Here is a 144,179-nt window from a genome sequence, read left to right as displayed (position 1 = left end):
TAAAGCTTCTTTACTTAAACTCTTTAGGAATTAACAGATTGTGCTCAGATTTTTGTGATTATGTTTATTAGATTCCATTGTTTGCTAAATATCCAGTACAAAAACTTAACAAGAGAAATTGAGCTAGTTGAGGAAATGTACCTGCAGAATGATAACACAAGTTCATGCAGTATTGACATGCTTGAGTAAATCAGTTTACAGTATCATAATATAGGTTACTCAGATAACACACTTTCAATCTAATTATAATCTTTACATTAAATTTGAAACATGAAATATATTGCGTTAATTGCATTACAAGTTTTCCTGCAATATACCCAGTTTATGTAAAGTAAAGAGTAAAGCTGCGTCACATACAGTCTGATACGTCTCCGTGTACATTGGGGAAGAACCCTTGTACATCAGTGTATATCACAGCGGATGCAGTGATCTTTATGGGGATCAGCATGTGATGCATCAGAAACCACAGGACGCCACTCAGTACAATACCCTGTTTGTTGTGTCGCTGCTGCCCTAGTTGCTCTCCATGCGGTAATAAACAAATAAAGTGGGAGAAAGTAATCCCTCTGGAACCATTGTGGGCATTTCATGCCACCCGCACCTTGCTCCCCAGCTGCTTCTGTGTGTGTGTTAGTGTCTGCGAGTGTGTGGGTGATATAAGTTGGGTGGCGGATATGAAGGCCGAAGCTGCAGCATAAATAATAAAAAATGAAGTTAGATCCAGAAGTAATGAGAGAATAAATTAATTGATTAAAATTAACTACGCACTACATTTTCGTTTCATTATTTTAATAAACAGAGAGAAACCAAGCATAACATTCAGTGTGTTTACCTGTTAAAATCCTCATTTCCCTCCCGCAGCAGATGCAGTGACAGATCTGCGTCCTGTTCACACACGCTCTCTTCATCTGTTTGCGTGTTGCAGGATTGCAAGCAAAAGTAATGGACTGATTTTGTCAAATCCGTAACAGAAGGGTGGAGAGCGTGGGAAGAAGGGAAGAAGAGAGGGAGGGAAGAAGGGAAGAAGAGAGGGAGGGAAGAGGGGAAGAAGGGAAGAAGTCACCAAGTGCTGGTGCAAGTCCAGGTTTCATCTTTCACATGAAAAGATTAATTAATATTTGACTTCTTTTTAAAGAAATATGTATAATTCCACTTAGAAATTCCTCACAAACCTCAGTGATCTCAGCTATCTGACATAATCATCCCATCATAGACTATGTATCAGCCCCCATTTTGTCTGGGTTCAGATAAATAAATGAATAAATTAAAATGTTTTCTACATGACAAACAAAGTCAAGTTAATTATTTAATTAGAGCAAGACAATTTTGTGAAGTCTCTTTCAGCCTTGATGGAGGTATGACTATAATCAGAGCCTGTGTAATAAATAGAAATCTTCATGTATTGAATTCCAAATGTTCATGTACTTGTCTGTGTCTTTAGAATACATGTTCTAATCTAATGCTTTCACACTCTCATATATAATTTCACTAAACAACATGATTGCGACACATTAATCCGTCATCAAACTTAAAAATCAAAGTCGGCGACGTGTCCGCGTTTCTCAGACCAGAGATTTCCCCTCTCAGATCTGCCTCTCCACACACTCACAATGTGCGTGTAGTATGTGTGGTTGAGCACAACAAAGGGGCTTATGGCTTGTTGTTAGCTAATTAGGAATGTAAAAGGGGGGATTAGGCTTCAAACAGCACAGTTTTTGTAGTTTGCGTCTCTTCCCAGCAGCCCCGGTGCAGGTTAGCTCTAATGGCGGCATTATCCCATTATCATTCTCTTGTTTTATTTCTCCCAGCCTTCCTGTCCTCTTCACCCCCCCCCCCCCCCCCCCCCCCCCACCCACCCACCCACCCACCCACCCACTACAAAACCCACCCCAGCTTTCCCTAGTGGCCAAAGCTGCACAAAACGTACCGCTGGAGCCCCCCCCCCCTCCCCCCCCCTCACCTCCCTCTCCCCCCTCTCCCCCCTCTCCTCCCTCTCCTCCCTCCCTGCAGACCCCCTCTCCCTGTTTCTCTGAAATAAGCAGTATTCTCTAGCCCTGTTTGATCCTTTGACTATGCAGGGGCTTCATGTCTGGCCAGTGTTTTTGGATCAGCAGGTAGTCGCAGGCAAGCTGTTAAAGGGGTCATCATTCTTCTCTCTCTCTGCTCCTCACACACAGATGGGGACCTGCTGAACCCTGCCAAAGGTCAGCGCTAAATTACATATTTTATGAATTCTTTGCTTTAGTTTGGGCTTTTGGGAGGCGACAGAATAATGAAACGTCGGCGAGGAGCAATCATCCAACGCTTTCATTTATCACAAACGGTGTTTTATTATTGCCGTTCACATATCTGTTTAGAATTTCAAGAAGCGCCTCTCGCGTTTTTGCTTCATGCTCATAAGAAATTGAATTATCTCCCTTTTTTTGTTTTTGTGCATTCGGCCTTCGCTCCGCTCCGTGCGAGTTGAAAGGGCTGTCTGAAACGTGTGATGTTGGGAGAGGAGACATTTTGGCTGCCATCCAGCTCATTGTACACCAGTCTGGACTGGGCTGACATGGCGGCTTTAAGACGGTGACAACTGTCGGCACATCACTTAAGACTTCACACACATCGCCCCTCCACCATGCCTGATCCATTAGAGACGGAAAATCAGTGTTTTTTTGTTTGTTTTATTGCCAGCCCTCTTTGTTGCAAAAGCCTTGAGTGGGAAAGAAGTTGCCTGCGCTTGTTGTGGAAATGTCCTCAGTTTGGTGTGTGTCAAGGTCAAGTGTGTTCAGATGTGCGTCTGCGTGGCCTCTGTTACACATTCAAAATAGGAGCTCTCTTGGATTACAACATAAGATGTGTGTGACTTTAAAAAGCATCTTTTTTGCGTGGATAAATGAGTACAAATGACCAAATAGGGATAGAAACACATCATGATGTAGTCAACATGATGATTCAATGGTGCAAACAATTTTGACCTTCAATTTTAGTAGATTTCAAACCAAATGAAGATGATGTCTGTAATACGTGATTGATATTTACACCATGTGCGTCATTCTCTAGACACGGAATGTATTTTAATGCAGGATGTAAACCTGTGTATGTGTGTGCGCGCAATCTCTATCTGTATATGCGGTGCCAGCTTTGCCTCCGAGTTGTGTTAGATAGGTAATGGTTTGGTGTGTTTGGGTAATCAGTCGCCATCAGACTGCAGCATCTGCCATCAGGCGTCTTCTCACCAGGGATCCTGAATGATGCTGGAGACACAAGTATATCTGCTTTCACACAGCTGAACATGACATTTCGCCGTGCACGTACGTAGAAACACACACGTGTGCACGCGCCACATTTCACAGAAGCTGTGTGTGAGAGGCAGAATGCAGAGCCTGAGGGCTGTTGTGTCTCTGATGTTTGATTTGTTTACTCTGTTGTCCCAGTGCATGTAGGAGATTGTTGCGCACTTAGACCTCAGTCTAGCCTTGTATTATTTAACGTGACTGGTGTGGACAGCAGGTTACTGTCCAGGAGACAGAAAGAGAGGAGAAAAAAGACTCAGAGATCGAAGAAGATAGAAAGAGATCTTTGACTGTATCTTTTCCCCCTATACTTCTTCACACACTGCTTCTCCCTCCTTTTCAGGCTTTCTTTGATCCCCCTCTCCTCAAACCTCTGCCCCCGTGGGTCACCAGCTGTCAGACATCCAGAGGAGGGTGCCGCCTCTCTTCTTATCCTCTCTTCTCTCACTTTTCACATATTGGGATACGCACCATTTTGCCCCCTCTGAGTCGTTTGCGAACCTCAGGTAAGTGAACCGAAGCCGGGCCTGTGCCACACAGATGTTAATCTCCTCTCAGAAACCTCAGACACACACCACAACCCCCCCCCCCCCACCCTCGCCACCCCTCGTCGGTCCTTATTTTCAATCCTGCCCTAAGTCTCTAAGATCTTATTGACGAAAGACGAGACAGAGTTTAACCCTCTTGATTAGGTTTCTTTTTTTTTAATAGAGAAGAAGAGGGACGGGGTGGCAGATAGGGGAGAGGGATGTGTCTCGCGGCTGGGAGCGAGGGCCCCACTTTGGGCACGCAGGCAGGTGAGCTGGTCCCTACCTCACTCTGCTCGCCCTCCTCCTCTACCAATCCGGTTATCTGTGTCTATTAGAGCAGGAGGGCTGAGGGCCGGGATAAATCCTCCCTCTTCCAGGCGTCTTCAGGGGCCCTATCAGCTGGGGACAGGACCTTGAGCCCTGATGAGAAAACGGGTCCAGCGAAATTGAATTAGCTATTGTGTCTGGGACTTCATTGATTGCTATTAGAGTTGGCCTGGAGCAGGGGTTGGGGGGGATGTGTGTGAGGAGGGGTGGGTGAGAGTTAAGCCTGTTTGAGGAAGCTTCACAGGGAAAACTTTGTGCGTGAGTGTGGCGACACGAACGGCAACGCTTCGTCAATAAAGAGGATTAAATAATATGGCCGCTAGGGGGCAACGTGGGGCCCATGCAGCACTGATCAACTTTGGATTTACCTATTTTCACGATTTTGTCGTGTACACAAAGAGCAAACAATTTTATTTAGGTTGCAAAGGAAAGAAGCAGCAGCAGTGGCAACAATGGGGACGGTACATGAGGCCATCAAACAAAGGTTCTGTGACAAAAATGGACATTACTGCCCCCTATGACCATTGTAGGTATTGCATCTTGTGAAATAGCGTCGACAAACACAAACAAACAGAAACAGCTTGACAGCCACACTGAATATGTATATTTGTATTAACCTGCAGGTATAAATCTGAAATGTAATTTAAATGTAAATATTTCTGTTGGTTTTCTCTTTATTTGCGAAAGCTAACTGAAAAATTATTATGATGAATTGAAACTCTAAGAAAGATGATTCTAGAGTCAACTTGTTTGTGACCTGGACCTAAACAACAACAACATTAACAATGAGAAAGTAATATTTTTTTTCCAATTTAAATGGCCAAAAATAAAGAACAAATAAAAACAAAAATACAGTCCACCAAAATCCTGATGTTTATATAATTAATAATAGCAATTTATCAAATCTATGACTTGACTTATTGTCAAAGATAAATAAAAGCCAGACAGTACTGCCTCATAATATTACAGATGACAAGAATAATGATTTTTATTATAACAACAAATAAGTGAATAATTGTAGCTTCAAGTACAGCAGAAGTGTGTGGTGGCAGAGGTTTTCATGTAATGGAGTCAGTAAGTCAATAATGTGAGCGTGTCTTAGCTGTGGAAAACAATGCAAGACAAAAGTCTGTCAATGTGACAGATCTTTTGGCTTGAGATGATGGATGGAGTGTGTGATGCAGACACTTCCTGTTTCTCTGGGTGCAGAGTTTGGGATGAAAGGCTGCGGTGTGTTTTCAAACTGAGGAAGAACAATAGGTCAGAGGAAGAAAGCGTTCTCCTGACCTGACCCCCCTTCTGTTGGGGTTTGGGCCTGATCGCTCTGACACCACTGATCTCTGTGGCTGACTCACACAAAGACAGAGAGGGAGATACCTGCTGCTGCGTGCACACCTGCCTCATCTCATAATGTCTCTTTAGGGCTTCACTTTAACATGCAGGTGATGCATAGAGCAGGGAAATTATCCTATACAAAGAGTTTTATTAGGTTCTCCATCCTAGAATGTTTAAGACATCTCATGGAAATCTCTCAAATCAATTTTCCATGGTTTGCCTCAATGATAATAATTTATTTGTTGTTTTTTTTCATATTAAAATATGCATTACTTATCATATGACATGTCCACATTTATAGAAATATGCAATATTCAACCTTGTTTCCCTATTTCTTTCAAGAATAAAAAAAAACCCTAAAAACAAAACAAAAAGTCAATTTGGATTCATTATTGAAGAAATATTTTATCAAAACATTTACAGATGGCGTCCATCAGGGACTCTAAATGCCAACATTCCTTCCCAGCTCACTAGTGTTTGTTTTGAAAGTCAACACAGTTCCCATTTCAGTTTTAAAATATGTAAGGTTATATTTGTTTGTCACTAATGGAATGCATACATTAAGTGGGCTGGACCAGAGGGCATCACATGACCCTGCAATATCATCTGTGGCCACTATGCCAATATCACCACCCGGGACAGTGCTGAGCCACTGGGATAAAGTAAAGTATTGGACAATAAACATGTGCAGGTACTGTTTCTCTGCTGCTAAGATTTATGGGTAAATGCATGTTTACCAATGCATGTCCCACTGCTCCCGTCTTAGGCCACTAGGTGGAAGCATGCTAGGTTGCTCTTTGTTTGTTTCATGGTCTTTTCAAATGTTTTTCTGCTTACTTTAGTTGCTTCTGGTAAAGAGCACATGTTGTAATCAGTCGCATTGTCTTGTCTTGTCTTGTCCTGTCCTGTCCCGTCCTGTCCTGTCCTGTCCTGTCCTGTCCTATCCTGTCCTATCCTGTCCTGTCCTGTCCTGTCCTGTCATGTCTCAACTTGTATTATCTTCAACCTTATTATGTCTCATCTCACCTCACCTCATCTTCCCTTGTTTCATCTTGTCTCATCTCATCTCATCATGTCTCATCTTGTCTCACCTCCTCATGGTAATCTGTCATGTCTACAAAGAAGACATTATGAGTAAAAGGAGTCCCTGGACAGTCCCCAGCTGAATCAGGCAGTATAACTCTCCAAGTATCAGTATCATACCAGGCCATTCCGTTTCTCTTCTGTTTGCAGCAGCCATCTGTGTGAGCGAGAGTGTGTGTTTGTCTTGCCTCGTACACCACCTCACATCGCTTCCTTCAGGAAACCAACAGAGATGATTGATGATAGCTTCATTGTGTTGTTCTCTGACAGGCCTAATATCAAGTTGAAGGAAAGCTTTTTTTTACAATTTTCTTTTAGTTCTATTGTCACAGATTTGGCAATCATTCCTGATTTGATAACATTTACTGACCTGCTGTACTGCTTAAGGACACAGACTCACTATTTTTAATTTCCAGATATAGTTTGTTAGTCTTGAAATCCATGTCCACTGCATCTTAACGTTCCCCTGGTTTAAAGTGAATTGTCATAATTACATCATAATTGTTAATGCCCACTGTTGGAAAATGTGCAGACTGATGCAAATACACTCTCTCTACTGATAATGAGGAAATAACAGAGTACTTACAAACAGATGACATGCAAAGGGAGAATCCACAGTTAGTAATGTATGATGAATGAAAATTGAAGTCATGGCAAAGTATTAGGAAGTAGGATGGTGCGTGTATTCTCTGTGCGTGTATTCTCTGAATGTCTGTTTGCTTTTAACAGTGACAGTTATTCTATTGTTCTCTTACATTCTAAAATCATGTCTTTACTTTCACAATAAAATGTGTGAAGAGAGGAAAAGGGAGAGCAAACGTCGAGGATGAGCTGAGCCAATCAGTTCACCGGAGCTGCTCTGAGTAAACTCACTTCACCCGGTTAAGTTCAGCAGCAGTTTTAGACCCTCCATAGGTGTGGGGCCCAGAAACATCCCACGTGGTCGCTCACACTGCGATAGCCTCCAGCTCTTTATATGAGGTGTTTTGTGTGTGTGTGTGCATGTGCGAGCGTGCGCGTATGTGTACACTGGCAGCCTCTCTCTTTTATTCAGGGATGGCTCTTTCATCCTCTGTAAGAGGGCCGCAGGGTCTTGCCCTCTGAGCCCCAGTGATGAAGTCTAGTGTTTATGTGCGTAAGATTTCCATCCCACCGTGCCGGCCCTCCCAGACTACTCACATTAAAGAAGAGGAACGGACAGCAGCGCGGTGCTTTACATTTTTAGAGTTGTCTGCCTGCAGTAAATACCTGCTAAGCTGCTACACATGTATTACTCATAGTATTATCAGTATCATTGCTACTTTGATGGAAGGATGGAGCAGACCCAGGGGCTTATGAAATAATAAACGTGTTAAATATGTTAAATGATTTTTAAATTATTATTTCTAAATACTGTGGGATGTTTTTTTAATATTTATGTTAATTTCTTAAAACGTTTCACACCATTTTCAATTAATAATATAGCTGCTGTCAGCTACTGTGTAAAGCACCGGGGCCATTAGAAAGTGATAATGTTCTTTATCATCGAAATTAAGGCAGAATAGCCAAGTATCAAGTTTGCTGTGGGTTTTCAACAGTTGATGAGATATGGCTTTATTTCCTGTTTACCATCAACACTATGTGGCACAATCACAAAACTTAGTATGTGTTCATGAGACATGGCCTCAGATCCTGTTCGGCATCTTCGACAGCGTTTTCCTCAGAACATGGCAGTGAGGTGAGGTACCAATATGACAAATGATTGGTGAGAAATGACATCAAGTCCTGTTTGCGTTACCAGTAGGGGGCGCAGTCACAGACATTCTTAGGAATTCCCTCAAAAATATCAAATTACTCCGTGTTGTCACATAGAAAAGGTCCAGTTTGGGATTAGGATCAGGATCTTAGACAATTAATGGAACTGCTGTACAGTAACACCCAGGACAGAGACATGTGAGCAGTATATTATCAGGACATGAGTTGTGTCGGAACTTGTTGGGCCTTGGTGGAGGTATGAACTCTTCTCATTTTAAAAGGCACTGATATAATACAGCTGTGAGGAAAACTGCTGCATATGAAAAACACCTACGCACAAATGTACATTCATGCCCACATCCAGACATATTCACACACACACATACACACACACACACAGACCCTGAGAGAGTGGTGGGTCAGGCAGTACCAGGGACCATAGCTGACCTCTAGTGAGTGTGTAGATTTATTCTAATCAGTACTGTGCTTCTGACAGGTTAACTGGTGCCCTCTGACCCCGGGAGCTCTCTGGGTGTCACCGTCCTTGTGTTCCCTGTCCGCTTTTATCGGCAGCAAGAAGAAAATGTAAATTAAACGCAGCATAAAAATAGATGATGGGAGCTTGTTCCTCTTCTTCCCTTCTTTTTTTTTCTCCACCGCCCGCTTCTCCTCTTATTGCATCCTGCTCAGAATGTAACAGTCACAGAGTTGCTCACCGTTTTCCCTCCTTTGGTGCTTGTTTTTTATCTTTATCACCTTTAACATGTATTCTGTTATGCCGTGACAAAAGACACTGGCTGGGTGAATTTGGCAGCTCGGAAACCGGAAGCGTCAACGAGCTTGGCGGGCAAGATCGCAGACAGAGCAGAGCACTGGCAAAGAGGCTTTCTCCAAACAGGATTAGGAAGAAAAAATCCTATCATCCATACATCCCAAAGGAAAATCTCTCTCTCTCTCTCTCTCTCTCTCTCTCTCTCTCTCTCTCTCTCCAAACCTTTTGCCTTATAAACGCCAAAGCCTTTAAAAATCCAGAGTAATGTTAGATCTGTTGCTGTGCCTTTCAGAGCGGCAGAGAGGGCAGTCGCATTAGATAGCATTGTTATGCCTCCATCAGAGCGATTTTCCAGCCGTGCCTCTAAAAGCCCTCACACACTTCATCAGTATTATTGTAATTCTTTAGCTCTAGGTTATTTGGCAGCTGCTGTGCCCCACTGGCAAATCCCATTCATGACGCCGTCCCTTTCACCACAGCCAGGGATCCATTGATTTTCCTTTTCTCTCCTCTGGCCTCGCCCAATTCATTTTGGATTGCTCGATATGAAACATTTTAATTTCTGCTCGCATGTCCTCTCGGACAACAATCGGAGGTTTCCCATTCTTCCACTTTGCACAGCATCTCTCGCTCTTTCTCTCTCTTTCTCTTTCTCTTTCTCTCTCTTCCTCCTCTCCCCTTTCTCTCCAACTCTTTAAGCAGTCAAGACGACAGGAGAAATTGATCCGCTTCTTTCTTTCGAGGGTTTCTCAGCAGTAACAGCTCTCTATCTCCCTATATCATACACTTTGCCTCTTGTAAACCTAAAAGACGAGTACACAGATTTTACTGGGGATCTTTTTAACATTGCATGTGTGCAGGTGTGTAATCAGCAGTATTCCCTCTGTGATTGGACATGGATGTGCCATTATAGAAGCTCTGTGCAGTCTGATGGAACCTATTGATGTCTGAGTACACAGGGCCTACTTAATTAGTCCATCACACCCACTGCTTTGGTCTCTATAGGATCCCCATAAGTGGTGCTCCTTTGCATATGCCATGCATTTTTATACCCAATCTCTTTTTTTTCCCTCCTCTCAAAATGATCGGAGGAAAAACAAACACGATTCGCCGCACAGGGGACGGGACTGTCTGTTTCTGTTGGCGCGTCACTCTGACTTTCTTCCTCGCACTCTCCTCTGCCTCTGCCTGGAGGTCAATGTGTGTGTTTCTACATGTGTGTCTGACAAAATTTGTGCCACTTGGCGTTTTGCACACTAATCTGGGAGGCTTGCACTCGGCATGGCAGATATTTTGGACTGTGTCATTGATTTGGAATCAAGCTCTGCGCTCCTTGTCCTTCACTTAGTGTTGAAATCGATGATGCCTGCTTCTGACCGTGCATTAAAATCTGCCCACCCCCTCTCGCACCCCGCCTCCCTCCCCTCGCCACCCCATCACCCTTCCTCTCCACGACTTTGACTCCTGCTTTTAATCTGCTCTGTAGTCTCTGTGTCTCCTTCACCGTCAGACTTGGAGCGGTGCCAGCCATGAATATTCATCACATATGATAGTTGGGGAAAAAATGGAACGTTACATGCGAAAGCGGCGGGAATGAGACTTGCACAAACAGGTAAAGAAGTGGATGGAAGAGTGGAACCAAACCTCTCTTCTTTGTTTCCATTTGATCGACTTTCTGACTGGAAGACAGCCGTTTCAGACAGCACCCTACTGTTCAGAAAGTGTGTGCGTGTGTGTGTGTGTGCATGTTTGTGTGTAAGGGTGTGCATCTATACTATACTGGTGTGCATATGGGTTTGGATTATACTGAATTAAAGCCTTATAGATGAAGCCAAATGCCCTATCACCGTACCTGTCCCCTGCAGGTTGACCTTTGACCTCTGCATTCCTGGACTGGATTCAGGCTTTTTCCTGGTCACCACCCGGAGAGCGACTGGCCCCAGGCCTCCATCAATTTTCGAACAGCATCCATTATTTTGTTGCCTAAATGAAACGGTTTGAGGTGATTAAAGGACAGATAAAGAGAATAGTTTGAGCCCGGCCTCGTCTGAGATATTTCACTTTGGGAGACGTGCAGGTTTCACTTTCATTTCATGACAGAAATTGATTTCACAAAGCTGGTCATCAATAACAAACACGGATATCAACGTTTCAATTAGCAGTGTGTGTACAGGTGGGGTGTAAACGGTGACTGTTTCTATAGATGGAGCTGTAAAATGTGTCATTACTATAACAAGGTGGGAAATTATAAATAAATAAATACAGTGTTTAAAAAAAAGATATTTTGAAATGTGTGGGAATTTGCAGCTAATTTTCTGTTTTTTAAAATGTTTCATGTATTTTGGGGAAATTCCAAATTTCTAATTGAATTAAAAATACTATAAATACCTCGTCAATTTTCTTCTGTAAGGTGTGAAAAATATAAAACATCTATTTAACACTTTATTTATCATGTTGTCACATGGTAATGACCTCACTCTATGACTGTGGTTAAGTTTACATTTCTTACTTTATTCCCAGCCTTATTTATAACATAACATATATGGATAGTATACAATCTTTCAATAATTATTTATAAAATCACAGACCATTACATATCAAAATGTTGCCATGCTTGATTTCTCTATTTTTGTTTTTAAATGTCAAATAAAGGAGAGTGTATTCCATAACGCAAAGAAAGTTCCAGATGATGTCATCAGCAACGTTTTCCTTCAATCAATCAAACTTCATAACATTATGTACTTTACTGATGCTGTTTATTAGAATTATATTTAAGAATATTTAATATATAGGAGTCCATCGGAAGCCTATCTATAATAATACATAAGGCTTTAGGGGTGTGTTTGATTGCATTATAACGAAAGGTGGGGGGTAATTGTGGGGGTTGTGTTTATGCCGATATTGCATATGATATTCCAGGGAATGACATGCAACAAAGCCCTCTGGAATCAAACCTTGGACATTAATACATAATAATGCTACATTTTTTAATCAGTGAGCCACCAGGCGCCCGCCAACGCCCCACTGAAAGGTACAAATGCTTTTGTCCGCCATCATTTACATACAAGAGGGGCCAGGAGATTACTAATGCAGTTCAATACAGCACACAACTAATTAAAGCATCAAAAATCCCGATAATGTTGAATGGAAAGCTTTTGGCGAGTGCAATCCAAAACTGACTTTCTAAACTACACGGCTGTTAGATGCAATAGCCTTTGTACTCTGGACATGGTCTGTGTGTATCAGACGGTTGTCCCTTTGGTTTCTCATGGAACATGGTCATTATTTCCAACCTACGAGCACCTAACACACACAGAGGGACGGACAAAGAGAGGAGTGCAGAAATAGAGCAGTTAGGGCAGGTGGATAGAGAGAGCAGGAACAAACAAATGAAGAGGGCATCGCATATGCGGCTCCCCCACAGTGCCCAGCTGAATAGGCCCAGGCACTGAGTGGGTGTCAGAGAAGAGGCCGATCCGTCGCCACGGCCGCCTGACAATAGTGTATTCCCTGTTGGCAGCTAGGTAAATATTGTGAATGGTAGGGGGTTAGAGGTGTATGCTGGACCTGTAAGACTTAAGTGAAAATCAATGTCAGTGTGCTGCGGAGGCCATGGTGTGGTGGCTGTGGTCTGTTTGTGTGTGTTTGTGTGTGTGTGTGTGTGTGTGTGTGTGTGTGTGTGTGTGTGTGTGTGTGTGTATGTGTGCATCTGGAGTGTTTGCGATAATGGCAGGCCATCATAATTGTAGGACACTTACAAAAGTCAGCTTAGGGGTGTGTTCGGTTCTAAGTGAGCACCGGCCCTTGCGTCTAAGCACACACATGCAGAGACATAGACACACACAGACTATACACACACATACAGAATTCACATGGACGATCAGCTGTTGGTGTGACTTAGTTCTCCCCTTTTGTTTCTCTTTTCCATGCTCTCTTTCTTGCTTACAATACCCAACAAATCACATTTATTCTATTTTATATGTATCTTTACTTTTTTAACAAAGGTTATACAATGTTACAGTGTGTGACTCCAAACATATTAAATGCTTAAAGTCCATCCTCTACCTTTTCGATTTGATTTTCTTTTAACCGAGGAAAACAAAATGTGATTAATCCAAATCCAGAAAACCCATTTTCTGAGGCGCACCTCTTCGCTCCCTTCGTCGACCAAGCAGAACAGCTATCGCTCACTCACTCGGTAATGAGACCCTGAGCAGGGCAGACGGGCCTTTGGGCAAACATACACACGCTCACACCTCCGCGTACGCACACACACACACCTCAGGGGGATGTATTAGAAGGGTTAATAAACACAGCTCAAGTGTTGGGTGGGAGACTGGTACACGGGGCCGTTTTGGGTTTCATCTCCGTCCTAAATCTAATTCCGTGTCCTAGAGGTGAAGTGGTTAACTGCCGCTGCCGTAAAAGCTGTGGCCATGTCATCTAAGAGCAGGAGAAATCCAAGCGTATGATTAGGCCTCGGTAGGTTTGGGTAAGGCCGAGGGGACACTGTGGGTGGGATAGGTAGGTGGGTTTCAGGGGGACCCTCTAACAGGCATTCAAGTGGGTGAGAACCCCCCGCACCCCTCCCGCCACTCACAATTTCACTCTCTCTCTCTCTCTTTTTGGCTCACTCATTTGGTGATCTCGTGGAGCGAGCCTTTTCCATGGAGGACAATAGCAGTGGTAATGGATTATGATTATAAAGGATAGGTAGTGGGTTGGCGTGGTACTGCACTGTGAGGCATTAACATGGTGAAGCTAACCCCAGGAGGCTCCCCTTACCCCCCCCTTACCCCTCCTGCCTTAACTATGGGTTTGGTGATTTTATATGTATATACTATAAACTGTGTTCAACCCATTTTACCTTTAGTCATTTTCAAACCTGTATTCTATTTGCTCTGTGCCATGAAAGAGTTCTTATTTTTGCTGCTTTTGGTTCAGCTGGTAGAGGGATCGGTCATCTTTGAAAGGGTTCCATTCCCAGTTCCTGAGCAAAACACTGAACCCCTAACTGCTCCTGATGTGCAGGTTTGCTCCTTGCATGGTATGAACCTGCCATTAGTGTATGAATGGGTAAATGTGAGGTCATTGTAAAGTGCTTTGGATGAAAGCGCTGTGTAAGTACTGTTATTATTATATAAGCACTTGTACACACATTCTTACATGGAATACTGACAGAATTGGGATAGATCCACCAATCATGTCCGGAAAACCACAACCTTCAACATCTTGATCACCAGGACATGCTAGGAAAGCTCAGTTTGATTTCCTATAGGGAATCAAAGGTGAAGTTTACTCAATGTTGACCCCATGCACCTCGATTAATGCATCTGGCTCTAGATCAATCAATAGATCAATGCATTGCTTTACAGTTGGTGCCACAGTTTGGAGCACATGCAAACGACAAACCAGAGAATCAAACTTAGTATGTTCTGCAGTAGTCGTAGAACTTGGTGTAGAAGAAGAAGCCCAGGACAACTCCTTAGAGCAATGTCCCTATCATGTCCAACTGGGGGGAGACCAGGAGACATGTAGGCTTCTTCACTTAACAGGCTGGACCCAGATGAGTGGTTCTAGCTCATACGCTGTGGTGGAGAACCCTTCAAACCTCTGTGATATGGTCTCATAATCAGCAGGAGCAACACCTTTTAGTCTCTCCTATCATGTAATTACTTGCACATTTTAGATATTTGATAGCCGTCGGTCCATTAATAATTCATGCCCTCTAAATTCATAAAACATCAACTTGTCCCCAGCAAGTAACATTTGATATTACATCTAAGGCCCAGAGCAGAGATGTTTGCCAGAATCCCATCAAATGAGAGTTCTAAAAATACTGACTTGCATGTTCTCCCTCAAAGCCTCTCAGTGGCCCTTTAAGAAGGAGAGAGAGGGAGAGAGAGAGATAAAGAGAGAGAGAGAGAGAGAGAGAGAGAGAGAGGAGCAGAGGGTCCCCCTGCTATCTATTTTCTTTGGCTCCGCCGCTCTTTTCTGAACATCTTCCATTTGACTCTCTACCCTCCTCTCCCTCTTTTCCAACCTTTTTCTTCCCCTTCGATGTCAATTTAATTCAATCTAAAGGATTTAAAGCGACCAGTATCTTTTGTGGGCTTGAAAGGCACTTGTAACACATCAAATTTACTCTCACCTTTCCGCAGGGATTTGGAGAGGGGAAATAGAGATCAATTATTTGCCGAATCTGAAGTTTCATTAAAATCACTTTTCTCTCTCTGTGTCCTCGCGTCATTTTAAGTGGGCCATCTGTCTAAACATCTCTCAGGGTTCTTTTCCCTTTTTTTCTGATCATTTCCTCGCCTTATTCATGAACCCTAGGAGTCCAGCTTTGTAGTAGTGTTGGAGCTGGAGCAGCCTACCCCCACTGAATACAGCTCTGGGCCTCTGCCTGCACAAATCTCCCCCTCTACCATCTTACCTCTCCCCTTTAACTCTCCCAAATCGCCTTCCCTCCCCTTTTCCTCCCTCCGTCTCTTCTCCACAAGGACCCACAGAACGTCTGAACTTACTACACACAAACGGTCCGGCTTATTGAGATCCTCACCCTCTCCCTCTCTCTCCATCTCTCTCCTCTCTGTCCCTTTCTTTTAGACCTCCCCCCCTCCTCCGTCTTCCCTCCATCCCTGTCTCTCCGCCTTATTGCGGATTTGTATGCAGGCTGTGACCTGGGTGGCTACAAAGCGCCGCACATTATTCTTGATCATTCCTCTGCCCCCTGTGACGCCAGTTATGAAGAAGGATCCCTTAATGATGCTCTGACTATTAACAGTGTTTTATGTCCAAATGTCTCCCTCGTTCTCCTGACCAACTGGTCAAATATAGATAGATGAAGCTGGAGGATCATGATTTGGTGAAATATCCACAGTCCTTTGTGGTTATTACAGTAATTGCCAAGCAAAGGGCACAGTCTGGTGACAGTGTGTTTCACAGTCAGAGGAGAAATCTAATTTATACTCAAACACACATTATTAGAAATGTGTATTTATCTTATTTATTGAAGTACAAACCAGTGTTTTTGTGTTGCCAAATGTTGCACTAACATGTTTATTCTTTTAATCTATGTATTACAATGATTCCTCTTGCATGTCTCAACACTGGTGTTTGTAGAACTCTCATATTTGCGGTACTTGGAGCAGTCAACACACCCTTTTCTTTATCATATTGGGTGTGTGGCATGTTGTGGGTTCATGAGTGTGTTGTGAGTACAAGATTAGCCTCCATCAGTGTGTGTTGTCACAGTGCCAGTATTGTGTCTGCGGTCGGACCATCCAGGCCCCCGCGTCTCCCGTCCCATCCCAGGCTCATCCCTCTGTCTGCAGAAAGACAAGTCACAGCACCAGCCTGGCTCGCAGCCAGCGTGGTTAAATCCCTGAGCCAGCCTGGATTACAGCGAGATGTTAATCATTTCAGAGCATATTAAAGACACTATCATATACTCTCAGTTTGCAGACTGGATTGACATTTCAGCGGCGACAAATCTGCCACGAGGAAAGAGGATCGGATCATTGTCTCTGAGGCGATGACACGTATTACAGATACGGAGAAACGTGGCATAATCTACAGCATTATTTTGGGTGGAGTTTGTGTTAGAGGAAAGTCTTTTAAAGTCCACTCTCTTTTGTTGCTTCATTGTTGCAGCTTATTGTGTCATAAGTAATTCTAGCTGACTTCAAAGGAGGTTGGGGCGCAACTGTAGAGTTGTGGGAAGCGCTTTGCATGTCGAACAACGCAAACGACCTCTCTCAGATGGGAACAATGCCGATTTTCTCTGGTGAAAAGAGTTTGTTTGCCTTTTTTTTTTGTCTTCCTTCAAATTCATATGTGACCTAAATTTGCCAAATAAGAACTTATAATGCAGGAACCCGATGCCAAACCTGACCTCCCTGACGTTTTTACGTTTTATTTGCACGCGAGTGTGTGTGAGTGTTTGTGTGTGTTTGTGATCAAGGCAAATGAAAGTTCACATTTAATGGGTTTCGTAGGAGCGTGTGGGAGCAACCAAAATGGCAAAGGGAGCAACACAGAAATAGATCATATTTCTGGTTTCTCTGTTTTTGTGCCTAATAAACCAAAGCAATATATCAGAATTAAGCATAATCAGGCCTTTTCAATATTGGCTAAGTAGATTTGTGTGAGCTTGTGTAGGAGATCAGAGGCCTGTAACCAATTCACTTAGGGAATATGTACAGGATGCATTTGAGCACCTTTACTGGGACAGACAGACATACAAATACCAATGAGGAATCGGGCTGATCTACTGAATCTGCCATATTCTGATTTTAGAAGACCTGCCATTCACTTATGTAGTCGCTCATTTAGTCGTGTTCCATATGGTCGGATCATTTTGTTGTGTAGGAATGAATCCGTGCATCCCTTAGGTGGTAGAGTGTGAAATTCAAATCACTAGTCTCTCATGAAACTTCTATTGTACCACTTGGTGCATTCATGTATGCAGACAGTTTGTGTTTGTGTACACATGGAAAACATCTGATCACATTTAAGAGCCAACATCGCTCGCCATCCCACCACACTCGCAGTATCAGATTGATACATGGTTGTCCATATAGAGAAGCTTGCATGGGAACTATATGAGGAGTAGGAAGTATTTGAGACACACAGAACTTCATAGTTCCTTCAGTGAGGTCCTTGCTTTCATTCCCACCACGGCCCCAAGTACAGTAAAGCTTTGCATCTCATGAATCAGTGATCCCTGAAGCATCGCTGCACTTACCCCGGAGTACAAGCTGAAACGGTTCAGGAACTATGGTCCAGTTACCAATATGGTTTTTTGTACTCAGAGGAGAGGGAGGGAGAGAGTGAGAGAGAGAGCGAGAGAGAGAGAGCATGGAGAATTAAGGCATTGTTTAGTCCAGTCGCCTGTAATCAGCAGGAGTTGGACATGTGGGGATTGTTTGCTGAGCTGAAGATTGGGGGTCCATACTATCACTGTCTACCCTACTGGAGAGAGCTCCACAGGGGGACAGAGTTGCCCTCTGGCCCCCCTACACATCCATCCCAGCTCTCATACCTCCTCACACACATTCCTCACATACTCTCACTATTGGCCCGTCGATCTTCCTCTCACTCTGCCTCCATCTCTTTAGATGATATCTTACTTGGTGTGACGGAAAAACAATCTGCATACGTCTCAGTGTGCTGCTGTAAAGTGAACGTGATGGAACGGTGTTAACATGCACAGAAAGGTGTCAGCGTGTTTGGTCGCCTTGACAAAAGTACGTACAGTTGAACAGGACACACACTGCTTGGAGTTATTTCAGTGTGATCCTACACACTTGCATCTCTGCGTGTTTTTGCTGGATTCGTGTTACTGCACATGGAGACCTTTTGTGTCTCATCTACAGCAAACTCATCTCACTCCTCGACACACTTACAGCTGTCAAAACGTCAAGCTGATTCTTGAGTGAGGTCGATACGTGCCTGCGCACACACACACACACACACACGCACGCACGCACGCACGCACACACACACACACACACACACACACACATACAAGCACTTCACTCACAATTGAGTAAAAGTTATATTTCTTTGGTTTTGTACTGTCTGAAGACTTTGTGTTAAAATTTAATTTTATATGAAATGTTCTCATACAGATGTGCACCGTTAGTTAAGGTTTGATGGTTGATTGTTTTGTGCCATGCAAACAAGCTGACATGGGCTTATAAATCAGCACATACACAGGAGAGCTGATATGATGAAACAAGCTAAATGTGTCACAAAGGCACAGTGAAGACACCAATCTAATGACAAAAAGTTACACAAACTGATGAAGAGAGTTTTTCTCCTCTAACAGGGTCTGCAACCAAAAAAACAACTGGATTGAAATAAGTGAAATGATAAGGTAAAGCAAATCATATATACACATACAGTTTTAGTTAAAGGGGGATTCCAGGTTCTTATTTACCTACAGTCAAATCTGTTAAATGTTCAAACATGAAGCTTTGTGTTATAAGCATCAACGCAAACTCCTACAATATGAAGAATAAACAATAAAGAAAAACACACACTTCTGTTGAATGTTACACTCTAACCTGTACTGGAGTATAAACAATGAAAGAAGGATAAAGACAGCATGAGACAGTGAGAGTGCAGTGAGACGTCCCAGTGATATGTCTTCATCATCATGCTGGACTCTCTGTGCGGACAAGTCAAGTTTGACAATTCAGCACTGTTTGTTTTCATCTTTTCTTGATGGATGAATTTAGCTGAAAATAAAGTCTATTCGTCCACATCCTGCCTGTCTTTTGTGTTCTAACACGGAAAACCCAGTGTCCACTCATCCACTTATGTAAAAACATGTATAAGAAATGTTATTATGACGCTTACAATACAAATCTGTAATCTGGAAAACTGTAATAAAACAGAAAGACAATAGAATACATTAAATATGGGATGTGCAAAATATTCATAGTACTTCAACTTCAACTATTTACTGATTTCCAACAGTATCAGTGTGTGTTTACATGTGTTTGTCATGACATCAAAGATCTGTGGGCAGCTCTCAAGGTTGTCGCTTTATTTAATTCTTTCACGGTGACAAAGTTTTCAGTTTGACACCCGCGTTTCTGAGCCTTAATGAACCCATCAGTCAATAACAGTCAATGACAGCAGTTCCCCCTGTTATCAGTATTCACGCGGGAAATCGTCAGCTTTCTAATTAAGTGGATCAGAATTAATCAAGCAGCCGTTCGCCGCGGCTGTGTTACAGAGGAGGAAGCCTGGATCACCCGAGCAACACGAGGAGCGCTCAGACGCTCTGGCTCACACACATACCGCCCTGCATGCACAAGTACGCACACACACGTAATTAAAAGCACATATAGATGTTGAACGCTGCAACTGCATCTGTTTTATACATCTCATTATAAAATTCATTAAAACTTAGTTAATTAGTTACAGGCGTAGTTCTACATTTTATTTCCTTAAAATATATTCACCTTTTTACCTTCATCCTTTGTCAGATTAACCTTCATCGTTCCTCCTTTACTTACAGTTTTTGTTGTCTTTGTCTTTGTGTGTGTGTGCGTGTGTGTGTGTGTGTGTGTGTGTGCCTGTGTGTGCGGGTGTGACCTTTCAATGTAAACGTCTTGTTTCAAGCTGCCATGCTGCATCAGAACAGAGAGGCTGCTGGGATGCGACTCCAGTGCTGCGGAGACAATTCACAGGTGGGTTGAAGCTCAGTGACCTTTTGGACCTTTGACCTTTCAATGACGCTTTCATTACTGACATCCACATTCACTCAGTTTAGTTTAGGACTTAACCCCCATTTAACCTCAGATTTCCCTCTTGTCTCCCCCTTTGACTCTGTTTTCTGGCTCCATTTTTGCTATACTAATAGACTTTATAGACTTCCTAAGCACTGATTTGTTTTCTTTTGTTCAGGTCTGATCTGTTGTTGTTGAATGTTAGTTGTATATCACAGATTAAAAGGAATTTCGACTAAAATTTACTCAGAAGTTAACAAAATGTCTTCAAATCTGGCAAAGAGATCTGCCTGCAATTTGTAATAGTATGAGAGAAGGAGCATTTTCAACAAGATCAATCTGACATTCAATATGCAAAATAGTATCCGGAGTCCCATGAAGAGAAAAAAAGTTCATACAGAAAAGCAGGTTTTAGACTTTGACTGATCGGATGTTTATTTGCCCTGCGGCGCCTTTCAGACTGTGATTCCTGTCACTCACACAGATACAACAAGTGTGACTCTTCTCTCTGCTGTAACTGGCTGTTTGATTTGGTTCATTCAGCAGTTCTTTGCTGGGTTTCTCTTTCTTTCTCCCTGCAGCTCCATTTGTTGGAAGATTGAGCTAAAACACAGCGATGAAACCCTCCATTTCCCCTCTGACCGCTCCTGTTCTCTGCACTGTCCCATCGTGCACTTTGTCTATGAGCTGTCTACTTAGCCTGTGGCTGTCTGGCACACTGACCTCCTTAAGAGGCCACATTGTGTGTGTGTGTGTGTGCCACCCCTCCTCTACTCTACATCAACTCATGTCCTGGCTGTTATAAATAATTCATTGGCCATTTGAGGCCCCCAGAGCAAAGGAGCACTTGTGTGAGCCTTTATGTGGCCTTTAGTCACTCCATGAAAATACACCTACTTAAACACTTTTCACACACGTTAATACATTTGTGTCAAACCGCAGCGAGTAAAGCTCAGCAGATTCACAGGCAGCGATAGAGAAACATTATTGTCTTGAGATTGCTTTCTACCAGACTGTGAGAGCGAATAGGTAGGTATTCTCTCTTTCCCCCTCCAGCTTGTTGTTATCTACCTTGTAGACGGCATCCAAAAACTCAAGTCAGGATCAGCGATGATGTCCTGGAGGAAGAGGAGGAGGAGGAGGAGGAGGAGGAGGGGGAGGAGGGTGATCGGGGGCAAAGCACCTGGGTTTCCATCTCCAATCTGCTGTCTGCCTTGTATTTGATGTGGCGTATGGGTGAAAGAACGGGGCACGGGGAGAGAGAAAATCGAGAGGAGGTGAGGGAGAGCCGGCGTGAGCGAGACAGGGAGGAGTAGATGGAGGACCAGGCGTTGGGAGGTCAGGGTAGCATCTCGACTCCCGAGGAGAGGGGGAGAAGTGTCCACCAGCACCTGCCTCATTACCGTCCGCCCCCCCCCGGTCTGACGTAACCCCGCTAACCCTGAAGAATATACATTAGCTGCGGGGCCATGCCTATGGGCCATGCAAACACATTTGTACAAGTTTTTGTCGATTAACTAATTCAGAAGTGAGCTTCATTATTCCACCGCCCTTAATTGAGATAACAATGCAAATTTCCTTCATTAACTGTGACATGGACAATTTCTCCCGGGCTCCGCAGGGACACCATTATATTCAGAGCCCACGGAGCAGGTTGCAAGGTGTCATCAGATATTCAAATGGCATGCTTGTTTAATTGCAGTAAATGTAGCATGTCCGGACGGGTTGGCGGAGGACATTTTGACTGCGCGCCCGGCCGTTTTGTGCGAGTGCTGGTATGTGAGCGTGCACGCCATCGCTGTGCGTGTTTGCCAATAGAGGCATTTGGGATGATTGTAAAGGTAGAAGTTAATTCAAGGTGGGAGTCTATGCGTATATATGCAAGTATGCAGGGCCAATCAGCCCCCCCTACCCACCCAAGACAGCTGTTTGCGGGCCCCTACGCAATCCCGCAGGGCTCCTGAGGGAGTGTGTTGTTGGACTCTTGTCTTTTATGGCAGCAGCAGTAAACATGACAGGCTGTTTGGAGACCATCTGTTTCCAATGGCTGCCGCATGGTAACAGGGAGCTCAACCTGAGATCTGCTTGGTGTCTGTCTCAGAGGTAACAGTCCTGTCTGCAGAGAGAGAGAGGGAGAGAGAGAGAGGGAGAGAGGGAGAGAGAGAGAGGGAGAGGGAGAGGGAGAGAGAGAGTTTGAACTTGGCATCTGCATGTGCTTTCTAGCATCAAACAGCACCCTGAGGACCTACAGGTACACCCTCATCACCATCACCATGCAAATACACACAATCACATCCATACACACACACACACACACACACGGGGAGAAACTAGTATGCACCGTCTCCTTGCTCAAACTGCAAACACACAGTGCCGACACACAAACACCTCAGGCCATTAAGCCGAAGCTTCATCAGGAGAGGCGGTCCCCGAGCGTAACAGATTGAGTCAAAGTCTTCTTACACTCTCTGGCTGCCGAAACAGCGCCGTGTCAAAAGACGATTTCCCTCAACACCTCGTCTTGCCAAATTGGGATGAAGAGGAGAAGAGAATGTCACACTCCTCTTAACACATATGTCAGTAATGTGTCTCTAATGCACTCATTTGTTCACCTCGCTCATTAATTCCAGTCTTTTTCTCGCGTATACCGTCGACGCACGACTCAAACTGGTTCGCTGTTTTTCATCTCTGCTGTCCTGTCAAAAATCACACATAGAAACTTTTAATTGAATTAACGTGAGTGTGTAAGACACACACACACGTAGCACTTCTTCCCTCTGTAATTACTCGTTTAACCGTCCTTTGCTTTTCTATCATTACCCTGTACAAACACCCCCACCCGGCTCGGCCCTGAGCACCCTCTGCCCCCCCCCCCTTCTTCCTGCCTTGTCATTTCACTCCCCCCCCTCCCCGAACGTCGCCAACCATTAAAGAGCCGCCGCCGTCCGCCACTGATTATTGCTCACTACATTTACATTGAATAGGTCATTGGGACCCAACTAAGTGGAACTAATGCGGGACAGAATAGTGGAGTGTTTGGCTTCAGTGTTACACGAACCCTCTGCTCTGTAATGAGGAATCTTTGATTGCTGTTAAGTGGGAGAGTGTGTTTTTTACTCTGTGTGGTTAAATGCTCACTACACTCTCGGTTTTTTTACTGCAGTGCGATTAAGGGCAAATCTGCAGACTAAGACATATGCAAGGAGGGAATTAATAGGATTGTTTGCTGGAAATACAGCACATATGCCACAATGTGCTGTTTACATGCTGGGGTAAATCCACTTGAAATCACAATATGGTAGGTGTGTTACTCCGATTTATGCCAGTTTCCATCAGATTATGATGTTTGGCTTTAATCATGCATGTAAACACACTGAGTTTGGCTGTATGTCTGATGTCTCCCTTTAATTCTTACACATTCAGTATCTATAGGAACTTAAATGTAGCATAAGCAGTTCAGCACAACACACACATTCACATTTCTCGGTGTAGGATCTGTGATTTGATGAAGATTGCATTGTTTTCAGTTGCATAGTTGCCCTGCATACAGTATCGGTTGTGTAATTATGCAGGCACACGGGATGCAGAAGGCAAGGCCATATGGTAGATGTCTCCTCGCCATCCTGACGAAGAGAAGACCTGGGAATGGGCAGCAGGGTCACTCTCTGACATATACTACCATGCACTGTAAAAAGACAGCAATTACATACACACGCCCAGGCGACAGTCGCTCGCTAACTGCTCGATATGACTGGATATTCTGAGTCTTCTGTCTGCTCTACTGTGAAACATCTGTTATGTTTATGGAAATATAGCCACAGCTTTCTTTTTTTTTTATGCTGACAATAAAGTCTATCTTCCTACACAACATGTGTTAGGTCTCCAGCTGAAGTAAACAGGCAGTAATTCCGTATCTTGTTTCGTCTTCGTAGGCTCGTCTGTGGGTGCAGGCAGGGAGAAGATGAGAGATGATACTTACACCTCTGGCTTAACATGGTGGGTGGGAGCACAGCAGCTGGCTGACTTTTATTAAGGCATTGCAGTGTGACTGTGTGTGTGTGTGCTTGCGTGTGTGTGTGCTGTTGCGGATTGTTTACATTTCCGTCTGATGGTGCGATCCTGTGTAGATACAATTGACCGATCTATCAATTACGACTTACTCCGGCTTTGCTTCAGGTGGTCATTTTGCTGAACACGAGAAAGAGCAACAGAGAGTCGGGAAGAGGAATAAATAGAAGACGAGAGAGAGAGAGAGAGAGAGAGAGAGAGAGAGAGAGAGAGAGAGAGAGAGAGAGAGAGTACCCTGTCTATGTGAATCCACTTCAACTGGATTTAGCTGTATGAAGTGAGATAGATCAAATATTGAGTGAGTGAAGGAAGGGCATCACTACATCAAAGGCATGGATTGGGAGGCACAGGGAGAGATTAAAGGCAGCCTTGAAGAAGTGGGTGAAGGAGACCAAACTGTAGTGGTTGTAGTCACGTCGGATGGGCCAGTCGATAGCCGACCCACTGCACCGCTCTTCCGTTCTGCTGCCGTCTGAGCACGGCTCCTTTTCCCCGCTCCGGCTCCAGGATCTTACCGACTCAGACGATGACCTTGAAGAGGAAAGGGTCACGAGAGCACATGAAAGAGGAACGCTAACCGGAACGGGAAAGATGCTTAGCGGTGAATCTGTTCAAAGGCTGAACACCCGAAGAAATTCTCTGCCGGAGAAAGTTCTCAGAGAATTTCCCCCAATCCTTCTTTCATCCTCCTGTCTCCATGTCAAGCTCGGCTCAAACTGCACGACTGGCAGAAACCGCGCAAATTACACAACAATCTTTTCCTGTAATCACGGACTTCACAACTCAGTGCAGACAAGGTGCACAGATTACAACAGCCTTCACCTGGGAAGAGACGATCATCATTGAAATTGATACTCTTGAAACCTTATGCAGGAAGTGAGTATACGCAAGGTGTCGCCCCTGTCTCCTCTCATGCTCTGTTCCTCTATCGCTCATTGCCGTTCCAGTGGACTTTGGCGTCGAGGGGTGTCCTGAAAAGGTGCACCATGTGATATTCAACCCTAAAAAATGAAGGAGAATGACTGTAAACAGAGGAGCACAATCGCAGGTAAACAAAAGTTGAGCGGCGACCCAACCCCCACCCCTGCCGATTCTGGCCCAATCAGTCTGCCCTGCTCTGGCCCAGCTTGTGTGCCTGCATGTCTGCCTGAGCTTGGCCAGGTTTGAAAAGTCAGGCTTTGTGGGCGGATGCTTCTCATAAATATGTATTTGGCTTAAGCCGCGTAGTCCCACTGCTCCCTGCTCTGTGTTTCTCGCTAAAACCTTATGCTCCTCTCATCCCTGACTCCTTTATCTTTGTCTATGTACATCTATCTATCGATCTATCTATCTATCTATCTATCTATCTGATGGCTTCATTTGTACTATCAGACTAATTCCTTTGAATCCTCATTCGGCCCTGCTGGCATGAGGCAAATCAACGCTTCAAATCAACCCCACTGGAATCATTCCTTAGACTTAACTTCCATCTTTTTTCCCCTCTTGAAAATTGAGAAATGTCAAATTGAGAACATAATCTCGATCCTGTGACTCCATTCAGACTGCAGCTCAGTTTTTGTGAGTGTGCGCTCTTTCCAAGTCATAAAGCGCAGAAGCAAAGACCTAAGATCTCTGCATGCACATTCTGTTGGGAATATGTCACGTGACTTTCCTTTTTATCCACGCAGTCAGTGTGCGTGTGTCTGAGTGTGAGCATTTGTGTGTGTGTGTGTGTGTGTGTGTGTGTGTGTGTGTGTGTGTGTGTGTGTGTGTGTGTGTGTGGTAGCCTGATATAAGCACAGAGATCATCATCTCTCCCCCACCATTTCATCTTTGTGTTTCCTGGGTCCTGGGTTTGCAGTCAGCTTAGGAAAAACGTGCCTATCCATATTCTGCAATCGAAAATGATGTCGCTGCTCACAGTAATTGATTTTCTCTGATTGTTCAATTGTATTTGAAGGCCTTTAGTGTCATGCTGCTCCTTCCTCGCCTTTTCTCCCTCTGATGATGCTGACAGTTCTTCACACAGAGAAATACTGACATTTTCTCACAGTTACCAGAAACCAGGGACAATAATGAAAACCTGCCTAAAAAAATGGAAGTCATCACATATGAAGGTTTATTGCTGTTATTGTTAAATACAAAGCTTAGATATGAGTTCCAACGGCATAGCTAACATGAAAGAATTGTGGGAATAAAAAAGACAAGAAAAGACAACATAACTGCTCTGGAGGCCATTCAAAAACACTAACTGTGGTTACTTGGAAACCACAATATGCTTCCCTGTAGCCGAGGCTTCATGTGTTTAATGAATTCTGTCTTTTTGTGCGTTTGGAAATATCACATTTTAAAACAATCCCGAGTTGGAAACTGTGATTTCTCTGTGTCGCCTGAGTTGCTGGATTTTACAACAATCTGGTCTGGTGTTAAGGCCACACAAAGACACACACACCCACCCCTCTGGTAAGAATGTGAATAAACATAAACATTACATAGTCAATGTGTATCCTGTCCGCTTTGTTTTGCTGTTGAAGGACCAAACAGACCTGAGCTGCTCGCTTTCATTGAACCAGCCGGAAAACCTCGCTTCCACTGGGAATCCTTCTCTATTTAATACCTGAACACTCACAAAGTTCAGAACTGACACGTTTCCAAGGAGCACATGACGACAGCATTAGATCTTCCTTACGTAAAGTGTAACTAATGACGTCACTGATGGTTGCTTTCAATTCAGCTGCGTCAGCGTTGAGGCCCTGGCGCCTTGCATTGTTGTTCCCTTGCACAATGCATTTGTGAACCATGATCCATACGATAAAGGCCTCTGCACGTCACTCATGTCCCACTTTTGAGACAAACCCATCATAATGTTCCGTGTCCTTTCAATCAATCTGAAACAGTGAGCTTTGCTTTGATCAGTTGGTACTTAAAAAGGGCTTTCAGAGGAGAAGTTGAGAGTTATCTGAATTGTTGTAGAGTGGACAGAAGAATGGCTGTGGGCCAAGCCGAACCATTCAATCCGTGTTCTGCAGGGACTGACCGCTCGACTCTGCCAGCCAAGAGCACAGTATGCTGCAGTAACCTTGACAGAAGCTGACCTCGGCGCTGATTATGTGTCCCATCCCCTCACGCTGATATTAGTGCTGTATTATTGTTGATTCTATGCTGCAGATGGAGAAAACTAGACATGGCTTTAACCATTTACAACCCTGTTATCACCCCAATCCTAATTCCTAATCCTTAACCCTGCACCAGCCTTACAACTCACCTCTGTTTCTGCCAACCCACGTTGGAATCATTAATTTCCCTAAGGACTCCTATCCCAAAACCAGCACTTTTCATCTTTGCTCATATTACCATTCCCTCTCTGTCCCAGGGCCCATCCCCTCCAGGCCCAGCCCAGAGTAAACTCCTTCCTACGGTAGCCTGTCCACCCCTCTGCCCTGGCTGTCAGCTTTCGAGGCAGGCTGCGTTGACAAGGGGAGGCCACTAGGGCTGTCTGTCGCGGGGTTATTCTCGGGGCGGAGACGGTTCAGCTGATTCGCTGACACCGGCTGGCGTGTGCGGGGGCTGGAAGGGCGGGCGTTTGGCGGGGCTTTGCAGCCAGTGTGTGTCTGAGCGTGCGCGTGTGTGTGCGTTTGGCGTGGGAGCTACCAGGGGTTAGCCTTTGCCAGATGACAGGTATAAGGGAGGCGGGGAGAGAGAAACACAGGGCTGGCCCCATCAACACACCTAAGCACACAGACGCTGCTCGCTGAAGGACAATGAATCGTGTTCCAGACCACAGCTGGGAATAAAAGTCCTGAGCTCTGAGGGGATATACATTTTAATAAAGGAGAACAATGATTAAAAAACACCAGACGTAAATATTCTTCAATACTCACTGAATTATTATGTATGACGTGAAAGGGTCACTAGTAAAGAACACCCACAGAGAACATCTATGCATCCTTTTAGCTTAAGTTTGGTCTTTCAAGCAGCACATTTACTGTATAGCTGAGTTTGATCCTTCATCAAACTGATGAAGTAGAAAGTAGAAGGTAAAAAGTAGAAGGCATTTGGTTTCTTTAAAGAAAAGCTTTGTAACCCAAACTGCCCACCACCAAACGGCAAAGAGACAAGGTAACAAATAGCTGCTGAAAGTCAAGAAGAAAGTCACACACTGAGCATAACAGAGCTAAAGCAGCATGCATATGGGACATACATTCATCAGGTGTGTAGATACGCCGCAAGTGTTGTATTATTGTTTCTTTGTGTATGATGAAAGAGCAGGAAGGCAAATAATGCATCAAGTGTCATACATTCGCCAATCAGCACAAGCTCGATCATAACCTGCTCTGTACCAGGCTTGCTGTGGTACACAAGTTACCATGGTGACAGGGCGTGACCAGAACCAAGGTTTGTTCGTGACAACCTAACATCCGGCTTGAGCCTAAAGTTAGCCAGCTAACCCCTTCATCTCTCTTCATAGTACACCCCCCATCTGCAGGTGTGTCTGTGATCTACTATTGATTTTTATTACTGTCTGAAAACACTGCCACAGTATCAGAGAGGTTGAATCTTTACAACTTTCCTGTACTCTCTTGACTGGGATCTAACAACCGATATTGAAGTTATACGATGTCTGCGGCCTGTTTGAGGGTCTCGGGTTCCCTGCCTTGCCAGGAATCTGAGGCCCCGGCTCAGATTGCTCTCTTAACTACCATTTGTATGCATACCATTCTGTGCCAGTCGGGATTACGTTCATCGTGCCTTTTCGATTGATCTATGCATTTGTATACATCTATTCTATTCCTACATGCATTTGCATTCTGTGTCTTGATCATCAGAACATCCACAGTCACATGCCAGCGCTGACTTTGGCCATAGAAGACGGGACAGTTTAGGCGCCAAGGCAGTCGGATCCCACTCATGCGGTGCCAAATCTGTGGGCTCTAACACAAACATGGTCATCTTACAAAGACAAAAGCCCGACATGTATCCGTATTCATGTCTTCAGATTTGCTCTCTTCATAATTACTGCACACAGATGTACAGCGTCCAGAGCAGCTGGGAAGTTGCTCTCCAAGCATCCAAGCAGAGACATGAAATGAATTGGATTTATCTTGTTATCTTGGTGTTTTGTTTGGTTTTTCCTCGTACGTCTTTCCTTGCTTCCTTGCTAAGAATATAACGTGCAGAAGAGAGTTATCTTATTTGAAGCATTACTTAGTGGTCCCATTCACCGCCTGCCTTTGATATTTCAATATGCTTTGGCATTCTTTGATCATTTCCTCCTGCACGCATAGCTTTCATGTTAAAAAAAAATATATATCAGCTTACACGCTATCATCTTTCTGCTTTTACCTTAGACCTCAATTATCTTCTTGCGAGTTTCCAAATCCTACTTTAGGTAAATGGCAATTGACTCTTTTGTGTTTCCTATAATAGAAGCAGCATCCTGACACTGCAAATGAGATAGGGTTCAGACATTAGTAGTCTGTTAATTTGACCCTGGGCGCCTCTATGCAATCAGATCTGAAGCCAAAGCACTTAGCCTATGCGAAGGATTAATGACGGCCATCTAAAACAATTTGGGAGCCAATCAGTTGAACTGAGGAGGGTAAATCTAATATGATAATTTATCTGCATCAACGCGACTTGCCTGGCAGGGAGGAGTATGCTAATTGCGCGACCCTTACCTAGTGACTGGATGCACACAGCTGGGTGCGCTGGCTCTCGCTCTGCTATTAGGGAACTTCGAGAGACTTTGGAGTTTGCTGAAGCGAGTTCTCCTTGGAGGGTGATGGGAAGTGAACCCCGCCGTTTCACACTGAGCTCAGCCCTGCTCCCCTCAACCCCTCCACTGCCATTTCCATAATGCGCCCGCCTCCAATGACATGACAGCAAGGCGCAAATAAGTGACTATATTGGTATCAGATGGAGATGTAGAGGACAGAGGTTTAATATGGTTGGAAGGCCTCCCCAAGGGACCATTTTTGCCACTACAGAACATCAGTTACGCAGTTACAACAACAGTCTCTTAATTGATTCGTTTAATTAGCTGGAGATGGAGCTAGAACTGCAGCCTGTCATCCCGTATCATAGGGGGTCTCCTGAACAGCCCGCCTGGCCCTGCCTCTTACCCTTCTCCAGTCACACTTCCATTTAAGTGTAATTATATGTAAATGAAAACGACATTTAAAAAAAAAACGCCCTGTGAGGTTGACCACTGAAACAATGGCGTTTTTAGCTTGAAATTTTGTAGTGCGCGCGTGTTGGAAAGGGAGCGGACAAATTTTAATACCTTTTTATTGATACATTCAAAAGCCTGTGAAAGACAAGCAGTTAATCATGGGCCTTTGATGGAGAGGTAACTCTGTGATTCAGTTGCTCGGCTTTGTATTGTGGCGAGCGTATGGACGTGGGTGATTTGGGGGTTGGAAGGGTGGGTGGGGATCAGGGGGCCAGCATGGGGGTATGTAAGAGTTTCTATTTAAACTGATGCCCCTCGACAAAAACAGCCACCCTAACCAAATCCCATGAACCTACTCCCCTTCCCCCTGCCCCCCTTCGTTTGCCTTGTTGTTTACCCCCCCAAACCCCAACTTCACAAGCCTGCTTGGTATGAAGTTGGAGCCACAGAGCTAAGAGCTGGGGAGTGATTACAACTTCCTCCAGTGTGAATGGTGCAGATGTCGGCCTGGCCTCAGTGAAGCGGAACAATGCCCTCAAAGGCGTCTGGACACAATGGGCCTTTCTCCTCTGCCAGAGATGTCTCTCTATAGCAGCTTGCAGCGCGGGGATGCTAAGCAGGTGGCACACACAGAGACAGAGACGACCCCGGCCCTTTCAAGTTCCCCCGGCTGAAAGGCATCAGTGGGTACATGTGTGGAGGAGTCGTGGCGGACTGCTTCTGTGGTCAGTCTGGGCATTAGCGTCTCGAGGTGTCATTTAGCTGCGGATTAGCCAGGCGGCCTGTTCGCTTGGGATTTTCTCCCCCATTGATGGGCTGCTGAGAGGAGCCAGGATTGATGCTCTCTGGCGTCTTTCTCTCTGATGTACCATGCCGTGGTTGAAGATTGAGAGCTCTTTCGCTCTTATATGAGGAAGTTACAAAGCCCCCCCGTCCCCACCACCCTTGACCCCCCTCCCATCCCCTTTTTCTTTCTCCATCTTTCACAGACACTGCTGAAAGAGTGAACATTTCTTCTATCAATTGGGGGATGATAAGGAGAGACAGGAGAGAACTGAAGAGAGAGAAGACAAGTTTAGACAGGACAGGATGAGACAAGACACAGCGAGATGTGATGAAATGGGACGAGAAAAGACAGAGGTCTCTGTGCTGCTTCAGACGAAGGACTGATCATCAAAGCCTACTGATGGCCATTTTTGTGGTCTTAGACTGCGTGTAACAGGATGTGACATAAACTCAGGTCTCGGGACAAAAGTTGACTCGTCCCTATGAACTGCCTCCATATTTGTCTTCCTCCTGCTTGCTTGGTGCTATGATCCTCCAGGCATTCAATACTCAAACCTGCCATCACACAGTCTGAGACGGATTAGATTAACATTTTGTTTTTGGTTATTGCACAGTTTGCAGGAGGCTTTGGTTATATGCCTAACACATTTTTACCCTGAAACTTTAACCAAGTAAATGTTGCATTTTGACAAATCTTTGCTTGTGTGTACGTCACTGTAAGTTCATCACACATGTGTACTTCTGCCTGATTCTGGGCACCACAGCACTCTTGTTTTTTTTTTTTTACTTTTCTTCTTTTTAATAGGGGAAGCACCCTGCTTTTGTGGATTTGCAGATTTAATTATGACAGCACAGGCATCCCACCGTGTGTTTACCACGGAGTGTCCCTCTCTATGGAGCTGAATAATTTGCTGTCCTCTTCCCCAACTGTGTGGCATTACTGTGGTATTCCTGGGCCCAGTGGAGAGCGGTGAGGACCAAATGAAGAAGAGTCACCTGGCGTCTCCTCCCAAGGTCCCTCGGAGTTAACATGTAATGAATAAATTAATATCTAATGAAGGAAAAGGCCACTCTTACACTCACCCTGCATTCATGTCATTAGGGAAGATCGAGGTTGAAGACACTAAATACTGCAGTAGATGCTGTGAATTGACAAACACCATCAAAAGACAGGAAGAGTGGTGCTAAATACTTTGGATCTGTCCCACTGTGCTCGTTTAGCAGAAGTTAATGTCATGTGTACTTTCATTCTATTTTTCTTGTTTGTGTTGTCATCTACTGCTAGAATTTGGCTTTCATCCCAGCATGAGCTGATTAAAGATATTTGACTCTTGGAAGCTGTCTCCTTATTCTTCCCTCGGAAGTATTTTTAATAAGCTGTGTTGATCAATTAGTTTTATTTTTCAGTCATTACATTGGTTAGATTGAAAAATAAGATAAAAAATAAAATAAAGTTTTTGCATCACCAACTTCCCAGATTTAGTCTGAGCAATATCACTGCAGATAAATAACCTAATTAATTAATTAATTTTTGGGACATGAAAATTTCAGTTAGTTAAAATGTCCAACAAATGAAGCAGATTTACTGGTAGTTAGTGCTGCCAGCAGCAGTGTGGATTCCTGAGCGTTTTGTAAAGGTTTTAATCATATTCAAATGTTGTTTTGAGGGTTTTCTGAGAGTTTTCAACGAGTTTTGTGTCGAGTTTGGGACCCTTTCCCAGAGACAGAATTTTCTCATTCTGTCGCTCTTTCTTTCTCCTTTTCCTACTATTTTCGTTCTTTTATGCCCTATTTTTTCTCGCTTGGTTGCTCTTTCTTTCGCTACTTTTACTCTCAGGCCTTCTTATTCATAGTTTCAGGTACAGAAAACATGCAAACATTCACCTCAATCAGTTACTTCTTCAGCATTTGGCAAAGATTTTCAGCAATTGCAAACACATCACATTTAGTTCAAGCGGGATCTATGAACCCTTTTAGATTAATCTTGGTGGAAGCCACATCCTTCCCTCCCCAATTCAAACTGACTTCTTAACTTTGGAGAGATTGGGTATTTGTGTGGATGTCTTGTCGTGATACATCAATTTCAAGGTTAAAAATCCGGCATGTATATCCCAGATTTGAATTGTAAAGGAATGCGTTCTTATTATTAATAAAGTCAGATCCTAGGTTCAAAGCTGTGTGCTACCCTGGGCCCATCTACGCAGATGATGAACCTCAGAACATGTGAACTTAGTATATATTTCTGCCAGGCAGAGGGTGGCAGCATACCCTCTAATCAACCCCCTCTAGTTTCATGAAATAACTCTTTAGTGGCACAAACTAAATTGTATGTGTCTCCACCTTTCCTGCTCCATTCAAACTCTCACACACCAACCACCTCAGCGTCCCTCTGTGTTACAGGATTCTACAGTATGGTGTCCGATGTAAGACGGTGGCAGAACAATATGCCTGCAGATTTACCTTTCTTGTATCTTTTGTCATTGAGGGATTTAATGCGTCATTGGCACACGTGTGCAGGGCGAGTCCTGCTGGGCTGCTGCTAATGTCGAGGCCCCCTTGTGAGAGTACATTATCTCTGAGCCTTCCTATTATTCCGGAACAGTCTTTGACTTCTAATGTGCCTATCTACACGTCCCCGGATATGTAGCATCATTATGAAGCGAACTAACAATCCATTACACTCATCTGTTGTCATTACAGCAAGCAATAGTCCATTAGTTTATCTCTTAATTTACATGAATTACAATATGCTGTCAACAAGTAGTGACTTGAACGATAGCCATGCATGAGTCACAGTATTAATACATGAGTGTATGTGACCTCACACACAGGACAAGAGAGCCTAATCAAACAAACCAGTCAGTGTGTGTGTAGAGTGTAATTTTCTTCGGCCCCCTCCCTGTCAAGGGTAACGATTAGAGATTCAGCAGACTGAGACGCTAGCTGGCAAGGTTCAGCAAGGAGCGGAAGTTGGTAGATAACTGGTCCTCTCTTCGGGGCAAACCTGGCCTTCTCCTTTTGGAGGCGTCAAAACATATACATATTGCTGTGCTCAGTTAACATGCAGAACTTGCCCCACAACCCTGTGAGCATGACTAGCCTGAATCTAGGCTGTATAAACATCAGATCTTTAGCAAGTAAGTCGCTACTAATCAAGGACCTGATCCAACAACACAACCTGGATCTGGTGAGGCTCTATGAAACACGGCTAACAGGTAATGACTTTATGCCATTAAAATTAAATCTCAATATCAAAAAAAGAACTCTCAACCTTACCACCAAAAGCAGCATAGATCTCTGGTCTTTAGAGATTTTAGAGACGACCCCTCCGCTCCACCAGGTGTCCCTGTGTATTGTTCTGGTTCTTCTTTGTTGCAGGATCTGGGTCAGGGTGGACGCTCGTCATTAACTTTATGAGCCACACCTGGGCCCAGTGTGGCTTTGAAAGAGATCAAGCTCACCACCTTTCCCACGGAGTGCTCTCTCTCTCTCTCTCTCTCTCTCTCTCTCTCTCTCTCTCTCTCTCTCTCTCTCTCTCTCTCTCTCTGTTTTGTTTGCTGCAGACATTTTAATGCATCAAAACTCCTTTGTAAATAAATATCTCATCTACACTTGAAAATTCGTCTGATCTCCCATCTTCGTTGCGGCTTAGGAGCCGGCCTCTGACACTCTACCCTGAATTAAATATGATATTTTTAGCCTGAGTGAACATTCAGGCTGCACTTTGATCCAGTGCCTGCATACAGAGGGAATCAGTGCTGATCTGCACGTTAGCTTGCTGCTCACAGGAAATACCAAATATCTCCCCGCCTGCAGCGCACAATACTGGAAACGTGAAAGGATCATACAGTGTAGGGAAGAGAGAGAGAGAGAGAGAGAGGGAGAGAGAGGGAGTGAAAGGGAGAGGAGGCAGGGGCAGGAGCCTCACTTTTGCATTTGAAATGCTGACTTTGGCTGACTTTACCATTGAGCAGGCGTGTGGACTTCCTTGGGCCCTCTGCAAAGATGACCTCCCAATTACTATACATATTATAACCTCTCCTTTGTTTTTTTTATTCTGCTCTTTTCTTCTCTTATTTTATGTAAGAGGTTGAGAGAGCTCAGTGAAAGATTCATTCTTTGGGTTAGGGTTAGGGTTTTTTTAATGTTCCATTTATTTATTTGTAGTGATCACATCAGCAACATGATCAACCAGTAAAAACAATTACAAGTAAATAAATCAGTCACTCAGTCACTAATATGTCAATGTATATTATTAGAATAAATATAGTACATTTTCAGATGAAGTCACATAATAATGAAATAGAGTAAAACAACTAGAAGACAAAGGGAAATATATCCATTGCTTTCTTCACATAAGCAAAACTGTTTATTATAATAATTATTAAATTATTATATATATTTATATTATAATTATGTGAATAATATTCTTGTCTTTGAAACCCTGTATTTATCTGGTTGATGCTGGGCGTAGCAGTGTGTGTTATTTATAACAGACAAAAATGAATCAGCATCTAATGATGCACATATGAGTGAAAAAGTAAATAGTGAAATGATTTTCTGTGATATGATATTATTATCCATCAGATAAGAATGAGTGAGTCACATTCGGCCCCCTGATAGTGACTGTGCTCCCGGGGGTCACACAGAGGCAAATGAACTGCACTGCACTGTCTCAAATTAGAGAGAAAATACTGTTCTGCAAAGCTACTGGGCTCAGAGCTTTTATTTCACTTGCTTTACACTTGTAAGAGGTTGATGTTGTGGCCTGGCAGGTGCATGTTGGCTCGGCCGGGTCACATCGTAAATCTGCTGTATTTATGAGCAAAACCAACAACCTCACACCAAAAACAACAACATGTGTCATCGTCCCTCCTATTCTTGTGCCGTGTTTGTGCAATGACATCACTGACTGCTGACTGATTAATTACAACGGGTCCATTCTTAAGCAAGAGGGCAGCGTAAGGTCACAACCTTGAGGATGGAGGAAATGGTCTGGATGAGCAGGGGGTCATCCTTCTGCAGGTTTTGAGGGATAACTGCCCCTGCGTCACCTGTGGCCAACCTACTGTCCATCCACTGAACCTCCATCCTCCTCTACAGGCAGAGCAGCGAGCGGCCGTACCCCCCGTGCGGCGCTGCACAACAGCTCGGCCCTGGAGAACAATAAAACAGTGTCAGTTTCTACAGGAAAATAGAGACAAAGTGAAAGAGGAAACAATTCGTTCACAACAGGACACACGGCCAAGGAGGATAACCTGCCTTCAAAAGACGCTGGGCTGTTGTATCAGAATAGTTTAGAGGTGGCGCACTTCAAACGGCTCGCCGCGGCTCCCGTACCGAGTCGTTTTTCCTGCTATTCTTGTGGGTTGGTTTTGGGTTGCTATAAGTAGCCTGCATCCTGTCCGACTGTGGTCTCAGGTGGATAGGTTTTGTTTTTGTAGCTGGGGCCAGGCCTTTAATGGCTCTCTGCGCTTCCACTGCTTCTGTTGGCAGCACTGATTGGCTTGTTAGCAACACATAGATCATGCAAGGACAGCAGCCAAACACTTGTACGATAAATAAGAGCGGAGCAAAGGTTAATGCGGTGTGATCCGCTCATGACGGACACAGATATCAAGTTATAGACCTGTACAAGCAGCTCACATGTCCACAAAAACACAGTTAAAGGACAAATGGAGGTAAAGAATAACATTTTAATAAAGCAGTTATCTGACACTCGAGGCTGGTCAATGTCTGAAAACCTCTTTGTCCTTGTGTGAGACAGCATCTGCTCTAGGTTTGTCCCTAAGTGTCACTGTATCCCCCTTTATCCCCTGGCACCTCCTGGATAAATACAGGTTTTCAGAGGTGCAGGTCTGCAACTTTAGCGGACCCTGCCCCGCTCCCGTCTGTCCTCCTCTAGCCTCTCCTCATGTTATCCCCCATGTGTCTCCTAGAGCTTTTGTGTCCTTTGGAAACATCTCGCCCGTGCTGATCAGCAGTGATCTACTGGTTACCTCCCACAACTCTCCAAGGCACACATGGTCCATTGTTTGGAGAGCCAAGCCTGATTAACGTGTGCTCACCATCGGGGTTTGATAGGCAAGCCACTTAGCGGAGTAAATGACCTTTGTGGTGTAATTATGTGCTTGTTATGTGGTAACCTGGTGGTCTCAACTCTGGCCAGAGTGCACCCCTGCTCCCCTGGCCCACCTGCACCTTTGTTATCCACCCATGCAAGCCTCCATAGTTCTCCATGCATGTTCCTCTCTTCCCCACAACGTCCCTTTCCCCTTAATGGCTTTCAACTTTGTCTGCCTTTCCTCTCCACTGCCCTGAACTGTAGGTCAGCCTCCCCATTAATTACAGCTCCTGGTGATTACAGGGTGAGAGGGAAAGTGGCGGAGTTTGCCTAGTGTGTGGCGGGTCCAAACAGAGCAGGTTTGACTGTTTATTTAACCGTGTCAGTATCCCAGGTTAAGTATATGTCCAGGCCATTGTTTCCTTGCGACCCTCCAACCTCTGCCGCCTGAAATTAATCAAGCTATTTCAGCCTGAGCGCTTAACGAAGCTGACACGTCAAGGTACCTTGTTTTGGTTTCTGGTCTGAGATCATCGTCGCTGCAGTTCATTTCAACACAGCCAAACCAAAACACTATATCATACTTATAGTGACTGTAAATATGCACGACCTGCTTTGTGTTGTTTTTTTTTTTACCTTGAGGAAGACAAGCAGTGCCCAGCCCAGGGGAAAAGGGGAAGGTGCACACCGCCAAACTAACGGCTGCAATCACAGCCTCATATCCTGATTGTGCAGTTGGTAGTGTGGACAATGAGGGCGGAGAGAGGGAAATGTGCACGGCAGCTTTCCATTATGAGATAGTGTGTATTACTGTAATCCACAAGGCCTCCTGCTCGCTGTGGCGTGTGCCAGACACCTGGGTGGGCAATCTCAGTGACAGTGGGGAGGCCCAGCTTATTTCTGGGCACATTTGGCATGGCCTACATGGCTGTTACAAGAACCAGAAGTGGAACAGAAGTCATTTTGATATTTTTTTGGGGGGGGAGGAAACTTTTTTAAGTGCTGGAGATGACAGGTATGCTTTTATTTATTTATATCTTGCCTTATAAGTCGCTGTGGTAATTTCAGAAAATGGGCCAGTTGTTTAAGCTGCGTATGCCAGATTCAGAGAAGAGGCGTTTCGTTATCTGATCATGCCTCGTCATTTTTTATAGCAAATCGATCTTCGTATAGTTTGCGTGAGAAGATAAGAGGAAATGTGAAATGCACACTTCCTGATCTCTTTAAATGGCACCAGCGTTAACCTTACACCAGGTTAACGCTGTGTTCATAAGCGCATGCAGTACCTAGAGAAATGGTAGGGGGCAGTAATCGCCACTTTTGTCAGGTCAGCAGCAGTAAGAAACAGAAAAATGTCTGAAATGTCATGAGGAGAAGCTGATGGAGCACGGCAGAATTTATTTAGTGGCTTTATTTACTATCTCCAGTGTCAGTGCTTAATTATTTTTACCACTTAAGTATGAAATGTTTCTGTCCTCTCCTGTCAGGCCCTATATCGCCCCCTATAGTGCATATAGTATTTAACATTCTCGATAGACATAACGTGAGCATGTTAGCAACAGTGACTAAGTTTACATGCAGATATATACATTATGATCATGATTATGATTATTTGTCTATACGGTGAGTGTGACATACATGGATGACTTTAATAGGATTCCAAAGTTTGCCAAATTTATATCACAAATTGCATAATCAGAGTGAGGAGAGTCTTAATTTGAGATTTATTGAACTTCCAGCTGTCATGTGAAGGGGTTGTGCGTTTTATACACTTTAGCCTGGAGGAGAAAATACTACTTCAACACTGTGCACATACAGTATTTCTAATTCAGCTGAGCTCATTTGACAGTCAGAGTTGCAAAATGTGGTCCATCTTGATTACACAGGCAAAATCTGAAAGCTGAAAGCTAGTTTTTTTGTGCTTTCTTGTCAAATTGTGTACTAATCCAACCTTTACAGGTGAAGTTCTCGCTGTTTGTAGCAGCCTCGTCCAGAGCAGAACGCTGTTTCCTGGTCCTATGCACTGTTCATCTGGGCTGTGAAGCTTTATTTCTGATTAAAGGGGGGTTGCTACTTTGCTGAAGCCTCTGCTGCACTGTCCTACATCAAAATTCATGATAAAGCTGCATAAAAACAAGGCTATGGGTGCCAGGAAAGAGGGGGCCCTTTGATATAGTTTGAAAAAGGTCCCTGGCTCCTGTCTCTCACTTTCTTGCAGCATGAAAGCCGACGCTGCCCTAAAGACCACTTGTTGGAGGCCTGCTGATCCTCTTGGGGTCTTGAACGGCCCCAGGAGACTCTGAAAGCCAGTAAACATTCTGAGGGGGAGAGCATGTGCTTGCGATGATGACACGAGGCTGGCACTGAGCGCCACTCTCTGCTGGGACAGAAAGAGACGGTCGGTGTCGCACTGGAAATGTGTCTCATGCCTGTTAAGGTGTCTGCAGGCACTCATTTCGAGCACTTTGCAGAGAAAAAACCCCACAGAACATAAACACATTCACACACGCAGCAGGAAGATGCAAATGAGTGTGCACACACACACACACACTTGCTCAAACACACACACTCCTGAAGCGATAATACAAGATAATACAAGAAGACAGCGCAGCACTTCACTTTCTCCTCTTCTCTGTCTGGATCAACAGAAATGCAGATTCACTGTTTAAGAAGATAAGAAGAAAGAAGAATGTCCTGTCTAATGTATAACGTCCATCTTAATTTGTTGTTTGGGGATTTGGGGCTTCTTTGATTCACACACATTCCTCAAAAAGCCACCGAGGACTCTCACGTCTCTGGGGAGCCTGATTGCCATAGCTACTAGAGCAACAATGGCGATCCTCCCAAGGTCGCAACCCTGCGTGACCCGGGTTCAGAGGGAGGTTGTCCGGGGTTTCCTGACAAGAATAAGTGGGAAATCTTCACTTCCCAGACCTCCCAGTAAACCCTGCAAACGTGTAGATTTACGAGGCTCAGCGTGGACTCCCTTGATTGGCTTTATGGACAGGACTTCCACTCCACTTTTCTACTGCTGTCATTAGGGGGTCCTCCACTCCAAACACAGGCTGACGTTATGCTCAGAGAGAGTGTGTGTGTGTGTGTGTGTGTGCGCTGGAGCGGGGTTGCTGTAAGGTTAATTTGTGTGTAAATAGGGCAGGTAAACAGTACACTGGACATTTGTCAGTGTTGTCAATAGCGTGGTGCAGACTTGCTGCTGGTGACCACTGCATCCTCTAAACCCACGCCATCCTCGCATGAATGAACAGCTGACTCTCACTCTAATAGACACATACACATACACATGCATGCGCCGGCACTAGTGGAGACATACATGGGTCACCTGGCAGGTCATTGCTCCCCCACTGGTCAGCCCCCCTCACCCCCTCCCTTATAAGACTGCATTGATTCTGTGCTTGTCTGTGGGCCTGCAGTCAAGCATGTGTATTTGTTTTAGCATTTGGCCAACCTGTGCATGTGCACACGTGTTGAGATCTATTAGTTTGTAAGGTGTGTGTGTGTGTTTTCCTGTGTTGTATTTGCATATCCATAGGGCCGTGTCATCATGTCGACACTCTCAGGAGGCCCAACATCCAGCACGTGATTGGACACCTGTACCTACACATCAGAGAGGGGGGGAGAGGGAGAGGCAAAAGAGAGAGAGACACACAGACAGAGGAGGGAAAGAGAGAAAGGGAGAGAGTGTGGGAGAGGGAGAGAGAGACTGAGAGAGAGAGACAGACTGAAAGAGAGAGAGTGCGAGGCAGAGGGAAAGAGAGAGAGACAGAGAGAGAGAGACAGAGAGACAGAAACAGACAGGGAGAGAGAGACACTGCGAGAGAGACACTGAGAGAGACAGGGAAAGAGCCAGAGAGAGAAAGAGAGAGAGAGAGAGAGAGAGAGAGAGAGAGAGAGATGTCTGTCACACCGACTGAATTGGATGTGGTTGGAGAAATAGTCAAAACCATAGAAAAGTTCAGTATTTTAGGTTGAACTTTACCAGCATAGAAGAAATCAGTATTTCTCTTCCCCTGGCCATGACTTTTTAAAAAACTTCTTACCCTCTTTATCTCTCCTAGAGGCTACAAAATAAAGATGTAACCATGGAGTCAAGTGGATGTATGGGAGAAGTTTGATATATCCAGAGGCTGTGTGAGGAACATTATCAGAGGTGTCAAAAGGTGTCAATCGGCTTCTGGGGACGACAAGTCGACGGCGATACGGCGGCTCGGTGGTTCGCACTCCATCAAGCCTCACAGCGAGAGAGTTTGAATCCCACCGGGTGCCTTTCTGTGTGGAGTTTGTGGGTTTGCATGTTCTTCCCTCAACTCTAAAGACACGCAGGTTAGCAGAAGTGGAAACTCTAAATTAGGCGTGAATGTGACTGCGAAGGAGTTTGTCTGTTTGTGTGCATTAGCCCTGGGATGGGTGTGTACCCCGACTGCTGGGATAGGCTCCAGGCCCTGAAATGGATAGGTGGATAGAACTTAGAAGAACATATTGACAGCGTTACTAATTAGAGAGGTTAGGGACAAGAAAGCAAGTACAGGTCTTATATAACAGGTCAGGCTGAACTTCAATTTTGGATTGCAGTCTCTGTGTTGACTGTTGTATCCAGACAGACCAAGTTGTGGTTGATGATTTGAAATGTAGTAGTGCACACCATTCAGACCAGAGTGACCAAAGATCTTGAATTGAATAGTACGCTCTCACCCGCTCTTTAAGTCCTGCTAATAGCTGTGAGAAGACACACTGAGAGCGACCATGAAATATGTGCAGGGACCCATGACCGCTGAGATAATAGCGCCGACGCCCTCGGCCCTATCGCACAGACCGCCGATTCTCTGTGTCCACTCTCTCTTTCGATCCCTCCCCCGTCACTCCTTCCCCGGCTTTGGAGCGGTCGGTTTTGGGGGGACAGATGGTGCACTCAAGTCCCTGTCTCTCCTGGCCCGCCGGCCGGCTGTGGAGCAGGAGCAAGGAAACTGCCTCGTGTGTGATACCAACAGGGACACAAACACACCTATAGCGTTGTCATGATTAGACTCCTGCGGATAGCACACACATGATGGTGTACAGTATAGAGCGCTGTACACATGGTATGTACAATGGTGTGCATGTACTCGCAGAATGGCTTTTTTTCTTACTTTGAGTGAAAAACCATGCAGGTCAAGGCTAAATACTAATGGCAGTAGGTGAATGTTGTCTGATCCACAGATGGCTATTTACTGGCGGGGTGTTTCTGTGTTCATGTGTGCAACCACATCCAAGGCAGGCGAGAAGAGAAGATAGGGCCGGCTCTAATTAAAGCCAAAGAAAGAGTGTCGTCCGCTGTGAACTCCCGACGAGGGGGCCACAGCAAATCAATGGACAGCCAGCGCCGCCATCATCATCGGCAGCTCCCGATCAGAGCAATTGGAGGGGAACAAAAAGAAATGAGAAAGACTCTACCAGGAAGCTCCCCACCACCTGTGCAGGGGAAGAGAAAGAGAGCGAGGGAAGGGGTGCAGAGGAGGGGGGGTCGAAGGACAGAGGGAGACGGACAGAGACAGAGAGAGCATGAGAGAGAGAGGGAGAGAGAGAGAGAAGAAGAAGATTGGAACACCATGGATCTAGTTGGAGATTCATCATCGGGCAATTTTGTCATCATCACTGTGGACGTCTATTTTGATAAACAAAGGTGCAATAGTGTGAGCGTGGGGTCTGATCAGAGTGATCTAATAACCCTGTAAACATATATAGATTTTTTTTGTGGGGGGAGCTGTTCTAGGAGAATCAAACTGCTCCATAGTGTGAGTGCCAATATTAAATGTCCCCGGCGATATAAAGTGCATTTCCCTGAGAGCAGATTGAGCCTATTGAACCCTGTAAGCTGTATCACTGCTCGCCTGTCTGGGTGAAAACTGTTTGCCAGCGGAGCCAAACCAGCGCGGGATCAGATTCTTACGCAAACACGTGCGTATAAATGGCGCGTTCTCATGGCGTTAGCGTCCCTGATGTTTTTCGAGGTGAACGTGAATGCATCTATTCCTGTCTCGCCGCTCGCTCTCTCAGATAACCGCTTCTTGAATAAATGAATTCTGACAAGGGGAATCTGCATACAAAAACACAGCAGGCTCGAAGGCAGCGGCTGGCGCGGCGGCGAGTCCCCTCCAAGGAGAGCTCTCTGAATCTCGCCATTCACTGCCCGACGCGCTGCTCTTTAAATGGCCGCCTCTGTTTACGCATACAGCGGTGCATTCAAAGCACTCTGAGCTTTTTTGGCCTCACACCTGCACACCCTCTTACCTGCTGCATCTCTTTAAACACACAAGTCTCTGAACTCACTGAATCCGTAAAGATGCACGAGAAAAGACGCCAGCAGAGTTGAGAGAAGAAACAAAGCAAGAAGTGTGTTTTGTTGCCCACCTGTTTCTAAGTGCACATGAGCAAGGCACTGACTGTGTCCTGAATAATTCCAGCGCTTCTGTTAGGTGACACACAGTGCACAGACCCCCCGAATCATAAACTACAAAATATATGTAAGATTTCTTGCATATAAATGCTCCGGTATCTTTTATTCATGGCCTCTGGCAAATTCAGTAAAGATGAAGTTTGCACCATGCAGATTATGCAGCTGCTTCTGTCTGCACGCTGACAAATATGTGGACAAAAACACACACAGGCTTCAATTTCTGTCACAAAAATCTGACGTCTTACAAACTTAAAAAAAAAAATCCTCTAAACTGTCAACAAGCGATACATGCCTGAACCCAAAAAAAATGTTCTTGCTTTAAAAAAAGAAAAATTGCCAAAAGTGATCGCCCGCCCAGAAATAAGATTTATCTGAGAAAGTTTAGAAACTCATGTTAAAGATCTTTTTAAAGTCCAAAAAATGGACTACAGAGTTTTGCTGGGATAAATTAGATGGGAATTATCTTTGAATTTATGAGATATTAATTCCTGAAACATTCACATTGATTTAGACGCAGGTTTTGAATAATCCCACTGTACTGTGTTATGCTTAATAACAGCCAAAGTGACTCATTCAGATTTGTCTTATTGTTGAAATAACCCATTGTCTTTTGTTAAAACAGATATGAGATAAACTCTTCATTGTCTTGCGGTAAAATATAACAAACTGCTGTAATGATCATAATAGTTTTCTGGATCTTTTATGTCCTGTATGTTTATTTTAGTCTAATCTGAGTCCTTCGTTGGATTTGGGTGAATGTGCACCTATTGACATGGTATCATAGGATAAATATGCCTGATTGGTGTTTTATCATTGACGAAATTGTCCAAACATGCTGAGAAATGTCCCTGTCTCATAATATTAATAAATAATGTTAAACCCTTCCTGGCTCCATGTGTGGGTATAATGAGTTCTGCTCTGCTTCATCTGTCTGATAACAGATTCAAATGAGTTTGTATCATCTTAAAATAAGATCTTGACATTGTACTGATTCCCTCTTGTTGCAGTGTGGCGCTGCACTCATCCTCCCATGTGCTGCTGGTTCAGAACAGACAGTCAAAGCGGTTTGTCCCCATATGTTCACTTCCAGAATCTTTCATCCGCCATCCTTGATTCCGGTTCGCTCCCTTTTCTCGCCTGTGGCAACAATTCTATTTCTGCATCAATTAGCGCAGTGATTAATACAACAAGCAAACAGTTTAGAGGTAATGGCACACAATTAACATCTTTCCCCCGTCATAAAGGCTCTGTGAAACACTCGCTCGCCACTTTCTCTGCCTGGAATAGGAAGAAGTGTTTGTCCCTAATTCTGGGAAGTGCAGTGGGCTATCACCACATTAATCTAATTATAGAGAGCTGAAAATGAGTCTTTCAAAACAAACACTCACACACACACACACACAAACACACTGTCCTCTAAAAAGGAGAGTGAATGAGAATGCCTTTGGCTTTCAAAGCCACCATGAAAGTGCCAACCCACCCTTCAAATGCCAACATGGCTGGTGAAAAGGCACCATTCACTCGCTTTGTGTACCAACTTGTTACTGACTTACTTCTCCCTCCTACCCCTTTCTTCTTTCTCCTTCCTGTTTTCTAATTACAAACCCATTGGCACCAGGAGGGTGTGCATGGGTAAATAGAGCTGTAGGGGCCTGTCATGTGTGTACTAGTGGAGAGAGGTCCTCGCAGCGCTGAGGGATGAGATGATTTGTTGTGATTGACAGCTACCTTGAGACTGGCCTGATGGAGTTGTCAAAGCTGTATGGTAACAGCCTGTTTCCTTACCACTGCAGATGTACTCTGCTCCGCTGTACTGCACACGCATACGCACACACACACACACACACACTCACACACACACACACTCTGGCACATCATGGGAACTCAAATATTTATCAGGACAATGCTTTTACATGCAATACGAGAGGAGAATGTCAGATTTCAAACTGAATGGTGCTTTCTTGTACAAACAAGCATTTCGTACTGACACCTTCACGCTGCCACCTCTTACATATCACAGTCTTGTTTTCTCTACAAAGTCAAGACAGAGCCGTGTTGCAGGGTGCTGTCTCTGGGCTAACGCCGGGTGCGAACACAATGGCAATCCTACATCTGGGAACTCAGTGGGAAAACTATCCCATTTCTCACTTGTGCCGTTAGGAGAGGGTGTGCATTTTGACAAGGTGGGTAGTGTTACTACCAAATGAAGTTGTGCAAAATTCCCTGTGAAAATCTGGTTATGAGCGTTAGCGATGATTTTGGACTGGTACAATTCATCACGTCGGCCCTCTGAGAGTCAGGAGAGCACGTTTGTTTACAGTGGGCTGAATCCCTTCCCACTCTCGGAGAATCTCACAGGAGAGTTCGCTCATAAAAGAGATTTTCGTGCGCAACTAAAATTTCCTTTTTCATACAGTTTATAACAGGCAGCTGCAGACACACGTAGTAGTTTGTGAATGTGGTTTAAAGGAATGGAGCAAAAGGGCAAATGTGTGTCACAGCTCAAAGGCGCTCGTTCTGTAACGTGGGATCAGCTTCAGCCGGGTATAGAATGACCTGCCTCACTCTGCACTTGGTCACCGGATTTCTCCTCGGGCCCCCGGCCTTTTCCCTCTTCTCCCTCGTTTTCCCTCACGCCTCATTCGCCCTGCAGTTATTCATCTCGGGGAACAAAAGCTAAGTGTTTAGCTGTGAGCCAGATCAAGGGCCCCGCGTCTTCCTCCCAGGAAAAGGTGGAATAACAAACATGGCGGAGGCTGAAATCAACCGTACCTTCTGTTGGCTTCAGACTCCCACATCTGCGCCGCGCCTCTGTCTGTCTCCCACACAGCTGCCGCCGAGTCTGGGGGAAGGCTTCAGCCCAGTGCCTCCCGGCTCCCATCGCCTGGCAGTCCCCTGGGAGGCAGCTGACTGGCACCCGGGCTGCCAAGCAGATGATGGATCCTACCAGGAGAATCAGACGTGACAGGGGAAGGTGACACTACAGGACCGGCCACCACTGAACCTGAGGACGAGGGGCAGATGCGGTCAGCTGCCTCAGCTCGGCGAGAGCGTGTCTACACGTGCAATACGCCCGAGCGCGTGCGTGTGAGATGCGTTAGCGTCTGTGCAAATGCATGTTTGAATGCCAGAATCTGTGGGTGGTTATTTTGGTGCGAGCAGTCCAGGTATCTCCTTCTTCTTCTCTTTTTTTGTTTTTCACTCCAGTCACATTCCCCATCTGGACTTGATGTCTTTCATTAGCTGTAGCATGTTACTTTTTACTTTGAAGGCTGACAAAATACAAGCAGCTTTTAGTTCCTAATGTTGTGTCAAATTTGTCGCGTCTGCTGCTGGACCTTCCACAAATCTGTGAGAAACACACAACAAAAGACTCACGCAAAGGAAATCAAGTCCACATGAGGGAAGTGGGTGAATACAGAAGGAGGAGGTTTGGGGTTTTAATATCTTCATAAGAATCAAGACGAGATGAAGACGTTTAATTAAAATCTTCCTTTAAGTCAAAGACACTCACTACTAGAAAACACCTGAAACAAGTTGATCTGTTTAGGTAAATAAGACTAAGTCAGATCAAAATTGCTTGTTAGAAATTCCTCAGATTCTGGGAAGACTTATCTGTGGAATAAGCAAATCAATGGAATCATGTCCACCTTCCCTATCCATGTTTGAGTCTTTTCCTCTCAGCTCGAGCTCAAACAGACTGAATAAGACAAACAATGACCGCATATCTTCAAAAGAATCGAACAATCTAATAATATTTAATATAATGACATTGAATTCATAAATGGGATGCTGACACGTTCCCACATCCACCGACGGCACTGTAACGTCTCTAATCCACAATTTTCAATTCACAAACACCAGAATTTCTTTCTTCCTTCGCTCTGTTCAACATATTGTTTTGTCATTTCTGATATGACCATTTTGATCCGGTGATACCAGCTGGATGAGAGCTGCATTCTTGGCCCGGCGGCCCCCCTGCTGGGCCACGCCTCAACCAGACACTGTGATGGTAAGTGACTGCTGTAATTGTTCCGCTCCCAGCTCTCCTCATTACCCTTATGGGCCCACTTGGCACGGACCCTCGGCGACAACGACACAGATTTAATACAGTGATAACAGTTTAAAGCTGGGTGCTTGTAAGATTTGGGGGTTTCCTTTCATCCCGGGGAACAACGTTATTAATATTCATTAATTATAAATTGGATAGGTGTTTAATGTTGGAGATGGATTCAAGATTTTTTTTTACCTCCTTCAAGGACGGTTTATGTTCACTCACTCACTCACTCACTGTTTTGAGGGGTGTGACAAATTTTTGGGGGGATTTTGAGGAAACCTGGTGGAAGGAAGAAACCATTAAATATTGGAGGGAGGGATTGTTTTTTTTCTTACCAGGACCTTTTGTTTGCGAATTTATTTAAGAGTAAAGCAACAATCTGAATGAAAATCTGGTCTATTTATCTAATAACAGATCATTTATAGGTGCAGTTTGGAGCCACACAGCAACAAATAGGGCAGAAATATGCAACAACCACTAGTGTGTGGCTGAAATGATGCTGATTCAGTAACATGCAGACAGTTTAATAGTTCTCTTATAGTTACAGAGAGAAATCCAGGAATCAATGGGTTTGATGGAGGCTTGTTCAGCCTTGATGGAGGTATGTGCTCTAATGACTCATCTTCTGCTTGCACAAGCATTACACAGATATGATCGGTGCAAATGACACAAAACAAAAAACCTAATTAAATATTTATCCATGATCACTGCAGAGTTGCTTCTTCTTCGTCATCATCGTCCTCACCACTTTGTATGAGATTATCTGCGCACTCAGTTGCTCCCGTTGCCTCATGTAGTCTTGATGATTACGCCAGCGCACGCACACACACACACACACACACACACACACACACACACACACACACACACACACACACACTCACACACACACACACACACACACACACACACACACACACACACAGAGAAAACAAACAGAGAGGAGAGAGAATGGGGGTTCTGGCTGTACTGTACATCAAATATTAAATTGTTTACCAAGCAAATAGAGTCATCTCAGCCCAGTCTGTTTGAAGTGACACTCATGGCTGCGAGTATGGGAGAAGTGGATCAGCACTTGTCATATAGCACAGACTTTTCAGTGTAACTAAGAGACTCATTTACTTTTCGCTGTAGTGTGTCACACACACTCCTGTGAGACACACACTCGGCATCAGTCACGACTGATGCCGATATCTGTTGGGTTGGGTTTTAACACCGGAACCCTGTAGTGGTCCTTGCCCATTTGCTTATGTAACACATGTCATGGAGCGAGGAGGAGGAGGAGGAGGAGGAGGTGAGGAAGATTGGGAGAGGAACTGCGAGGAATAGTGAAAATGAGAAAATGTGTGCAGCCAAATCCATCAGCTACCACATCGTCCACGCAACACCAAACCCTCTCCCTCTGTCCAGCTATGCTGAGACACACACATGCACTCACACACACACAAACGTGTATATGTACAAACACGTACACACACACAGAAGCGTCTACCGGCAACACAAACAATCCATGCCAACCTGAGGGATTTGTGTGTTTGGCTTTTATCTCGCCTTACCACCAGAAGTCGAGTCAGGAACCTTGTGAATAATTCACCATATTTACCTGCTCCTCTCTTCAAGACTTATAGTGTTTGTATTGTGGTACAAGTAAATGAATAAATAAATAAATAAGGCACTAGGTGAACATGTATGCATAATGCATAAATAATGACGGGAGCAGGCGGCCGAGTGTCTCAGCCAGAGGTATGTTGCCATCTTCTGGTTTTGGAGCCAAACTTCAGGGAAACACTTTCGCCCCCAGACCCTCAGAGAGACACATTTCATGTTTGTGACGGCATATAAGTGAATGTCAATCAGTTTCTGTACAAATTGTGCAGGATGACATATTTTAGGTCAAGATTCCACTCAAAGTAGTTTATGATCCATTCTTGTTGGTCTCATTTGCATGTATGATGATGCACATATGCCCTCCTGCTCCCTCCGCTGCTCTGGATGTGATCAGAGCTGTGGCAGGGTGTTAATTGGCTGGGCCCTGCAGTGTGTGTGTGCACCTTTGTGTGCGTCTGGATGTGTTTGTGTATGTATATGTCAGCGTGTTGACAGCGTGAGCGGTGTTGGAGCGTCTCTCTCTGCGGCCTCACGCTCGCCGCTCTCCTCCTCTTTCCTCTGTTCCTAACACGAGCTCTGAGCCGCCCTGTCCCTGCTCCGTCTGTCTCCGTCCCGTCCCGTCTGTGGACAGCGGGGGCTTTACAAAGGAGACAGTTCTATACATTAAGGTTCTATAGATCTGGACAAGAGAATGCCAGATTCACCTTTCACCTTTTGATGAAGCATCTGATTATTTCTAATAAAATGTTTGATCAATTATATAAAAATACGTTTTCCATCAACCGCAAATTCACAATTCTGCATCATTCATATGTATTCATTGTTTGGAAAGAGCACCACTGTAAATTAAAATTATTCCATAATAAGTGCCAAGCAGAGAGTAATAAAGTTCTTTTGAATTAAAAGTTTTTGAGTTGACCTGAATTAAAATGAATCTAATTGAATATTTATTGAGTTTAAATGGTTTGATGAGCAGGAGTCAGATGAACTGAATCGAATCAAATAGATTGAAGCGATGTGCACTGAATGCAAGAATAGATGATGAAGCTTCTATAAACTGTGACCAAGCTCACATTTCCACTTTTAGAAGTAAACCTCGAATGAACAAATAAATATAAGTAAAATAAAAACTTTCCACTTGCAGTTGAGTAAATCTACTTTAGTTACATTCCACATCTGAGAATGAGATACAGAAACCTTTGTATTTATGTCTCATGTTGTTGTCCATATGCAAGTGTGTGTGTGTGTGTGTGTGTGCGTGCAGATCATAGGTGTTATCTATGTCTGCATGTGTGTGTGTGTGTGTGTGTGTGTGTGTGTGTGTGTGTGTGTTTGCCAGTCTGGGAGATGATGTTTGTTCTGTATCAAAAGCAAACGTGTGGACTGCACTTTGTGAGCTTCTCTTGTGTCCATTGTGTGCAGTTCTTGGTGGGGTCCAGTCAAGGCTGCTGAGTGGGCACATGCCCCAGAAAGTGCCAGAGGACAATCAACACACACACACGCACACACATACACCAGACAGGCACACACATAAATACACACCAGCCCTCTCTCTCTCCCTCACCCTCTCGCTCTCCTCCTCCTCCTTGTTTGTGTCTGTATCTTTTTCCTCGATCCCCCCCCGCTCCTTTTCGCCTGCGGCAGGACAGCTGTGTCCATCAGGCCGTGAGACCCGTGACATGGGTCACACACTAAGAACCCACCAAGATCACGGCAGCGACACGGCTCCTCTCGCTGCTCTTCCTTCTGCTCTGAGACATGTGGAGGACTGGAGGCTCCCTCTTGACCCTCATACAAACAGTGAATAATCAATTTTTCTCACTGATTTAAAACAGCAGAGATCTTGTCATATGGTTTTCACAATGATGAGGGTAGAGTGGAATGCTGTGTAAATTTAGTTACATACTGCTGTCATCGCTCATCATCATATCAGGACACTTTGGCTGTGGAATTGTGTGTAAAGGCGTGAAAAACACATATTTGACTGTCACCACCACTGTGCAGAATGTATTCATCTGAAGAGAGAAATGAGGATTACAATTAAAATCAACTTTTATGTGGTACTAATACGACTAACACAGTTTAAAAAAGACAAATCATTCAGACACAAGTACTTTATATCTTACTGATGTATTAAGAAATCCACTGAAGTCCAAAAGCTTCCAGGAGTTTGAAGAATTATGGCAATTATGCACAACATGTAATTGCCGATCTAGGCTGAATGAAAAAGTATAAAAGGTATAAAGATACAGAAAACGTATCATTTTCCGTCATTTTCTGTTAGCCAATATTAAGTTAAAGCAGAGTATTTTAATTCTAGCCTTGTATATAAAATGTCACATCAAACAGCATGTAGAGCAAAGAAGCAAACTGTGTGACATGCAAACAACCATAAAACTTCTCCATCCTTTTTGTAACATGTTTTTACTTTTTAGCTGCTTGAACCTGTCAGTGATTACACATATTTAATACATTACATTTTACATTTCTCTTATGGGTTTGGAGAAAATCTATTCAAAAGCCTGGTTAATAATAATACAGCATTATTGTAATCACACGCAGCCATAACCTGGTCGGTAATGATGTCACTTGTTATTTGAAATGTAAATATCACGTTTTTTCAGCTTGATTTTCTTGTCATTCTTCTTTAACAGTTACTTTTATATCTATACAGATTACAGTAATCCTGCTGTTGGTACTCTGTCACCCCCCCTCCCTCCCCAGGCCATGTGGATCTGTATTTAGAGTGAAAATATTGTCACACGTTGCCGCAGCTGCTTCAGTTCACTTAATGTCGGGGGTTTAAGGAGCAACTAAAAGCTTTGCTCCAACAGCTCCAGGTCTTTGATGTCAGGGAACTGGATCTCCCCCCAGATCTGGAACACAGTCCCAGAATAAACACTGTGGTCTGGAGGTTAACCTGCAGATCACCATATAGCCTGAATACTGAAACATATACGGCTTCAATCAAGGGCTCTCTCTCTCTCTCTCTCTCTCTCTCTCTCTCTCTCTCTCTCTCTCTCTCTCTTTCCCTCCCTCCCTGTCAAACAGTTTTCATTATTTTCTCCATCCCTCTTTCTCTTCTCTCTCTATCACTTGACCAGAGTCTCTCTCTCTCTCTCTGTCTCCCTCTCTCTCTTTACCTCGCCTGTCAGTGTTAATCGTGCGGTTTTAATTACAAAAACACATTTAACACGTTGAAAAGGAGGTTTAAGTTAAATCCTTCCTCCTCGGACTACGAACCTCTTGGATTGAGGCGTCGCTGGGCCGTATCAGCTACAGTATCCGCCTCTCATCTGACTTAGCTGCCCTTTATTCAGCTGTCTGCCCGGGACTCTTAGCAAGGCAGCTGGACAACAATGATTCAGTCACACTTTTTTCTTGTTGTGAAAGTTATGAAATGCAGTTACATCACTGTTTGTTCCAATTGGCAAAATAATCTCACATATTTGAAATTTCAAACAAAGATTTTCCCAAATTTTAAAATGCATGTATGAATTGAATTAAAGTGATCATGTCTTTCTTCAGAACACTTAGCAGACTTCATCTGGTTGCTCGGGTCCATTGTGAGGCAGCCGCTTAATCACAAGGATTTGTCATGTGATTGACAGACTGTTGACAGCAGTATTGGGGCAGTATTTAGCAAGGTCTCAGGACCCCCGCGGCTTAAGTGAATTTTATGGAGACTCTGGTGGGTCGCTGGCATAACAAGAAGTCAGGCAGTTTTAAAAGCTGATGCAAATGAAGGTATTTCACATTGACATCTCACCGTCTGGGGTGTGATAGTTGATCACTTTGTGCATAGAGAGGGAAACAAAAGCGGATGCAAAGGCAGCGTTGCACGTGTGTGTATGTGTGCGTGTGTGTGTGTGTGTGTCTCTGTCTGTGTCTGGGAGCAGGGAAGAGTACATTAACAGGCCTAATTTACAATGTATGGACTCTGCGGACTGGAACATTCAGAGTTATGAGATTGTTAAGCGCTTGGTTAACAAAGCTTGCAGTGAAGTTGGAGCAAATGGCTGGTGGTCATCTTGTGTCTCCTAATTATGACTTATTACTGACATGATTAAAATCAACAGTGAGGGTTAAAAATGCCTGCACAGGCTGGGTAGATTAAAAAAAAAAGATTTATAATTGATTAAATCATTTGATGCAAGTGAAATTTCACATTTGATTTTAATCAAAAATGCTATGTATTGTATTAATTTAGATTATTCAGTTCAAAATGATTTAATATTTCACCAGGTTTTGCCGCATGTATCTGAAGGTGCTTGAATCATTCAGTTGATTGAAATTAATTATTGTGTGCATATCATTTCCAATCAGTGACCATTTTTCCAATACTTTCATTTAGATTTTTCATTTCCATTTTCCTTTTCCATAATTTCTGTTTTAGGAATTAAAACAAAACCAGCAAGTGGAATTCCTTTAGATTTTGGGAAATTACATCTACAAAATATTCAGCAATCATTAGAAGAACAAACATTTAAATTCTGACTGATTTAAAAAAAAAAAGTAAATGTTGATATATTTTATCCTAAATAATTATTCTTATCCATAGTATCCATATTATTTAATCTACATGATGAACAAATAACATTTAAACACATCTATGACAACTAAAACACTGCTGCCATTCAGCTCACAGATCCGAACACATTCTTCATAAACTAACTCTTAATTTACTGTGCTGCACGTCTATAAAATAAAGATAATAAACACTTTGATATATTTTCACTTTCCAACAGAAAACAAGTATTAAATATCTTCAGTGTGTGTCCTGAGGCAATGGTTTTGTGGGCAACAGCGCACCTAGAGGCATCACTGAGAACTGCAGCTCTGTAAGAACTGAGCAATACTATTTCAACATCCTGAAAAAAAAGCAAACGCCCCAGCTGGGCAGATTAAAGAGTCTCTGTTTATACATTTATACAGGAGCATTTTTCAAGAATTCAATGAGGAACTTTGATTGTCTGCTAAATGAATTTCTTTGCACATTTCTATCTTTGTAAATATGTGAACGGATCCTTTAAGCTGACAGCTGGTCTCATAAAAAAAAAGGATAAATCTTGACTCACATAAGTGATTTCAAATTTGTCTCTTTCCAAGTGAAAGGGAAATGAGAACGAATGAATTGCAGCTCTAAGGTTTAATTGCTTTTTCATGATCCAGCAATCCTGCAGGAAAATGCAGCGTAAAAAAGCCCAATTAGAGTCTTTTCACTTTGTGCTGCAGACAGCAGGGTTCAGGCTGATTGTCTTTCTCTGCTAGTTGCTTTGCTCCAGAAGGTGATACTGGGTTGGACCCCTGTTACCCTCCGAGCCTTCTGTTAAATTTGGCAGAAAAAACACCGGGGCTCAAGGAAGAACAAAGGCGTGGCGGTTTCACCATAGAACCAGAAAAAGGATCCCTGAAGAATGGATTAATTTAGTTTAATCGAGGAGACCTATTCCATGCTTACTCTAGCAATGAGAGGTATTGAAGCAAGCAGGAAGCAGCGCTCTCCATCTTTTAATTGCCTGAAATGGCTCGGAAGTTCTTTAGCATGCTCCCTCCATACAGCAGATGCTCTGCATTAATTGGTCTACGAAGGCCTGACCCGGGGTTCGGAGCAAAGCCTTTAAAAAGCATATTTATTATTTGCTATAACCTGGCGTACATGATGTGTGCTCACAAGGGCCGTATTTCACGGTATTATACAGTTCTTAATGTCATGTGTGCTTCAGGGAGCGGGTGTTTGGGAGGTAATGTTTAAACAGCAGGTAAGATCTAAACACCATTCATCAGAGTCCTGCTCTCTCCCCTCATCCGGCCACAGCCATGACTGATGGGCCTGTCTCCTGTATGAATGTTTAGCTCAGTGGAAAGCCATATGCCACTGGCACCGACTCTTACCCACCACCTTCTACCGTAGCAGCAGTGGTGGAAGAGAAGAAGAAGGAGAAGCAGAAGAAGAAGAAGGCCAAGAGACACAAACACACAGGACAGACCCTGAACTCACCACAGTGACTGGTTTTGTCCTGGAAGAGCAGCTTCAGGTTCCATGGAAGTGATCATGTGTGAACTTTAAATGTGTGCTATACAGCCTCGTCTCTGTCACCTTCACATACATACTGCACGTCCATATTGAGAATGGTGGCGATTGTGTATTTTTAATAAGAGAAGCGGGTGAGAGGGGTGGTGAGGGTCCATCTGTCCCAAGCAGCCTCTCTCCCAGTGCTGCTGCCGCCCCCTCGTGAGAGAAGCACAGCTGTTACTGGAAAGCCCTACTGTCCAGAGGGGGGCTCACACTCCTCCTCCTCTTCCTCCTCCTCCTCCTCCTCCTCCTCCTCCTCCTCCTCCCCGCCCCCACCCCCTCTGTCCACCCAGCCCTCCAACCTCTCTGCCCGAACACCCCTGCAAGAGGATGAAACGAACCGGTGAGCCCAGCCACTGTGCAGTCAGCCTGCACGTCTGCAATTTCAAACCTCTTTAGATCATTTTTCATGCTCGCCAGAAATGAATAATGCACGCGTTAACCGGTGCCAGTTAATAAATTTCCGTCTCACTGCACTATATTTTTTCAATAAGGGTCTAGCTGCTTCGTTTTGTTTTGCAAAACAGCCTCAGAGGGCTCCAGCTGCAAATTATCCCACCCTCACTTTAACACGTTTCCTTCGCATCCAAAGAATGTTTTCTCCACTTACTAAATAATAAAATGATCGCGAAAGATCAATTTCCAGTGCTTCATTTGTGCGTCTCTGAGCCGGGGGTGATATCCCTCAACATTTTTCACAAGAGTGCATCCTCAAAATTCAGCCCCAGGGCACTGCTACATAGAAACAGTATCAATCTTGGGGAACTTCCAGGCTTTGTAAGGGAGCCAAATTGGCAGACTTTGTCCATTATATCAGATCAGCAAAGCCCTGGCTAGCATCTGGCCACGCTGGACATTTTATAGTCCATCTCTAACTATTAATCATTGGCTGTGACATCAGGGACTCTCCAGAGGATGGGTGGATGCTCGGTTACAGAGAGCACCGCTGAAAATGCCAGGGCATGTAGACACAACACTCCCCGATACCCACTGACAGTAGCCCTGCTTAAAATGACAGAGCGCATCCCAGCCAGACAGACAGAGCGGCACAGTGGAGGCGCTGTGACAGGCGAGCGTACCCCTCCCAAAATGCCAGAGTGCCCTACTGGCCCAACGGTGTCGCCGAGCACTGGTAGTATCTGGTCTGGGGTCGTGTCATGTAATATGATCTAGATGAAGCAGACAGAGCGAGTCCTCTCTGGGATGCAGACAGAGTGTCAGACAAGCTGCTCCTCTAATAAGGACTGCCAGCCTAATGATCACTCAGTCTGCCCGACCTCTGACCCCCGGTGTTATAGGAAACAGAGGGAGGGGCGAGCGCGAATGGAGGGAGGGACAGTGAGTTCAAATACGTTGTATTTACATCAATTAGACAGGCAAGATGGAGGTGCACATCAGAGCCCATTAGGATTGTTGTGGTTGGGGGGAGAGGAGGAAGGGGGGGCGGGGAGGGCCGACGGAGGCCCAGCGGACACATCACACGGCTATCCTTGATCACATCCTGTCACATTGATGAGAACTCTGCCAAAGCATGTTTGTTACTCTGTCTGTGTGTGTGTGTGTGTGTGTGTGCTCATCCTCCCAAAAATGTGGAGTTTTTCTCAGCCCAGCATCGAGAGGAAAGCGTGCCAAATAATTTACATGCATAAGCACTAATTGTTGTTGCTCAGACAGGGGCCTCTGTGCAAAAAGGGGCCCTTCTTCTTGGAATTCCCATCACTCAATTTGAGGTTGACCATCACACATCACAGCTTCATTTAATGTGTGTGTAGCAGTTCTGATAGGCCCCATGCCTCTTTATTTTGTTGGGGATGGATGTCGGTGCTGATCAGATGCAAACTAGCACACCTGCTGTTCAAAAACACCCTTGGTGGGTTCAAATTAGTGCTCCCCGCGTCTCCTGCTTCTGTTGAATGTGCCGTAACAAAAGGATGACAATGTTTTTGATTAAGAGTTTTGCGACAAATCAAAACAAAATGTCTTGTTGCATTTAGTACGAGATCCCATTGAATCCGCTGATTAAAGTGATCAAAACTCATCAGCCTGATTAATAGAACACAACAAAGAGCCCCATCTGGGATTTGATTTCGTTATATCATTGAGATGAAGCAGCCAAGCAGGTAAAAGGTGTACAGTTAAAAACCCAGAGAACAAGGCGAGGACTTCATAAGGCTGCAGAATCCCATCTTTTATTAATGTCACTCCCTGGGACAGCAGGTTTTTGTCAGTCAGAATGGATAATGAAGATGTTGGTGGGGTCGGCAAATCCGTCCCTTTAATACTCACATATTTTATGATAATGAAAGGTAGTCAAAGAATGATTATGATAAAAGTGGGCTCCCCCACTGATGTGCCAGCACAGCTGTACAGCCGGGCAGTCAGCTGCAGGCGCGGAAATGAAAGGATCACACAGAAAGCAAAGAAAAGGCTCTGTAAGTACATAAAGCAAATGGATGATGGTTTTGCAGGCAGCTGAACATCGGAGGCTCTGCGTGTTACACCGCGTGACCGAAAATAGTATGGAGAAAACGCTTTCAATTTTCGAATGCCACTACCCAAACCTTTTTGATCCCCGTCTGTCTTCACTCCATAGCATGAAGCCCTTTCACCATACTGACCTTTACATGTTGAAACAGGCAGAACAGCGAGCGCACTGTGTACACAGGCTATTTCTTGTCATTTCAGATGTCCAGCACTGATTCTTTACATCAAAGCGGCAAAAATAAAAGAGAGGAAATTTTATTATGTGATATTAGCTGCATATTTAGGGGAGTAATGTGCAGAGGACACGGATAGCCATGAGCTGCTGGACCCCCCGCTGAGTGGAGCAGTAACATCTTTCAAGCATCAAAGCGTCAACTGGTGTATTGTACTGTATGTGTAAACAAACTTAGCGGCCCCTAAAGCAGAGCCATACCAGCCCGCCGCAGCTTCAAAAGTTCCCTGCAAGCTGTAGGAAGCAGGTGAAAAAATAGAAGTGCGTTGAACTTTGACCCCCGGTGCACACTTGTTGACTGATGTTTCACACCGGGGTCGCCTTTTCCCTCGGCTGTATTCTTCAAGAGGAGCGGGCCTGCGTGTCAGCATGTGTGTGTGTGTGTGTGTGTGTGTGTGTGTGTGTGTGTGTGAGAGAGAATGCGTGGTCCCCAGAGGGATCATCCTGTCTCTCTTTGAAGCCTCTGTGCAATGGAGCTGTTTTCATACAGCAACGGCCGTGGGTTTCCTGTCTCAGCTGACCTCTCGTCTCCTTGTGGACACTTCAGAAAAACTTCCCAGCACACACACCTTTCTCCTATTAACTACAGAGGCGATACGAGGAGGGGGGCCTCGGACCTCTGAGTGCCATCTCACTCAGGAACAAAGAGATGGGCATTCAAAAACAAACGCGGTAGGTAACCACATCAACAGATCACCGGTCAGCACTAACCAGCTGATGCCTCTCTTACACACACACACACACACGCACACAGAGAGAGACGCATAGGACTGTTTTTCTCCCACAGAGTGCAGATTTCGACTCTTGGTCCAAAGTGTAACAGCTTTTGTGTATAGGAACATTTGGGACTCGTGAGAGAAAGCCAAGTCAAATAAATTAAACAAGGGCTTCTCTGGATCCACACATGCGTGGTGCTCCGACCAGCTGACACAACACAGGGTCACAGATGAAACGAGGATGGAGTTCACCAAGGATGAGTTCCACATGGTCTTCAATCAGGGCAACCAAACAGCAGAAAGACCAGAACACCTGCGTGACACAGCTATGATCAGACACGGGAAATCAAGAGTTAAAGCCACGGCTGTGTCTCTCAATGATCAAGCTTAATGGGTTATTGATTAGACCAGACAAGACAAAATGTCCCTGTTAGAGCGCCACCATGAGGTCGACGGATGTGTTTGCAGAAGTGGTGAGTGCACTTCTACAACACGTTTGGTTAAAGTTGACTAATTAGTATATGATGAAGCACTTTTGATGAACAGATTCACCAAAATCAGTTTATAACGTTCGGTAAACCTGCTGACAAATACAAAATGATCCTCTTAGACATCAATAATTCATAAATGACTTTTTCCTTTCCCGTTTTGTGCGTATGGAACGGTTAGTTTTCAAAGATCAAAGCTGGAGCCTGATACAGAGATCATGGTCTTTATTTCCAAATGGTATAAAGCTGCAATTAGTGACAAAAATGATATCAAATAGCAGAATGGAGAAGTGAGTGTGTGTCACAGCAGGCAGGGGGGGTTTTCCAGCAGCCTCCCTCAGGGTGTGTGTTGTTTAAGCTGGTCCAGTTTGCGTCGCAGCATGTTGTAGTTGTCTCTGGTCCCGGGAGCCTTGGGGTCCAACTTTAGTGACAGCTCGTAGTGTTTCTTTGCCAGCTCCAGTTTTCCCCAGCGGTGATACAACACAGCTGAGGAACACAAAGAGAAGAAGCTTCCTGCTTAAAAAAGGCAGCAACAATTTCAAATCTGTTCATTCTTTGTTCTGCTGCTAGTTTGTGGAGTAATGGCTTCGATTGAGATCACTTCATCTCACTGTAAAAGCATTTGGTACCAGCTGAAACAGGCTGTTGTGACTGTACCTAAATTGCCATGGCAACTGGCAGAATTTGGGTTGATCCGCAGAGCCTGAAGAAAGAATCCCTCTGACTCCTGCAAAGACAATTGCGTAAAGGAACGGACAAGGAGAATAAGTCAGGACTTAAACAAGCAGTAAAATGATGAAGATGAGGAGGATGATGATGATGATGATGAGGTGACGTTTTTCATCACGCTCCCTGACCTTGTATTTCTGTAGCTTCCCCAAGACGTTAGCCAATGAGAACATGATGGTGTGGTCCTTAGGGAGGATCTTCAGAGCCTCTCGGCCAATCAGCTCGGCTTGACCCAGGTTACCTTCATGAGACGACAAAGCGTGACGTGATTATTCTTTTGACAATCTACCTTAGGAGTTAGATGATATGAGCTAATTTCGGAGACGTCACTGCCAAGATGACACAAAGAGATATTACTTGAATGACAGTCGGGAAAGAGAGCGAGAGAGAGTGCGAGAGAGAGAGAGAGAATCTGACTGTCTGCTTTATTTGTCCGTGGCGTCTACGGCAGAGTTTTCCCCCTCTGCACACTCGGAGCAGTGCAGTCCCCCTAATTAAGGCTGAACACAAGGCCCACTGGGTTATTGATCCCCGTCACAGACCTGTCTCATGTCTGGCCAGAGCGGAGGAAACCGAGACAGAATGGCGGCCGTGTCCCGAGTCATGCCCCTGTGCCCCTAAGACACGGCTTCGCAACACCACTACATGTATGTGCGTGTGTGTGTTACATGGATACTGGCTTGTGTTTGTGTGATGATCGAAACAGTAGGAGGGCTTATTTGGGACAGCAAAGAAATAAAAACATGCCCAGTTCTTTGGGGGGTGTTTTTTTTGCAAATGATACCCATTGTTCTGTGGCTTTTTGTTTATGGGGGAGCTGGGGAGAGGGGTAGAATTATTTCTGTCAGGATTTGGGGAACAAATGCGGTGGTGTGTGTGTGTGTGTGTGTGTGTGTGTGTGTGTTAGGGGGGGTACTCTGAGGGGGCGCTGTACTGGCTGTGCCTGCCCACGTTTGATCAGGAGCGTACTGCGCCCTGATTGGACGGTTCCGGTGGCCTCCTGGGAGACTCCGCCCTCTCGGGAACAGCTTCTGACAAAACGGCTCGGGCGTTTGGAAATCAGAGCATTCTCCACACGGCAGGGAAGAGTGCCTTCAAAACTCCGCGCACAAAGCTTTAATACATAAATTTCAAGCATTGCTGATTCCTGCTCTTCCGGTATAATCTTGTTGGCCATTTAGATTTCCTGCCATTCCAAAATAACACTGCTGTGTTTCTTGGCTATTAATGCTGGAACAAGCTGCATGCAGAACAGAGAGTCCTTTGAAAAGAAAGTGACTCACAAACTCACAAATGAGTCTGATTGTGATTATTATTATAAACACAGATGGTATTTGACTAAATCTAGGGAATAAAATAAAACAGAAATATGTGAAACCACTCAAAACACTTAGTTAGTAACACTTAGTTTTCAATACTTAATTAATTAATAAGAGTGACTGGTTGATGCGTGCTGTTAAGAAGCACCGGGGCAAAGGGTGTGTGTGTGTCTTTGTGTGTGTGTGTGTGTGTGTGTGTGTGTGTGTGTGTGTGTGTGTGTGTGTGTGTGTGTGTGTTTGTGTGTGTGCGTGTGTGTGTGTGTGTTGTTTACCAGTGTTGTCCAGTAAAATGACCATGTTGTTCCAGGCCAGGCTGTGTTCAGGCTTCAGCACAGTCGCGTTCCTCCAGGCGTTCAGAGCCTCCAGGTGCCTGTTCTGGTCAGCATACTGTCACACACACAAAGTGCCGCATATAAACTTTCAAATAACTTTTGGACTGTCAATTTTGTTGAAATGTTATGTAACAAAAATCCTGAATCCTCCACCAGCTGCTTCCAGGAGACAGGAAGCCAGATTTCTCCTTTTAAAAGCATCTTACACTGATTCTTACACAAAGGGCATTGATTCACTTCTCAGTTCACTGGGCAGCTTTTAAAGCAGAGGGCACACACACTCTATTGTCTCACCAAGCGTCCCAGGTTGTAGTAGCAGTCTGGGTACTTTTTCCGGAAGCGGATGGCGTTCCAGTAGCTCTGCTCAGCCTCCTCAAACTTCTGCAGGCTGTTCTGAACGATGCCCAGGTTCATCCAAGCTGCTGCAAAGTCGGGCCTAGATAAGACAATTTGATTTTGAAGTTGAAGGCATGTGTTAATGGTTGTGACCCTTGTGGTGGTTGCAGACTTACTGAATGGAGACGGCTTTGGACAGCAGCTGCTCCGCCTCCACCAGCTCGTCCCTCTCCTTCAGGATGTTCCCCAGGTTGTTCATGGCGTGGACGTAGGTGGGATGTAACCTGACACCCGCAGAAAATGCAGCACAATCATCATCACGTTCAAGACGCCTTTACCATTAGTTAATAACTGTTTGGATTGTGAATATGAGGAGACAAACAGTACCTGACTGCCTCTCTGTAATATTTAATAGCTGCACTGCTGTTCCCGCTGTCTGCCAGGTTTTTACCCACATTGTAGTGAACCTGAGGGAACAAGCATCAGAACCGGCGCCTGTTTCATCAGTTATGTGAGTGACAGAAATAACACTGTGCTTTATGAACACCCCCCCCCCCTGTATGTACACAGAGAGACACGCGGAGGCAAGCGGACAAGCACAAAGCGCGCGTCTTTACCTTGGCATTGAGTGGACACACAGGCAGGGCGCTGGTGAAAAGGCTTTGTTCCGACCTCCACTGGCGACTGCGGAGAGCACAGCGAGCGACGTACGCGCACAGCAGAGCGAGCACGGACACACACAGCAGCTTCTGGAGTGTGGGGAAATAAAAACACGAACACGCCAAAAAACTAATTTAAAGTTTGGTTCCACCTGCCGTTATAATATGTATACAGTCACCAAACCTCAACAGATCACCGCAACAACATCCAGTGAAAAGGTTTTCTGAAATCTGGGGGCTCTACAGGCGCTCAAAAGGCTTCAGCGAAGGATTCAGGCCTTACCCTGTACTTGGTCCAGCGGCAGCAGCAGTGTCCCAGGGCGTAGGCCAGCAGCAGACAGTAGCCGGCTGAAGACAGGTAGAGGACCCTCTCGGCAATGACAAAGCCCACTCTGAAGAAAACGTTACAGGCCGGCAGGAACGGGACCACCAGCAGCACCAGACCCAAGGTCAGAGTCCTGAGGGAGGAGGACGTGTACAACTACATTAGGCCAGGGTCATACGTGTTGTATAAACTTTGTATACATGTCTGACCACATTGGCTGTGCTGCTCATATACTTGCTGTCACACCTTCATGTCAGTTAGTGGGATTAGCTGTGATGCGTTTATCGATGTTGATATTCCAAATGTCTATCAGGGGGTGGAGCCTATTAGTTATCTCCTTACTGATGGGTGTTTGAATGAATGGAGTTGCTTTGTCATCTTGCTTTAATGTTGATGCTGTATTCCTGAGCGTCAAACGCAGCAGTTCAGACATCTGTACAGATGTTTGAGCGCGAGTGGAGTGTTTAAACTATAGAACACGTATGTTCGGTGTGCAAAAAACACGAGATAGGTGTGATAAGCTCTAAAGCGACAAACTTTGGGCCCAATTACTCCAGAAACAATCTGAACTCTGCAAACATCCACATGCAGTGTGTAAATCGAGACGTGAAGCTCTGGTCACACTGCATTGGGTACAATTCAATTTTCATAATGAAGTGTAAGTCTGGAGGGGCCAACATGTACTTCCTCTCATCTACAGCGAGCATTAGATGGCCGCACTGCCTTACCTCCTCCTCTGGCTGTCCTGCGAGCATAAGGCTTGGCTTATCAAGCCTATCAGGACGCACCAGAGCAACAGCGGCCACACCATCCTCCAATCAGTGGCTGACTTAATGAGAGGCACACAGCCCATGGACCAATCAAAACACAGCCACCAGGGACACAGCAGCAGCCAGGCATTCAGAGAGTAGTAGTAATTATAGTTCACTATCTGCCAATCAAAGGGGAACAGGAGGGGTGCAGAATGAGAGAGACACAGAGAAGAGGAGGGAGGAAGAGCATTTCAAATCAGAATCAAAGTGAATTATTGTGTTTTTAAATGCTGTTAAGTCGATGACGCTGCAATCACAAACAAATGCGCTGAATGTGAAATATTTCTTGTGACCCACGTGTAAACAAATGCCACAAATCAATCTTACTCACTCTAAAAAATAGATTTTCTTCAAACGAGGCCGGGTTGTCTACTTCAGTGAACGCCGGCGGTCCCGTTCCCATGATGTGCCAGCGTGCGTAGAGCATGGCCAGTCCTCCGAGGGCCAGGAGAGCCAACCGTGAGAGAAGACCGGTCTGCAGAACCTCGCTCACCTGTCAGAACAATGGCACGGCGTGTCACTCCCAGTCACAGTTAATTGCGAGCATTGTTTCAGCGAGTACGGGCGCGGTGGAATCTATATCGCCATACGTGAACGTGATGTGACATTAATCGTACAGGGGGCCGTACATAATTTATGACAGGTGGGGGGAGGGGGACAGAAATCATAACTCACATCTAGCGGCTTCTTCCTGTGGAGTAGCCTCTGGCTGAGTTCATACACATTAACATTACAGATCAGGAGGACATCAAAGGCGGCGTTCACACCCTGAGAGAAAATACATAGTCACTGGAAGGAGGCGCCACTTTAAATTCATATACATCAGCAGCAGTACAATTTGTCTCATGTATGCAAAAATGTAAGCAGAGTGTCCTTTTAAATCTTTAATGGGGAAGTAAGCTTTCATGTAAGTTGATCTTATTTTATAATGTAAGGAGTGTGTTGATGTATTGTCTGTGTCAAAACCTGACTTTCACCCAAAATGAATACAGTCTAAAACCTAAAAAGGCTCATTTTCACTATGCAAAGTTTTCAAAATAGTAAAAAATTTAAAATAATAATAATAAAAATTGAAAATCATGTCTAATATGCGCTCTTTCTAAAATGTTTCCTGTTTAAATGTGCTTATTATGGAGCCCTGATCTCTTGGGTGTGACCGGTTTATCATTTCAGTCGTTTTTCATGGCCGTACCAAGACTGTGATGCCTTGTTCTTTACAGAGCATCGCCGCGGCACACAGCGAGATGCTGACCACCACCCATTGGACGGCAAACCTCTCCTGTCGATCACTCGCTGAGAACACAGAACCAGAGCGATCCAGTTACAGACAGGTTAAGGCTGAAAATATAATCATGCGGATACGAGAAGGTTATAATAAACAAACTAGAGACAGGGGAGACGACTGGAATCATCTACTCTAAAGCGTCTGTGCAGTCCTTTCTACATGACAGCAATGTGGCTTTACACACAGTTGTTTGTGTTACCCACCTCTGATGAAGGCTTTACAGTATGTGAGGAAAGAGAGCTGGAAGAACAGTGCACATAAAAGGTCTGCTCGGCCCACCACCCCAGCCACCTGAGAGAGAGAGAGAGAGAGAGAGAGAGAGAGAAAATGAGAGAGAGACATCATGACGGAGAGGAGTTATGTATGTTTTCACATCACATCGGATGTTCCATCTCATATTCTCTTTTGCATAATATATCCTGTTACAACTGGAGGCTCATTAAGAAGGGCAGGAAGGATCTCTCATTATCAGCACCGTCTGCTGGTGTGTGTGTTCTCTACAGTGTGTGGGTACAGTACGGTTGGCATCCTGGGGTTGCTTTGATACGTACAGCCTAAGCCAACAGTCGGCCTGCCTCCCACCCCCCAGGTCTCGCCCAGTCCTTGCCCTGCATGATTAAAGGGAACGGAGAGGGGGAATTGCTGCCTTCCAGCCAGGCTCTCCGGCGAACACACAGACGCCGGCAGGTCAATAAGCATCCCGACGCAGCTAATAGTCCGGCAACGCAACCACGTGGCCCCGAGCTCCCAGCTGAGACGAAGCTTTTGTTCTTGGTGTGGATCCACTGCATGTTTAGTATTAGAACCTCTGGAATAGTGTGTCAAGAAGCTATGATTCACTCCTGGCAAAGAAGGGATGTTCTTTATGAAAGCAAACAGCAAAACTTTCAGAATAAATAAAAGCAGTAACTCTATTCTGAGACTTGTTACTGATGGAGAGTGATAAGATAAGACTGATAAGACTTGGCTTCACTATGGACCACAAACTAATGAACGCATATATCATTGCATATGTCGTTATTGAGTTTTATTATCATTTAACCGCTAAACATGAAACAGAAACACTTTTCAAACGTGCACTCTGCTTACACTTTCGGTGTGCACTGGGTGTGCAGCGAAGAAGAGGGCGGCCAGGAGGGAGGTCTTGGGGGCTCGGCTCAGAATCCTTCCCGTCTCGTCGTAGGCCAGGCCTCCAATCAGAACAGCGAACACGTCGATCATTAGAGCCGAGATGACGGCGTGCAGGATGATGTTCAGCACGTGGAAGCCAACGGGGTGCAGACCGCTCGCCAAGAGGTAGTTCAGCCTGTTTCGGCGAGAGGGGGAGACACGTGATGCTTAGATTTCAGGGGGATGAGAGCAATACCCTCTTAGTTCCAGGGACCCCCACACCTTTGGGATGAACTGGAAAGCCGACTGTGCTCCAGGTCTCATCATGCAACATCAAAGCAATACAGGACTCCATATTAACACTTGTATATATTTTCGAATGAGGAATGACAACATGCGGATGTAATGCTGGGCTGTCCACATAATTTTGGCCATTTAATGGAATTTAATTGTGTGTGTTTGTGTGTTCGTGTGTGTGTACCTGAAGGTGAGGACAGTGAGCGGTCTGTAGGATTTGTGACTTGTGTTGCTACTCAAGTTACTTCCCCAGAAGTCATTGTGCCAGATGTGGTTCAGAGGTGTTTCAGGTTTCAAGTCCTGCAACAAATAACACAGAAATCGTAAACAAACAGGTGGATTTTGCCTCACAACGTTCTATATCTGGAAAATAAAGTGTAACCTTATTGTTAATGATTGCTTCAGAATCATCGAACACAAAGTCCCCATCATAGCTGTTGATGAAGCACAGGAGAGCCACCAGGGCGACGGTGACCTTGGCGTGGACTGGAGGAAGCTTTGGGAGGGGGATGTGTTTGTCCCAATACACACACTCACACAGAGTCATAATGCTCAGGCTCACAGGTCATTCTGTGGCACCATTTAGTCCCTAAAATGCAAGAAATAGACACAGGCTCTTCATAAATCCGTTGTATATAAAATAGGGAATAATAAAGCCCAGATTGTGTAGAATGTGTGTGTTCGTACCTTATTGTCTTTGTAGGACACACAAGCCCATCCTCTCCTGCACGGCTCTCATGTTAGCGTCTTTGCAAACCGGCTAACGCTAAAACAAACGGGATCATTCACCTATAAGAGCTACAAAGGGGCAAAGTATGGAACATAGACACAAACGTGTTGTACTTTTACAATCGAGAGGTGAAATGTTTAATATAAGATACATTAAGTGCAGTTACCGGCTGACGGGAAGCCAACCTTGACACTTAGCATGCTAAGAAAACGACTCGTTAGCGGCGCTATTCTAACTCGCTACTCCGTTACAAAATGAAAAGGAGCGTAGCACAATGAAGACGCGGCATTTATTTGGAACAGATGTCAATTGCGGGGACATACGAAAGATTAAGCAGCATATAACAGTCCAGAGCGGTGCGCGCGCACACACACATACACACACGCACAAATCGAGGTTGTAAACAAATCCACACGCTGTCGTTCAGTCACTTCCTGGTTGGCGTAACGCGTAAAAGTCACGTGTTTCATTTCAGCCAATCAGCAAAGAATTGCTAAAAATACACACTGTTCCGGTTTCTTTTTTTAACCACAAACATTGGATTGAGTCTAGATATAACATTTCAATGTTAAATTTCAATAAATTTCAACAATATAAATATCTCCCAAATTTCCATGCATATTTATGTTATGGAGATAGAAAGCCCACCCAAATTTGTTCTTTTGTTATAGATATGTAAACAATGTATAGCATTTTGAAAATTGTCACTCATGGGTTACACACCTGTAACCTCAAATATTATATACCTGCTTTTTTCACCATTCTGCATTCGAACAACACACACACTTGCATAGAGTAAAGAGTATGTGAAAGAAGAGATAGTACCGTTCTAGAGAGTCCAAGGCAGGCTTCAGGATTTTTTGCTCCATTTCACCTGTCATTGCTTAGGGAAGACAAGGAATCTCCCTAATGGCCGGAGTCAGAGGCCCAGGGTGATGAGAGGAGGGGGGGAGATAGTGTCAAGGGCACATTCTCAGACCTTTGAATTGGGTCTGAGAATGGTTCTCAAGGTTGGCTAGAGACGCGGACACTCATTCAGATAGAAAGAAAACCTCATTAGGGCCTTGCTTCAAAACTCCACCATTGTGTCCAAGTGCTAACAATATCTTAATGGATGCTGTTAGTTAATAGAGGCTCCACAATGCATCAGGAGTGAATCTCAGAAAATCCCCTCTCAGTGCTTGCATCACTCTTTATGCCATTTCTTTTTTAAATCTGGCCTTGAAAGTGCACTGCAGATTTTTTTCACATCTCCCCTCGGAGCACGAATTCTTGAACAGAAGCGTTTAGTAGCTGTAAAACCGCCCAATTACATCCAATACAACATGCATGAAGTATGGATTTCATATCTGCCAATTCTTCCCTCTTGTCAGTCAGTTGGAATTAGCGCCTTTTCCAGTGTGCTTGCCGAGGTGGGGTGGAGGGGATAATGAGCGAAGATGTCCCAGGATCACCCATAGAAGGGCTAATGGCCCAAATGCATGGTGACAGGGCTGCGAGTAGAGGTCCTGTCAAGACGGTCCTCTCTCCCGTGATCACACAGAAGGTGACAGACATTGATTGGGTGCAGTCAGATGCTACATGGAATCACAGTGGAAGGGAAAGGTCAAGGTCAAATGGCAAGAGAGTGAAGAAATGGCTGAAAATCACGCAATGTCCTGAGGTGGAGGAGGCAGCCTGCATGTGTTTGTCTTCATTGGTTTGTTGAACCAGATGATGATGGGTGATAATGATGTTTGGAATATTTGTGCTGAAGTAGAGAAGGGGTTTTTACGGCTTTGCTTGCTTTCATCAAACATTTAACCCATCTTAACTATTTAGAAGCAGTGGGCAGCCGCAGTAATGCCTCATGTATATTTGGAGAACAGCAGTATCCTATTAATCCCTTCCATTATGATTCAGTTTCTACTTGCCATAAATGGGCGTCTGCACTTGGAACAAAAAAAGTGAATGACCTGCCAAGTGGGATCTGATCACAATGCAGCAGAATCCACACAACGACAGAGACGGAATGTTAAGACAATGAAGCCATAAACCTAAACTAAGACAAAGAGAAAACAAATGCTCCTTTCCTTTACTGTAATTTCAAAGTGATGAGGTGTAGAATGGCAGTGACCTCAGAAATTATAGTATTTTTCTAAGTGTTCGAAAGCCTCAGCACAGTGAAATATACATAGATGAAGAGATAATGACATATTATTCATTCTGTCTGCTTGGGTGATCCATTTTTCCGAAAAAGTTGTTTCTTTTTTGTTAAAGCAAGAATAATTTCTTTACTGATGTTATACAACTTCCTCCCATTCAAGTCGCTGGATCCTATTTTTGTCCAGGTGACAGGGTTGCATCTACATCAAAGGTGAGTGAGATGTAATTGACTGTAAACTGGGTTCTGAGTCATCGCTTGTCACATGGCCTGTGTGAACTTCCTTAAAAGCGTTCTTTATTTGTTATTTTTATGAATCTTCACCTTTTCTGATCAAAAGCTTCTCAATATCACAATCCCCAAACCCGTGCTTGAAGGCAGAGTTGTACATCCGTTTCATCTCCCCTCAAGTGCTTGTAAGCGAGTATTGATGCGGTGGAGCTGAACGTCTCCTTTTTGAAACGTTCACCTCAAAGGTGCTGAATCCCAAATATCCACACGATCGGGCTGAGCCGCCTGGAAAATCAAACGCCTTTCAATCTCTTCCAAGCTCTTTATAAGGAGCTGCTGATGTTCAAGGCTCTTCGAAAGCTCTGCCTGCCAGCCTGCATGTAAGAACTGCTAATTTGCTCAACTTTTGTCTCTCACGTTCTGCAGCGCAGGAAACCCACACATACACAAGCGCGCATAGACACTAAACACACTAATAGACACTGAAATTGCACCAGAAACACATGTTATACATTGAGTCTCCCTGAGTGTACATTTCTCAGCTGAGTGTTGTCAATTTCTCTCCAACTCAAGTCCATTTAATCCAAGTTGCCCCATTTACTTTTGTTCACCAGCTTGGAAAAATACAGCGTTTTCTCACTGACAGTGGAAATTCATTTCTATAACAAACCCACTGAAGGATTTCAAAAGAACAACTCCCATCCAAATGAATCGTGCAGAGTCTGCTTGAGCATACATTATTGGGATTTTCCAGGAATGTCATTCAGCGTGGATTGAAATCAGTTTTAGTCACTGATTTAATAACCTGCACTTAATCTATCCCCCTTTTCAGTCTCAGAACAATCTGTGTGCCGTGTTTGGAGTAGAATCTATGAATGCTCTTCATCCTTTGCGCCTGGAAAGATTGCTTTAGAGTGAATATGCAAGAAGTAACATACCAGCCTTAGAAGTTAGAAGCAGTAGCAGTAGTCACTCTGATGTGTTTGCTGTCTGCTGGGATTCAGTTCTACACCGCTTCATGCTTATGCATCCTTAAGAGTGACATGCTTCATTATCTTAAGAACTACAAGCAAACCATGAACTGAAGAAGACGACAAGATGAAGAAGATAAAAGGCGGAAAAGTGACACCTCCAAGGACAGGCGGTTTGCTATTTGATCAAAGTTGAAACTGACACAATATCGTAACGGATATTAATTTATTTTGATCACAATCAAGTGCTGCAATTTCATGTTTAAAAGTTTGGGCAGAACCTTGCATATATGATATTTAATCTCAATAATAGCAAACAAACCTTGTGTCCTGCAAAGAGGGTCTTTAAAGTTTCACATCTCAACTTATAAACAGTAAAACACAACTTATCAAATACAAATAGTCAGTTCATCCTGAAGTTTGTACTGCGAAAATGTGAAAGACACATATTTGGCATTGAGAGTCTAACCAAGAATGCTTTTTTACTTGTCGTTCATGTCCTAATAATAATGTCAGTGCAGTAATTCAGTGTGTGCTTTTGAGGAACCCTGGCAGCGGGCTATGCATGTACTAATTTTCAGCTGAGTTGAAAACAGCTGGTCTCTGACAGATGCAGTGGGAGGAACTAGCTCAGAAACATCCTCAAAAGAATCGCGTACGAGATCCATCCAGCGACGGTAAGTGCAGCTACTTACAGTCAAAGCCTCGTCTTGTAAGGGAGTGTCATCAATATTGTCAACCCTATCGAAGGTGAACCATCTACACACTAATTAGGTGCGAAAGCTAACGGTAATTTCATCCTTGTCACAGTTCTGTGGCCTGCGTGAGGCGAGTCCCTTCACAGAGGACGGTGATGGAGAAGAGCTTGCATTAATGAGGGGAAACACAGCAGGCAGGAGCAAAGAAACTATCACTTAAAGAGCCAAGATGGCCACTAATATCCATAGCCTCCAGAATAAAAGTGATGAGATGACACATTATAATAATGATGCATAAGTGCACCGTAAGCATCTTAACACAAAGTCATTTCGTTCTTAAAGAATATTTGCAACATGCACTGGGCAAAGTATTATTTCTGTTAGAAAAGTTTCTATCTGAATTAGGCCGCAGTTAAACGTATCGGCTGGAATTTCATACATCACATGAATTATGTATTCTGAGCAGCATTTTGAAAAGACACGCCATGCTAATGTGTGTATCATCCTTCCATGCATCCTCCCATCCATACACTCTTCCACTCTACCCAGCTGTCCTGTGCAGGCATGCAGGGACGAGTCCATGACAGGGCCGACCGAAACCTACAAGCTGCTTCACGCTCGCATTCACACTTTACAGAGTCCGACTACAAATAACTTCCATGTTTTTGGACAATCAGAGACACCATGTTTAGTATTAGAATTAAAAATGCAAAGATCTGGATGACTGCCGATATTTCATGATCACTTATTCACTTTATTAAGCATATGCGAATGAAGATCTCTCTGATCAGTAAAAGATGTGAATGTGTGTGTTTGTGGGTGTGTGTGTGTGTGTGTGAGGTAGAAAATCATGAGTGCACACTATTGTTTTTAGAATTTGTTCATAGCACACTAAAGTCTTGTAATTCTTTACATCTGAATTGGAAAAAAATGCACATTTCTACGCACTGAATTCCTCTAGAGAAAGATAGAAGTGTGTGTGTATGTGTGTGTGTGTGCTTGTGTTTCAGATGGCTGCTGGTGAAGGATTCTTTTGTTCTCTACATGAAGCCGAAGGACATCCAGGTTGGAACTGCGATCCTCTATGATAAGGGCCTCCACATCAAGATAAGCACCCGGGAGACCGGCGTCCATCATGGAGTCACCGTCGAGAACCTCTGCAGGAAGGCCTCTGTTCTTATCGGCTTTACATTTTGCTTTGATGGCACAGCCACATGTTTGTGCTGACTGCACATCTCCGACTCCCACACAGAATATTCCTGTGGCCCACGCGTAAACGCTGCATACACCCACGTTGTGCAAAGCCATCCATCAAACTCTCTCAACAAAGGTCTAATGAACAAGAAACAGTGTATATTTACTCTATTTCTCAGTGGGAATGAATAATATCTTGTTCCATCATAAGTAATCAACCTGTGTACATATTGTGGCATGCATAGCCCATTCATGGGTTTTCCCTGAAGTGTAGTAAAGACTTCCTGAGGAAGAACGGCCATGGATCCTTCACCTTTATCGGGAAGAACACAACCACACAATTGTAGGACATTGATGTTAATGTTACCTGATGAAAACAAATGGCCATCTCAGCCGCTTATAGTGTGTGTGTTGGCCCAGGCTACTTTGATGCCAGTGTTGACGGCTTAGAGATTTCTATCACAGCGCGGTCGTACTTTCAGTTTTCTAATTATAGAGTCTTTGTTCCTGTATCCTACATTATACACTGTAAATCATTTTTAGTGTTCAATTTAAAAACATGTTTTCTCTGCTGCTGCACTTTTTTCAATAATCAGAATATGATCAAAATGTTTGTGTGCACGTCAACATTGTTTCTTCATATATTCTTTATACTGGATGCACTTGTTGGCTACCGTGCAGACTTTTGTGCAAATCAAAGACAGTGACTCCACATGATTACAAGCACCAGTGAAGAAGAGAGCCGCATCCACCATTTAACCCCGCAACCACTGAGATCAGCCAGCAAATCCTTTAATGAGCTAAAACAGTGGATCTCATTCCCGCAGATACGGAGCACTCAATAGTCTCCATCACATCTAATTAGCTAAACTCTATTTTGCTCATTTGATCAAGAGTCGGCGCCTTCTAGATCTAAACACGAAACGTTCCTGATTAAGCTCATTAAGGCCCAGTAATTATCTGATGTGTTCAGTCAGATGTGGGTAGAGCAGATGGAAAAGATGTAGCAGGTCCCCAAGAGCAGGACTGAGAACCACTGCTAGAAACACTTCAAGGATCAATTAGAATGATGGGATGTGAAATGCCTTAATTGATGACTTAATTCAAGTGTTAACATACCTTTAAGTGGCAATTGAAACACCATCAAACAACTTTATGAATGAGAGTGAGGCGGAGGCGGTAGGAGGATGCAGGGTGGTATAAATAGTGCCACTCAGTCAGCTCCAGTGTTCTTCTCCTGGTAACACATGTTTGCATTTGCAAGTGAGGTGGCCACAGAGAAGCAGCAGGAGGCAGAAGGAATCAGAAAGGAAGCGAGTCAAGGAGCCGTATTTAAGTCGGGTACGTGCTGTCCAAACAACACGGCCTATTAGGGAGTCTGATTGCACCCAGAGCCATAAATCACTGTCAAAGTGAATGTTTGCTGTGGCAACTCTGCAAGCAGATAGTTAGAAATCATTCTTGCTCATTAGTAGTGTAAGAAATTAGTTTGACACTATCCAGGTAAGCACTTATATTTACGTTTGTTACAGGAGGTGGTGGGTTTTGATGTTGACTGATCATTTTGAAGACCACTTTTCTGATTCACAGTACAACAACACTCCTGGCTGGTTTGGTTTCTGTTTCTGAAGTTGGACTTGAACAGAAGCTCCAGTTGTGAAGGTTTAGTGCTTGTATCTTGTTCCATATTAAGTGAGTCTAAGGGTGGATGATCCCAAATCCCTGTATTTTATGTGGGCAAAAATATTGTTATTTTAGAAAATCAGTTGCCAACAGTCATCCAAAGACACAGCTAAAACTCTGTTTGGTTCCATCAACTTTATCCCAGGTGTCTACGGTCCTGCTTTCCCGACTGAATGAGCCGTCACAACACATCAGTATACAGGATGGAAGAGTGGCAGCACCCACCCTGTGCCAGCTACAGTGCAATCCCCATCCCTGGGCTGCAAGGAGGGCTAGATACTTAGATCATGTGCTAGATGCCAGGCCAGGTCTCTTAGGGGACAGCGGAACCTTTTGTCTGCATGTGGACCCCCCACTGAGTTCATTTCTAGAGGGGTCAGGATTCAGACTATGCGGACAGAGAGGATGGATGGATGAATGGAGTGGCCAGAGGGGGATTGCAGAGTGGGGACGTACCAGAGCTGGCAGTGGTTAGCTTGATTTGATCTGTAGTATGGTCCCTGCTGGTGCCTTCTCCCTGCTGTTGCTCACGAAACTGTTCCGCCAAAAACCCTCTCGTCGCCATGGCACCCCAGGCCCTGGCATGATTGACACATTGTCATATTATCTCACGACAGCGCTGGTGGAGAGAGAAGGCTGAGGACTGATACTGAGAAGTGGCGGGGGACTTGCGGGCGGATAGACCGACGCTCACACGCACACACACACACACACACACACACACACAATCTCACATAGCTGCACACACAAGCCCCGAGGAGCTCTAACACTCACCAGCTGCGTAATGAAGGTACAGCTCAGCCGTGGTGTGTGTGCATGTTCATGCTCTAGAGGCAGAATACTTCTAACACCGCATAGACGGGCGCAGATGTTTTGCACATTGTGTGTATCATGCGTGAGTCACTATTTTGGGCTTCGGAATCACTCCACTGTTTTCTTTATGAGTTTCATTATAGCTGGAGGTCGCTTAAAGCCTTTATTTAAGTCCCACTTAGAGGAGATACGTAAAGGACGCTGGGTTGTGGCATCAGAATGTCAACATATCAAAAGAATCAAAGAATGTAATATAAAATTGTACAGACCAGTATTGTGTTTCTTTCAGTTTCCCTTTATTATCAATATTTCATTTTCCAATTCAAATCCTATTCCAAGGACATAGTGATCTCACATGTGTCCATTGGAGACATTTGGAAATCCTTCACTCCTTCCTGTGGTTGTGAGACAGCAGGTGGGTAGACAACGAGACAATTTCAGTCCCGGTCATGAAATAAGGCAGAATGTTTTGACATTTTAGGTCTTTAGAGATGAACCAAATTCATTTAGAGTGACAAAGACGGGGAGGGAGATGAGAGGTATCATGTAACACGGATAAGAGTCATCCTTGTTACAGATGAGACAAGGTCACAGGTAAGAGCCAGTGGTCCGGGCCATGGTATGTCTACTGTACATCAGTTTACTTCTGTTACTCTTCACTTTCAGATCACTTTAAACTCACAATGAAACCTCACACTCATACCAAGGGTAGCTGGATGTCTCCGGGTCTCTTGAGTTGGCAGTGAAAACAGTTCTCAGGGTTCCGCTGCCAGCAGTGGGCCACCAATGTTTGTCCACATGGGCGTGACCCTTAGCGAGGGTCAGGTCAGAGCGGGCACGGCAGGAACGTCTGGGCGGGATGATGAGTGTCAGAACTCATCACATGTCAGTGCAGACAAGCGCCTGACAGTTGGCTGACTTTGAGCCATGAGTTAAGGAGCATCTCTGCATATTGCTCTAAACTTTCTCTTAACAAACCATACTCATATATATGCATTAAATATTGTATTATATTGAATCATATATTTTTCAGCATCATATTTACATTCTCACACCCATTTGCCAAATATGAATTATGTAAAACCTTTCTTTGCCAGTCTTTACTATTCATTGTTCTTGTATTTATGTCATTTATTATTTGGCAGCTGTACTGAGCAGAGTCAGGCCAACACTAAATCACCATTAGAGAGCATCTGTGGCCCACTTTAAGCACTGATATTCATCCACCTCCGTCTCTCACACTGAGAGGTGGAGGCTAATCTCTTCGGGTACCCCCTAACCCCCTATTGCCTGTCTTCAACCCCCCCCTTTCTCCCTTTCTTCCCTCCTTTCCCCTCTGGAGGCCTGCATTAAACATAAAGACTCTGCATGGATGAGTGAGTCAACAAATTACCACAGCCAATAAATGGGAGAAAATGATCTGCCCCTCTATATGCCATCAGTCGCTCTCATTTTCCCTCCCTTTTGCCTTCTCCTTTATCCCTCCCTCTCTTCCGCCCCCCCTTACCTTACTGTCCTCCATTAGGTTATTGTAGCAGGCTTTTAAATAAACATGATCTTAGCCGGACTGTCTCCTTATTGCATTTAGTTAGAGCATCCCTGCTCATGCTTGACTGGTTGTGTCCATCAACTCACGGGGGCCTGACCTGCTGCAAAATCTCAGCTAATACACACGAAACTGCTACAGCTGCTGGTCTAACCTTTGAGTGTCTCCTAAGGAGCACATTGATATTTGCACTTAATAAAATTATGCCTACCAGGAGAATATGCCGCTGACATTTGCCATTTGTCAAGTTGAGGTGGCAGTGACGCTTTATGAGTCATTAGTGTTCAGCCATGTGTGGGTACAGTCAGTAGTTGCTTTGCCCGCGGTCGTCTGCAACATGAGAGCGATCTCATCCAAGATCCCATTTAACTGCTACATTACATGAGAGCAGACGTCTTTTCACCCCTGTACCTGCAGAACATTAGCACCATTTTTTCCATCTTGCACACAGCATGGAGTACATCATTCCTCCATTCTAATGGAGTGTCGCATACGTAGCATATGTCAAAATATTTCTAAAGCTAAACACAAGTAGGCTGACTCCTATATTAGTTTTTTCCATATTCCTGTGCGGCACACTGGCACCATAGCTGAGGAGAGTGAGGAAGAACGCAGCTTTAACTGACGTGATGGACAGGTCCATGAGGCATAGGAGCTGAGACGTAGGGTTCATTTACACGTTATCCAGACAAGGAAAGAGCGTGTTAATACGAAACGCAAACGCATACAGAGAGGATTTGTAATCCAATCTCCTACACCACACACTGTATGTACTGTATGTGGTCAGGCTGGGATTGTGATCAAATATCAGTCACGGCCAGCCAGGTGTAAAAGCAATCTTTGCAGCTGGGAAACACTGGTGAGATGAACTCCACCCACAAAACATCACTTTCCATCTTAATTTAAGTGATTTTGAATCAGGAATTGTGCGAAACGCTTAAGATCACAATGCAGGAGGAATCCAATGACAACACAATATTTAATGCAAGGTGTAAATGCGGCTTTGGGGCTTTAATTACACCGACTTGACCTGGTTGATCATCCGTTTGTCCCTGATACAGTCAAACAGAGGTCATAGTGTTGTGTTAGGAGCCTGTGGTCAGTAGTTCTTTTGTAGACTTCATAAACAAACTATAGAATGCGGCGCCCATTGGCAGCAGCAGGGTGGGCATAGTGAGTGATGAGCCTCGTATTTTGATTGGGGGCAGATGGGTTCAAGTTATTTATCATGCGCCTTGCTGTACTGCATCCTTGAGCGAAACACCAGCCAGCTCCATGTGTAACATTCTATAAGTCATGTGCTGTGACCTCCATGAGCCCTAAGCATCAACAAAGGATCAAGTTGTATCCCGCAACATCCAGCTCCTCCATGTTATGCAGTTTTTAAATCGAGGGGCATGCAGTATTCTGGATCTGTCTGTGTGTATTTTTGTGTCCGAGGGCAGCAGAAGTCGGGCCAAGTTGTGCTCCGCAATGGTCTCCCCTCTCCCACCCTGAGACTGGCATAACAAAAATCTGTCTGCGCTCCGCTGAGTCTGAATCCCTTGGCCTCCATTACTGCTTACCACTGGCCTTATGGTACATCCAGGCATTTAGATACAGTATGTGGTAAGTTGGCAAACTCGCACAACAATATCGCAATTCTACGTTTTGTCTCTGTGAGCATGTGTGTGTGTGTGTGTGTCGGTAGAGGCAGACTCCCTGCAGAGGCACATCAGTATTAATGAGCTGTGTGGAGAGGCACATTTCTTGCAGGGTAAAGACTACTGTATCTCCATCCTCATGGGCTGGGTCAAGCTTGACAAAGCTCTTGATTGCATTGTGCACTTACTGACTCGCTTGCTCCAAAGCTAATAAAGGACGTCATGGTGAACATGTACACACAGTAGATTCTGGTGAAAGGGAATCTAATGACTGAAGCTAAATGGAGTAATTCTGCAGATTAATCGAATGAGGCGTTGATCCACCAAAGTAATGGTTTGACCGTCTTTTGATGCTCCTTCTGTCCAGCTTCAACTTATTTTCTGAGACGTTGTCATGCCGAAATATCAAAATTCTATTTTAAATGAATTTTTGATCAGAGCAGTTTCTGGTCAAACCATCCAAGAAGACAATGATTTTCACTTTGATGTCATTTGATGTTTGATTTTTGTGCACATATAATGACAACATTCTGGTTTGATATCATTTTGTGAATCTTCGAATGCAGCCAATACAAAACAAAACAGAGGGGAAGCAAAATGGAAGTTGTCAGCTTGTGTTTGAGTTCTCTATGTCTCTGTCGCCACCATACCATTTCCCTGTCTGGGCCTTTATATGGCTCTGTGTCGGGGGGCTTACATTCTAATGACTAGGTAGGACGCAGTAGGAGGAGGGGGCCGGATGACAAATACATACATTAAAATCTGTTCTAGAGGAAGGGGAGGGAACTGGCTGACTGGAATTAAAGGAGCTCTGTGATCTCCTGAGTAGAACGAGGAAATATGCAGATGCTGACTGAGCCGGGGAGGAAGCAGTTGTTCTTTTGTTACGACACACAATAACCATGAGTTTATCAGCTTAATATTGAGCTTTTGCTATTTGACAAGACATTACAAACTCCCACAATGCCTTGATACTCAATGGCAGTATTAGGTAAAATAGTGATAAGCCAGTCAGGCATTTCATTCATTCATTCATCAAATGATTTTTTATAACATAAGTTTGGAAAATGTAGTGATGTTGCTACTGGTATATCACACCAAAGTCCCATTGCAGTGTGAACGCTCGCTCTCCTCATAATGTCACATTTATTTTCCACTCGCTCTCAAACTCCATATGCAGCCATGCACAATTCAACATAATTACAGAGCTTGAAAACACAAAATGAACGCTAATGTCTTACTGAGTTCTATGGTCACATTAAAGAAATGTTTTCCAGGAGATCTGTGAGATTGGTCTCCGAAGTGAAATTTATTAGTTTGAGCTTAGCACCCCCTGCAGGTGGGCATTGTTCCCTGCTAATAATAGCTTTAATGCTCACACAGAATCAAGAGAATCTCATTGTTCCCCCCCTTTCGCTGCAATTACAGGCTTTTCTACTTTGATTGGTGGGAAATGGAATTGGTTTGAGTCTGTATGATTTCCTTCCGAGTATGCCACTCATATTCCAATCTTGGCTCCAGATCAGACAAAGCCAGTCTCCCAGTAATTAAAGAAGCCAAAGCCAGGTGTAGAACTGGGGAACTGGGGAAGCATAGCCAGATGAATGGGGCTGATTAGGTGTTTAGTGAAAGTGAGAATTCCTGGCTGGAACACAAAGTACAGTCTCATTGGGTGTTCAATGGGGTGGCAACTGACTGCTGCTGATGAGGTACATGAGGTAACAAGGCCTGAAGATCATTTTCCACATTCATCACATTCACAAAGGGAAGACGGGCTTCAAAAAAAGAGAATATAAAAGAAAGCAATCTAAACAAATATATTTCAAGCATGAAACAGGCTTTCAAATGTAACTTTGAGAGGAAATAGATTTCCGTGGTAATTGGGCTGAAAACAGACACCGATCGGTTGAGGAGATCATTGTGTAAAAACTACAGAGCGTATCTGTGTGGGATGGTGAGACTCAGCAGACATTGAGTGAGATTACTGCTTTGTTTTGCACTTTTTGCATGTTTTTGTAACGAATCAGCGAGAGGCACGTGCCATTTCCCCGTATTGCAGACGCATACCAGCGGCACACATTAGGTCGTAGGTCATATTTTGGTCTTTAGTGAACGACAGCTGTGGTCAGTTCAAGGTCAACATACTCAGAGCAGCGTCGCTCGGATACAAGCCAACTTTCCGAGTGGAAAATGAGAGTTTTTTCTCCCTTCATTGAGACTAAAATGGATTTTAATCAACACATTATGCTAGTTGTTAATTGCTTTTGCCGCCTGCTGCTAAAATAATTTGCTACTTTTTTATTGTAGTTGTAGCCATCTGTTTCAAAACACAGGGACAGGATCAGGCCTAGACCTGGGGTGGATGTTGACATTAGATACAGGCGGCTAATTTGCACCACCATCACCTTATTTATGAGGCTGGGAATGTGTGGAAAGGCATTAGAGCGAGGAATAAAAATGAATACGCACTCAAATAATGAACTTCAATCAGTCTTCAGAGATACATTACGGTACCTCCATTCAAAACGCAACCTCATCCTTCTGTTAAATAACGGCAAATGACTGTTATCCATCCACACATGCCAGATTGTCCTGCTTTCATTTGGAATATGTGGTATTTGGGGAATATGGCGGAACAATGTCCTCATGAAGCTGCTTTAACCCCCCACCCGCCGTCCGTTAATTGCTGCAGACAGACTCTGCGTTCAATAATGTCTGGTAGGGACAATAGAGAATCAGCCTTCCACATTACTGCAGTGACCTTTAGTCTGCTCCGGCTCGTCTTCTGTCTGAATGCACAGAAAACCTCTCTTTCCTGCCGTCTCTCATGGTTCATGTGTGTTTTTTATGTTCTGTTCTTTTCCTGTCTGACCGTCCAGTCAGGCCAAGGGGTCGACAAATAGCAGTGTCTTCAATCTTAACCACACATTTTATTATTTGGTTGCCTTGAAAACTCTCAAATACTTTATTGTTTTATAATTTCTATATTATTTTGACAAGAATTCAGTACAGCCACAGGACAAACTGCTGCCATACGGTGAACAATGACAATATACAGTTTCTACTTCTGCTGTAATTGATAAGGACTCTGAATGCATCACTTGGTAATATATTGATCACCTGTTGTTTTGTTAATAACACCCTCTGCTCAATTCCTGTTAAGGCAGCGCCGCCACCAGGTTGGACAGTTCTGTCTCAAAGCAGACAGACAATCAGATCTTTGATGCAATTGACCCTCTCTAGCATGGAGACAAAGCTTTCAAAATGAGAAGAACAATGATCCAACACACAGAACAAGTTTCAAGCGTATACCTGCCATGGTTCTGTTGTACAGACTCACCTCTTTTCACACAATCTATGACAACACACACACACACACACACACACACACACACACACACACACACACACACACACACACACACACACACACACACACACACACACAACTTCCAAACAAACAGCTATGAAAGTGTTGAAACATGATATTTCACAATAGCAACCTAGTTAGCACCCTAATCAGCAACCTAGCCAAAAAGGGTAAGTAGCATTTAGCATAAACTTTAACATTCTCTCAGCCATAACACCACCTTAATATCGAGTAAATTTGCAAACTCGCTGTCATTTTGAAACTTGAAATGTCCTGAAACTATATCCAGGTACTATATCCATTCTTTGATGAACTCAAATAAGAGAACAACTGATAAAAACAAGCAAAACACATAGGCTCCAGGCTTAACCGTTATAAAGCTCAAATTTGATTGAACATGAATGTGATTTCTACGTAAAAATCCCTGAATAGCTCTGGTCTCTCATGCATAGCGTATTTTTTGCATTAACGAGTGTGGTGATCTTTTACAGTGAGGAGATGAGGCGTTTTGAGTATATGCCATGATGCCGCTTCCAGGGTTTGAAGGCGACATCGCAGCAGGAGGGGACCGAGCTATCAAAGCCATCATGTAGTTTAATTACACGTAATCTCGACTCTCAGACACTCTTATACTCCCTCGGCTCTGAAGAACTTCCTCCCCAATTACCAAAGTGCCTCAATTAGGCCCCAAATAAGCAGTGGACATGCACGAGGGAAGAGATGGGCAAATTACTATGGCGAGGGTAAAAACAACAGGCCGCGAAAGAGCCAGTGCAATGCAGAGGCAATTAAAAGACAAAAAAAGTGTTCTACCACGCAGGGCGAAAATGAAGAAAGAGAGAAAAAGCCCTTTGATGAGTGAGTTCTGAGCTAAGTGGAGCTTAAGAGGGGATGGTTGAGGAGAAGAAAGAGGGAGAAAAGAGAAATTAAAGACAGTTGATTGGCAAGAGGACTGATGTCACACTGTTTCCCTACAGGACCATATGTCGGGGAGCACTCAATCATCGAGGGTCTGAAATGTGTGAGTAAGTAGACGTCCCACAGGCAGCTGATTCTCTACCCTCGCTCTGCTTTTTGCACACATTCATTATCTCGCCAACCCCACACACGCTCTGTGAAACTTACTGGGCTTTTGAATGGACAAATGAAGACCCTGTCTCTTTTAATGGGCTAATTCTGTGTCTAACAAGGGCCCTTGTTAAGGGGAAACGCTCGAGCTGCACCCAGCGGTATGATTATGAGTACATTAGTCAATTAGCTCAGATTTAACCCCGATCAAACGCCTGATGAATTAACTAGAGAGAAATATGTCATCAAGGAACGCAAGGAAATACAATGAGTGGCTGACTGCTGGAGCTAGATCTCCTTCTGAGGACCCACGCTGACCACAGAGCTGAACTCATCCGTATGCAGAACACGCTGCTCATGGTGACAACTCGTCGTCATTATGAGGCTAAGCAATGTTACAGTATCACTGTACGAGATAGAACAAAGTTGGATCCATATAGAGGAGGGAAAAAAGTTGACCACAACATGTCGACCTGTCAGAGCATTACTGACGTCTCAATACCAGATTAGCACACGGCCAGCAGAGGGCAGTGTTTTCCAGAGAAGTAAACTGGACCTGAGAGGAGCAGATGTGCACTCAGGGATTCATTAAACAGCATCTGTCCACTCAATTACCCCCATCATTGTCCAAAAACCATCTTATTTTTATTCATCAGAAGATAATTAAATTCCTTATAAATTGAGTTGAATTGCCTGATTGATGATCAAGCAGAAAATCTGTCGAAAAAGGAAGGGCCTAAATGAAAAGATGCTTACAGATAGAAACATAAACAAAGTCTCTCTGGAGTGTTATTATGAAATGTGTGTTTTGTAATTATCTTCCCACTCAACACTATTACATACTCTAAATGTTTCGATGCATAATTACGTCATGAATATTCCAAAATTCCATATCTTACTTGAATCTAATTTGTTTGTATGTACATGATTCCCAGCTACAAGGTAAATTATTCGCAGGTCCCCATTTGATGGAAATTAAAGATAAGATGCGTTCTCATATATGCCTACACAGCGTAGGCCTTTATTGCAATAAATTAATACTTTAGAAATCAAAAGAATTTATAACAATTGATAAAATATATCGTGTTTTTGACAGACACAATTACAGAAGATAGACATACTTAATAGACTTCATTTCTACACAATCATAAATGTAGATTTAAACTTTAATTTGCTTGTCCTACCATAATTAAGAACAAGACACCTGGATTAAGTATCATGTGACCATAAGAAAATGTATATTTACATACATTTTAAAGGGGTAAATACTGAGGACCAGAACAAACGACATTTGCACAATTAACATTAAGAGGAGGACAGAAAAAAGGACAATACAAATAAAAAGCATGAACACACACACGCACAGTAGCAGCTTCTCAGTTTTTCATAAATCTTACATAAAGATTCTTTCTTTCTCATTCTAACAACTTTAAAAATAGCTTTTCCCCCTACATACTCTGTTTCAACACCATATGACCCTGCATAGAAAAATTAAAAACCAGTGGAAACCACAGAGTAAAAAAGTCCAAATTGCAGACATGTGTCATCAATAGCTTGCAGACACACACACAGCAAGTCTACGTTCTAACCGGTACCAAACCTGGATACAAAAACTATCTGAAAACTGATCTTTGCATCCATTGATCGTTGGCGATCAGAAGGAGACATGTGAATCAGCGTCTGCGTTTCTCTCAGGCGTTTCCTCTCTAAATGTCAATGAGGTCATCTCCACTTTCGTCGCTCTCCACTGTCAGCTGACGAGTCCACCATTTCTTCACCTCTGACCCAGAAGAGGCCTCATTGTTCACCGGGTTCATCTTACACACAATGGACTTGACACTGGTGCGACCTAACAGCACACACAAGAAGAAGAATGCCTTTTAAATGAATTCTTCACTTGACAACTTAATAAAACGACCATATAAACCATCACAGGGACATTTGCTCAAGTTCAAACTTCCTATCTGGAGTCTAACAGACGTCACACAGAGTCAAACAGAGTCACACAGACCTGCAGGCAGTCGCCACTGTCCCAGCTTCCTTTGGGGACGTCCCAGGTCTGAGGAGTCCTGTCTGTAGCCTCCTCTGTCTGACAACGTGGGGCTCAGCAGCTGCTGGAGGCCACTCATCTAAACAAAGAGAGAGATTCTTTGTTACGCCAGGGTAAGTGCACGCCTGCAGATTTTATGATGCGTTTGTGATACGTCAAGCTGTGAGTGTGTGCTGGTCTGTGCGCGTGTGTTGGCATGTGGTGGTTTACCTCAGGCTGCGAGGGGTTGTCCGCGTTGTTAGCGTTGTGGTCTTCACTCGGCACTGTGGTCTCTATGCTGGGGGGGTTGAGGAAGCGGCTCAGCTCCTGCTGCTGGCTCTCTCTCAGGCTGTGGATGATGCTACACGACTGCTGCTGTTTCTGCACACACACATACATATGTGGTGAATGTACTGTATGCACAAGTGCAAGTGCATACAGTACATTCACCACATATGTCAACACAACCCTGACAGGCACTTCCCTTTATAGTCAGGACTTGATAGTGTATTCATAACGTGTGTGTGTTTGTGTGTCAGACTAACCGCACGGATGCGTTTGAGGCACTTCTTGAGCCACATGCGTATGGTCTGCTTGGCCACCTCTTCTTCAATGGTGTACTCCAACTGTTCCCTGGCCAACAGCTCCTCCAGCTGGAGAGACTTCCTAATGTCTACTGAGCGGTATGACAGCATGCTGGAGGACAACAGAGACCGAGGATCACAGAGACAGATTTGGTGACAGAAGACTGAATACATTTAAAAATTGGATCTTATAAGGAAAGCTAGTATAGTTACAGCTAACACAGTACAATTCAATTCAACTTTGATGTCATTTTCAATGCTTTAGCATGACAACAAAATGTACACTTTTGTTCCCAAGAGAAGCAGGTCAACAGAGTGATACTAGGATAAATAATGACATACAATACAATTAAATATACAAGTAAGATACAGTAGCAATAAGAACAAAATATTAGGATGTATACATATTGACATGATATATCCCATACTTAATACAGAGATGGAAGGATGGCACATGGGAACATGGGCCATACATGTTTTATTATTATTTATCACATAAAACATTAAATCGTGACCTCCTGGTAAAAAGATTTCATCCTAATTCACTATTGGGACTGTTAGGACAAATGTCATCAGAGGATTATCCATCACCTCATCTGTCACATAGCTTATCCAGCAGTCAATATGGGTTTATTACTTGGCAAAGGCAATGGGTTTATTACTTGGCTATATTACAGTAATTTCCCTCAGGATAATAAACTTTCATCTTATCTTAAAGATGAAAACAAGAACACAACACCATTCTAGACTACACTGTAGAGGAGAGACTCTGGGGTTGGTGCTGTGTAAACAAGGATCATATAAAGGAAATGTGGTCACAAACACCATCAGACGTGGACCTCCACTGGGAAAGACAGAACTAGATCCCTCGGGTAAGAAATGTGGCAAATGCTTGTGTGTGACCTGTGACATTTGTCCGAATAAAATATGCCACTATGACAACAAAGTCATACCCACTAATATGTGTGTGAATGTGGTGGTCACCTGAGCACATCATGAAAGGTCACATCTCCTCCGCTGTGCAGTCGCTCCATCTCGTAGCACATGTGCTTAAACAGTAATTTGTCCTTGTCCAGGTCCACCTCCAGCCTGCCTCTTAGCAGACGCAGCAGGAACTTCACCCTTGATGTCGGGATCACGCCCTGATTTCATACGGTGACATGAGAGACTGTGACATTAGTGCAAAGATCGTTTGTTCCAATCATCACTTCTTTAAACTGCAAATGAGAGTGAAGAATATGCGGGACTGGCTATTTCACAGACCAACAGCAGAAACACTCTCATCAACCGTATGATGAGTCCTTGAAGGTGGCACCATGGATAGGTGTGGGGGGACTCCCTCCGTCATCCAGCACCCACTGAGCTCACGACCTTTAACCCGATCATTGCCCATTTCTTTCCCACCATCTCATTATCGCTTACATTATTAGATCTTTTCTATCTTATTTGTCTGCACCTGGCTCACATCTTCATCCTCCCTCCCACATTCCTCACCTCCCGTTTATCATCAACCATGTTCCAGATGATCTGGAAGTGTCTCAGGTCATTATAACTCAGCAGCTGGTCCTCCTCAGTGGAGTAGAACAGAGAGAAGTTCTCCACGATGATGGCTGCAGCAATACAGAGAGGTACACTATTAATATTAATATACAACTCTTAGGTGACAATAATATTCATAGGGAACTGAAATCGGTTTAACTTTGACAGTAATTAATCAATGCAAGTTCTTGCTGTTTGTAGAAGGCTGAGTAGACGTTTGGCAGGATAGGACGAACAGATGACGAGAGTGAAGCTGATGGTAATAAACTAAATTGATGACCATAAAACATTTTAACTGTATCAGCTCAATGCCAGCAGAATACACAAATCAAAACTCGCCCATTTTTTATTTTCTCAATCACTCTTTTGCTTTTAGCTGCCTCTCATTGTGACACGCTCCTGATTAACCCTAAATTGTTATTTGCGGTAGACATTTAAAGACTAACCCACAAGTAAGTTGAGCATGATGTAGGCTATAATGACGTAGAAAGAACAGAAGTAGATAAGCGCTCCAGCATAGTTGCCACAGTCCGTTTCCCAGTAGCGATGTTTATCTGGAGTACAGAAAGGCGCCTGCACCTGTAAACAAGGACAACCCACATAACATCAACATAACGCACAAGTTTCATTTCACCCGTTAAAATCTAGACCCACAAAGGGAAAAATAGGGTGAATTCAATCCATACTGTTAAATAATAACACATTTTCCCCAGATGTTGTATGCCGTTGCAGTGAAATGTGTTTGTGTGCTGAATCCGGAACCAATCTCACCATGCAGTCATGCATGATTTTATTCCAGTCTTCCCCTGTGACGATGCGGAAGAGAACAGTGATAGCCTTGCCCGCTGTGGAGAAGTTGGCGTGTCTGCAAAAAGAGACATGGAAGTAAGTATTGCTCTGGGTCAAGCGAATGCAGTGTGTAGTACATGTATAGTATATCACATTTCTTCCCATTTGCTATGTTTTCTAGCGACCCAAAGCGGTATATATGTATATATTATACCACTAGGGGGCAGCAACAATGTCCAGACATGAGGACAACAAGTTTAAGTTCAGCACAATGATGTATAAGGTGTAAGTAAGGATAAATGTTATGTCCACATATGAGGACACAGGGTCTCAGGAAATAAATAAGAAGATGGAGGACAAGACTGCAGATATACACCGAGCTCTCACCGATTGATGTTCTCTCCGTATTTCACAGTCCCAAAAAGAACAACGCCGGCAAATGCATAGCAGAGGAGAAGAAGAAACATGCCCACGATGATGAAGAAGCTCTTGTACATGCTGACCACCACGGTCAACAGCAGCATCTTTAACGTCACCTGTGTGTGTGTTTAACACATATCCAGAATCACATTTTGTCAGAGCAATATTATTTCTTGATCGAACTGAGTATGTTTGTGAATATTAACATACTCACATGCTTCCCACATATGGTGAAGAATCTGAAGACGATCACACATGTGCCCATCATGTAGGTATAGGCATTCTAGAGAGGAAAATGATGTTATTATTAAGTTATTTGTGTTGTATTTGAATTCATTTGGTAGATTAGATTGCAGTGATTTCTCCAAAATATGTCTTTTTACACAAACATACTGCATGGTTACATTTGAAGATGTTTATATGCATGCGTTCATGTGCAATTGTCAGAAAGTTGTCTGACCAGTAAGGCAAAGTGTAAGATTATCCAGATGACACCCAGTGATGTGACCAGCAGGTCGTAGCGATTCCGTCGGCTCTGCCAGTAACCGGCTGGAGACATGGCTATCAGCTTCATGGTCACCTGGGTAACAATCACCACAAATTAACACCAGACAGATGTCTACACCCACAGGGAGCAATCTGAATACAATCTTGAAGGACTTTTACAGGGTAAAAAGCTTACCTCCAGAACAAAGATGAAGGTGAAGACCACTGACATTGTGGCAAGGGGAAATGTAACTTGATCATCAACATCCCACTGGAGAAAAGATACAAACACATCACACACATTTAAAAGGTGAGGTACATTTATAATTCAATACAAGCATAAGAGAATCCCAAGGATACACACCAAGATCTGGAGGAGGATCTACAATGATTACAGTAAATATGCAGTCATTTTAGATCCTCGTCCAGATCTATGGCTTACATATACAATTATTACTATCATAGCATGCAAACAACTTGACTTGAAATGAAACACTTGATGGTTGAGGCCTTACCTTCACTGAGAGCAGTACCGACTGTGCCAACACTAGTACAGCAATGCCCCGTTTGAAGAAAGGATGCTGGGTAATGTCGTACATCTTGGCCCGGAATCCCCCGTTCTCTGCAAGGGAGATTAGAGTTAGTTACTAAAACCTGCACAGTAGTAAAGGGAAAAAACAACAACCTCGTTTTGAAACGCAGGATCACAACTATATCATTATGATCAGTTCAGTGTTCAACTCTCATAGTCTAAACTGGCTGTGGCAGTGCTCTTTACAATTGATTATCTAATAGTTCAATTCTCCAGCTTAAATGTGTTGTAGTAACCCGTACTGGCCAGCAGATGACAATCATCGACTATTCAGACAGCACACAGCCACAGTGAGCTCACTGTGCTGGAATTTATACACAGACTCATATATATGCATACATTTAGATAAAACCTAAATGCAGAAATTGCATTAAATTCCAATTATGCTATCTTACAGTTACTACAAATTGAAGTTTTGTTGAATTTACATTTAAGGGGTTGCACAGCGACACCAAAACGCTATACATTCATCACATCACTACTTAAGTTCTGTTTTTGTTTTGTTTTTTTGTGTAGGACAATGTATTTTCTAGTTTCTGACACCAGCATACAGTTCATGTCTTTATTTCATTATTCATTCATAAACAAGCCTGATAAAGGCTTCAGCTGCAAGGCTTCTAAAACTCGGAAATGAGATCGCATTACCCTTGTTTTCACTTCCCTACACTGGCTGAAGGGTCGTTTTAGAATTGATTTTTAAATGTTATCGCTGTTTTAAAGAATGTAATGGTGTAGATGTGCTGCAGAGCTGTTAAGCTGCAAGGAACAGTGTTTACTATGCTGTATCACAGTCTGGGCTACAGACCAAGATTATCCAGGGCAAGGACTAAGGATGAACAACTTCTTGCACCTGGGCCCTTAAGCTCTGGAATGGCTTTCACCAGCCTTATATCTTTATATAAGGTCAGTGGAGGCAATAGGAAGAAGAAGGTTGGCTTCTGGGTAAATTCTACACCAGTTTACAGTCAGGACAGTATATACTATCCAGGTTCATCATAACCAGTTTAGCTTAAAGGCTGGACAAGCCACCTGTATCGGTGTGCTGCATCATAGCTGCCATGCATTGCTTGCATTCAACTGAAGTTGAGATAGTTGTGCATGTTGTTGTTTACACAAGTTGTAGGGGAAGTAATGCCAACTTTTATCAAGTTAAACAGTGACAGTCCAAAAAATTGCTGTGTGAGATTGTCCTCGATTGTCGCCACCTTTGTTTAGAGCTTTGAGCAAAATCTGTCCACCATGATTTATGTGTTAGCCCCCACATCTTCTGCAGAGTTGCTGAAGGCACAACAGCAAGACTCACAGATTGCAGAGCAACTGTGTACACAAATGTTTGTGTTGGTAACCTCAAGTATGACCCTGACCTGAGGGATGTAGTTCATGTACATTACATTTAAAACTTAGTAGCACTAAGTATCTGATATCATGTCTGTCTGACCTTTCAGACACTTTTTGGCAAAAACTTTGAGCACCATGTGAATAACAGTGCTGTAATGATCTGCTGGTTGTGAGAGTGTAGTGCCATTGCCGAGGGCCTTTGGATGTGGATCAGTCAGGTTGATAGTGCTGGTATCAGCAAACCGCTGACTAAAACTGCACCCATTGATTTTCTGTTAGTTCTCAGATCGAGCGCTACAAACAGAACATTTCCCACTGCCCCTTAGGGACATAAACCTCTCCTAATGCTCTAATCACCAATGGTAAGGTACATGAAATATACTCCGATGATAAGTAAAGTGATAGATATAAATACAGGGTTTACCTGTGTGACAAATTAAAGGGGGTTGGGATTCTGACTGTCTGATGTCTGAAGAACTTATGTCATGTTTAGTTGTATAGAACATTTCATACACAAGGCAATTCAAAGTGCTTAACACTACTTCCTCCTAAGTAATAATACATTAAAGATAATACATTCATCATTAAAAATAATGATTTCCTAAAAACTACTTTATAATTTAGTCAGCTTTGTCAATAAACCTTCAGTGGACCCTATTGTAAGTATGTTTAAGTGCAATTTGTGCCTGTAGACATGTTGTGGATAATGAACAGGCTGATAAAGATGATGAATCCCTCCAGCATCTCTCCTCGGAGAAAAACAAGAACTCATTAATCATGTAGGTGTTACTTAACAAAGACAGGAACACACACACACACAATCACTTTCATATCACTCCTAACATTAGTAGATCATTATGTATTCCACACTGCAGCCACACTGCAGCATCTTCTATACTGAGACAGAGAAACTTAAACAGAGCCTATCGGCTCTCTGGGTTGGAGATGTTTGTTATTTCCTCTGGGCTGTAGAAAATCCAATAACACACAGAAAGAGCAGGGCATATTGAAAACTGCAGTGGGTCCGTCTTAGTTTTTATTGCTTATGGTTATCAAAAGTTTTGATGACAGAATATTTGGATACTCCTTTGGAAAGAGTAGCAACTACTCTAATAATTAAAACTGTAATGCATAGCCCAACCTTAATGTCACTTAACTAATCTACCCTCATAAATGCCTTTTCTAGCATTTGCCCTGAAAGATAGATTACTACTATATTGGCTCATGTCTATGTCTGGGATCTGCTTCGTAAAACAAACTGTCAGGCAAAAATTAAGACCTGTTTCTTAAAATCTGTGAAAAATGTAATCAGTTGATAAGCCACTTTATTTAAATAAACAATTTGGATCTGATCACTCTCTTTGTGCACTGAATGTATGTGTTCCAATATGCATGTCTGTACCTGGGCGAGGGGGCAGGTGCAGAGGCTGAGCTATTTTCAGTCGACTCTTCAGATCCTCCCATCTTCTCTGGTCTACAGTGAGCAGAGCAGTGCCCTGATGGTGAAAGACACAACACATGTAAAACCAGAGGGGATCTTTATGTCATAGTCGACTGGTATAAGGTACAGCAGCACTCTTACCTTGTTCTCATTGAAGTTTGCTATAACGACGCCCACGAACAGAGTCAGTCCAATCATGCACCCCAGGAACACAAAAACGTGGATGTAGATGCCGTGGATCTGCAGGCACATATACAGGTAAATACACAGAGCTGAATAACACTCAGGCTTGTTTTTACGATGACAGGCTTAGAAAATAGAGGGAAAGATTTGATTGAAGGATGTGGGATCAGTACCGGACCAACACGATGAATAATGACGTCTCTGACTTCCACCCAGCCCTTCAGTGACAGCACTTCAAACAGAGCCAACATGGCATTTCCCACGTTGTCAAAGTTAAAATTACGAGGGTTGGCCCTGCAGTGGAACAGTGTTAAAACATAAATCACTGGATGAAGGTAAATACAATAAAAAAAATATCATAAATCTGGCAGGAGTACAACAATCATACCAGACTCTCGGTACCCAGAAACCAGGTTTCTTCTCCCCGGGCCTCAGTTTCAGGTTGAGGTTTTTGGAAACGCTAACGTTTATCCTGAAGATACCGTGACAGTCTTCCTGCAACCAGAACATGAAGATATTAGCATAATAATTCTGGATAAAAAAACAACAACAGCTCAACCATCTTATTTATTTAAATGTTTTTAAATAAGATAAAGAAATCAAATTTCCCTTGGTACCACTCTAGTCGATTTGTTTATACATGATATCATTAAGTAGAGATTTCTTTGTAACATTACATCATACTCTGCAACATAAGAGGCCCTTTATTAGGTCTGCATGAACGATTTCCTTTACAAAGAAAGTAGGATAAAGAAACCACCAATCTAACTATTGATCTAAGCGGGGAAACCTCTTCTTCTGTTCAATTTGTGGCTCTCTACAGTGTGTGTGAAATAGGATGGAGCGTTTCAGTGAGGAGATTATGTTTCTTGCTGTACCCGTTTGAGGATATGGGGGTCGTTGCACTTGGCAAGCTTTCCAGCGAACAGTTGAACCCCGAAGCTTGCAAACACCAGCATTAGTGTGAGGAGCAGGATGGAAACCTGCAAGAGAATCAATCCAGAGTTTAGCACAGGCGGAGCAACGTAATCCAAGCCCAGCAGATTAAAGGGCAGTCCTGCAGAGCTCAGGGAAAAACTAGGGGCCAGAATCACCTGAACCTATTACCTGAGTCTATACACCTTACACCATGGAGTCAAGTGTGTTATTTATCAAACAGGCCAAATCAGCATATTCTCTCCCAGTTAGTAAATCGTGCCACACACAGAGATATTAGCAATTACGCAGAGTAAAGGTTTGTACAGAAATAGGCAAGAATGTAACAAAGCAAATAAAGCTCAATTAATGTGTAAGATGTCTTTGTGTGAAATGGACCCTTGATTTAAATTGTTTAAGCCACATGGTCTTTTCAAAGCTTTTACTTTTACTGTCACTAAAGGTTCTTTCTTGGATTTTTCTCACTTGAACACACAAACATACTGACAAGGTCCATCCACTCAATCCATCCTTTCATGTTAGATCCTGCACCAATATGGATCTAACTATTATGCTCCGTGTTCACTGCGGTTAATCAGGTTTCAAGTAAGCAAGTTGTTTTTTATGTAAGAGTGGCAATGTTCCCTTTCAGATACAATAAATGCTGTATTTAAGTTTCCATCTTATCTTTATTAAGGTTCTATTTAGAAATAACTTTACCTTGCTGTCTGCACACTTAGTGACAACAGGAAATTTCATCATTGTTTGAAACTTTGAAATAGAAGTTCTATCAGTTGTGACTTCACTACAACAACACTGTGTATATCAGGAGATTGTTACGTCAGCGTGTTCATGTGTAAGTGTTCAAGCATGTACTGCACGTTCATATCTGTTTGAGTCCATGTGTTTCACTGACCAGGAAAATCTCCTTAAATCCTTTCAGAACCTCCCGCACCACCTTCCTCATCTGGGGGACCAGCTTGAAGATCCTGAGCGGGCGCAGGCAGCGCAGCATCATCAGCAGCTGAGCCCCAGACTCAGGAGGGACGTCAGGAGGCAGCCAGCACAGGAAGATCAGACTGACCTGCGAGAGGACACAAAAATAAAAATGCACAAATATTGTTGCGTTATGGAGACAGTACAGGTGACACATCCACATTCACAGCTTCCATATTACTGTAAATCAGCAGCTTGGAATTGTTCTATTCCTGTGCTCCAACCTAATATATCTGAAATAGACTGAAACAAATCCGTTTCTCCATGCTGGGAGCTGTGCCAGTTCTATTTCACAGCAAAGGGTATTGCATAATCTACTTGAAAATTAGACGTTCAGTTATTTTGGAAGTAAAAAGCAAATGTTATTTAGACTTTCAAATGTGAAGCCATCGTTATGGTGACATGCTGTAAAATAAGTGAGATGAGAAACAAGCAAAATGTAGAATTGAAATGCTCTGCTATCGAACAAAAACAGCCAACTGAGGAAAGTTATGTTCTTGAAAATAGCATTGAAATCTAGCAGCAACATTATACTACCTGCCTTAAAAACAGTAAGTAAAACAAGTAAAGAATAAAATTAAATCTGTTATGGTATAAGCAAAGATAGTATAGAAATTCAAGATAAGTCTCGGAAACTTTATTGTTCAGTGTTTTCGAATCAGCTTCAACTGAAACACACACACGAGTGTCTTATTTAATCAAATCAACACCAATTTATCAATTTACTTCTTTTATCTTCAGACTAGACTAGTTGTGCATGAGGCCTTTCTCACAAGATAGATGAAGATGTCCATGACTCCTCCGAAGTCTCTTATGACAGCTGTGGGAGTGAAGAACAGCCCGTCGGCCATGATCTTCAGGTTCAGCTCGATGCTCATGAAGATCACAAAGACATATTCTCCGATCTGAAACACAGCACAGGGGACTGATCATCATCTGTCCATCTGTCCGTTCTGCGTCCGCTCACTAATTCAATCCGACTATCAGCCTGTGTGTCGTTAATACCTGCAGAGTGGGCGCTTGCATGACCCTGGTGAAGGGCGACTCGAACATCATGGAGATGCAGGAGCAGATGGTCACCACAATCATCACCCAGTCCAGATAGGTGACCAGGCCCAGGAGATCACTGCGGGAGAAACACACACACACGCGCACGCACACACACACACACACACACACACACACACACACACACACACACACACACACACACACACACACACACACACACACACACACACACACACACACACACACAATAAATTATACAGCGCAATCACATTATCCATTTAAATAGGTCAAGTCAGTTATTTGGCTTTCAAACCAGCACATGCTCGGGAATATCATGAAAGAGAAAAAGACGCGAGAAAGAGGAGGGAAATATGGAGATATGAAAAGCACATAAACAAAAATAATGAATAGAAAATATGATACATGGGTTTGTCTGTCTGTGTTTATGCCGTGAGCCCAGTTTACCCTACAGCAGGCTCTTTGTAAAGATCCTTGTGCCTGCAGCAGTCGCAAGATAAAGACAACGGTTTCTCTCTTTGCAGAATTACAATGGGGTTGCGTAATGGATGAAATCTGTGTCAGTTTTTTTTTAACTTCGCACTTTTTTCTTTTTCACCACAATTTGGGGGAAGGAAAAACCGGGCAGGGAACAAGTCGCAACATTCATTCATGTGCTGTGTGCAGTGTTTAACAATGAACAGATCAATACAGAAGGAGGAATATTCAGACTTACTAAAGTTGGTGGTATTTGGTGTTCTTCACAGCTCCGGTTATGGGGTCAGTTTTGGATCTAGATACAAATTGGTTGGAATGAAATGAAAGTTAAAGACAATGAGGAACAAACGTACTGGTACAATACAAACCCTTTCTGTAAAATTCTGTAAATCAAATATTATGTTATTATAAAATGGCGACAACTTTGGAAAACTTTAGTCCGATCCAAGCCAGCAAGAGTTTTCTTACGCGTTGAAACGAGCTCGAACAATCATCCTGCAAAAGTTCCTGAAGCGATGCTCGCGGCCCACGATGAAGAGCGGCTTATCGAAATATGGATGATTCTCTCTCAGCTCCTCCTCCTGGACTTTTCTGCCACACAACCACAAAGCCAGTTAGTGTAACATGATAATACAGTGACAGTTAACACAAATGCTGTTTAGAAACCATTGAGCAAGTGATGTTATGTTTCAGTGTAAATACCTTTTCATCTCAGCCTGTTCTTTCTTTTCTTGGATCATCTTGATCTCGCTGTCTTCCCTCTGGGCGTTACGGTAGCGTACTGTGCTGGAATGCTGGGAAAAGAGAAGGAGCCCATGAATGATATTTGCTTTTGCCAATCCTTTTCCTTTAAAGGGGGATAAAACCTTATTTCAGACATCAAACTCATAGGCCACAGGGAGCAGAATTCATATAAGAACATGATCAGACTGTTTTCATGCTCACGTCCTGGGTGAGGGTCTCCAGTGATTTCCCTCTGCTGATCCTCTGACTGGTGGAGCCATGTCTCAGAGACCTGCAGACAGCACGGACAGACTATAAGAGAAAAGGCCAGGTGTGTGTGTGTGTGTGTGTGTGTGTGTGAGTGAGTGTGTTTGTGTGCCATTGTGAACACCAGACCTGCGCTCTTGTCGTATATGATGCTGGACACTGAGTATGGAGCGTTCCTTGGCTGGCTGGCCTTCGAATGATCCACTTAGCATACGCTGTCTGGTGCAAGCCCTGGGAAACACAACATGCTTGTTCCTCATGATGAATATAATAAAGACGGCGGGTAGAAAAACCAAAGCTTTTCATGTCTGCCCATTAAAAAGTGCGATAACCAGCTGGTGATGTGGAAACAAGCGGGTCTGATCGTTTCTCTTACTAACAAGCTGTCTTTGGCCGTTCTCACTCTGCACCCAGAACGGCAGTAATTCGGGCTGTCAGTGCTGAAACAGGTTTTAATCCTGTTATTTTTCCATTAGACAGTGTGTGTGACTTGGCTTTCCTTCTTCTGCTGGCTAATAGCACAGTCATGTACCAGAGGCGAGCTAATGGCACTGTAGGACACGGCGCTGGACTCACTTATAGACACTTTGAGCGATTAGTTGTTTATTGGCCAAAAGAATGCGACAGTGACTGTGTATAGTGGACAGTGTTTATGTTTGCCTTCTATTGGTGAGACTGTGAGCCCAAAATTGTGTACGTGTGTGTGTGTGTGTGTGTGTGTGTGTGTGTGTGTTAAGATGGCAGGCCAGACAGAACGTGTTAGGACTACTGATATGCTGTCTATCTCTCAGACTAACAGAATAAGGGGACAGCGAGCCAGATTGGACACGGTGCAGGCAAACTAATCTTCACTTAGTGCCAGCTCTAGCGTGCTGAACAGCAAATTATCCATTTACATAATTGTGACAGTGAATGAATCTGAAGTGGGTCTGTGCGTAAGCGAATGCGTGTTTGTATGACGAAGAAAGAAGCACTGACAATACCAGAGTGCAGTTTCAGCAGCACTACATCTCATATGCGTCCACATCATTAGTTTCAGCCGCACATCTCTGAGCTGTATTTCATGTTTTTGGAGCGTGCGGTGGGTGCTGAATATTAAAAAGATTAATTTGGATGCAGTCGCGCCTTACCGGAGGATTTTATTGATTGTAGTTTCTTTTTCCAGGAGGTTGCGAGCTCTGAAGCTGAATATGGACCTGCGGAGCTGAGAGAGACAGCAAAAAGGTCACAGTGCATCAGTCACATGCTGAGAAGGCATTGGAATATACAATTAGCAACACATTCAGGATTTACAGAGCTGCAATTATACATTAATGAGAACACATTTTGGGGGTTGGTCAGTTTGTGAATCCATTTACAGCTGATGACGGCTTTGACATACATGTGCGACCTTCTGTGACCCATGTCGGCCTTAATGCATGGAATGCTCCTGCTCCCATTCATGTACACACAACTGCTAAGAGTCCCTAGGGGAGCAACAAATGACTTGACTTTCACAGCCAATTGTGTCCACATGATGCATTGCTTAGTCATTCAATCCAGGTGGTGGCTGAGGGATTGACCCTCGCATCCCAAACATTGTAATTAGCATTCACTTTGGGCACACGACGGTAAACATTGAGCGAAATCAGCCGTTGCTGCAGTATTTGTTATTGCTGTAGTTAATCTGCTGTACACCCAAAGAGATGGATTTGTCATCAATGCGTCTGCGAGTGTGTGCGTGTGCTTGTGAATGAGTAAGTGAGCATGCAAAAGCACCTTTTGGTCGATGTACTTGTTGTCCTCGATGGCTGATCGTTTGGAGTGGTCACAGGAGGAGGACGAAGCCGAGGGGAGACGGCGGAACAAACAACTGGTGTCCTGCTGTTGCCGATCAATGAACTGCTTCATAAAGCTCTCTCTGACCCCCGCACACACATAGAAAACACACAAACATACACACACAATCATTGTTAATGCATGATCTCCCTCTGCAGGTTTCCGCACATTTAAAGATGAAACGATCACAATCCCGTCATAATACCAAATGTCTTAAGTCTGAGCTATCGCTGGCAGATGGGCTGCAGGGTGGGAAGGTGGGTGGGGGCGGGGGGGAGGGCAGCTAAGGACCCAGCTGTGCAGTAAATGATAAAAACTGATTATGGAGTCCTCTGTGTTGGAAACAGTTCAGCTCTCCTGCTTAACATCACATAACTAAATTTACTGTCTACAATTACTAGTACACAAGTTGGTGTGAAGAAGAGAAGGTCCATTATTATTTGCTGTGATTCTTTCATAGTACAATTTAAAGCAAAACTAATTTTCTTGAAATACAGTATGTCACAATCCTAACAGACAAGATCTTTAGATCAGGAACACACATTGTTATGACCTGTGCGTTTTGAACCGACGTGCTGTGTGTGTGTGTGCATGTGTTACCTGATCCTGGGTACGGTGAAATCGGATGGGAGCTTGGAGATCTTCACCATCTGAGGCCTGTTGGGAAACTTCTCAAAGATCCGGAGTCGTAACGGGAGCTTCTCTTTGGTGTCGGCGTTTGCTTCGCTTTGCTTGAGCTAAAGACGGAACGAGAGGCCAAGTCAGTTTAAGGGGGAAGACATGGAAGTAAAAAATAAAAGAGAGGAAAGAGGGAAAGGAGCCACATGAGAATGAGGAGAGAAGAATTTTGAGGACAAGTTATACTGCACGAAGGGAGAGAATGACACGGCTCACTCAGATGTGATTGAGGTAAGTATATGGTTTGGGATTTTGTATGAAATTATCTTCACTACTCATGTAGAAAAGTGTGAAATGCAGATCTTTCACCACAACAATGACTGCAGCTTCACCTTTCTGCCTGATGATGGCAGCAGCACACTTACAGTACCTGATGGCACACACGCACACACTCACACACACACAGCACAGACGAACACATTTAGCATGAGATCCCACTTACTTTCATAAAAGAATGAAGGAGGCAACAAAAGAAAAAAGAAACATTACTTTGGAATGGCTTATGAGGAACAGAAAGACAGCGGCAGTTAGAGGAAAGCGCGTGTGCATGTGGGCCTGTGCAAAAAACATGGTTAAGGGAACCAAACCAATTATTTCCATTTAATTACATATGGGGGTGACTTATTAAAAATTGCCTGGCAGGTATTCTGCGTCTGGGTGCCTAGAGATAGCCCCTGATGCATTTCAGATTAGGCCTGGAATGAACTGCACTTGGTTTGCATGGTAAATGTGTGTCTTTTCACTTGCGCTCTGCACCCATCCTAGTCATCTGTATACGTCCCTCTATCTGTGCCATGTCTGCTTTGGCATTCCTGTAAAGCTGCTGGCTGGCCATCACAGCCCAGGGAAACGTTAGAACTGATGCAGGACGAATAGAAATCTCTCCATCCGCCGTCTTCTCCTTGCAAACAGGAAAAGTGCGCGCATCTTCTCTACCTTTGTGTGGGCGAGCGTTGAGTGGCACATACTGTGAGAGATGGAATTATGCGGCGGCATTTGCTTGCCTAGGCTTTTCGTATATAGGCTGATTCCCCAGATAGACGGGGAACAGAAAAGAGGTAGAGACTAAAATAAGTAAGGGAGAAACAGAGAGAGGGAAATATGAGCTGCATGGGAGAGGATAAGAGACGCCTCCAAGAAGGATCAAGCATAGACGAGCGGATTGTTAGAACTAAAAGGCCGCCACTACAAAGCTTAAAATCATAAACAATAACTTATTATATTTGCTGCGGTATAGAATATAGACTAAAGAATGAGAGTCCTGAGTAAACTTTCTCATGTGAGCCTCTCTAGTGCTGCAGTTTGCTGTGTGAAACTTATAGAAAGTGCTGCAGTCATCTCAAGTGATACTTGTACATTTGGCTGTTGAGCAATACACACACAAAAAAAATCGCAAACAAGCATGAACGGACACACACACACACACACACACACACACACACACACACACACACACACACACACACACACACAGTGTAGCATTAATATGGACCCAAGTGCTCCCAGTGGTGCTAATCAATGGCCAGCTCAGCGAGATGTACAGTTTAGTGGAGGTTCAACACCCCTATGTGCAGCAGCATCCCATTACAGCCGAGCCGACTGTACCGTCAACCCTCTACTGTCCTCGACTGCTCTCTCACTTGACTCTTCTTTTCTCTACCTCTGAAACTATTTGTTCTTCTATATCAAAGCAGACAGCTGGGGCTTGATTTAAACTTGGAGGAAAACCCCTAACAAAAAGTTTCCTTTTCATCCAACCACTGAACACCACCCATCCATCCATCCATCAGTCCATACGTCCAGCTACACACACACGCATAATTTGAAACAGTGATTTTAGAGACACACACTGAGCATGAAGGTCTTGTGACCGTCTATATTGTATTCCTGCACGTTTCTTTTGCACTCGAGGTGATTCTTCATTTCATTCTCCACTGTACTGTAACTGTTGCATGGTAATTTCCCTCGGGATAATAAACTTTAATCTTATTTTATCTTATCATATCTTATCTTAGGGTGGTGCTACAGATGGGGACTGAGTAACCAACCCAAGGTGCAACCTCGCCTCGTGTCGTTAAGATCAATCAGGATGCTATTTCACCTACATATGCAATGCCGTCCTTAGAGCCACAATGTATCTGTACCTTTGATGATTGTACATTATTACAATTTTAGAGTGTAGCCGTTGATTGGTTGGTTGCACACCATGCTGCTGCCAGCGTTGGCGCTCTCTCTCCACTCGGGTCTCTTTGGCTTGCACAGTTTTTGGATCAGATCTAATTATCCTCAGGTCTATTTCGAATCCAACTGTCCTCGTATTGCTTTGGAGTCAGTTCTGCTATCATGCATGTAAGGTAGTTTTCAGTCAGATTTGTTGTGGGTTTTAAAGGATTTTTATCTCCTATAATCAGAGTTTGGGAACCAGCAAATGCAACTGAATATGAAGCAGACAAATGAAAAAGCTGCAGGGAGAAGAACAGATTCAAACTCACACAAGTGAATATGGCAGTCTCTCTGTACTGCTAACTTATTCATACACTTCAATTAATATATTCATGTATTCATCCTGCATATATGGATCAATCTAACATTAACAGCATTTAATTTAAATTTACAGTCAGAAAATTATACATAATCCACTTAACCTTGGCAAATAACGTTCCTATATTTTCATAGCTAATGCCCATAGAATGATCTTACAAAAAGAGTTGGCCATCTTTAGTGCACCTGGTGAGTAAGTACGCAGACGTGTTACCCATAAGTTCCCATGGATCATTATTTACTGTACATGCTGAGACATCAGGCCTGATCAATACATAGGATCAATGAGCCACACATGAATTAGCAAGAGCTCAGCCGCAGAGCACATGCCAGTACAATCCATTATCTATTGATTACAGACTTTATGTGATACGTCAGGGGAATCACTCTTGTATCCATTTCCATGTGAGAATGCGTCCATGTTTATGCACAAGAGAAAAAGGATTCGGTATGTCTTGTGTGTGTGTTTGTTGAAAAATCAAACATAGTTGAGCTAAGCACAGATATAGTGTATGGAAGTGTCACAGTAGAGTCAAAACTAATGTGTTCTGTCAGGAGTGGCATTCCAGTGAACTGCCTCTGCTTCTCTCTACATTCAAGTCAATTTCAGACTCAGCTGAGCAGGAGAGCTCTCAGTTTTTGCTTTCCTAAGTAAGGCCAGAAGACAGACAATTAAAACTGACCGCTAGCATTAGACAGAGTTCAGGCTAAGCTAAAGTTCACACCGTAGCATCAGAGGAAGATAAAGTAGGATTTCAGTGTCAATATGGCTTTCGATGAGTAAAGTCTGATATAGAGTGAAAACTAGCCGAAAGGCAAACGTTTTATAACACCATTAAACATTTTACATTAACATTATTCATTTGGCTCTGTGAATTACTGAGTGCTGAACCCACTGACAGTGACACCCAACTCAGTAGCTCAACACATCATTTCACCACATTTAGCTAATTGCTGAGGGGATTTTGCCAACACATCAACCAGATGAGTCCTGCAGTGCTTGTCAAATGCCTAAATAAAACTGTAGGCTGCTGTTTCCAGCAGACACAGGCCATTGTGTCTCTTCACGACCCGCCTGTCATTAAATGGCTGCAAAGTAAATAATTGGCTTGTTTGCTCTCTACAAGCCAAGCCAATTGGCCAGTTTCAGCCAATTGAGTCTGTAGCCATCAAACTATAACTATATATGTCATCAAAGCAGTTGTTAGACCTGACCCAAGATAAAACACAACATTCTGCACCAGAAATATGTCTCCAATGGGATGTTCATGTTCCCCTGTGTCTGCTACATGTGTAGATGGGTAATTGCTTTCAAAACCATTCACCATAAAAACTGTTTTTGTTTGTTTTAGAACCTTGTGGCCATCTAGTGATCAGCCATTCCTAGATTGAGTCTATAACATAGAGTATAACATATCAATTTTGAAATGGAAACTGGAGGTTCATAAAATAATGCCCAATATCAGATATTACTATTGCAGTAACTCAATGTAATAAAAGTACAATGTACAAGACGACCATGATGTTATGGCAGGTATATTTCAAAGCTTGCTAGGAGCTGTGTTTGTCTTAGCTCTAGGTTCCAAACCCCAGATGGGTTTGTTATTGAGTCATTCCACCAGGCACAAAAATAAGAAAAAGAAAAGATTGGATATCAATAAGCTTAGTCCTGAAACAACACAGATATTGCTCACTGATCACCCACATGATAGTACAACAAATGTAAAACAGTGTCATGGACCTCTGAAGCAGATGCAGTTTGGCAAAAAACCTTGAAAATCTAAGAATCAGCTATTGACTTTGTTATGCATAAGAATACACATTATCCCACTGTGGAATCCCTCTGAACTCTCCCTCTCCTGTAAAGTGCCTCAGAGGCAGGCAGACATAAAATATAAATATCGGTGAGGATCACCACTGGAACAATGGGGAACTGATGAAGGGCTACAGAGCTGAGCCGCTACCCACACACACTCGCAGAGCCTGTGGGAGGATGCACTTACATTCATCTGTATTTTACCATTCAAACATTTTCTCCAAGATCACTAGACAAGATGTTAGAGTGTACGTGTGATCACAGGCTGCACATTTTAGCATGCGCGCGCCGCAGCCTTGTTTCTGTGTGACGCATCATTAACCATGGAGAGAATTCATTATCAGGACAATAGAAAAAGGTTTGTGCTTGTTTGTACGTAGGCATTCAAAGAAACCTCAAAACATGTGTGCATCCTGTTAAACACCCTAACCTACTTTTGTCCAATGATCCCTCACAGAATTGGTTGGGATCTCCAGGTCTTAGGCCAAACCAGCTGTAGTACCCAGAGGAGGAAGAGCTGAGATTGGTTGAGCAGGGTCACCCTCTCTTCTCATTATCTGTGTAATGAGCCATGATGCGGAGCTGCTGTAAAGCCTCACAGGCTGTAAACACCCAACAGCCCACAACAATATCCCACCATCCAAAACCATATGGTGCTCAACCATGTTTTTTTATGAGATAATCTAGTTTGCAACAATAAAAAGCATCTGAAAATGTGTAATAAATCACAAGCGTATTTAAGCATTATCTGATCGGCATTATGTCAATATTGGAGCCGTAGCATTGTGTAACTATCATTTATTTTAATTAACTTACCGTTGCAGAACAGAAAACCCTGACAATGATGCTTTCATGTTTCATGTCTTTCATCTTATGTTTTACAAAATAAAACATTTTAGTTATAAGAACCATGGTAGAGGCACAGCTTATATTACTTACTAGTATGTTGTTAAGTTTACAATGTAAACTATGCAGGAAGACGGAAGACTATCTTTGGAAAGCTAAGAAGTTAAATGTCAATGTGTGTTTTCCTGTGTGTGTGTGTAGAGCTATTGATAGCACTCTATGGGCTTACTCCTGTCACATCACTAAAGAGATACAAAACAGGTAAAAACCACAAGACAGCCATGGCGTTGTTTGTTTACAATATGTTCTTTATGATGCACAAAATTAGAATATAATAACCCACAGAAGAAAAAACTGTGTGTGTTAGTTAGCGCGTTGAGTGTGCAGAGGGCTTTGTTTCCTCTGATTAATGTTTTTAATACATGATCCATTTTTCTCTTCTCAATGAATGTACATAGATTGAGTCTCATTCTAGCTTTGTGTTAGTCCAGGACTCATGGCATTTGCATGGATAGTTCCTGTTAAAAAGGGCTAATCAGATTAGCTCCATCACAACTGCTTTAATGCAAAATCAAACCCCATTAAATACTCACTGCATATTCCCAAAATGAATAAGTGAGTACACTAAAACAGTGAGTACCAATTAAAGCAATACAAATGCAATCAAGTATTCCAAAATCATTTAATACAGACTTAATGTCTCCAGCTGTGTTTTTTATATGCCTGTTCGTGTTGACTTTAGTACAAAACAACGAGAGATAATAAATTATACTAGGATTCCCTGAGAGGAATGCTCTTTTCTTCTCTGCTCCTTCCGTCTTCCACGCCTTTCCTCCCTTCCACTAAATCCCAAAATGAATCCTTCGTCCACTAAATCAAGTAAATAGAGGGCAGGCTTTCACTTTAATCCATAAATAATAAGATCTTTGGTGGGCGGCCATAATACGATCACTCCTAAGCACATTTGATCAAACTACACAACATTTTTATTCAATACTGAGTGGCTCTGAAATATGGTGAGTGAGAAAAAATAACCGGACAGCAGCACACACACAAACAGTACACACACACACACACACACACACAAACACATCAGTATCGACAACATTCAGGTGTTACTTGGCGCGAGGAGCTATATATCCCCTTTGTCGCCTCAGTGACAAGATACGTTCCTGAACAGCGACTGCTCATCCCAAACCTAATTCTCACTCAAACCCCTCTCCACCCTTTTCTGTCCCCTTGTTGTCCTTCCTCTCCCTCTCCTCCTCTAATGACACCTCTTCCTCCTATTCCTTCCATCCGCTCCTCTCTTTTGATCTCTCACACTCATCTCCAGATGTCTCCGTTTGCCTGACAAATACCGACTGACAAGATGGACATGTCCCTTCTGACGGCCACATACTGTCATTGCCATATCTGTTTGACGTAAGCAACAATCATCCATCTTACCACAACTGATGTGTACAAAGGCCACCTGAGGTAAAAACATCGAGCACTCAGACACACTCTCATCAAGCCATAACTCAATAATGGGCAAATCACAATTCAAATGTTGCAGTTCTAAGACTTACACTAGATGGCAGTATGGGTAGATGATACACACTTTGAAGTACAGCAGCTCTATCATGGCTGCAGGTTTAAGTCCGGTTTAAAATATCAAAGGCTACTGACCACTGTGGTGCAACTGTTCAGTGCCACGAACAAAGGAAGAGGAAATAAAACCTTGAGGGGACACATCATTGAGTGACAGAAGATAAAGGAAATCTGTATATTTGAGTGCGCTCATGGACTTTTGGAATTGTTATGCTTTGGCTGGTGCATCTTTCTTCCCTTCCAAATATAAACCTGTCACATAGCATTTGCCTGTGAGTGCTTGCGTCTGTTTGTGTGTGTGTGTGGGCGTGTGTGTGGGTGGCTATTTATACATAAAGAAAGTGACAATACTCCTTAAATCATCATTACAGAGCTACAGTTTGTGAGCAGAGCACATCCTACACGGTCCAACAACACTGACAAATAGGGAAGGTTATTATTATATAGGTACAGATTAAGGGCACCAGTCAATAAACAGGCAGCCTTACTTTCATGTCAACGTGTCTGTCACTCTCCCCTCTTTGACTTTGAGTGAGTGAAAGAGAAAATGTCAAAGGACAAAGTGAGCCGTCTGAAAGCTCGACGTGCGCACCACAAAGGCTTTTCAGTTTGTCTGCGTGCTGAATGTGAGCAGACTGTTCACTAGGTAGCTGCTTTTACCACATTTCCTCTTTTTATTTGCTTTCATGTTTCACAAAATTGCTCCTCGTGACTCACCCAGTTGGCCCGAGGACCTATTTGACTGTCACACACGCAGACACACATTTATCAGCAGTGACAGGTCATAGCCCGATACACACATACACCTGCACACAAACGCACATCATCATCATCGTTATCGTATCATCATCGCTGCCCTTAGGGGTAAACACCTTTTCTTCTATTTGGTTGATATCTGCTGGCAGAAAGATAAACATTCCCCACTATCACCAACAGGAGCCCCCGCCCCTCGCCACCCTTCCCATAGAGAAGGGATGATTTGTTGACCGAAGTCGGGCCATCAGTCTCTCCCATCACAAAGCTCAGTGGCCTGTGACACCGAAGATGAAGGTAAAGTACGAACAGGCAACAACAACAACCAACAGAGCAGGGGTCGGAAATGAGGTTCAGGCATGGGCAGGTTTCTGTCAGCACTGTTCATTATGGGGCCAGAGCAGTTTGACGTTTACTTGCTGAACCAATCAAATAACTCATAGAATTGTGAAATTTTAACACATTACTCACCACCATGTACCTGTATTTTCTCAAACTCTGTTGAACACAATGGCAAGGTAAATGTTGAGTGTTGAGTGGGCTGTTAAATGATAAAATAAGGTATCTCTTGTGTAATCCTATAAATTATGAAATAAACATAAAAACACAACTGGGACTAGATGGCCACGATAAAACTTTAGTGGGAAGCATATTGTAAAAATTTGATGCAACCTAAAAAGAGATCATTGCAGACTTTGTCCAGGGGACAGGGGGACAGGGGGACAGGGGGGGAACTACTTACCAACCAGACACGCTTTTCATATTTTATGCAACTATTGCCTCATCCCCTGTTCCTTTCTCAGACAAAAACTTAGTTTTGAGTTGCTATGTGACATCATTTTTGTTGTACTTGTTTTATATATATATATATATATATATATGTATATATATATATATATTCCATACACACATACTGGAAAAAGTATAGTATGGCAAAAGAATCATGCATACAGTACAGACACAATTTCAGAAAATGAAAAACGATGATGAAATATATTCAAAATAGAGCAAAAAAGACTAAAAGTGTGTCTTTCGGTGTCAGATATATGAATGTCTCTGCAGTACAAAATGAAATATCATTTCATGCAAAGTTAAGACTTCCCCCAGTGTGTTTTCATATCATCTATGAACAGAAACACACCTGGGAGGAGACTGTGCTGTGTTTGCAGGGGCGTCTGCTTCTGCTCTCCTGTCTTTTCTCCAGCTGTCATGAAAAACCTCCAACAAACCCAATTTCACGCAATAAATGCATTTTCCTAATTAACAATGAAGAGCGGAGTAGATATTGGCACACACATGCAAATGTTGTGTGTATTGTGTTATTAATAATTGCTGTAGCTTCTGCCTCCTGGTCCATCAACAGACCAAAATATGTCCATTAGCTGCTCTCTCTTATTTAAATGATTAATGACTCACTCTTTATGTGTAGATGCATGTATGTGTTTATGCACAGGTGATGTTTGTGTGTATGTGTGCGTTTGTGTGCAAACAAAAACACTGAGAGATGTGACAGCACTGCACACGCCTGGACATGTTAACAGTGGAGGGCGAGCAGCTCCAGTTCAGGGAGTGACGGAGGTGGAGAGGTAAACCACCCATGATGCTGAGGATCAATGATTGTTGCCTAGTAACTCCATCCATAGTACTATGCTTCGTTAATGCTCCACTGAGCCTTAATAAGTAATAATGAATGACCTTTTCGTCGGTGGAGTTTTGGAGATATTAGATTAGTAAATCCATTAAGATCCAGATTAAGGTAAAAGCCATAAGGTACGGTCTATGCTAAGGACTGCTACAGGGTGTGTTTATGCAGTGGACAACAACTCTTAAGTGTGTGTGACCTTACATGACTCACAGGTATTTCTCTCTTTATATTCACCCACTGAAGTTGCAGCAGCCCACTCATAAGTCTGCTCAAGGTATGGCGCTGCTGGCCGATTATGCTTTGAAGTATATTAATTCCCCTGGTGTGTCAGTCAAACTATGGCTGAGTGAACAAAAAAAAAACTTAGGCTTAAATATAAAATGACTTCAAAGAGGAAGGTATGAAGAATTGCATAGGACATCAGCGATCTGTGACCAAATACAATCACACCTCACTGTCTGCGTCTTGATCATTTAGCACATCAATAGAACACCTTTGAGTTATTAGTTATCTATTAGTTCAGATAGAGTTCAATTGTTGAAGGCCACTTCCAGGGTTTCATTGCAAATCGACACTTTTTAAATTAAAACATTGGTGCTGACAACATACAACATACACATACACACAAACTTACGTAATTGTGTGGTGCAGGTGGGACTTATTGGTAAAAGCTTGACTGCACATCTGAAATTCTATTAATATGACACACGCACCTTCACCACCGGCACACCTGCAGTCACACACGTTTACACCCTTTCATGGATGGGATAGCTTGTACGGAGATGTGACATGTTTGATTGGTCCGATTTCTGACATAACTGGGTCATGACAGGGAGGGGCCGTGATACACACAACTAACAAGACTGGGAATTTGACCACAAGAGCCTAACACCCTTGATTTGAAGAAGATCAAGAGGACTACCTGCATCATCAGCAGTCTGATATATGAAATGATTTAATTGATTGTGCACTAAACATATAATACAGTATCTCAGATGATACAAACGTGTCTTTTCTGTGTATAGCACACACTTCAATAATGATTGATTTGATACCCATGATGCTGCCAATTGCACTAAAACAGCAACATTTCATTGCCAGAAATAGGAATGTACCAGATCACACTGTTAATAGTAATATTCTTTGTCTTGTTCGTCTCATGGTGGCTTCACATAATCAAGAAGCACCAAGTCAATGAGAGCATACATTTAAAAAACATCACTCCATTTACCTCTCATCTCTCACAGCTCAAGAGTGGATTGAGTCTTTGGAGGGGAGCCACTTGATGAGGCTTTTACCAAATGTTTGCAGAAGCCCCACTCCTCTGGGAGGGCGATCACCATTTTAGGTCTATTTATAGTCAGCCTCCATGTCTGTGATTGAAGCACCTGTAAAATAGGCAATTTTACAGTCACTGCGCCTAATCACTCAGCTGTGGGTGGGAAATAACCCGTCCAGGCAAGCTGAGACCTGCCAGCTACGAGTGTTTTTTATGAACTGTGTTTGTGTGTGTGTGTGTGTGTGTGTATGTGTGTGTGTGTGTGTGTGCAGACATGTTTGTGGTAAAGGATGTTATAAATTGATTAATTTATGTTCTGGTAGTATATGGATATAAACGGCGCACGGGCTCCAATTTTATGCATATCTCTTTCAGTAACTACATTCAAAAAGCAATTTCCTCATAGAGCTCTGTCTGCTATAACACTTCATTTGCATGTAATGACAGAGACATTGAGCGGGATGAACTCCATGGTGTGTGTGTGTGTGTGCGTGTGTGTGTGTGTGTGTGTGTGTGTGTGTGTGTGTGTACTTGAAGGGGCAGCTTTTTCACACCACAGGATTTCACTTTTATTTTCTGTATTTTTACTCTAAGTGACCACTTTACTCCTCCCTCTGGAGACAAAACCCACACAGGTGAGAATGAAGGAATGACTCAAAGCCACTCGCTACCCTGTCACTCCTCCCAGGGTGGCAACCGCAAACGCCATTTAAATTCAGTGTCCAACGAGCGGCACAAATGGCAAGAAGCAGAAGAAAGTCACTACGCAGTTCAGATGGAAACATTTGAGAGAAAATATTGAACATTTTATGCATGTGTACTTTCACATTTTTTCTCTATGCTCTCTTGTTTATACAATCTTGTTTTTATGTGCTTCAAAAGAGGAGAACTGTAATAAATGTTAAATGTCATTAATTACAAAGAGGCCCGCTAAGTGCTGCAGTGCAAGAAAATGCTCCTGACTAATGAAGACCAATTATGCAAATCAGTCCAATGTGGCTTTTCAATTAGAATATAAGTACTGGGTGTCCACATCTACCAGATAAAACATGCATGGTGAACTGTTTTAATGTTGTGCAACTGAGAGAGAAAAGAGTTCCACTGTAGCTCCTTCACTTTGACATAGAATGGTAGCTGCATTGCGGTGATTTAAAATGGCTCCTTGACCAAACACAGAGAAGGCAAGTATTATTTGCCTTTTTTGGCTGGTTGAAGGCCACACAAGCTGCCCCATTATGGCTCATTTAAAGAGGAGACCAGCTAGGAAGTGCTGCTGAAAATCAAGGCAGAGAGTACAAGTGCTAAATGGGGTTGCAGCTTTACTGTGCAAGTACAGTTCTCATATGCATTTAAACTTCAAGTGTTCAGTAAATGTGGCAAACAGGTTTGGCCAATGGTGAATGGAAATGTGCCATCTGTCTGAAAAAGGTCACATGTCCAAAAGTCAGCGACCTACACGGTGAGATGAGACTCACACACTGTGCACTCGCAAACAATACAGCAATATAACAACCAGGCTGGAGAGTTCACCTTTAGGTCAATCAGCCACAGCCACAGACTGTCAGAGCCATTCCACACTTCTTTCACCAATTGCGGTCAAGCATTCATTCATTCATTCCAGGAACCTAGACCGTGTCTGAATTAGCATAAAGCAGAATGTCATTTCAAGTAGGGCTGCACAAGAAATGATTTGTCGTCAATCTCCTTCACGCAGCAATCAGCATGACACCTTGCCAGACCCTGACACAGTGAACACAACACTACATTTATCTTTCAACACTACGGGATGTCTTTAGTATGTGGTTTGACTAGCCACCAAAATCAGTCAAAATAATCTGGACGTATGATATAGGCCATGCTGTTGCAGAATCCCACTTCTTTTTATGCCCAGCGCCCACTTTTAATACTTTCTTAAAGGTTTGGAAAGGCAACAAGCCCTGTAATACAAATTTTATACAGTATATATTCTCAAATGGCTGTATTTAGGGCTTACATTTCAAAGCCCAAGAGGTGCAGAGTGGCTGTGTGAGGCTGATATATCATGCATGGTGATTGGATGGATTGAATGATGGCATTTTTATTATTTTAGCTTTTCTTTCACGTGTAACCAAAAAAAGCGCTGCTGTACAAAATAATCCCATGCTTAATCCCAGAGAATCTTCCAGCCTGAACATTATTCTATTATATCTTAAAATAACTCCTTAAAGGAAAAGGGTTGATACATTACAGGGAAAAGGTAGAATTAAAATATATATATTGAAAGAATATTTTAAACGATTCCAAGAATAACTCAATAATGACAAACTGGTTATAAAAGAGGCCAGAATCTCCAGAAAAGAAACTGACTCACAATTTGATAAAAAAACTGCCAGTGCAAAGCAGAATTTATAAAAAAATATGAATGATACTTAACCCAACAGAAAACCCACTGACATAGTCGTTGAAAATTCACTCTATAAACTTCAAAAGCTTTGAAAATATCCAAATGTGTTGCCTTCGGATTCCCAAAGGTCAAACAATTCTCTTGGTAAAACTACAAAATGAGTATAGCTCTACGGCATGAAGACATATTTTACAAAAGCCTCTTACCTGTTTGAGTTTCTTCAAGTCTTCATCCAACTCCAGGTTGTCCAGGATAACAGCAACAAAAAGACTGAGCAGGATCTATGAAGGAACAAGAGGACCACCTTTAGAACACATGCCGTGCGTGTATCATGTAAATTGTGAGACTTTTATAGGAATACTATGTTGTTTGTACGGTCCAGGATGACAATCAGGCTCTGTCTCGGGAGGAACAAATGAGTCACCCTGAGACTGCCTGTGCCGTCTGATGGCTTCCTGTATCAGAAGGACTAATGCCGAAATGTCAGCACTTCTCACGCCCGCAGTTGTGATTAACCGCGATTAAAGATGTACCACTGGAGAGAACATTGCTGGGGCAGTGGCATTTAATGCAAACATTAACAAAGACATACTGAATCCTCTTGTCACATAATTTAACATGGATTATATACTCAAACCCTATTGAGCTAATCAAAGCACGATGACTTCTACTGTTGAAGAGGCAAGGAGAATTCCTCACCAAAGTAGCGAACAGGTGGTAGAGGATGAAGTAAATGGCGACTACCGGAGCCCACATGTGACCCACAGCCACCAGGGTCTGGTCCATGACATCTATCCATCCCTCCTGGGTCAGGATCTGGAACATGGACATGAACGCCTAAAGGGAGGAGAGCGAATATCACACACCCGAGGCACATATCCCCATTCTGACCATGTTTCCGAGTTCACAAACGTAAGATTAGAAACAGAAGCCAGAGAGAGGACCTGAGATCACAGATATACTTCTGCCCCCTCATCAGCTTGGTAGAGGACAGGTGAAGGTGTCGGGAAGAGGGAACAGCCAGCTGATACACTGAGGCCCCTGGGAGTGAAATGGCGAGTCTGTCCTTCCTTCACTCCAGCTCCTTCCTACCCACTCTCCTAACCCAGCCACTGCAAATAAAGACCAATCCCGTGTGCCTGTCTGCGGACATACGTGTGGGTGTGTGACACCCGAGCAACACCCGAGCAGCAGATAGATGGAACGAAGGCTATCATAGCAAACAAGTGGCATCTGTTTCTGAGCTTCCTGTCCCACTGTGGGATCCTGGGATCAGTAAAATGTCAGAAGAAAAAATAAGAGGATGGAAATATTTGGCTAATGAGAGAGAAACAAACTCATGAGCGCTTAGAAATCAAAGGAGGTTGTGGAGAGCAACGCATCTGTCAACCCCTTCACTAACATCTGCAGGCCTAGTTTTACTTGTGTTCAGTTTTGTTTTCCACTGCTCTCACACTTGGGATATTACTATTAGAAGGCTACTGCTACTCTCAGACTGGACTGATGGTCATATTCTTGACTTGGCTATTCTCCATATGCTCGTATCTGATATGAGTGGTAAAGAAGGTTTACTTGTGTCTAAGGGCATTTTCAAAACTAGAGTTTGTTTGCTCTTTACTTGTCCCTCTACGGTTCTAAATCAATCAGTAAAGAATAATAGATCTCCTAGAACTTAAAAACTTGTTCGCATTTGGACTGGATTCTTTTGGTGCTGACCTTGCCTTGACCTGCAATTTCTGTGTTTACTTATTCCCTAACAAATCAAGCATAAGAGGAAACACTCTAGGGTCTGAAACAAATGCTACAAATGAACTAGGTGTGAAGACACCTTAAGTTAGTGTCTTAACAAATACACATCTGAACCACCAACCTTTCCTTCTTAGAGTGACAGGGTGAGAGTGAGTGCTTCTTTACCCGAGGGAAGGTGGTGAAGCGGTCCAGCTCTTCCACAAAGCAGAACATCTGCAGGCTGATGGCGGACATAACGATGAGGAGGCTGGCGGTGAAGACCACCAGGCTGCCCAGCTTTTTACCGGGACCAAATATCTTGTAGACAAAGTCCTCCAGAGCTGGTGAGATCTTTATCAAACGCACCACACGGAGCACCTGAGGAGAAGACAAATACACATACATACTTACTGCATGGTTCCAGTACAGAGTGTGACTATTGTGTAGATGCGGTTATTCGTATTAATTTGGTCTGCTATATTACACTACGGGTATTAAGTACTCTTTAAGTGACTCATATATCCAATATCTGTATTCACGGTTGAAACAAGTGTGTAAACAAGGTTAACCTGAGCAAAAGGTCAGCATTGTGACACTGGCAGTGTAAATGTAGCTTTAGAAGTACTATTCGCATCAAAGAGCAAAAGAATATTGGAAATGATTTTTCACGTTAAAGTACTCTACAAAGTAGTAGTAAATCAAATATATGAGAGCAAACAGTATTCAATTGATTACATATTGATTGGAAAATAGTGCACTGGCCTCAGCCCAGAGGTAAAAGCTCTCAGATTCCTTGTTTTGTCAAGGGGCTTAGTCCCTAAATTGCTTGTGGTGACAACAATCCCAAAAGGCAATGCATCTTGGTCAGGGTTTGATCAGGGAGCCAGAGTGGCTATTGATCTCGTTGCACACAGTGATGCCTCGAGCCAAAGAGTTTTCCTTAAAATCCCAGTCTGAGCTAAATAAGTAGCTGTCTCCTATCCCCGAAAACAACGGCAGACCAACACTGGGATCCTGCTGTAATGGGGAACCTACAGTAAACAAATACAGTAATAACACCCACAGCATGATGACAGATGGGCAGGGAAAGCCACTGGCTTCTACTTCTGACACACCATGATGAACACTATCCATTTTACAGCACATTCAAGGGCAACCTGGGAGCGGGTAGTTCCCCAAGGACACAAAAAAAAGATTTTTTCCTGTGTCTGTGTCTTTTTGCTTGAAGCCACCACAGCTTGGGGGTCTTGTCTGTGTACTGCACATAGCATGATTAAGATGCAACAAATGTTTGGAATTTGTTTTTGTATTGTAAAATGTTAAGCAGTCCTTTGAACGCTGCTTCTGTGTTAGCTCATCTAAACATTGCAGAAAGGTGCTAATTGAAATTGAGTGTCCCTGCATGCTGAGTTTGACCCACAGGCACTCGTCTGCTACCTGGTCCTCTCTGGGACATGTGACATGCTAAATTATGTACAATGTTGAATTCTTGTTCAGACTTGGTCAGCGAGGCGTTGTTTAGTTGTCCAATTACGTTATTGTAGTTAGTGTTTCTGTGGAATTTTGTAGTTGTTCCTTGCACAAACGATACATTATCATAATATTCTGGTTGTTGGGGCACACAACTGCTGTGTGTTAAATCAGGCTGCTGCTCATTGGAATTCTGAACACAGAGAGTAAGTATCAGGGTCTATTCCAATCGCTTTTAAAAATCATTCAGCCGTGTGTGTGTGTGTGTGTGTGTGTGTGCATTTCAAAGCTGTAAGTGGCGCTCTAATGCATGTGACATTTTGTCCAGACTGGATGACAATTGGTAAGGCTGACCTTTACCACTGAGTAACACCCATTGGCTAGCAAAAATGTAAATAAATCAATACAAATCTGAAACAATCAGCAATATTGGCCCTTAAGTGATTTGTGAGTCACTTGTCAACAAATAGAAGACAAAGTTGAAATTCTTACAGATATATTCTTCAGATATACATACGTATATATAGATGATGTGTGAGATGATGAAAAAGAAATACATGCAGGGATGATTAACTGTGATTATTATGCAGCGATGGATTGTTTACAGGCTTGAGTAAATTGAATTACATTAAAATTACATAATCTGTGTTTGTTACTCCCGTTACACCACTATCGAATTATCAAGCTGATAATGGTTTTTACACAATGTTTGAAAAAAAACACATTTATTAGCATATCAGAGTATAAACATCATTTTTATGTGCATCTACTGAGATAAATAAAGGTTAGATTGTCCAAACACAACATGGCACGTGAATTGGCCTGCAGTGTACTTCTTAAACTGGAATGATTAAAAGAATACCAGTATGGTGCTTTAATGATGTTTCCAGTTCCTTTGTTTATTAAATCTAGTTTGTCTCTATGTATCCATAAATAGGGCAGGAATCTAAATCCCCTCTGTGTTTTATGACCCTTATGGCAACGATGCCTTGTAGTGTTACCCGTCACCAGCAGAGCTGTTAAGTACTGCGTCCTAAAGTGTGACCTTGTGACCTTGGTGTAGGCAGCATGATATAGCTGATGAAAACCTCTGTGGACGACATGATGGGAAAAGGAGCTCTCGGCGGGGCCTCAGTCTTTAATGAGCCTTGACCACACAAGCTGCCCTGATCCCGCCTGGCTCTCTGAACAGCTGCCATCCACACATGTGCAACCCACACACTCAGCAAATACTCAGAAATACACATACACATATCAATTGAATGAGATAAAGACATGCACACATTCGCAGGAAGACATGGACTATACTGTATATTAATTTCAAACATTGCTAATAGATCTTTATAATTAGACTCTGACTCTGTCCTTAACTCTGTGTTATGTAATGTGTTTGTAATGTGTTTATCTACATACGCAGATTCTACATCAAGCAATATATCAATGGATTGCCATTTGTTTGGCTCAAAACTAGTTCAGATCATGTTCACATTATAAATACACCAATTCAGAGTTGGTTTAAGCAATTACTGTTAATCGTCCAATATAAAAACAACCCAAGACTCTCTGCACAGGATACATTAGTATAAATGGCCTCAGGAATATTGTATCACAAACTTCAGAAAAATCGATTCAATCAAATCCCTTATATACGATTTCACCACATATATATAGCACAGCTCCGTATGGACTACAAAATAGTTCACGTCAGTCATGTTTCCACTTAGACCCCTGCCAAGCAATCGATGAGAATCTATAAAACGGGTCAATCAAATTTGAAGCCTGCACATCTCTGGTCCAGCTACACTCAAAAACATTGACTTGAGCTGATATGGCATTAGATTGCGGGCAAAGGTGCCTGTGTCCAGCAGCAGCGACGCTTGGAATGTGAAAGACAAAGATGCATGCTTCAGCGGTGCGGTGTTGCTGGTGTGAAGCAGGCGGAACTCTACCTCTCTTTTAGCACAGTAGAGTGATTGATTTGTACTCATTAATTCATGGTCACAGGAGTCAGCATGGAGAAATGTCACCAAATGATTCACAGCTCCTGCTTTTTACTGCAAAATTACATCAGATTTTCCCTATTTATGATATAAAATGTATTTATGTATGTATGTATTTGCAAACCTCCATGTGTGCAAGTGCATTAAACTGTGTTCCCTGTCCGGGCACATTTGTGTAGCCATACCTGAAAATAGGTGAACTGGGAGTGGTAGAGGTCAGGGTAGATGTGTAAGGTGGTGCCCACAACCAGCAGAGACTCAAACTTGTGCAATGAGGAGCTGATGTAGCCGGTGAAGCCCAGACACCAGATCTTCAAAAGAGCTTCCAGATCAAATAATACAGTAAAGGCAACCTAGGAAAGAACAAAGACACATCAGTTCATTCTATTCTATTGGGATAGAGCTATAGTTCATTTGCTTAAATGTTAGTAGAAAGAATATTCCTGCGCAATTAAGGTTGATGACGTTTTTGACAATGGCTTGAGCTAGCAGCTGCCCATTTTTCAGGTAATTGCCAGCTGATAGTCATTGCTACAAGGCACATTCCAGGAAGTGAGCCAGCTTACAGCCAATTTCTGCAGCAAGCAAGGCGAACAAATCAAGTTAGACACGACACTGCAGTCATTTCTCCTTCAATTGGGTTCCAATTGACATTTTTTTATTATGAAAAGACAAACAGGGTAATTAGGATAGTGATAGGTAAGTGGAATGAAATGTACTGAGGGCATATGGGTGCACTATGCTCTATTACAGTAGAAGGATTGATCAGAACAGGGAAGAGCTGTAAGAGGGGAATGAAATTGGAACTTCACCAACATAACTGGCATTTCGCTATTTTTTACTCTAAATCCAGTGCCTGCAGTTCCGAGTTTCCCTCCACAGCCTTCACACAGATTGGAACAAATCTAGGGATCGATGGCTGTATGATATGGATGGAGGGGGTGATATAGTGCGCCGTGTTTCTCTTATCTCCTCTGTTCAGCTGTGAGGGAGAGGGAGACACAGCAGGCTAGAGGGAGATGGGCACACTTCTCATTGTTTTTCAGTGCTCTACCACCTCTACCAGCTGCATACTGATGACATCCAAATACCTGCCTGACACACGCAGTGTTAAACGTGTGCGTGACCCTCTGAATCTGCCATATAAATCATTCAAAGAAAAGACAAATGTTCTAAAGCTGTCAAAATGAAATGAAATGTTGGCAAATGGAATGTGTCACGCCAACAGCACTACACAAAGAGGACAGAAGTATGAATTATCTACTCTGTCCACACTGATGAACACTGTTTGAACATTATAATGGAAAGGACAGTGTCAAAATACATGAAAATGATGCAAGATTAAATATGTATAAAGCCATGTGTGCCTTGATAGGACATAAGAAACTGTTGTACTATGTGCAAAAACCACATTGATCTACTTGTATACTCCCTTACTGCAACACCACTGTGCACACTGAGTGAAGGTACCGTAGCTTGAAGGCATCCTTCCAACAAGCCTGTTCTGTTCTAATTACCCAGCTGCTTCAGGCATCACCCGGACTTATTGGGTGCATTTATTATTGGCATCAACCGCATGTTTTGCAATCCAAAATATGTCCAACACAAAGTGCAAAATCTTATAAAAATGTGTCTTTTCAGTTTCAGATGCTGACAGAAATGTTTGCATTTGAATCTTATAACACATATGAACACACAGAGCATTGATCAAACGGCTTATTCTAGAGAAATCTGGGTGCATCAAGTACAAGTTTAGAATTATAAGAGGAAAAAAAACCAGATGAAATCATCTCACCTCTGCCAGGTAAAACTCATCATAGTGCCGCCGGTGGTTCTCGCCTTTGTAATAGTTGCTAGCAGCAACGATGACGTCCACAGCGACCATGCTCAAGATGAACATGTGGAACACAGACGACCGCATCAGTTGCTGTGGAAACAGACTTCAATTACAATCAATGTAAATTGCAACCAATGTGGAGGGAGGAAAGACGAGCTTGTTGCAAATCAACCATCATTTTCATCAGTCCCACATTCAACGAATCACATTCAGGTGTTGATGCGAGCCTGATGATAGAGTGATAACACAGCACACACACGCCGTCTCCGTTCTGATTGGAGGTGCTAACTCAGACAGACGGGAATAATGTAACACTGAGCTAAACTGAATTTCTTTGACTAGGAGCAAGGAAATTCGATTTCCGAGCTCAGATCTCCTTTTCCCATCTGCACAGGTGAGACATCAAGCATTTTCATCAGGGGACGCAAAGATGTCAGCGGAGGGACACCGACTGTAAATCTAATTCTAAAGAGGAATTATATTACGTTTGAAGATTTGCAATAGCCTCGTCTGATTAAGGAGGACAGCCTGTTTGTTCTGGCAAATATACAGTGTGTCCAGACGCATGTTAGGCAAATCTACAAAAAGATGGCCGATATCACACTGTCAACATTAACAGGTGTCCATTTCAGCAAAAAAACACTTTTTAGAAAGCAGTCAGTGAGGCAGAACGTGCACTTCTATGTGGTGAAAGACGGGACAGGGATATGTTCTTTCTCATTGGTTGTGGCAACAGTCAGACAGGGCCAGCAGTTAAACTGTAAGGAAATGGAAAGCAATCAGGAGCCTTTCATGGGTTGGTGGGAGAAACATACAGGCAGACAGCAGAATCAGAGTGCATTCAGACAGCAGGGAAGAAAAAAAGAAAGGGGCGAGATTGTGTGTTATTTCCTGTAGCATTGAAATTCTACCAACAACAGCGCAACATGACGGAGACAATTGCGATTTAAAAGAATGCGAGAGGAAAAGCTGGAGAAACAAATGCTATCTATGCATACAACTATGACAGATGTGATCAAAGCCTTGAACATGTCAAAGCAGATTGAACAGCTTGCAAGTGGGAAGCATCAGTCACCCTAAAAAAAAGACGATCAAGCGAGAGTGGAAACGAGAGGGATGGTTAGGGTAAATAAAAGACATGGAGAAATGAGAGGGAGACTATAAGACAGACGAAGAGTGTTTTCAACATTACAGGAAAGATCAAACTCTCCCTTGGAGATGGGATCACTGCTACACACCCTCCCACACATGCTCGCAGTACAAACTCTTTTAAAGTCTAGAGAGCCTGATCGTCTTGGTGTTGAGCCAAACACAAGCGCGACAAAGAAAAAGAAATTAGTAGAGGAAAGTGTTTGACTGAACGTAGGTACAGGGGGGAGAGAGAGAGAGAGAGAGAGAGAGAGAGAGAGAGAGACAGAGGGAGACATAGAGATAGAGAAAGAAAGAAAGAGAAAGAGAGAGAGAGAGAGAGAGAGAATTTCTTCCAGGATGGAGAAAGAGGAAAGGTTGTCTGCCATTTCTTTGAGGCTCCACTGATATAGACCAAAGCTAGCCTTAGGGTCAGGTGCTCTTGTGCACACACAGACACATTCACACAAACACACTCATACACACACACTCTCACACACACACTCTCACACACTCACACACACACACACACACACACACATGCATTGTGGTTAGGCTCCCTGACTGAGATTGGATGTGACAAAGCAGTTTGACATTTCCAGCTACCAGACGCTCTCCCCCATGGGTGTTTTGGCTGAACAGAGATGTGGGTTGTGTGCATGTGTGCGTTTGTGTGTGTGCGTGTGCGTGTGCGCGTGTGTGTGTGTGTGTGTATGTGTGTGTGTGTGTGTGTGTAAAAAAGCCAGGGAGGGAAATAGAGATAGAGACAGACTGGAAGAGAACTGAAAGTGCAAGCTTCTGTGTATGAACAGTTGATTTTTTTTTGTAGGTCCTGACTTTGTCTGTATACTCTGTCAGCTTTTGGGAGTCACGCTGCTTCCCAAATCAAAGAACGGAGGAACATTGTGACCTCTGTCATTTGGAGATAGAGACTTCTCATCCAGCTCTGTCAAAATATAACCTTTTTAATCATTATCGCACTTTTCCCCTTAACGAAAATGAATCGCGATGATAACACTGCCATCCTGGGGCTCAGGATGTCAGAATCAATTTGACAGCATAAATTGTGCAACACTCTCCCCTGCCATTTGATGTTTCTTAGCTTGTGTGTGTCTCTGAAATCCGTTCCCACTTGTTTGATGGATGCTTCTTATTAGTGTTGCCTCTGGCTGGGTCTTTGAAACACCAGGTGCTCGCTGGATGGGCACAGACACACACTATGACGCAGAGGCTACACAGTAAGTGTCGGCTTTGGCATTTGGCCAGGGGACACTGGCATCATCCTGTCTTTTTAGTGGAGGAAATGCAGAGGTGGCTTAATTTCTAATATATGACACTGTTCATTTTGTGAAATACAGCGTGTACCCAGTCTGTATTTGCTTGCAGTAAAAATGAAAGAAATTATGTATATGCATTTCAAGTGGCATTAAAACTGGTGTTTGGGGAGAGAGTGCATTATGAGTGTGTTTCTCTGCAGTGGAAATGAAACTCAAATAACATGACAATAAAAAGAAATGAACACACAATGCCCTCTAGCATTCTGTGTAATTACTATGATGTGATCTTTATCATTCCCATTGTTTACAGTCAATTTAAATAGCGAAGCACATACTCAGTAGGATGAAATTGCAATTTGAACAGGACCAGGCACAAACTGTCTCGCTAACCTGCAGTGAATCAGCATTTTCAATTATGAATCAGCCAGGAACTCATTCTGCAACAAACTCACAAATGAACAATTAAGCAGCCCCTTTCTCTCCACAGGAAGGAGAAACTTTTTCATTTTCAAAATTGAATTTCGGGATGGTGGAATTCAGTCAAAGTCGAGTATTTCTTCGTATGTAATTCTTCTTACGTAATGATTGTTATGTTTTAAGTTAATAAAGTACATTGGACTGTAATTGAACTGTTTTTATCTTAATCAAATAGTTTTAGAAAGAAAAACCCTCGATAATGTCACTGGTAATGATAATTGGAGAAATTCTAGTTTTACTTAACTTTACTTTACAACTTTTTGGGAAATAACAAGAAGCATTGGTGAGAAATGAAATAAGACTACGACAACCATAGTCAAAACATCTCCAAGAGACACCGCAGTAATTGGTATGACACCATGGATTCACATCTAGACACAAAGCGGCACACACAGGTTCTTTCACTGCAAGAGACTCTAAATGAGAGAAACAGCACAGTCCCTTGGGATACGGAATTTTGACTAGAAAGTAAGATGTGTGTGTGTGTGGTGGAAATGCCCCAACTGTCTCAGCAGTTGGGTTTCCTTAGTCAGTTCTGAGCAAAATACAAGCAAAGTCAAAAGAGAAGTCAAATGTGAATTGACAGTGTTTCCATTAATTGACGTTTTGCTTGCCTGCTGTTTCCACACTGCCCGCTCCAAAACAGCAGGTGGCACCATTAAATACAAAGAAGAGCAGTTGCATGCCTCGTCTGCTTGCTTGCTGTCTTTTTTCGCAATCAACACAAGCCCAGCAAACCCGTAGCGCATAAATAACCATTATATTCTCAAATCTCCAGAGGTGACCACCAAATGGCCATTCTTCCATGTGTACTTTAATGCTTAATGTGTACATAGTTGTAGAGTTTTTGGGAATATATCATGAAATATCAGTCACTGAATCTACCCATCCTGGACCTGTGATGTCATGGAAACTGGGTAAGTTGATTTCAAACATAAAATGTGCTCTGCCATGATCGTCTGTCAATAAGCAAACGGATGATCTGAGGGATGAGGCTTTGCATCATACCTGGAGCTTTTCCAGTGACTTCAACTGTAACAAACCCAAGACAGAGAAGCAGACTGACAGACCAATGATTGTATCCTCATGCTCCATCTGCTCTCCCGGATTGCCAAGGAGGACAAACGCTCTTTCCACTGGTACATGGAACGAGTGCAGCACATGTGAACAAAGCTGGCAGGATGTAGCCAAGTGACAGTATTCACACAGGAATTGTCACCAACAGACTGGGCCCATGTTCTGGCACAAACTTATGCTGCAGTTTCTCCATCTTGTTTACTGAGATTAAGAGGAGACTTGAGTGGCTTCACTTGAATCACTCCTTTGTTGTCAATGAATAAACAAATGATGAAGTGTCGCTACGTTAATGAACAATTTTTTAATCAAATCCCTGTCTGTCTTGCAGTGTGGTTCTGTGTAGTTCTTCGCAATCAACACAAAGTAACATCCGAGGCTCTAAGCAGAAGAAGCAGGGGTGTAATATCTGGCTGGTTTGGTGATCTGGCAAAATGGGAGTCCCACGGCTTATTAAGGTCCTGAGTGGAGCGGGCTGACTCATGCCCCTGGCCGTGAAACAGCTCTTAAGAAAACATGATGGTGTGCCAGTCTGAGCCCTTTGCTCGTCGCAGCGCTCTGCCCACTCTGCCTCTGTTGCCAGTCCGCCTCTTCTCAAGGACTTTAGATTTATTTGGGTTTATTTCATTGCAGCATCACCATCTGAGCATCTGGCTGGATTAAAGCCTGGATGATATAAAGCCTGGTTCAGCTGTATTGTCTCTGTGTTTGCACATTCTGACCTGCTCTCTGAGACACCGCTGATCTCACAGGCTTGGACATGTCGCCTTTCCTCTCTCCTGTGAGTTTCTTTCATCATACTTCTATTTCCTTTCACATATTCATTTTCTATCCCCCAATATTTACTCCGTTCTATTGTCTCCATATATATCAATATGATTTCTTTCCTCCCGTCCCACATTTCCTCTGCAGCCAATTTCCCCTTCCTGTGTGTCCTCCTTTTCCTCCTTCCACACTGAGACAAATTGACCTTAACCTTGACACATTGTGTGTATGTGCGTGTGTGTTTGCAAAATGATAAGAGAGGTGTCACTGGGGAAAACCAGGGGGCAGGAATTGGTGGCAGAGGAAGAAGAGGGTTCTAGCGAATCAATAGCCTCTGGCTTGGGATGGGAGAGGTCAAAAAGGTTTTCTTTCAATTGGACATCAGTAACCCCCTGTGAGCTGCTGGGTTATCCATCACTCTGTACTTAGCTACCAAGGCAAAGAGCTGGGGGATGCAGTGGGCAGCAACATCTGCTCATGGCTAAAGAAGCAGTAAATTAATCACATGTTCCTTCTGGATTATTGTACCACTGCTAGGTCTAGACTAGTTCTTTGAGTTTTGTTTAGGGATGATCTATGTGTACCTCGAAGTCTTAAGGAGCATTATAGCACAAAACTTAATTTAGTTTCTCTTTTGAACTAGCTGGATACACCTGTATAGCGTTATCCCCCATTTCTTTTCAGAACTGAAGCTCCATTTTGGAGTGTAATTATGGTATGCAGCACGAGAGGCTAATTAGTAGACCAGGCCTGTGGGGAAAGAAACAGGAGGCTTCATTAACCTCCACTGGTCTATATTTCTACCACCAGAGCAGAAAGCAAAACTCATATTAAAGTGCTAAAGCAATTTAAAATGTCAACTGGCAAAGACCAAACAAAAGTATGACTACAGTGTAACAGCATAAATCACAAATGTATTAATGGCACCTAGAGGGTGTGTTGTACAGATGTATGGTGTGCAAATCATTTGTAACCAATCTGCAAAATGTCTCCCTAAAATTATAGCTTCACCTCTGAAGAATTCCAGGCTAATTTGTGGGGCAGTTGCTTTGTTCTATTCCATCAGAAAAATACCTCTATGTACAACTAGGCATACAAAGACAACAAGTTTTATAACATGCAACGTTTTTGATTAAGTGAAGATTTTCCATCAGACTAAAGAATTGTTTGTTTCAAGAACACAATCAATCTTATTTTCAACCCCGAGGACCAGATTTAAGCAAGAGAAGAATTACCATCCAGGCCACAAATGTCATCGCCACATGTTTTCAGTTGGGTGACGTATTTGCTAAGATTGATCATGTAAATGTGCACAGTCACAAAAGTTCAATTGAATGCATTGCAGCTATTTAAGACGCTTCTTGCGTCAGTCAGGAAAGCAATACTAAAGGCTGACGAAGTCTCCCCCTGAGAATGACGACAGCTGCCATGTCTACATTCTAGGGCCCCAAAGCAGGTAACAGCTGCTTTTCAAAGACGGTAAATCATAGACAGAATTACCTTTGCCGTGATGGTGACTAGCCATAATAAATCAGCTGTCGCAAGCCATTTGCATTAACTTCCATTCTCTATCCCCATTTTGTGCTGCCTAACATCAGAATGCCCACGCACATTTTGTGGACGCCACTTTTCTTGAATTTCCCTATACTAGTGCAAACCCCTTCTGCGTCAGTAAATGTGAACAAACAGTATTTGTCCGATGAACATTTGTAAAAGCCCTGCAAGGCCCTTGGTAAATCTGGCCCCAAGTCTCTAAAAGTGTTAAGAGAATGTCAAACAGATGCATTTCAAGGTGACAAGTGTGCAGTACATCAAAATGATCCGCTACTGTGCAACATTCCTTACTGCACACAAGATAGATTTATGCTTTGGCAATATTCTTTTCTTTTTTGAATGTCACATACACACAGGGACCACCTTCGATTCTAACCCAGTGCTTTTGGTCAAGGACACTGACAGGATGGTGGGAGAAAACCAGAACACCCAGAGGAAACCCACACAAACACAGGGGAGAACATGCAAACTCCACAAAAAAAAAGGACCTGCTTCGCCCGGGAATTGAACCGTGTGCCCCGGAGTCGCTCATATAGGCAGAGCCATTCATACAGGGCTGCTGTGCACTGGAGATATACATGGGACATGCTGGTAAACAGGTATCTCTCCTTTCCCCCTCAAGTTAACACGCTCAGGATGGCTGAACACACTCAGGTCCCAATCACAAATACATTTACTGCACGGCAGCTAAATTTCATGGTGAACGCAATTAATTTGAACAGAACAGCACCGGAGCAGATAAACAGAGAGGGAGACGGACGGGACAGACGGGAGGACGATCCCTCTCTCCCTCTCTTGCAGGTGAGCAGACGTGAATTTTTTTGCAAAGGTGACAGGAAATAGAAAATATGCCTCTTACGTATATGCAGGTGGACTGGAACTTGTTTATTTTGATCAGCTTATTGCTTGCATCCTCATATGTAGGAAGCTTTAGATATGGAATTCCATGGAACGTGAACAACAAAGACTTGGGGTTGGTCAAAGGTAATTGAAGGTCATTTTCATTTTCCTTTCCAAGACCTTGATTTTCAGATCAAAAAAATCTAAAAAAATCTAGTGTTTGGTAACTTGTGCTACGCTGTCACAGCACTGGCCACACTCGCACACACTCGCCAGTGACAGACTGTTCAAGAACACCTCAGCAATAACAGGACGATAGATGTAACTAACAATAAAAAACTAGGACCATGCTGAGTATTATCACTGAAGCATTAATAAAAAAAACTATGACAAATAACCTCACTGTGTGACAGAGGAAAGAATTATGAGGGCTATTTTTGTTTGCAGCACCTCAGGAGGAGATCTGCCATTTCCTCTCTGTCTCCAAGAAGAGCAGGTGGTTAATCAATTATGTGTTATCTCCAAATGCTGCAGCCCACTGGACACAGACAGACCCCCCCTGACATAACATGGACACTGACAAGACACACACACACGCGGATAGACAGGTCAACAGACAGATTGACGGGCTGACGCATAGACACGGAGGTACGGCCGGGGACGGACAGGTGGTTTCAAAGACAGTCAAACAAACAGGTACGTGTGAGCTAGCAGCAGACAAACAGGAAGACACACAGGCTGCCTGTCTGCAGATAGCGCCCACCTGCCAGCCCTGAAACATTTTAATCATTTGATGGCCAATTACTCTGGAGCCAGGCAGAGCAGAACAGAAACTCACACTTCACTTCCCCTGCACTCACAGATGGCCCTGCAGGCTGGATCTCCGCTGCATGTTTGTCTCCACTCTACCTGTCTGCTTCGCTCGCAGCACGCCTCCTTACTGTTATGGGTGGAAAGGCAATGAAATAACAGCGTGGCAAAGCTTTAGGGGGTTATAGAATGGGATATTCATTATAGATCAAAATGCTATCCCTGTAGTATTCTAAATGTGCTTTCCCATAATCTTTGTTACATCCAATAAATAACACAAAAAAGTAGCCTAGTCTTTTATCCACCACGCAGACACACAGCTAGATACACACACACACACACACACACACACACACACACACACACACACACACACACACACACACACACACACACACACACACACACACACACACACACACACACACACACACACACACACACACACACACACACACACACACACACACACACACACACACAATGCACCCTGCTCTGCAATACACCAGTTGCCAATCACAGTGACCTTGGTAGCACAGGAAATGGATGGTTTAATTTGAAGAGCCGCTTGAGGTGAAGTGTACTTTGCACAAACAGCCAGGTGGTGGGAGTTACAGAGAAGTACTTAACACTGTGACTGACCATTGCTGGAGGGAAACGCAGCATAAGTTCTATCAAGAGGGTTGGGAAATGTAACAAAATCATGAACCATCAACACTATTCACTAAAGCACTGCATTTTCTCCGCAGTTGACAGGTCAGATTACAGAGGCACACACACACAAACCCACACACACACTTTTTCACCCACTGCCAAGCTTGGCATTCTAAGAAGATACTGTATAAACAGTTACTTTCTGACTTTCTGACTTACTTACTTTCTGATATGATGGGTTTGTTTACACTCCTTTGATGCAAAGCCTCAGGGATCACATTTGGACAGTTCTTGTGTTGGGTTTATTTCATTTTGTTGACTGTATTTCTGCTCTGTGATGAACTAGACAGATAGGATTATACTGTGAAAGGATGCCAAAAATGATATTTCTGGAAAATTGGACATATAAATGATTGAAGTTGCAAAGTGTGGACTGTGTCTCAAGTGCTTACAATTCAGATGAACTTCAAAGCTATGTGACTTGTATAAATATGGAAAAAAAGTCACCACAATGGATTCAATCAGTCCTCTGACACATCAGCTGTCAGAATCAGAGCTGGGAGTCAAAGATGTTCACAGTGATGCAGAAACAAAACAAAATGTCCACCGCCACAGGTTTAAGGCAGCACTTTAGAACAGATGACTAGTAAAGATGAGGACTTAAAATGAAGATCTCCTTCATGTTATTGAGTGACTGCACTAATGCCCTCTGGTGATGTCATATAATCAATACAACACTTTGAAGCTTTTTAAAGGGATATTAATTTGGTCGAAAGCAAGATCAATAAGATATGATGGAGCATTTGATCAATGGCCTCAACATAATTGATGTATGTGGAAGAAAAACATGAATTAAATGGGATGGGATTAAATCTATGTTATAGACCAACTTTGTATCACTGGTATAGCTAGAAATATGTCCTTTACCATTGGACAAACCAAACTGTCCAATATGATAAATACTCCTCTGTTGCTGCTATTTATCTATCGAGAAAGAAAGAGAATATGAATTTTCTTTTCTATTTTCCTCTTCCTCTCTGGGTGCTCTTCATCTGTCAGCCTCTCTTTGACAGTAGCCTTCAATCACACTTGCTAGGCCATTGCCCCGAGCTGAAAGGGTCACTGTGATGGAGGTGTGAGTGGTTTTGCACTCTGACCCACTAAAACACTGTTTCACAGAAAGTCTGTCCTGCAGTGGCTGCATTGCTAATGCCTATTTCTGTCTGCTCTGTTAACCCTTCCTTGCTGTCAGTAGTGGTCCTCTAGGTTGCCAAAGAAAGACGTAGTTTAAGCCAATATAGGGATATTGTACTACATAAGGAGTAAAGGGATATGGGGAAACTGAAATTGTAAGTTTAACACATTTTCTCATCAATTGCTAATAGCCTAGGGGAAAATTCCTTGGGATTAAACACAAATCCATGTGGGTAAATCTCAATATCAAAACCTCAAATGGCTGCCAGTAAAATTCAGAGCAGCACCACTCAAACAAAACAATGTGCACAGAACAATCAATAGCAGCACATATAAGAGGAAGACACAGTTACAATACCAGAGCATAAGGGATCTGATCTTAATGTGATTAAATACAATGTGTGGTGAGACGTCATTTAGATATAAGATAAGATGCAAAACATCAAAAGCATGTTTGTCGATTCTTATTTCTAATCACTTCCGCATATTCCTAAGTTACTGATTTGAATAAAACAAAAACAAACTCAACTGCAATTCTGGGAAGAGCAGATGAGGTAGATGAACTCTTGAGGTGTTCCTTCTAATGGAGCACCGGGCTCAGGGAGAAGTCAGTGGTGTTTATCCCTCTGGTTATGCCTCCTTCTGAGTCTTTCCTGCGACTGATGATGAGGCTCTGGGGGACATGCTGCTTTATTGAGAACACTGCATATTTCATGGTTTTTTTTTTTTATTCTCCACCCTCGAACCTCTTGTCTGTTTTCATTTTACTCCATCTATTTTTACTTGTGCTCTCTTTCACGCTCCCTTTGTGTGAGTGTGCGTGCTTGTAAACTCCCGCCATGCTCATGTGCCTCCTTCATGCTTAACTCTGGAAGGAGTTTCACCATGAGTGTTTGCCGACAGCTATTCTCCCTCTCCTGGCTGTGGACTCTATTGGCAGCCCCTTGCAGTGAGAGCCTGGCCTTTTACACTAGAGAGCTATCAACTGCCGTGCAGCTCCGAGCAACACTTGCTACTTTCCGCTTATCTTTAAAAGCCAATCATTTGGATCACGCCGACCACGCAGCAATAGTGCAGTCCATCATGTAGACGTCATTTAAAACTCATCCGTCACTAGAGCAGCACCATTAGTGCAGCCCTACACGCCAAACAGAGACTGTCCCTCTTTTGAAATCACATCATTTGGTCACGTGATATGACAGTTGAGGAAAGGAAAAATGCAAAAGCAACAAGGTGACAATTTGTGCATTTGTTGCACTTGTTAAATGGATGAGGTTTACTGATTTGCTACTAATGGGGAACATTAAGATTAAAATAGAACAGGTAATAGATTAACGAGAGAGAGAGGTCAGCTGTTTTGAATTCTGCTTGTGTGTGAGTGTGTGTATGTCAGTGTGGACCACACTTCATAGCAGCAGCATATTATTTCTGATGTGTTTACCTGGAGGCATGCAGGCGCGCGGCCATGTGGTTTGTTGACATCCACTGCTACAAGCTGCCACCCCCCAGCAGCATCTTCATGGAACATCTGTGGCACAAGGACAGTAGATGAGAGGCGACACACACACACACACACAGCCTCCAGCTACATCTTCATGCAACATCTGTGGCCATACAAAAACCCGAAGGCATCATTTAGACCCATGTCCACAAAAATATGAGATCAGAGTAGCTAAATTGAAAATGCAGACAGATCTAACAGTAGAAATTAAAAATAATCATACCTCAGGCAAGATTTTCTAACATACCTGATGTTATACTCTTATGTGTTATCTTGGGCATGCTCCAATCCTCCCTTTAAGCTAAAATATAAATATTAAAATCAACGGCTTCCAAACGTACTTTACTTGAAAAAAATGGGCAGAAACACTGAGAAACACAGTGTAAACTGTGTCTGGTAGTTTCTCTACGTGTCAAATTAAAATGCTAATGCCAGGACACTTGAGATTGGAGGAGAAAGAAGAGAAAGTCTGTGAAAAAGAAATTTGACAAAAAGTGATGATTTTATCTTATTTATTTTAACTACTTGACATTTTTCTTTACATTTACTTGCAGGTGTTGAAGACTCTGTTGGCAGATGCAGCTGCTCAACCTTTTCCACAATCACTGAGCTGAACGGTTGACGATAATGTATTTCAAGAGACGGAAAACAGAAATGTCACACAGCTTTGTTAATCATGCAGACCCTTTTTAGCTTGATTCGTTGCTTTGGCACTCCCCCACTATGTAACGCTTTTGCCCTGAAAACATTTTCTTCATATTAACATATGTATGGTTGGTCCAGTGTCCAGGTTATGCCTTTCTGTTCTGTTTTCACTGTATTAATTTCGACTTTGCCAGTTGAGTTGCTTTACCATAAACAAACAATGGCTTTTGTGTGGCTCTGCAGGGCTACACAGGGCCAGTGAACCCTCAGAAGGGGAAGAGGAAAGACAAGAAGAAGTAGATGCTAGCTGCATGAGACTGTGATTTATACTTTTTCATTTTATCAACACTGGTAGGATTTTGTGCATAATTTCTGTACTAATCTGCAGATAGTAGAGTGGAGTGAATGAACAATGACCGAGTCATGAGCTGTGTCCCCCAGGACTATCTCGTCTCATCCCTGCTCTCCTGGGAGAATAAAGAAGCTACCACATTGTTTTACTAACCGATTGACAGATAAGTGTAACTCCAAAGTTAATTTGTCCTCGCCCTTCCTCTACGATAAAGACTGGGGTATGACAATGTGATTAAAATTAAATTTGATATGGAAAAGAAAGACTAATTGTTTTCAAGGTCATATAGCTCAGACCTTTCCGCTTAATGCCTGGAGGTTTTGAGTCGTGACTTTTCGACACGTGCTACTGTCAACAAAGAGAGGGAAAAAACATCATATCCAATTTTATAGTTTTTATAAGTGCAGAGAAAATGCAAGTGTTCCAAATTTCAACAGAATACAACTTCCTTAAGAGATGTAAAGAGGTGCCATCTTTCCATAATACTTGTTTGATACTGATGAATTTCCCAGCAACCATAATGCATTTCAGCTCTTAAACAATCAACTCTGCTTCATTATGGTTCTTGTTCTAATGTATTCATAAATCAAATATTTTACATAAGACATTCTCTCCCTTGATTTCCTCTGCGTCAAACCCACTTCTCCACCCTCTCCATCAGCCCAGAGTAGTCTGTATGTGGAGGAGGCCATAAAATCTCTGGGAAATGCGATCGTCATTCACTGGAAGAGGACTGTAACCCTTCTCGTCATACCCAAACGCAGGGCTGATGAATGGCCAAACCCTGAGACCTGAGGTGAAAGAACTTTACGTGTGCAGTTAGTAACCAGTCCAGTTTGTTGACCAGTTTGCACCTCTGATTATTGTAGATGATGTTGTCTTGTTGGCGTCATCAGGCTATGACCTCCAGCATGCACCGTGGTGGTCAGTAGGGACTGTGATCAAGCTGAAATGAGGGTCAGCACCTCCATATCTAAGATCATGGTAGTGTGCTAGAAAATGGTGCATTGTCTCCTCCAGGTGGGGAATGAGCTGTTGCCCTCGGTGAATGAGTTCGAGCACATTGGGTTCTTGTTCATGAGTGAGAGTAGGATAGAGTGGGAGATTGGCAGGCAGATTGGTTAACAGAGAGTTAACCCTGAAGGCAAAGCTCTCAACATAGACCGCATGATCGACATTTGAACCCTCAACGGTCAGGGGCCCTCAGTAGTGACAGAAAGATTGACATCATGTAGCCAATGCCCAAGTGAGTTTCCTCCTTACGGCGTCAGAACACACCCTCAGGAAGAGAGAAACATAAGAAGGACTCCATTGCTCAGGTGGTTCAGGCACGTGGGATGTATTTCAAGCACTCTCAACTGACAAGACCCCACGGCACAGACCCAGAATATGCTAAATGGATTATACTGAATATGCCTTGGAATCCCCGAGGAAGAGATAGCAGAAATGGTGAGGAAGAGGAGCATCTGGGAAATTGTGCTTAGCCTGTTACCTCAGTGACTTCAACCAGGTCAAGAAGAGTACCGGTACATTCCCTCCGAGTCACTGAAACAAATTCCTTTGTATGTTTGACAATGACAATACAGGCCTCTTCTTCTTGAACACAAATCCATACATGCCAGCTCTCAGTCGAGCACGACCCGGATCTTATGGTTGTTTATTCATTTGTCTGCCTGTCTCCCAAAATTGAGAAGCCCTTTTCATTTTATTTGCAAAGACAGGAGGAAAGGAGGAAATCACAGGTGCCTTGAAAAAAAACTAATGAATGCAACACAATTTACTGTTATAGTACCATATACAAAACAGATGGTTGACATGCTGTTCGTTGGAATCCTTCTTGTTCCTTTGGGTGAAGTATTCAGTATAATTTGTCTAGATCTCTAACACAGTCTCTCTTTGTGTTTGCGTGTGTGTGTGCATGTAAAGTAGTCATACCTGTGTTGTAGCGGTAGAGGTGGTGCTGCTCCTTGACCCCCACATCTGCTGAAACTGCACTCTGATCTCAGCAAACGTCTCGATGATGACAGCAATGAAGACATTCTGTGAGAGGAAACGAGAGGCAGAATGAGACTCAGGCAGGAAGGGAACAGAATCAGGGCAAATAAGAGAAAATGGCCATGTGGGGATCAGTCTTCTTAGCCTTGATCTGACAATCTTTGTCTTTACCCAGCAGAGAGAAGTGTTCTGATAATGAGAGGAGAAATCGTATCTCACTAGGTGGAAGATTAGGAGACGTCAGTTAATTTAGAAACCTAAACCTTCCCCGACAAACTCCCGCTGTCGTGCCACGGGGGCGGAATATATTAGGGTTGTGTTGCAGTCAAGATGGTTTGGCTCGAACCTTGACAAGCCACGCCAGGAAGAAGATGAGCGTTATAAAGTAGAAGTAGGAGCGCCAGCGAGGGAAACTGTCGATGGCTCTGTACATGAGGAACACCCAGCCCTCCTGGGACGCAGCCTCGTACACCGTAAAGATACTGGTACCTAAACGGAGAGAGACAGAGTCAGGTTGATGTTGTAATTGATGTTGAACCAAAACATTTCTGTATCAACTATTTAGCATATTCAGCATTAAGCATTACTTTGATCTATTATGACTGCAGAATATTACTGCTTACATAGTGAAAAAGAGCACCAACTATCTGGTCACTCACAGGCAATTTTGTGACCTATTTGTTCCTTCTATATACGCTACATGCAGTACATAATAGGTAGGTGTACCTGAGATGGGAGTGTACGATTGTGAGTAACCACATTATATATAATATATATTGTCTTTGAATGCAGCTGAGTTGCAAATGTGAAATATTGGCAGTGTTACATTTGTTGACTACATTTCAACTGCTTGATAAAGTGGGAATAGACACTGGATAAATCAGAGGGTTTTAAGCTTTGGATGTTTATATGAGGTTTTTATAGTCAGCACTTATCTATACCGTACTACAATGATTATGGAACCTTGGAAATAGGTCACATTCATACTGGGGAAAACAAGGAGAGAAAAGGATTTGACACCACGTGAAGGAGCTCCCATGATAAAGACCTTAAGCACAAAAATCTAGCACAACCTAGTTTCTTCTCTTATATGTCAAACACACTGACAAATACAACTCTCTGTGTGTTCCCTGTCAATATAGAGGATATAAATATCACCGAACAAACTACCCATCATTCCCAGACAGCTGTGTGTAAAGCTGCAGAACAAAAAGCTCCATGAGAACATTCACGGCTATACAATTTAAGATGGACGCGAGGGAAAATGTGATTACTATATAATGGAACCTTTGTCTATCATGTACTATTGTGCTTCATAGATATTTTTGATGTTTACCAATAAGCTAATAAATGTAAGCAAAATATGCAATGTATATGCCATGCTCTAGTTCATAATGTCTAAGTCTCAATTTTGGTAGTGTGTACAGTGAAGCACAGCTAAGCTCTCACTCTCCTTCATGGCAATTTAGAGATTAGGGGCACTGCATTGTGCGCCGATACTGGATTCAGTCTCCATTTAGCTGATAAGAACGCAGGATGCTGCACAGTTTTTACACTTCATGCGTCAGTCTGATGCAGAATTATATCCACATTTTTTAATAAGACAGTCTTACAAATGGTAATCAAAATCTGTTTTCAGTTAGTATACTGTATATCCATGCATGTGGCATCTACTATTGTATGTCTGAGCAAAGTGGATGCTGTAGCCTGACTGATAATTGGCAAGCAGATATCAGCTGACATGTGCTTATTGCAGTCGTGTTGTAGTGCCATGTGTTTTGGCAGATATGTAATAATAAGTGTAACCTACTGTAAGTACATTTCAGGCTCATTGTTTCTTTATTTAGTTCTGTTTACTTCTGTTAATTATTTAATATCCCATGATTATGCAAATTTCACATTTCAAAAGTTATTCTTTTCGAATACCATGTCTTCATACTATACTTGACTTAACTTTGAGGCTATTGGCAAAGAATGTGGTTTAATATTATGCGTGTTCAATCGATGATTATGTTCCAGTACATAATTATCTGATCTTTCTTACTTACTGTGACTTATTGATTTCAGTATCAGCCTTAAAAATCCAGTATCAGTCAAACTCTAGAAACTCTGACAACATAGACTATAGTATACAGTATATACTGTGTGTACATGAATACTATCTGGGAAATGTATATTGTTGTACTTTGTTACTTTGGAGGATGCAGCTTGTGGTGTTGCTGTATTACACTTCACGATATAGTTTGGTGCTGTACAGATAATAATATGTTGATGTGTAAATGTATTGATGTACCGAGCTCATTGAAGCCACTGTAGCCAAGCTCCTGTCTGCTGAGGCCTAGGTCTTCTAGATCCACACATTTGAAGCCAAGAGGACACTGGTAGCCCTCTCCATCAGGTGAACAATGGGTGTCTGGGATGGCCAAGCTGTTCCATGTCACACCCCTTCAAAAAGAGGAGAAAAAAAGCATTTACACAATAAGTTTACAACTAGAAAAGTGGAATACCAGATAAAGATTTTAAATGCTTACTGTTTAAGATAGCTGTTGTAACAACATGTCTGAATGTATGCTTTAAATGTAAAGAGAGTGCCAGACCCATTGAGTAAAGGCACCCATGTACACTTTTACCCTGGTCCCTCTTTCCATACCTTTGTGACTTGGAGGAGGTGCTTGACGTCTTTAATGATCTAATGAAAATTAATGCCTTTCAATTGGATGCCCAGACATTCATCCAAACTGTTTATTAAAGGTTCGGGATGGGAATGGATAATTTATTGCAGTATCACAAAGGCCAATCAGAGGCATGGTGGTGAATCCTGATAGTTAATTATACTCAGATGGATAATAGACAATACCACTGTGCCTTATCAAAGGAATCACCTTTGATGATAACAAAGGGGGAATGCATGGAGCCACAAGTGATATTAATAATTTAGCCTGTCAAATGCAAAAACAAATATCTTCAGGATGAGTCATCAATCCTAATTAGTCTTCTGAATTTCAGACCTAAATTAGTTTGATCTGTAAAGCAGTGCAGAAGAGGAAATATGAGATCCGAAACACAACTTTTCCACCAATAACCACCTCTAGTTAACTCACTGACATGACAAAAACATAGGAACATGCTGCACATTTTACTAAATTTTTAAAATCCCACCTGAAAACAAGATGTCTAATCCTTTGGAGTTCCACTGGGACTTATTTTGTATCTCAATAAGTTATCTCACAGGTTGCTTCTCAAACCATAACTATGCTGCATTTTAGCTTTCTGAAGATTCCACAATCTCATTACAGATCTCAGAATCTGGATCATAGGATGAAGGAATGGCATCATCGTAACCTGTCATAGACTGAGTCAACTCGGGCAGCCCTACAATACATCAAGTAAGCGTGCAGCTCAGCTACTCATAGCTTCTTCTTTCGCCTAGAAGCGATGAAGCGGCTAACCTTTACTGATCACACTGCATCTGCCTCTCAATCATATTGATGCTTTGCATAATATCAGGAAGATTAGACGCTGAGGTCTACGTGAATGGCTTACATACCCAGTTCTTCATTCAACAAACTTTATTATTGCTGCAATGACGCTGAGGCAGCACGTTTGCTGGTGTTGCATTTTTACAAAAGGCAGATGTCTAATTTTGTAACTTAGGGGTTGAATAGTGGTGAGGTTAACTGACCTGATCCTATCTTCACAAATCCAAACCCCTTTTCATCCAATATCCACACTAGAAAAGGTCCGCTGATATTTTATTCCCCATTTCCCCATTTGTATTTCTTGTGTGCAAAAGGCTATGGAGCGTTGACTTTGTGCCAAGGGCATATGACAGATATAGATTAGACATATAATCCCTTGTGTGACATACAGTATTTCTGAAATATGTCATTAGATGCATACATATGTAGGGGGTTTAGGAAAAGTAACACAGTAAACAAACTGTTGCACAGCTGCCACAACACCTTAGGAATGATGTTAAAAAGGGATGTCAGAGCTAGAAATGTGAGAATGTCCTCTGCTATCGTTTCTGCCAGTGAGGGTCAAGATATGCGGTCCCTTGGGGTGCCAAGACGCTCATCAGTGAGGGGAGTTAGACGGATTGAGGGCAGGTTGTTGAGTAGAAATAAGCTTTAACACAAAGGCTGGACAATGTAGGAAATGTTAATTATTGTAATTAGTGTTTTCGCTCTCCCTGCAGCCTCAGGCTTTAACAGTGATGGCTGCTCCCCCCTTGTCTTTTGTCCTCACAAGGTTCCCTGTCCCCCAGATGACATTATAATCACCCACAACTGAATGATAAACAACATGTGCACATAATGTCACACTGCATCAATCCCACATTTCCTCCAATCAACAACAACATAAACATTTACCTTTAAGTATACTTTCAAGGGCGAGTCAAGGACAGCATAGTGAAATAAACATTAATTATTGACGACAAAAAGCTAATAATGTATATATTTCATGGACAGACAAATGATTAGTGGATCAGTTGATGGCTTGGTAGTTATGTAGATGGTTCAACATGATGAAATTTCCAGCGACAGTCTCAGATATTCAGAATCAGCTTTGGCAATGTTATTGTTCCTCACCCTAACCTAGCCTTTCCAAATGCCAACTCTGGAAAGTGTGATGAAAACCCTGTCGTCACCGAGAGAGGAGTTTGTGTTTATGTGTTTGTGTCTTTGTCTTTATAATCTCAGTGTGATTAATCACAAGAACAATGGCACAAACTTTCACTTTAGGAAAAAAGGAGGGGTTCTCAACAGGGATTCTGTATGCTTTTGTAATATCCCCAGGATTATAATCAGTGATATAAAGCATAAATAATAAGCTTCAGAAAGCAGGTGTGCCTGGCAGATTGGAGGAATCAAAAAGTTTCTAATTTTCTCCGGCGCAAATCCCCAGTGACTTTACTGAGGGAAATGGTGTGTCTGCCACCTGCAGATGCTCCCACAGGCATTCCAGATCAAGCGCACTGCTGAAATAATATTCAGCAACTTCTTGGGCAGCAAGGTGATTAATCGAAAGAGCTCCGACTATGATCATAAAACTGGATTTACTATGCATAACTATCGTTTTATAAGCTTTGCGCTGTAATGGGGCTTTATTGGCTTACTGGGCAAACCCAATTACTCCACACTCTCCTATAACATGATTATGTCAACAAAATGCCACACGCAGCCCTGATAGACCATCATTAAGAGGTAGGCCAGTCAGAGTAAGCGTCCCTCAGCAGTGAAATGGGAACTAACCTCCTGACATGCCCTGACAGTGCCTCAGTCGTGCTTAGCACCTGCGTCTACGGGCATGACCAACTCTGTGATTAGTCTCACCTGTGTCACCACACAGAATTGTGCCATTTACTTTCAATTCATGACAGGTCCTGTGTCTCAAGATTGAGCAATCCCTGAAAAAGAACTCAGACATTTCCAGTAGACTAAAACCTGATGAGCAGCCCCAGCATGTCATCGCTGTACTGATCTCCTCTACGCCTACGATATTCCAATAAAATGCTAGTCAAGAAGCTGCAGCAGTCAATGCAGAATGCACCCACAAATACTGGCCCAGCCACTCTCTCCTCGTGTCTCACAATATATTGTTATGTGTGTCTAAGCCTGGCTGTGCACTCCTACCTGCCACACCAATAAATACACCACACAAAGACGTCTCTCCTGCCTCTCCATGGGCTGGGAGGGCTGATTCATTCTGAAGCTAATGTTCTCAGAGTTACTGAGGTAGAGAGTACTGTTTGTTTGGGAGCCACAATGCACTATGCAATTCCACAATAAACTATCCAATTTGACCGATATACGTGTGTGTATATATATATATATATATGTATATATATATATATATATATATATATACACATATATATAAATATACACTGCCCCTTTTACACAAAAGAAAAAAGGGCAGTGAACTACAAAGATATACAAAGGGTAACAATTGTTAAAGATTCTCCAATGTAAATATGGCTCGGCAGTTGTCACAAATGCCAGTGTGCATCAGCGTAGCACTGCTCACACAGCATGTACGGATGTTGCTCGTCAGAGCTTTCATCACTGCGAATCGGATCACATTTGATTAACTAATCAGTAATTCTGCCCCTCCATTCTGAGGAACTCTACACAACAGCGGTACTACTGCTTCCATGTACCATTGAGCCATTGTGCTAACAGATTCTAACTGATTGTTACTCCCGTTTCTCCTCTCACACATGCTTGCGATACCCACGCATGGGTAAATGTGTACAGTAGTGTAACCATACTGCCATGGGAATAAGGTCCCGGTGTCTGACCACTGAGCCAGAGGCCATATATTCACGTAAGATATGCTTTGTAGAGAACAATGTTATCATACCATCAGTTTAGAGTCATCATTATTGTGAAGTATGTGGGGGGGAGACAAAATCTGAATGTACAGCCAGTTATATTCACTAGATCTTGACTAATACCTGATCAAGTAATCAGGTGTGAAGAGGAGAGAGCGATGGGAAATTTGCAGAACACTTACCCTTTCTGTGTGTCATTAGTAACGCAGTGATGGTTGAACGTTCCAAACATTTGAACACCCAGAATTCCATAGAGGAGGAGAAAAAATAGCAAGAAGATGGATACACTCCAGATCTGTTCCCCTGATCGCCTGCAAAGACAGGAAGTGGATTGTCAGATATTATACATTTTAATGAGGACAATAAAACATGTCCATATTTTTAGCAGTGATATTTTCTAAAAACAAACGCTGGGAGGTGGAAGCATCATACTTAAGAATATTGGTGATTCGGGAGCGAGGAAGCTCAAAGCGGAAGTAGATCCTGAAGGCGCGGATCATAATGAGAGCTCGGGGGATTCTTAACATTCCCCACGGAGACATCTGATCCACAAGCTCTGCTATTTCAAACACCTAAGACAAAGAGAGGCGGATGATTACTTAGTAAATACTGAACTTTCTTTTCACCTTTCATCAGCAGCAGCCAAGGAACAAGAGAGAAACTTTGATAATGATGCAATATATACCTGCAGCACCAGGGACACCCAGATGAAGAACACCATGAAGCCATCAAACATACACCAGCGATCTTTCACATAAGAGTTATCCCCCTGTAAAGTGACGCAAAAGAGGGTGCTTAGTTTTCGCGTTGGCCTTTTCAATACAACCATGTAGAGAGACAAAAAGCTTAAAGCCTCTAATGAAAAGTGTTTATGTCATGAGGCTATATCATCCCTTGCCCAAAGTCTGTCTGAGGAACATTTTGTCTGAAATTTATATGGCAATAAAAAAAAAAACAAATAAAAACAACATCGTAAAATTACTCTGCACATGTTGAGACTGCCTATAATTCTCCAACAGCGCCATTTGCAAGCTGATAAACTCCACAAATAACGATTAAACCACTCAAGTGTGAACAAAGTAAAATGTCATGGGGCCAACAAAAATGGGCTCACTTAATTACCACTTAGGGAGTCTGTAAGAAGTCCACATGATGAAAGGCTGCAGACGGGAGGGAGGGGGCGTTCTCAAATTTTAAAGATAAGGACACATTTGACTGCTCGCTAACATGGACAGCACAAAGGCTTGCAATTAGTGAAGAGAGCAATAAGCAATATTTGTCTTCTGGAGATGTGAGAAACACACAAATAAATCCGACTCCCAAAAGTCAGCCAGTAGATAGACTCTGGCAAACTTTAAAACTTTGAAGCATCCAGTTCTAATATCTAAAATGTGCTTCATTCACAAGGAGCCAGGACACATTTTGGTATCAGGACTACAGCTGATGAAGCCTTTTTAGGAGCTTCATACATTGTGGAAAAGCAACAGTGAGGGTTCAAGACTTTTGATGAACATTGAAGAATTGCGAAGTACAGTAGATACGAGTCCTTCCATCTGTCTATGTTCCAGAGAGACTTTGGGACATTTAGTTGCAAAGATCTCAGAAATACTCAAAGTAGTAATATAAAAACATGCTTGTGTCACTTGCTCATATTCTAATAAGTATTGCGGTGCTGTAAGTGTTGTGGAATTGCAAGCAAGGGACTCAGTGAAGGACCCACACAGTAACCACTCTGGATAGTTCTGGATAAAGTAGTTCAGAATTCAGTTCTCAAACATTACATCCAACCTACAGCATCTATTCCAATTCATTAAACTTGACTAGATTGAAAATCACTTAGTGTCCATATAAGCAAAGGGAAACATATCGTCCCATTTTTTTTAAGACAAATCATAAGATGTTTATCATCTTGCGATAACTAAGATGAATGTTGAGGGGGCAGAAGTGCTTCCATTTTGGGTCTGTTCAGCTGCAGCTCTTGTTCTGTGACCTCCGCCTCGCTGTCTGCATCTGCTTGGTGTCCTTGATTCGCCAATTAAGCTGTCTACACTTTTTTATAACCGTAATTAAGGACTTTTCATCTGCCAGCTGTTTCTGGACACTTCTAGAGAATACTGCCTGTCCACATGTGATGTCAGCAACACTCCATCTGAATTTACACCTCAGTCCCTGCATCAAGTCTGTGTTTATGGCGTGATTAAATCCTGGGGTGAGGCCACAACCTGAGTGTTATGGCCCCATTTACACCATGCATTAACATGCAATCTCCTCATGCTAATGCAAGCTGTTCATGTGTGGCTGGAACGGTAGGCGTAAATGCAATGCATACTCTAGGGACAAAATTCACAATCCGCAAAATTGGTCACTGTGATAGCCCATGCAAAAAAGTTATTTTATAGTTCAGATAAGTGCTGTGCTATATCATATCATTTAATGATAATACCTGTAATCTTTTCTATGATAAAAATGACTCAGCATGGATAATATTGAGGCGTGATATAACAAAAAGCAAGAAAGCAGCAGGTTAGCAACTGATGGCAATACAACAAATGTGTTGGATCACAGAGCAGAAACACCTGTGAATACCAAACATGTCACAAGTCATGACCCAAAACAAGAACACTAGTGATGCTGACTGAGCCACAGCAATCAGGAATGATGGCACCAAACTGAAAATAAACTTCTTCACCAAAGAATCAACATTATGTACATAGATGGGTACTGGCAATGTATGAAGTTCTATGAGAGTGCTTCCTCTCAGTCACAGACATATCAATCATACTTCAGAGGCATAAGCCTGATCAGCACCACACAAGGCCAAGTCACAGTAATAGATCAGAATTAAGTCTGCGTGAAAGTGTGTGAGACAAAACTATTGGGCGATGCAGATGGAAATGATTTATTCATGAGGACTTGAGGTCTGTCAGAAACGCCGCCCACCTTGATGATTCCTCGGATGTGCATCTTGGCGATCATCTCGGCGGTGTAGAGAAACATGAGCAGTGTGTCCAGCGCGAAAGTGACATACTGTAGAGGAGGGTAATGCTCAAACGTCTTGGGGGTGTTCATGCACACGGAGATGACACTGATGATGGCGCAGGCTCGCAGCAGGGAGTGAACCCACTGAGGGAGGAGGACAAAAAGGCGCAATCAACCCAAGGAAAGGAACTGTCTGGGACAAAACTGTCGTTTTCGAACACAAACCTTCAGCATTTCCAAAATGTCCCATCTGTCATGACAAATGCTTGCTTCAACAAAAAAATATACCAAACAAACCTTCAGCACAACAAACAACCCTGATTCTCAATCATAGAGGATAACTGCAGGCCTAGATTGTGCAAATAGATGTGATTGCACTCACTGGTTTATTGATCCAGAAGATGTCAGCGCTGTCTGCGAGGGTCTCATCCGGCCCAAAGTCGGTCATGGGCTGGGCCTCGACCCGCGAGCTCTGTTTCCTCTTCAGCATGCTGGGACTCGCAGTGCTATACAGAGAGTGGATCTGACAGAGAGAGGGATGCAGACCACACAGACTGACCAAAACTAAAGAGGAACGCAGAAAACTCTGGCTGCATCCAAGTCTGAGCATCTGCAGCGTAACTGTAAATTCTATGGATTAGGATGTCATTCTAAATATAGATACTAGTTTTTGGTATACTGTGGCTATGTTATTAAGAAATGGCTTTTAAAAGAAGTGCAAGGATCTAATTTGTACATACACCCACACAAATAATGTGTTGTTTGATTCTGAAAAATTAACTACCCAGACTTGAATTGCCAGAACAAGGGTACAAGCTTTGTAAATCAAGCATGTGTTGTGCTGTTGAATGGCCACCGTGATACACAACGTAGCACACATGGAACACAGGACAAGTGTAATCACATTGGAACAGCTTCGGTAACTCACCATTTGGAAAGATCTACTATGATCTTCACCATATTAAACACCAAGGCGGCAGTAGACTACGCTGCACAACCTAGTGAACAGTGTGTAGATGTGTGTGTTTGAGTGTGTGTGTTTGCTGTGTGTGAGCGTGTATGCATTCCAGAGAGAAAAAGAAAAGAATAGAGGCCGTTTGAACATAAGAACACAAGAAGAAATGACACTCTCAATGGAGACAAAGCGCACATACCAAAGGGAAAAGTAAAGCTGAAATTGCTCCAGCACTGCACATAACATGCGATCAGGCATACCCTGTAAATAACACACAACAGTTAGTCAACATCATGGCATATATGGTGTACAGTACACTACCAACATCTACAATACGCTCATAGAGACAGGAATGCCCACCACGTCTGACATCAAAGGCATATATGAGACACGCTCTGTGAGTGGGTGACTGAGGTGTTGTGGAAGAAGATGGCATAGAGGAGGACCAGGGGGACTCACTGTGAGGCTCCTCATTGGTGCGTTCATCCCCAGGTCACAGAGGGGTGGAGAGACCAACCAGAGAAAGGGGAGAGAGATAGAAACTAGAGATGCAAAAGGGAGAAGGAAGTTCTATGGGCCTCGGCGGTCCTGCGGCAGCAGCCAACGGTCTGCAGCAGTCGCAAGGGCAGCAAAGAGGGGATAGAGAACATTCACAAGTACAGAG

General features: G+C 43.2%; 2 protein-coding genes across 4 annotated transcripts; both read right to left on the bottom strand.

Annotated features, from left to right (window-relative positions):
* Positions 1-59,699: 59,699 nt before the first annotated feature.
* Positions 59,700-67,858, bottom strand: tmtc4 (transmembrane O-mannosyltransferase targeting cadherins 4). 3 transcript variants are annotated; one of them, XM_076165734.1, is made up of 19 exons: positions 67,590-67,858; positions 67,381-67,491; positions 67,076-67,282; positions 66,878-66,993; positions 66,376-66,592; positions 65,490-65,577; positions 65,194-65,294; positions 64,677-64,769; positions 64,333-64,494; positions 63,918-64,120; positions 63,148-63,322; positions 62,823-62,954; positions 62,593-62,672; positions 62,382-62,489; positions 62,164-62,305; positions 61,810-61,924; positions 60,347-60,459; positions 60,147-60,216; positions 59,700-59,975 (listed from the first exon to the last, which is right to left on the bottom strand). In XM_076165734.1, the coding sequence occupies exons 3-19, from the start codon at positions 67,238-67,240 to the stop codon at positions 59,827-59,829; spliced, it is 2,229 nt and encodes a 742-aa protein (XP_076021849.1). In that variant the 5' UTR covers positions 67,241-67,282; positions 67,381-67,491; positions 67,590-67,858; the 3' UTR covers positions 59,700-59,826. The 3 variants fall into 3 exon arrangements, with proteins under 3 accessions (XP_076021849.1, XP_076021850.1, XP_076021848.1); XM_076165735.1 differs by having other exon boundaries at positions 67,812-67,836; XM_076165733.1 differs by having other exon boundaries at positions 67,381-67,858.
* Positions 67,859-83,942: 16,084 nt separating this feature from the next.
* nalcn (sodium leak channel, non-selective) lies at positions 83,943-143,756 on the bottom strand. The gene is made up of 44 exons (XM_076165687.1): positions 143,715-143,756; positions 142,943-143,083; positions 142,522-142,704; positions 140,267-140,350; positions 140,014-140,153; positions 139,764-139,892; positions 135,538-135,689; positions 133,591-133,733; positions 133,185-133,289; positions 130,193-130,279; positions 118,937-119,068; positions 117,327-117,494; positions 113,858-114,049; positions 112,643-112,780; positions 112,150-112,224; positions 99,010-99,146; positions 98,350-98,491; positions 97,722-97,795; positions 96,721-96,822; positions 96,547-96,616; positions 96,304-96,395; positions 96,070-96,192; positions 95,840-95,896; positions 95,101-95,221; positions 94,869-95,000; positions 94,016-94,183; positions 93,063-93,167; positions 92,573-92,679; positions 92,358-92,478; positions 92,143-92,241; positions 91,963-92,056; positions 89,146-89,252; positions 88,827-88,901; positions 88,605-88,724; positions 88,359-88,427; positions 88,112-88,260; positions 87,707-87,800; positions 87,382-87,514; positions 86,891-87,006; positions 86,381-86,538; positions 85,358-85,508; positions 85,044-85,193; positions 84,795-84,912; positions 83,943-84,632 (listed from the first exon to the last, which is right to left on the bottom strand). Exons 1-44 carry the CDS (start codon positions 143,754-143,756, stop codon positions 84,490-84,492), a joined length of 5,238 nt encoding a protein of 1,745 aa, XP_076021802.1. The 3' UTR covers positions 83,943-84,489.
* Positions 143,757-144,179: the final 423 nt, after the last annotated feature.

Source organism: Genypterus blacodes, unplaced genomic scaffold, assembly GCF_046128005.1.
Source record: "Genypterus blacodes isolate CSIRO-AG114 ecotype Tasmania unplaced genomic scaffold, CSIRO-AGI_Gbla_v1 ptg000148l_1, whole genome shotgun sequence".
NCBI lineage: Eukaryota > Metazoa > Chordata > Actinopteri > Ophidiiformes > Ophidiidae > Genypterus > Genypterus blacodes.
The sequence above is the reverse complement of the archived record's forward strand: the minus strand, read 5'-3'. Positions and strand labels throughout refer to the sequence as shown.

Excerpts from the sequence above, each read along its gene's own strand:
- tmtc4 (XM_076165733.1), bottom strand. The coding sequence starts at position 67,240 with ATGACTCTGTGTGAGTGTGTGTATTGGGACAAACACATCCCCCTCCCA. Across the intron at positions 62,673-62,822 it reads TGTGTCCACTCAATGCCAAG|GTTCACTACAATGTGGGTAA; the intron begins GTAAAGACGCGC and ends TTGTTCCCTCAG. Across the intron at positions 61,925-62,163 it reads ACTACAACCTGGGACGCTTG|TATGCTGACCAGAACAGGCA; the intron begins GTGAGACAATAG and ends TGTGTGTGACAG.
- nalcn (XM_076165687.1), bottom strand. The coding sequence starts at position 143,756 with ATGTGCAGTGCTGGAGCAATTTCAGCTTTACTTTTCCCTTTG. Across the intron at positions 140,351-142,521 it reads ACATCCGAGGAATCATCAAG|GGGGATAACTCTTATGTGAA; the intron begins GTGGGCGGCGTT and ends GTCACTTTACAG. Across the intron at positions 133,734-135,537 it reads CAGTGGCTTCAATGAGCTCG|GTACCAGTATCTTTACGGTG; the intron begins GTACATCAATAC and ends CTCTCCGTTTAG.